At 44.8% G+C, this 136,706-nt stretch overlaps 9 protein-coding genes across 17 annotated transcripts; 2 read left to right on the plus strand and 7 right to left on the minus strand.

Moving 5' to 3' along the window:
- Window positions 1-7,517: 7,517 nt before the first annotated feature.
- Window positions 7,518-15,681, minus strand: LOC308483895 (phospholipase A2 inhibitor and Ly6/PLAUR domain-containing protein-like). Its single transcript, XM_081018199.1, has 5 exons — window positions 15,491-15,681; window positions 14,075-14,191; window positions 11,747-11,902; window positions 9,033-9,170; window positions 7,518-8,355 (listed from the first exon to the last, which is right to left on the minus strand). Exons 1-5 carry the CDS (start codon window positions 15,537-15,539, stop codon window positions 8,180-8,182), a joined length of 636 nt encoding a protein of 211 aa, XP_080874325.1. The 5' UTR covers window positions 15,540-15,681; the 3' UTR covers window positions 7,518-8,179.
- Window positions 15,682-20,629: 4,948 nt separating this feature from the next.
- LOC308483638 (uncharacterized protein) lies at window positions 20,630-30,614 on the minus strand. 2 transcript variants are annotated; one of them, XM_081017691.1, is made up of 6 exons: window positions 29,605-30,614; window positions 26,358-26,448; window positions 24,363-24,479; window positions 23,502-23,657; window positions 22,628-22,765; window positions 20,630-21,014 (listed from the first exon to the last, which is right to left on the minus strand). In XM_081017691.1, the coding sequence occupies exons 2-6, from the start codon at window positions 26,404-26,406 to the stop codon at window positions 20,839-20,841; spliced, it is 636 nt and encodes a 211-aa protein (XP_080873817.1). In that variant the 5' UTR covers window positions 26,407-26,448; window positions 29,605-30,614; the 3' UTR covers window positions 20,630-20,838. The 2 variants fall into 2 exon arrangements, with proteins under 2 accessions (XP_080873817.1, XP_080873818.1); XM_081017692.1 differs by lacking the exon at window positions 29,605-30,614 and adding an exon at window positions 26,474-26,602 and having other exon boundaries at window positions 26,358-26,426.
- Window positions 30,615-35,420: 4,806 nt separating this feature from the next.
- On the minus strand, window positions 35,421-49,928 carry LOC308484412 (phospholipase A2 inhibitor and Ly6/PLAUR domain-containing protein-like). The gene is made up of 6 exons (XM_081019351.1): window positions 49,794-49,928; window positions 44,260-44,372; window positions 42,525-42,638; window positions 41,626-41,784; window positions 36,748-36,876; window positions 35,421-35,807 (listed from the first exon to the last, which is right to left on the minus strand). The coding sequence occupies exons 2-6, from the start codon at window positions 44,303-44,305 to the stop codon at window positions 35,581-35,583; spliced, it is 675 nt and encodes a 224-aa protein (XP_080875477.1). The 5' UTR covers window positions 44,306-44,372; window positions 49,794-49,928; the 3' UTR covers window positions 35,421-35,580.
- A 3,449-nt stretch (window positions 49,929-53,377) lies between these two features.
- LOC308484280 (uncharacterized protein) lies at window positions 53,378-67,699 on the minus strand. Its single transcript, XM_081019080.1, has 6 exons — window positions 67,635-67,699; window positions 62,588-62,700; window positions 60,696-60,797; window positions 57,598-57,765; window positions 56,752-56,892; window positions 53,378-55,394 (listed from the first exon to the last, which is right to left on the minus strand). The coding sequence occupies exons 2-6, from the start codon at window positions 62,631-62,633 to the stop codon at window positions 54,700-54,702; spliced, it is 1,152 nt and encodes a 383-aa protein (XP_080875206.1). The 5' UTR covers window positions 62,634-62,700; window positions 67,635-67,699; the 3' UTR covers window positions 53,378-54,699.
- Window positions 67,700-70,049: 2,350 nt separating this feature from the next.
- LOC308484445 (protein RoBo-1-like) lies at window positions 70,050-77,483 on the minus strand. Its single transcript, XM_081019409.1, has 6 exons — window positions 77,333-77,483; window positions 74,858-74,978; window positions 73,339-73,449; window positions 72,587-72,739; window positions 71,396-71,539; window positions 70,050-70,316 (listed from the first exon to the last, which is right to left on the minus strand). Exons 2-6 carry the CDS (start codon window positions 74,901-74,903, stop codon window positions 70,165-70,167), a joined length of 606 nt encoding a protein of 201 aa, XP_080875535.1. The 5' UTR covers window positions 74,904-74,978; window positions 77,333-77,483; the 3' UTR covers window positions 70,050-70,164.
- Window positions 77,484-81,382: 3,899 nt separating this feature from the next.
- LOC308484419 (phospholipase A2 inhibitor and Ly6/PLAUR domain-containing protein-like) lies at window positions 81,383-90,643 on the minus strand. Of its 4 annotated transcripts, none has more exons than XM_081019364.1 (6): window positions 90,509-90,616; window positions 85,301-85,378; window positions 84,639-84,755; window positions 83,413-83,565; window positions 82,716-82,859; window positions 81,383-81,988 (listed from the first exon to the last, which is right to left on the minus strand). In XM_081019364.1, the coding sequence occupies exons 2-6, from the start codon at window positions 85,350-85,352 to the stop codon at window positions 81,837-81,839; spliced, it is 618 nt and encodes a 205-aa protein (XP_080875490.1). In that variant the 5' UTR covers window positions 85,353-85,378; window positions 90,509-90,616; the 3' UTR covers window positions 81,383-81,836. The 4 variants fall into 4 exon arrangements, with proteins under 4 accessions (XP_080875490.1, XP_080875488.1, XP_080875491.1 ...); XM_081019362.1 differs by lacking the exon at window positions 90,509-90,616 and adding an exon at window positions 88,633-89,350; XM_081019365.1 differs by lacking the exon at window positions 85,301-85,378 and having other exon boundaries at window positions 90,509-90,643.
- XRCC1 (X-ray repair cross complementing 1) lies at window positions 90,522-108,970 on the plus strand. Its single transcript, XM_081018857.1, has 17 exons — window positions 90,522-90,651; window positions 91,343-91,435; window positions 93,508-93,615; window positions 94,225-94,383; window positions 95,400-95,480; window positions 95,579-95,690; window positions 97,320-97,441; window positions 98,901-99,024; window positions 99,817-100,042; window positions 100,979-101,095; window positions 101,336-101,435; window positions 102,177-102,369; window positions 103,197-103,251; window positions 103,605-103,750; window positions 104,650-104,740; window positions 105,641-105,716; window positions 106,314-108,970. Exons 1-17 carry the CDS (start codon window positions 90,601-90,603, stop codon window positions 106,425-106,427), a joined length of 1,968 nt encoding a protein of 655 aa, XP_080874983.1. The 5' UTR covers window positions 90,522-90,600; the 3' UTR covers window positions 106,428-108,970.
- A 743-nt stretch (window positions 108,971-109,713) lies between these two features.
- ZNF575 (zinc finger protein 575) lies at window positions 109,714-118,585 on the minus strand. Of its 5 annotated transcripts, none has more exons than XM_081019199.1 (3): window positions 118,466-118,585; window positions 113,096-113,209; window positions 109,714-112,102 (listed from the first exon to the last, which is right to left on the minus strand). In XM_081019199.1, exons 1-3 carry the CDS (start codon window positions 118,542-118,544, stop codon window positions 111,405-111,407), a joined length of 891 nt encoding a protein of 296 aa, XP_080875325.1. In that variant the 5' UTR covers window positions 118,545-118,585; the 3' UTR covers window positions 109,714-111,404. The 5 variants fall into 5 exon arrangements, with proteins under 5 accessions (XP_080875325.1, XP_080875326.1, XP_080875327.1 ...); XM_081019200.1 differs by lacking the exon at window positions 118,466-118,585 and adding an exon at window positions 116,167-116,349; XM_081019201.1 differs by lacking the exon at window positions 118,466-118,585 and adding an exon at window positions 114,816-115,087.
- Window positions 118,586-121,098: 2,513 nt separating this feature from the next.
- ETHE1 (ETHE1 persulfide dioxygenase) lies at window positions 121,099-133,083 on the plus strand. Its single transcript, XM_081019253.1, has 7 exons — window positions 121,099-121,311; window positions 125,957-126,101; window positions 128,120-128,268; window positions 128,538-128,667; window positions 130,017-130,106; window positions 131,438-131,554; window positions 132,583-133,083. Exons 1-7 carry the CDS (start codon window positions 121,174-121,176, stop codon window positions 132,633-132,635), a joined length of 822 nt encoding a protein of 273 aa, XP_080875379.1. The 5' UTR covers window positions 121,099-121,173; the 3' UTR covers window positions 132,636-133,083.
- The last annotated feature ends 3,623 nt before the right edge of the window (window positions 133,084-136,706 follow it).

The following is a 136,706-nucleotide window of genomic DNA, read 5'->3' on the forward strand; positions in this document are numbered from 1 at the left end:
CTGGTCCCCAAAAGGCAACGTATGCAACTACGAGCTTACACAGAGGAATTTATAATTCAGGGATGGGAGCCTCAGGCACCTCTTCTAAACAACTGGTTTAGTGAGATGTGGAAACTAGCCCAAAAGAACTTTTCCCAGAAAACGCACAAGATGATATTGGAACACAAATCACTTTTGAAACTCAGTGCACAGGAACACCATGAAATTTGGCAAATGAGAATCCAAGTTAAGTCTGTGTTCTTAGCACTTGCTATGGGAAAGCGTTTGCACAATCATATTCCCAGGGTCCATGTGTACATCATGGGTCCTTCTTGTCCAGGCAAGTGGGTAACTCTTGGACTTTCCCCATTCAGTCAAGCTATGTTGGATGGTCAACTAGTTAGCCTTCCAGAATTCATTTATTTAAAAAATATTTTTCATTCTTAAGCTTGGCAAGGACATTGTTGCTATTCTTTAAATCATACAGTTTAGTATGAATCCGATTCTCTTCATCTTTAAGATTTACTTCAAACAGCCAGCCTTTAAAACAGAGAACCGAACAATGTAAATAGGGCCTGTGGTGGCCATTCTTAATTTGTGTCCCTGGCAGCAGCAGTTTCTGAAGAATATGGCGGGGGGGGGGATTCCACACAGAACTCACTGGAAGAATCCCACGGGGAAGATAACCATGTTTTATTGCTTACACAGCTATCTGTTTAAAAAAAGTGAGAATTCTCTTCCACTCCTACAGACTTTGGTGTTAATCCACTGTGAATGGTGGAGAGAGGATTTTAGGATTCTTTTTGTGGCAAACTATCACAAAACCTTTTGACAGAGAGGAGTTGGCTTACTTTCTTTAATCATTTAAAATAGTTGGGGATTTCTTTCCTTTCCATAGAAAAAATCCTGTTTCTGCTGTTTTGCAAAAAGTCTCATGGCTGGTTGTAATAGTTGGCAGGACCCCTATGGATTTTTGGCAGGGCAGCCTTTTCTGAACTTTGTCAGCTAGTCCAGGAAGGGGAAGAAAGATTCATTGGTGTAGGTGGGAATGAATGAAATATTGTCTACTGGCTTCTTTATGCTGCAGTGAGCATGTACAGAGTGTCAAGAAAATTGCTCCCCACTTACACCTCTGGCTAAAAGCTGGTATTGTGTTGCAATCATTCTGAGCCAGCTGTTTTGCATAGGTTTTCTGTCTTGAAGGCCAGGGATGAGGCCAGAAAATTGGGAAGTACTTTCAGCTCTAGGAAAGCATATAGGCAAAAGTACCAGAAATTCTAATTTTGAAACGTGATTGGTTGAGGAAACCCACCCCAGTTACTCTGCTTATTACTACATAGCAAGCCTACACTGGTAGTTTGGAGTCTGTCTTTCTCTCTGCACTGCTTTGCCACACCTGGGATGCTGTGACTTCCTTGCTATGGATTTTAACTGGTAGATTCAATGTTCTATGCTATGCATATCATAGAATTGTAGAGTTGACATGAGTCCCCAGGGTCATCTACTCCAACTGCCTACAATTCAGGAATCTCTACTAAAAGAGCCATGATAGATGGATAAGCTAACTTTGTCGATATGGTCCGGTTTGTATGTGTTCCACTGGCATTTCTAACTGAAGTTTTTCTGGACCAGGTGGTCCTACTTGATCCTGCAATCTGAATAAACCTTTAACTGTTGAAGGTGGTTGGGGTTTTCTTTCCTTTCTTTTTTTTAAAGAAAACCTGTTTCTGCCATTTTGCAAAAAGTCTCATGGCTGGGAGGGCATCTGTGAACTTTTGGCAGGGCTGGCTTTTCTGAACTGTGTCAGCTGTTTTATCTGGGTTTTCTGTCTTTAAGGCCAGGGATGAGGCCTGAAAACTGGGAAGTACTTTCAGCTATGGGAAAGTGTATATGCAAAAGTACCAGAAGATTCCAATTTTGACATGTGATCGGTTGAGGAGACTCACTCCAGTTACTGTGCTTATTACTACAAAGGAAGCCTCTACTTACTGTTTGGAGTCGGTCCTTGTCACTGTGGTACTTTGCCGCACCTGGGATGCTGTGACTTCCTTTCTCTGGATTTTAACTGATAGAATCAATGTTCAATAGAGAGTGCTTTGGTCCAACTGCCTGCAATGCAGGGATCTCAACTTAAGTATCCATGGCAGATTGATAAGTTGGCTTTGTTAGTTTACTCTGGTTTGTACATTTTCAAACGGTTTTTTTCATTGTAGTTTTATGGGCCATTTTGTCCCATTTTAGACTGCAATCGCTTCTTTCTGAATAAACCTACTTCACATCAAATTTGTGTCTATTGATTTGGGTACAGCCTTGACACTAAATCCAGTTCTTGCTTGCTATTGAGCAAGTTTGCAACTGTGAGGATCAGAGAGCAGAGATCCCTGTTTTCAGTTCTTGCTACTTCAAAACCTTACACTCTCCTGTCCCAATCTAATTGACAGAAGGAATGGGGAGATGGAGCTGGCAGGGTTGGGATGTTAGACCCAGCTGCAACACAAGGATCTGAGCCCTTGGGTTTGGGGGACCTGTCTTTCACACAGATCACTGCCTCTGTTTTTATTTGAACTTTGTGTGGGTTCTGCATAATCAGAAACAGGACAGGCGTTCTCTGCTTTCCCAGGGATATGGCTAAATAACAGCTGATGTTAGAAGAAACTTCCCAGCTGACAAAACTAGACACAGGGTTGTGACCAGGTGTCCAGAACATCATGAGGACGGTTTCCACCTTGTTTTATCAAGACTCCAAACTAATGGAAGCAATTTGATGGAAACACTGTACCTCCCAAAGTGCTCTGCTCTTACCCAATTTCAGCAAATTGCTGGGACAAAGGTAACTAGATGTTGGGCTACCTGACCTCTGTTTTTAATTCAGAAAAAAGTTGCAACTTAACAAAGATGAAGGGAAGGTTTATTTGAAATGTCAACATGGTGCATTTTATTCATCTGGTGTGGTTCCATGTAGTTGAGTGTTCAGTGGCTTTGGGTGAATCTTTAATCAAAAGCTGAAACCTTTGAAGCTGGGAATATATCAGATCAGGAGTTCCCAAACTGTAGACTGCGGCAGCTGGATGGCTGGGGCTACCCATGTAGAATGTCAGCTCAGCCCTGCACAGCTGTGGTGTTGCTTGACTTCCCACTGATTTGAAAGGGCCTTGTGCAAAAGAACTTCCTACTCGGTTGCTTCTTGTGTGTGTAGGACTATTGTGTGTGTGTCATCACAATGATATCCCATCTTTTCTACCCAGAGCTCAAGGTGGGGTGTGTGGTTCTTTCCCCTCCCACCTCCCCTTTCTATTAGCACAACAACCCTGTGAGGTAGGCTTGGCTGAGAGGCAATGACTGGCCCCCAAGGTCCCACCCACACTGTGAAATTCCTAGCTAAGTGGAAGTTTTGAAGCCCTGAAGTTGCCCCAGGCCCCCTGGTGGTTTTGATCACTATTTCTTTACTTCAGTTTTTAAGAGGACAAGAAATCCAGCAGGTAAAGATGCACAGAAATATCGGAATTTTATTCCAGAGCAACTTAGGTTGGTCAAACCATACTAGTGCTATAGAACAGGCAAAGTGTACCTCCTCAGCAGTAGCTTCTCTTTATTTTGAGAAAAGTAACCAATTTGTACTAGCTGCTATTCAAATTTTTCAAGCTAAAGTGTCATCCCAGCTACTTGGGATCCCAATATGGATACAAGGATATAACAGTGATTTAGATAAGATACACTCAAGTTTCTTGAGACGTATCCTGGGGCTCCCTAGTTCAACCAATCGTGAGACAATGTGTGCAGAACTAGGTGTAGGCTAGCACTTTAAAAACTTTAAAATATAGCTGTGTTGCCATATCCGTTGCCAATCTTGGAGTCTGCTTTCCGACTTGCTTAAGGACTCTTATAAATCCAGATTGCTCCAAGTTGTACATAGCAAAACCAGGTTGATTTGTACTGACTTGGAACGCTTGTATAATTCAAGTGAGCAATATATTTATCGTAATATTCAAATCAGATTAAGGGACATTGAAAAACAAAACATCAATTCAGCTGTATACATCAAGTTTGCTCCCTCAAATTTTAAGGTTTAAATGCAACAGATAACAGGGTCACTTATATTTCAAAAATTAATAATTCCAGTCCAAGACAAGACCTTTATGTTAGCCCAACTGAACGTTTTCCCCTCAGCTTTTGTCAAGGGCAGATATTTAAACACCCCCAGAAACGATAGACATTGCAGATGTTTTCTGAATGTTCCAGACACAGTAGAACATATTCTTTTTCTACTGTCCATTGTACAACCAGCTATGCAAAAACGTGCTATCCCCCTTTTTGAGTAGTCTAACATCACGGCACAATGAAAATATCAGATTCTATATGTCTGACATTAAGCCGGATGTAACTGCAAGGGTGGCTGAGTTTTTATCTTTTATCTTGCTTATATAATATTTATTAAATTTTCAATTTTAACAATCCAAATTAAACCACATTAAAACCATTCCAAATTATAATCCAATCAAACAGTCCAGATTTTACGCCAAATTATAAGTCTTTGGGTGGATTCCCATGCTCTTGGGGTCGAGGAGCAATGCTCTCACATAGTGCTGCATTCCTTATTTAGGCGGTAATTCCAGTAAAACAATCTGAAGTTAATCCCTCAGTTATTTTTAACAGCCTCTGAATTCGTCCAACAAGCAGCTCAGTCCTATAAAGTTCTATGTAAAAGATTTCTTGCTGGTTTTCCCCTTTGTTTCCCTTTTTATAATCCAAACAATCTATACTCAGCATTCACTTTCGTTTTCTCTCGGAGGCAATTCTTGATGTGACACAACTCAGAACTGAAAGGAATCTGGATCTCAGCCATTTGCACCAGATATATATCCATGCTTAAGGAAATCAGCCCTGAGTGGTCACTGGAAGGACAGATCGTGAAGCTGAGGCTCCAATACTTTGGCCACCTGATGAGAAGAGAAGACTCCCTGGAAAAGACCCTGATGTTGGGAAAGATGGAGGGCACAAGAAGAAGGGGACGACAGAGGACGAGATGGTTGGACAGTGTTCTCGAAGCTACAAACATGAGTCTGACCAAACTGCGGGAGGCAGTGGAAGACAGAAGTGCCTGACGTGCTCTGGTCCATGGGGTCACGAAGAGTTGGACACGACTAAACGACTAAACAACAACAACAAATATATCCAAAATTCTTTTTTTATCTCCTTCCAACTGAATAATGAACCGGTGCTTCAGTGGAAACCCATAAATCCTGTCATCAATACTTTTTATCATCCCATTTAAGGTGCTTACCAAATGTAATCAGGGAAGTTTTTAATATGTGACATTTTAGTGTATTTTTCATCTTTGTTGGAAGCCACCCAGAGTGGCTGGGGAAACCCAGCCAGATGGGCGGGGTACAGATAATAAATTATTATTATTATTATTATTATTATTATTATTATTATTATTATTATTTTGTCCAGTTTCACATAATCAGTTCTATAGTAAACCCATAATCATAATGATAACGAAGTGTTCACTCAATCCTGCTTGTGTACTTTGCAGTCAGGCAGTCAGTCTTTCCAGGGGAGATTTGCCAAATCAGCAAATGCAAAGTATATCAAAAAGAAATTATGGAGACTCACCCCCCCCCTTCGATTCTGACATACTAGTCCAATTGTGATGGTAATCCTTTTTGTTCTCCAGGTCAAATCCTTGGCACCCAGTGGCTGAATCAATTGGCAGAATACTTTATCTCCTCTAGTCCAGAGCACACCTGTTAATTAAGTCTGAACTTCATCTTAAAAAGCAGGTGTTTGCTACTTGTGGCGACGGCTATGGAGAGTTGCCAAAAAACCACACGGCGCTTTACACCCAGCGCCCCCTCCCCCATCATAACTTCCTGACTGGGAGCAGGTCTTGGGCGATCTGCGGATGAAGCTGGGGGGGGTGAGGATGATTACTCCCATCTCATCCTCAAAAATTCCATGCAAAACGGCTCTGATGTAATGGGTTGCCTCTTGCCATGGCAGCCAAACAGGAAGTTAGGTGGCTGAGTTTTTATCATTAGTATCTCCAAGAGTGGTGAATGGCACTATTTACTGGGAAGAAACTCCAGTGAAAATCCTCATTATTACATATTTTTACATGGCTGTTTATTTCTTTATATTTTATAATTTTATATATGGATGCTTTTTGATGGCCTATATTTGTAATGCCTAATAAAGTTTTTTGACCAAACTGCGGGAGGCAGTGGAAGACAGGAGTGCTTGGCGTGCTCTGGTCCATGGGGTCACGAAGAGTTGCACACAACTAAACAACTAAACAACAACAACAATAAAGGTTTGGTGAAGAAGAAATACTTCAGTTTTATCCAGCTCTTCCAAAGGGGGCAAACAGATCTCTCTCTTTGATTGCACAGCCACATATTTAGGCTGAGATGGTGGCATCTGTAAGACATTTAATTTACTCCAGAGCCTATACTTGGGTAATATTAGCAGCAACCCAAAAGTCACAAAGTTTGGTCCTCTCCAGAGTCATCTCAGGACAGAAAGAAATGTCTCCCCTCCCCAACTATATCACCATTGCATTATATCAGTATATCAGTTTTTCAAAGTACATTTGTTTGTGTCTTTATTTTCTGGTATAATTGGTATAATTTTCCCCAGAGTATCTTAATAATTTTTTCATTATTGAAGTTTGTTTCCATTCCCCCCCAGCTTACAAATACAATATTTTGCAAAGAAATGGATGACTCATCATTTTTTAAAAAAAGCTTTTTCAAAGCTCTACTGCTTAAATTTTAAGCCTTAAAACTGCTAATTGACAAAACAACACAAGTTTTCACCAGGTTCATGGGGATCACCACTTGTGTTCAATTGGCATGTGCGGTTAACACTTACACCTGCACCAAAAACTGCACTGAAAGGGGGTGGGGTGGAATGGGACAGGAGTGGAACAGGGCAATGCCCTGTAATGGAACCCCATTGTAAGTGGCTCCCACCGAAGGAATGCGGTTGGTCATAGGTGCTGTAGACTCAAAAAAGTTGAAAACCACTGGTGTAGGGTTTACTCCTAAGCCTTTTCTTCTCCTGAAGATATCCCACAAAGCAGTGGAGGTTTAGGGTCAGCTGGTTTATCCCTCACCTGGTTTAGCTAGCCATTCAAAGCCATTTCCTGGGGTGTGGATGCTGTCACTTGCTTCCAGCAGCCACAGGTGCAAGGGGGGGCAAAGGTGGACAAACTACCCCAGAATGAGCACAATGTGTCCTCCACCATAGGTAAAACCCCTCCCCTAACAACTCATGCACCCCACATTAAGTATACAGAAACATGATTGGGTTCAGGGCACCCTTAAGGGATCTGACTTTGCATTATGCCTTTACCCCTAAGAAACAAAGGACTTACTGTGTTTTGACCTTGGATTATGTCTGGACCTCGCCTTTCATGCTACACCTGTGTTTTGGCTTTAGAATGTGAATGGTCTTGGGACAATTTGTCTTGAGGGTTCCTGACATCAAGGAGGAAGTTTCAGTCTATAGACCTTTCCAAACCATACAGATTTTTGGTTCCTTGGAATTCCTGAGAACCGCCAGGTACAAGCTGCTAGTGAATTTTTAATTGAATATTCCTCAGAATCAAAGCTTCTGGAAACATTTCAATGGTGGGGGTGGGTGAGCCAAAGAAATCAGTCACTAGTTAAGTCAGGATGTAACTGGACAGACAATTGAGATCTTTTATCTGATCTCTAGTTTCTTTACATATTTGCAGATAATAGTGGTGTAATGGAAAAATGAGCCTTCTAGACTGACCACATAACAATGCCAGAAAGTGTAATGCTTTTCTCTTCATTCAGCTTTCCTAGTGGAACTAGTTCCCCCTACTAAAGAAAAACCAAAACTAAAACCTGTGCCATTAGGGAAAAACTATTAATATCCCAGATTACAATTTTCTTCTCGTTCTTGGCCTTCAGAAGTTAACATTCATTGTGCCATCACTGCATAGAAATTATTCACTTGAAAAGCCCCAATGCAAGAAACAGAATTTGTCTGCTTTATCAATTTATTCAGATCACAATTCAAATGGAAATCCCTGTGCCATATTTTCTCTAACTACATCTCCCAAATCTCAATTTCCTGCCCTCTTGCACCTGCCTCCAGCATCTCTAGAGATCTTCCACACCCTGCCGCTGATAGCACAGTTTCCTCCGAAGTCCCACGAAGGGCACATCTACAGGCCAGAAGTATAGGATGATGGCTGGGCATCAACACATGTCGCTTGGGTGACATTGAACCTCAGCAAGACATTCAGTCTTCGCCTTACTCCTGTTGGGAGTGTTGTTATGAAATTACAGAAATCTGGTGTTGCACATCCTTTGAAAGCAGCCCACACTTGACTTGTACCCGCTAGAAAGAGAAGAATGTTAATATGAGTCAGGGTGGACTTAAGGACCCAGCACACTTGGGGAACCTGCAGGACCCTTTTACCCCCACCCCGTTATGTTCCCTGAAAATTCACAAGATGTAATTTCATCCCCCCCAAAAAGACACTGAAATGAAAGATAAAGCAGAGTAATATGAGTCAGGTTTGGCATCAGGGCGTGGCATTCTTGGGCAAATTTCAGGACCATGGCACCTGAGAACGGCCCACTTCTGATGTCTTCCACAAGCCCTGCTTTCCCTTTCTTCCCTGTCTACTTGTACTCTGACCAGATCAAGGCTATTGGGTGAAGCCCACATTTGCAAATTTAGCCACCAATTTAATTTTCCCCAAAGCCCACAAGACAACATCCCTCCAAGGCATGTGGAAATTCAAAATGGGAATGACAGCTTTATACATGTTTGCTTCCATGCGATCAGGGATTTCCCAGCACTGTCTGGGGGTGGGTCAACACCATGCCATTGACTGAGGAATGGGGCAAGCAGTGTAAAGAAAACTTTAAATTCATCCCCTCAAAGAAAACGCAGGTCCCCACCCCATCCTTTGCTTTTATCACATTTGGTCAGAAAAGGGTCAGGTAGCTGATGGCTGAGAGCTGCTTTCCCTCACCCCCCACCCTCTGCTGATTGGCAGTTCTACTCACCTTGCTGCATGAAACCAGCAAATGTTATGCACTTAGTCTCTCCAATAGGGCAGTTATGGATGTCGATGACCACACAATCATTTGCATTCTTTGTGAAACAGAATGGGCACTGCAGTGGACCAAAACTCTCAGGTTGCACTGGCAAAATGAAATTTATGGTTAGCAGATGGATTCCATTTATTCTGACATGACTGGTCCATTCTGGCCCTTATTTTGCAGTTTGTACAAAGGGTTATCACTCCCCCCCCCCCGGCAAGGTGTTCTAAAAGTGCCATCCAGCTGGGAAAATCTAATATAAATATTGTTGAGTGTTGCTCATGAGTATGGCTTCTGTATGTAACATATGCAGGTCTTTCTCAGAACATGCATCTTGGTGTCTACCTGCTTCTGCATGAGAGTCATCTGAATTGTGTGAAATGAGATTGACAATTCTGCCAGCCAAGACAAAAGCAGATTGGCACTGATCCTTACCAGCCTATGAGATGAAACAAGGCTTGCCCATAGATTCTAGGGTCCAGGCTTACTGTTTTGAATGGAAGATGATACTTTTCTACTATCCATGATAGGCATTTATAGTGGTTTCAGGTTCAGTCTTGGAGTGATCATTGTGATTATCACCATTAACAAGATCATTTGTTGGGAATGATGCTACTGGGTACATACTGGTTTGCTGTGGGCAACAGCCGCCCTGCCCCTAACAATGAGATGAAAATGCTACAACATTCAGTCAAATCTTAAATAGGATCTAGTTTTGACATGTTAGAAGGGTTGTTGCTTCTTTCATTAAACTTCACGGAATGTGACAATAGTAACACATCCAGTTATAAATAAAGTCACACTAATAAATATGTCAATTCCCCTCACCCTCATATATAAATTGATAAATGTGTGCACATCTCTTGATTTTCCCAGACATGCAAAAACTATCACTTGCTTTTGAGCTGGGAAATTTGATGACCAAATAGAAAACCACAAGATCCCCACATCAGATTTTATGGGACTCGTGAAGAGGAGTCCAATTGCTTTCCAGAGACACTAGGAAGACAAACCTTTCACCCAGTTATATTTTGCCTCTGCAACAAAGTAAGCAAAAAACAACACAAAGGAATACAGAGAAATAAAGAAACACAGCTCACATAACCCTGTATGCAATTACATAGAGCTTCTCAAAGACAAAATGTAAAAACAAGACATTTATACTCCACCAAGTGTCTGTTTCTTTAAATATAACCTTTACATAATATATACCAGGCACGTCCAACTCCCAAGAGACTGTGATCTACTCCCAGTATATATAAAAAAATGGCAGTGATCTACCCATTGTCGTTGGAGGGAGGAGGATTCCCCAGAGTTGTTGAGTTTTTTTAAAGGGAAGAGTGACCAGAGTTGGTGAGCATTTTTGCGGGAGAACTGCAAAACCAAAATCATGTTCAAGTACAATATGGGATGTCTCAAAACCAAAGTTCCAGCCAAATGTATCTTCATTCAATCAAGAGAATAGAACCGCTAGAAATATACTTGTTGCTAAAAAGTGTTCTCCCTAACAGAGAGCACGTGTTGCGGTGGGGGCCAGCAGGCCACCCCACTGTTGCTGGCCAGACCCGTTTGGATGTCCACGGACAGTGATTGGGTAATTTGAGTCTCTGGGGAGACTTCGATGTTGCCAAATTGGAGGTGGGGTCAAAGGTTTTAAATACTGGGCGCGCAGCCTTCGGCATCCTCTTGGGCTGTGTGCACCGGATCACCCGCCCACCCTCCCTGAATTGGGGGGGGTTGTTTGCTTTGACCTTGCTATGCCTGTCATGGGGTTGCCTGCTGTTGGGGCAGGGGCCTGGTAGGAATTTTGTCCATTTGGCTGATTGGCTGGTGCCATTTGGTTTTTGCCTACTGCGTAGCAAATCGTCACAACTTGTAAGGTTTGCGGTTAGGCATTGGTTAAAATTGGTGGGTGGAGGGGTAAGTGCCTACCCCTCCAATGGTGCTGCTGCAAGGGAATTCCGTTAAAAGGGCTTGCCATCCTTTTCGTCCAAGTCCCTGGCATTGGGCTTGGGCCGTGCAAGCCCTGGGAGCATGCGGGTGAGAAGTGAGGGTCTGTTGCCCAGCTTCATTTCTCCCCAATATTGTTTTCCCTGACTGGCTTCAGCTGGAATCCAGAAGTCAGTTCTGTCCCTGGGGCAAGGACAGATAGACGTAACCAATGCCTAAGCAACCACTCACATGTGTGTATTTAAATAAAGTTGTGGCCAAAATCATGCCAAAAAACCTTAAACAAAATTGATGTGTGAAGTGTGTGTTTATTTGGGGTGGCTTGGGGACCTCGACACACAAAGGATAATCCACACACTGGATGAAAGCAACCCATTTTCCAGTGAGTGTTGTAGCCTTACTATCAATCACTCAAACCACTGTGATAGAGCCTCAACTGTGTGAAATCCCAAGTGGGACTCCGACGACGAGATCACCGGATGCAAATGTTTCGAATGTCTTCTTCCAGTCAGCCCACAATGGTTCAAGTAGGTAAGTCAGCTCCATACACATTCTGTAAGGGCTGAAGTATATTATGCATATATTATGGAAAGGCTATATTTAAAGGAATGGACACTTGGTGGAATATAAGTGTCTTATTGTTACATTTTGTCTTTGGGAAGTTCTATATTTTGCCTCTGGGCAAGAATTGTTGATACAGAAAGTGCCCAAAATACTAGGGCCCTTACATTGAATAGGGTTTTCGTTGCATACGTCAGTATTGCAGCATTCAGCTTGCATCCGAAAGAATCGGGGGGTTCCTCCAGAAAAAGAAAAGGTGCCTGGGATACAATCCTGAGTGTTAGCGCAGTCACTGTAAGTAAGGCTGAGGTTATCTTCAGCAACTGTGAAGAAGAATTAGAGAGGAATATCAAGTCAATCATTTTTGCCCCAGATTTTTTTATTTGGAGATTTAATAGATACATAAAATGGAAAGTGTTTAGTTTGATGCTGTGCACTGGTGTTATAAGAGTGGGGTCATGGGCTGACTGGATGCAGAGGCAAGGCAAGAAGCACCAGGTGGGGAACCCCCAAGGGAAGAAGGCTCAGGGCCAGGGGCTTTGTTGTGGGACTACAATGAGTGGTCAGAGGGATAAGAGGGAGATGGAGGTGTCAGAAACTGAAAAGATAACAGGGTTTAGTGAGCAGGAAGAATCTGAGGGAGAGAGCAGTCAAGAACCAGAGGCGGAAGAGAATGGGGTCCAAGAGGCAGCAATGACTCAGGCCAGCGAGGAAGCCAAGCTGTCTCTCCTTCCTGCGCCAGGCAGCTCCCCTTCCCCCCAGTCTCCCAGAATCTGGAGAGGTAAGAAGATGGTGGGGAAAAGATGGGCAAGATGAAAGTTAGCTGACTTGTGCCAATACATGCAGGTCCCTCAATGTGTTCCCTGGTCATTCCTTAGTCAAGCATTGGCTTTATGAGTTCATTATTTCCATTAATTCCTATGGGAACATTTTTAATCCAGGGTTTCTCTGATCTCCCCAACCCCTTTTCATTTATTTATTCCTGAAATGGCTGCAGCCAACCAGCAAAAGGGAAACAGAGGAGAAACTGATTTCTCTGATCTCTCCTGCTCCCTGAATTGGCCGATCTCTCCTGCTCTCTGATATGTTTGATCTCCCTCCCTCCCTGCATGACTTCTGCCCAAAAATAGCTGCTGCCAACCTGCAAAGCATAAACAAGGAAGGAAGGAAGGAAGGAAGGAAGGAAGGAAGGAAGGAAGGGGGCAAACTTTGGCTTTTCGAATATATAAATCTGCAGAGAATATAGCAAGGTTTGGGCAAAATGTATTACATTCAGATAAGTGAATTTTAACATTGTAAAAATGTAAAAATGATAGCAGGACCTAGGGGGAGCAAGGAAAATCATTTTAAATGTAATGTCACTTTTAAAATGGAGATTGGGGTGATGGGCAGTCATACCCTGGTGGTTCTCCCAAATTGGACAAAGAGGCTACGACTGAGGAGCATGGATAAAATTCAGAAGTAACCAAAGATATCTTTTTCCATCTGAAAAGAACAATAATGATTTATGTGTCCCCTTGGCTTTTAAATTTTACAGCAGGAAGCTATTTAAGGCTGAAATCTGAACCCCCACACATCTGGGAGTAAGGCTCACTGAATTCATTGGGATTTGCTTCTGAGTTCACATAGTTAGGATTTGAATTTTAGTGCATATAGCATGAATTTGGTCAGAAACAACAATTCAGAAAGAAGAAAAGCAAAGAGCGCCTCTATACATCAATGAGTAGGAAATTATATACATTTAAAAAGTATGTACCTATTAATGTATCGTGGGTACACGTTTAAAAAGTAGTTCATTATAGAATCTGTGCCATGTTTTGATTGAGTGGGTGGATGGAAGGACATTTGATTGATTATCCATTGTCAGTGGATTCCTACAACATCCCATGCAGGAAGATGATGGGGGCCAGAAAGACTATACACTAGAATCTTTTCTAGGCCTGGTTCATGCCAGGGATCGTGCCTGATCCCAACAGCCAACCTCAGCATTCTCAATTTCAGCAGAACATCGAAGAAAATCAGATATAGAATTGTTGGTTTACAATATCTGACTGTATCATATTTAGGAGGCTCCTGAAAAATGGACTCCCACATACTCAGCCTTGAAGTGTTAAAAAACCTAAATCAATCTTTTAGCTTTTTCACTGAAGACAGAACATTTGGAGGGGAAAAGTCCTGGTTAAGAGATGAATCACTAAATATGTCAGTTGCTCCCCTTGTAATATCATCATAGAACTCATAAATCTTTCTGGAGAATTCTTCATCCCCATTAATAAAGTTGTAGTCCACATAATTCCTTCTGTGAGGAGAAGATGTTGAACGCAGGCAGACTCTTCTGTATATTTTACAGAAGACTTTTGGGCTGAGTCACATGTGTATGGATTTTACTGTAATTCTTTGATCGCAGAGAGCATGGTAATTTCTGAGTGTGTGGAAGGCCTCCGTTGAGAAGGGTTCTTTGTACATGGGTGCGGGGGGAAAGAAACCTTACTCACATATATCGCTTTGTAGAGCAACTTCACGGCAAGTATCTTCTGAACATTTACGTGCCTGTCGCATGAGACAAGTGTTGTTGTACAGATATAGACATGTCATACATTGTAGTGGCGCCCCTGCAGAGAGAAAGGAAGATCACAAAAGCTCAGTGTCTTGTTCATATGCCCCAGGCATCTCCATTTTGCTGACTCAAGAAAAAAAAGGTATAAAAAGACAATTCTTGGATGCCAAGAGAAAACCCCAGTAGCAACTTAAAATCACAAAATAGACAGCAAAATAAACCCTTAATATATAACTTTCTAAGTTCTTTCGAAAGTTCTCCTCTTTTAATTGCATAGAGAAAGACCACACATAATATCATAGGATTTTAAACTTGGAAGGGACCCCACAGGACATCTGCTCCAACCCCCTATGATGCAGGAATCTCAACTAAGCATCCATGATGGATGGCCATCCAGCCTCTGCTTAAAATCCTCCAAGAAGGAGAGTCCATAACTTCCAGAGGGAGACCATTCCACAGGGTTTTTTTAAAAACAAAATCCGTACAAACTCCCCAAGATTCCCTGCAGTTGTGACTCTAAATAAGTAATTTGTTTACTCTAAATATTACGACTCCCTTGCATAAGTGTTTTGTGGACAGTCAAGCAATCTTCATAATGAGACGTTTCCTCTTGCATCTGTTGAAAGTATTTTTTAAAGTTCTGCCACATCTTGCTGAATCGACTTCAAGGCTTGAATCTGAGCCAGGATTTCCTTCAACAAGTTCGTATAAGAATCCTCCTCCGCCATTTTCCCTGGCTCGGCAGATAATGACGCAGCTGGAATTAAGCTAGCTGCTGTTTGCTTAGATCTCTACTCTTAACATGCCACTGCAGTTCTGGAGCAATAGCTCATTAAAAGCAAAATAATATGTGATGAGAAGTTTTATTCCCCCCCCACCCCCTTGCCTGCATGCCCAATTTGCTCCCTAATGGAGCAATCCAAGCCCTAACATAGCATGCTGGCAAGTGCAGCAGGTGGAGGTAGGGGGCCACAGCAGCCAAGAACAGGGTCCAATGGAGGCTGGGGCAGTTCAACCCCTCCATGACATCAAAACACTCCCTTTAGGGTCTTTTCCTTGACAGGAAGGAGATCTTTGCAGCAGGGGGAGCCTGCTTGACATCAACATTCCTAGATTGCACTCCTTTGGTGTAGAGATAACTATGATAGTGTTAGGGGACTTTGGTAACTTGTATGATTCACTTTCTCATCGCACCAAGATTCCCAGATTCTCCTGTTCTTCATCCCAATATCCATCTATTCAATACCCCATTCAGGAGCACATGAAGTTCTTGACCTCCTTTCTCTAGCTCTACTGACCCCCTCCCTATTCTAGAGGAAGTTAATGGAACACTGAATCTCTGGTTTCTACTCACCTACTGAAAACAAGCTCAAGAGGAGGCCTGTGCACAGAAGAATTCTCATGGTGTTGGGATAATCAAGAGCTGAGAAGGACTTCAAGAAGACCTGGTCCCACAAAGGCAATGGATACAGCTATGAGCTTACAGAGGAATTTATAGTCAGGGATGGGAGCCTCAAGCAGCACTTGCGAATGACTGGTTTAATGAGACGTGGAAACTGGCACAAATGGAGGCAGCACGTTTTCCCAGAGAGCCTCTGATGTGATCTTGGAACACAAAGCAATTTTGAAATTGCATGCAATCTTTTCCAGGAACACCACGAAATTTTGGCAAATGAGAATCCACGTTATCCCCAGTGTTCTTCACAGTGGATATGGGAAAGCATTTTCACAATCATATTCACAGGGGTCAGAGACCCCTCAAGTATCCTGATTGATTTGGGACATCACGGATTGGCAGAAGCTACCCCGGCTTCTGTTCCCAATCCCGAATGCCCCAATTTTGATCCCTCGCACTGGTCGCGCCAGGTGTTTTAGGGTTCCGCTGTGGTGCGAGTCCACAAACAGGACCAAAAACAGGACCAAAAAATGGAAGGAAAACTTACCTTGACCTCCTCTTGTGGTGGTTCATCTCCAAGACCAGAGGAGGAGGTGAAGATAGCTGCGCTGCAACAGGAAACAGTCTGTGCTGCATCAGGAGGTGCAGCGTAGGCTGGCAGGCCTTCGCCGCTCACATCTCCAGAGAAGTGGGCAGTTTGATGTGGCCTACCGGAAGTCCAGCCTGGAATCTGCTGCCTCCAGAAAAGAGGGTGGTTTGGTGCAGCCTGCTGGAAGGCTGTGCTGGCCTCCACTGCATGCTACACCAGACTCCACCACATCTCCCCACACTCCTGAGAAGGAGGAAGAGTGCTCAAAGGTAGGTGCAGTGCTTTTTTTCTGGGGGGACACAGGGGCACACATACTCCTAAAAATGTTGTGAATCTAAGTTTTGCCACATTGAGGAGCTGTATTTCAATATGAGTAAGAAATGAGAGTACCCCTAAACATTTTTAGGGGGGAGCACTGGGGGAAGGGGCATGAGCAAGGAACGGGGTGGTGGTGGTTGTGGGCCCCGAATTGCCCTCCCAAAATGTTGGAAGGTATGGGGTTAATTTGTACATCACACAAGCTTCTCATCCAGGCAGTTTGGTATCTCTTGGACTTTACCCTTTCAGCCAAGCTACTTTGGATGGTCAATTATTTAGTATTCCAGAATTCATTTATTTTAAAAAAATATTCTCCATTCTTAAGCAATAAGAGCTTTGCTATGGATGTTGGACTACCAGTCTTTTCAACATAGACCAGAACTCTGCAAATAGGAATTGTTGTGGCCACTCTAATTTTGTGTCCCAAGCAGGAGCAAATTTTGAAGAATATTGAAAAAACCATCCCACACAGTGCTCACTACAGGAGTCCCACAGGGAAGATCATAGTGGTTTTTTTAGTCTGTATCTATCTGTGTGTGTGTGTGTGTGTGTGTGTGTGTGTGTGTGTGTTTAAAAAAGGTTGGGGTGTTTCCCTACTACTGCAGACTTTGGTTTTAATGCAGGCCAAAATCTGCATAACCATTAATACACTGTGAATGGTGCTGATAGGGAGCAAGGTGAATAAATTGCTTTCTCTCCTTTGGCTTAAACTGCATTTCCTCCCTTTTTCTCTCCGTTTGTTAATAACAACTATGTTTCTCTTCTCTATAAGCTTAGTCTTCCCTCCCAGGGCCTCTCAAAGTGGCAAAAGCTTTGTTATCTCTTGGCCCACTCTTCAGGATTTTTTATTTTGTTTTGCTGGAAATTGCTGGGAAAAGCTGAGGTGAAAGTAGCGGCCAGTCTATCTTAATGCCACCATCCCTGTATTTTTAGGTGCTTCTGCCAAAACATCCTTGGCATTTACTCTATGCATCCTTCCTCTATGACAGTGATGGCAGGGGCGGAGGAAGGGGTGTGTGGTACGGGCGGGCCGCCCCAGGTGTCACCACTGAGGGGGGTCACAAAATGCTGTGTGACACTCACTGCGGGGCCTGCAGTACACTCAAGCCATGCGTCTCTCCTGGGAGAGACATGGCGGCTTGGGCACCCACAGACTCCGTGCTGCCCCAAACAGTCCATCTACCACCTCCCCCTCAGCTGTAGGGGAGCTGAGTGGGAGGAGGGAGGCAGACTCCTCAGAGGCCCCACAGAGCGTCCTGTCCCAGGTGGGTGATGGAGAAAGTTTTCATGTATTTCATGTACACAAGGCTTCCTTTACAAATTCTCGAGCATATATATTTGAGCCATGAGATGGCCTTATAGCTTTTTTACATCTCTATGAAATCCCAGTTTGGAGGCTTTTCAGAAGTTAATGAAAAGGCGTTGAACTTTGGCTTAGGTTAAGGGTGGGTTGTGCTGTTCCATATTTCATCTCGTTTCAGAACTCAAGGAGCCACCAAAATTAATGTTCTTTGGCTGCTGGCATCCGTGAGCTGCAGCAAACATGTACAGAGTATCAAGAAAATTGTTCGCCCACTTAGGGCCCTGGCTAAAAGCTGACAATTACTGGTATTCTGAGGCAGCTGTTTCATCTAGGTTTTCTGTCTTTGAGGCCAGGGATGAGGCCTGAAAACTTGGAAGCAGTTTCATCTCTGGGAAAGTGTATATGTGAAAGTGCCAGGACATTCTAATTTTGAAGCCTGATTGCTTGAGGAAACTCACCCCAGTTAATATGCTTATTATTACAAAGCAAGCCTATACTGGTGGTTTGGGGTTAGGGTTAGGATCTGTCAATAGCACCCACGTCCACCCCTAACTGGAATCACCAGCACATTCTGAATATATTCCAAAGTACCTTCCTTAGAACAGGTTGGAGCATTCCCATAGAGAAGCCAATAATGTGTTTTCAGGGGCAAAATCATTACTTTTCACATGGCATGTCTACTGTGAAAAATTTGTTCTATCAGATAGTTCCCTCACCCAGGATCAGTTTATGGCCTCACTCAAATCCCACTGTCTTTATTGGCACTTGGCATGGGGGTCCAGTCTTTCTATGGTTTCTTGAGGCCCTTAACCAAGAGTAAACTGATGTTGGGGGACAATTATCAGCTGGCATAACTAGATGGCGTGGAGACCAGTGTCTGCAATATAGTGATGATGGTCATCAGCCTCTTTTACTGGGATTGTAAGCTCACTGGTGTTGTTTGATGAAATGCTTGTTCCGGAACACTGTTCCAACCTGCCTGTTTTATTGCTACCCAATTTCATTGTTAATGTGGACCCTCCTAGGCTTTATATATATATCCATCACACACAGCAGTTAGAGTATGTTTCATGCACGCAATAGAGCATCCATGATGGATTAAAATGGATGAAATTATGCCATATCTGTGTCTCTTCTGTAGAAGCTGTGTGGACCTTTGATCACATTTTTGCTGTTTTAGATAAGACTAATGGAAACCTTAGCATCATGATAAGAGCAGTAGTAAAATATCTAGGCTCCCAATGCAAAAGGGAAAGCATAAGATGTTTTGGAAAAGCAGCAATGGAGTGTGCCAACATGCCCATGACACAGCAGGGATCACAGTTGTTTATTTCCCACCCCTTACTGCGTGCATCCATCCATCTTGCGAGACAATGGAGTGCACCTACAGGGGTGAAGTCAAACCATTGCATTAGCAGCAACAAAAGTGACACCTCTGGGGTGCAATCCTCAGCAGTGTGTATGGAGGTCCTGGGCTGCCCAGAGGATAAGGCACCTCTCTTGGCCTCACTGATGTAGTCCAAAAGAAAGCAGAGCAGCTGCCAATGTTGCTGGAAGGAGGTGTACAAGACATCATCTGACAATTTTAAGGACTCCAGTCCAGATTTGTGTAGGGTTTACTCCTTAGCCTTATCTTCTCCCAAAGATGTCCCGCAAGGCAGCAGAGCTTTAGGATCAGAGTTTTCCTTCTTCTAGATGGACTACCTACCCAGGTTGATGAGCCCCATCCACCCCTCACTTCCCTCTACAGCACATCTGTGGACATTGTCACATGCAACAGTTCCCAAACACTGGTGCTCCATGGCCTTCATTCATGTTGTCTGTGGGGATTTATGGAGAACTGGACTTGATGCCAACAGCCTTTCAAGGGGTTCTGTCAATAGGGATTATGCCTTTACCTCTGACAAACACTGCACTTACTGTTTCTTGACCTTGGATGGTTTCTGGACATTGCCTTTCAAGTTGCACCTGTGTTTCGGTGTTAGACAAGTTGGTTCTTTTTTTGTTTGCTCCTGTGAATGGTCTTGGGACAATTTCTGAGATCAAGGAGCAAGTTTCAACCTATGCACCTTTCCAGACAGTACAGAATTTCTGGACACTATCAGGTACAAGGCTGCTAGTTAATTTATAATCAACTTGAAGCTTGCACAGAATCTGAGTTTCTGGAAACATTTGAGTGGGGCAGGGGGAGGGGGAGCAAAAAAAAATAGCCACTACTCAGGTCCTCATATTTCAACCAATGTATCTGACTGTTACTTCTGCTAGTTCTGACCAAGCAGTAGCAGAACCAAGGCTAGGCGGGATAGTTCATTGCATATTACAGATTCTGTAGTTACATGAAATGATGGGGAATTGCCAATTATTTATTTTATTATTATACTTTTTTTTTTCACCAGTAGGACAGGACAATTTTGACATCAGGATGTAACTGGACAGGACAACTGAGATCTTTGCTCTGATCTCTGGTTCCTTTACATTTTTGCAATGGTGCAATGGAAAAACAAGCAATCTGAACTGAGTACAGAGTAATGCTTTTCTCTCCTTCCAGCTTTCCTGGTGGAAATAGTTCCCCTACTAAAAACACACACACGTGCCATCAGTGGCGTAGCGTGGGTTGTCAGCACCCGGGGCAAGGCAAGTAATTTGCGCCCCCTAACCCGTGGATTTGCGCCCCCTAACCCTAACCCCCAGATGTTGCGCCCGGTGCGGCCGGCCCCCCCTGCACCCCCACACTACGCCACTGCGTGCCATTAGGAAATACATATTGATATCCCAGATTACAATTTTCAGTTTCCTACTCCTTCTTCACCTTCAGAAATTAACATTCATCATGCCATATCTGCATAGAAATTATTTGCTGGAAAATCCTCAATACAAAGACACAGTATTTGTCTGCTTTATGAATTTATTCAGATCACAATTCAATGGAAATATAACTCCTGTGTCATATTTTCTATAACTAGAGCTCTGAAACCCCAATTTCCTGCTCTCTTGCACCTGCCTTCTAGAAAAACACTCACTCTTTAGCATCTTCAGAGATCTTCCACTCCCCCGCTGCTTGGTGCAGTTTCCTCCTAAATCCCACGAAGGGCCCATCTACAGGCCAGAAGTATAGGATGATGACTGGGCATCAAAACATGCTGCTCGGTTGACATTGAACGAAACCCAGTTATTTAAACTTTGCATTACTCCTTTGGGGACTGTTGTTATGTAATTACAAAAATCTGGGGTTGCACATCCTTTGAAAGCAGCTGCCACTTCACTTTTACCCACTGAAAAAAGAGGAATGATAATATGAGTCAGGGTTGATTTCAGGACCCAGCACACTCATGCAATTTGCAGGGCCATTGGAATCATGTGTCCCCCTTTACCCCCAACCCAGTTATGTTCTCTGAATATTCAGAAGATATCTTTTCACTCAGAAAAGGACACTGAAATGAAAGGTGCAGCAGGATAATATGAGTCAGGCTTGGCATCAGGGTCAGGCATCTTTGGACAAATGTCAGGGTCAGTGCACCTGAGAACAGTCTGCATCTGATGTCTTCCACAAGCCCTGCTTTACCTTTCTTCCTTGTCTATTGGTATTCTGACCAGATCAAGGCTACTGGGTGAAGCTCACACATATGAATTTAGCCAACAATTGAATCTTCCATAAGGCCCACAATATAGCATCCTTCCAGGGCCTGGGAAACTCAAAATGGGAACGACAGCTGTTTGCATGCCTGCTTGCATGTGATCAGGGCGATCTGTGAGTGAGGCCAATAGCATGCCAGTGACTGAGGCCAACATTGTGTACCTCCCCAGTAATCAGGAGATCCCACCTTCCTAGGGTCCTTCTTTTATCCTTTTATTTCTCTTTCTCACATACAGAAATCAGGGACAGATATATTTCCCCAAAACTCGTTTCTAGCAAGGAAATCTCATGTTGATGAAAACATTAAATATTTCCCTCAAATAAAACACATCTTGACAGATTAGAGAACTGGGCCAAAACAAACAAGATGAATTTTAACAGGGAGAAATGTAAAGTTTTGCACTTGGGCAAAAAAAATGAGAGGCACAAATACAAGATGGGTGACACCTGGCTTGAGAGCAGTACATGTGAAAAGGATCTAGGAGTCTTGGTTGACCACAAACTTGACATGAGCCAACAGTGTGACGCGGCAGCTAAAAAAGCCAATGCAATTCTGGGCTGCATCAATAGGAGTATAGCATCTAGATCAAGGGAAGTAATAGTGCCACTGTATTCTGCTCTGGTCAGACCTCACCTGGAGTACTGTGTCCAGTTCTGGGCACCACAATTCAAGAAGGACACTGATGAACTGGAACGTGTCCAGAGGAGGGCAACCAAAATGGTCAAAGGCCTGGAAACGATGCCTTATGAGGAACGGTTAAGGGAGCTGGGCATGTTTAGCCTGGAGAAGAGGAGGTTAAGGGGTGATATGATAGCCATGTTCAAATATATAAAAGGATGTCACATAGAGGAGGGAGAAAGGTTGTTTTCTGCTGCTCCAGAGAAGCGGACACGGAGCAATGGATCCAAATTACAAGAAAGAAGATTCCACCTAAACATTAGGAAGAACTTCCTGACAGTAAGAGCTGTTTGACAGTGGAATTTGCTGCCAAGGAGTGTGGTGGAGTCTCCTTCTTTGGAGGTCTTTAAGCAGAGGCTTGACAACCATATGTCAGGAGTGCTCTGATGGTGTTTCCTGCTTGGCAGGGGGTTGGACTCGATGGCCCTTGTGGTCTCTTCCAACTCTATGATTCTATGATTCTATTATCTCCCTCCTCCCTTTGCTTTCTTCATATTTGGCCAAAAGGGGATGGGTAGTTGATGGCTGACAGCTGCTTGTTTTCCCCTGTACTGACCGGAAGTTCTACTCACCTTGCTTCATAATACCACCAAAGGTTATACATTTAGTCGCTTTATAAGGACACCTGCGGGCTGTCATGCTCTCACAATCAGTGGTTCTGTTAGAGAAGCAGGCTGGGCACTCCAGAGGACCATATCTCCCAGGATGCACTGTCAAAATGAAATCTGGTTAGATTTCTGTTTTCTTTGGCATGCCAAGTCCATTCTGGCCCCTTAGTTTCCGGTTTGTATAAAGGATTATGACACCCACCAGGGTGTTCTACAACTGCAGTCAAATGTGCCAGCTGGGAAAATCTAATATAAAAGTTTCAAGGGGAACTTGTGATTACAATATGACAACAATTGGGGGGGGGGGGGACAGACCCTGCCAACCTTACATCTATTTGAAATTGTGGCCAGGAACACCATTTTTGAGTTCATTCTTGGGTAAATTATGACTGGCAATCAACTCTGATCATCTTCATTGCAATCAATACCATTAACAATTTCATTTGTTAGGAATGATGCTACTGGGTTGTTGTAGGCAATGAAATAAAAATGCTGCTATATTTGCCCATGCTGAAATTTGCCGTTATCTCTTCCCTGCCCCAAGGTTAATTGACAACGAATTTCCCAGGAATAAGTTAGAAGCCAGCGGAAGTTAGTAGAATGTGGAAGTATTGCTATATATGGACTTAGCTGCCCCTTTGCTTCCTTTGCTTATAAGCGTATAAATGATTGTGCTGTTTTCATGCTTGGTGCAACACCCCTCACTACTTGCTGGATGAGATTGTGCTGACATTCTCACCTAAATGCCCCCATTTTACTGGCAATTGGATTCTATTGGACATTTCAGGCAGCCCAGGATATCTGGCTTCAACCCCGATATTCCCCCAACAATACTTACTTCCGAATCCATCCTCAATGCATGCAGCAGAATGGCAGCAGGTGAACTTCACCCGAAAATATTTCCTCATTGCTGTAGCAAAGCCAAAATAGCCTGGGTGGCATTCCTGGGAGTCAACGCAGTCACTGTAATTAAATTGCTCTCTGTACTGAGAAACTGTGGAAGAGAATTAGGAAGGAGGTTCAAGTCAATCATCTTTGCCCTGGCATTAACTGTGGCACTCTCAAAGCTGTAGGGTTGCCAAAGGAGGGATTTTAAATACAGAAGTGACCACAGCTGTTGCTCCATCCAAAGGTGATAAAAGGCACTCCTAGCTAGGGATGTTGGAAAATAATGGAGGTGGAGACAAAACATGACAGTGTCACTTGCTGGGGGCACATTGTCCAAGCCACCACCCCAACCTGGAACTGGCACTATTATCTAGCTAGCTAGCTAGCTAGCTAGGATCGATCGATCTATCCATCTATCTATCATCTATCTATCATCTATCTATCTTTCTTTCTTTCTATTTAAAGTTATATGCCACTGTTCACCCAAAGATCACAGGGCAGTTTACAGCATTAAAATGCAAAATGAAAACACAAAATACATATAATAATAATAACAATGAAAACCAATAGCACCTCCCACAAACACATTAAAAAAGCTATAGACTGGCAAAATGGCAGTCCCCACAATTCCTTTTGTGATGAAAGGTTACAGGATGAAGAATGACAGCTCTGTGTATTTTAGGGCTGATTCACACATGGACCTCACGTTAGTTCTTTGATTTCCCAGCATGCAGTTACTACGTGTGGAAGGTGTCTTTTGAAAAGGGCTGTGTGCACATTCAGTAGAAAGAATGAAACCTTTCTTACTCACATATATTGTTATCCAGAACACCTTTGAGGCACGTATCAGCTGGGCAGCTATGTGCCTCTCGGTTTTCACAATAGTTTTTCAGCCCATACTGACAAGTTGTACATTGTAGCGGTGCCCCTACAAACAGGAAAGGGGATCAAGAAGGCTCAGTGTCATTAACATACACCACAACACATCTTCTTTTGAGCCTTGGAGCCAGAGGGTCTTGGGCTTAAGATGGGAGACAACGACAGATTCCCTCGACTTTGGAAACCACGTTAACCTATTTTGAATTAAGGCAATTCAGTTTAATAAAGAATTTGAAAATTGAAATTATGTTTAATAAATGAGCACCAAGTTCATTTCAATCATCCTATCTCCTGGTAGGCTTTCCTTCTTTCTCAGAAGCTGGGTACAATTCTGCCAGCAAAGTTACCTTATATTTCATTAAGTAAAGAGGATGGAAGGTTCCTTTATTCGCTCTTAAAACAAAAGTAGAACATCCAGGGGAGATGTACTGGGATATCCACAAATACACAACTCCAGGCCAACTCATTTAGGTCTGGAATCAGTTTTTAGGATGCTTGGGAACCTGCCCCAGCTCATGTGCCCCAGCAGAGCAATCTAGGGCTGACACCTACCCACCAGCTACAGACAAACAGTATAGCCAGTGCTGGCAGATGCTATTAGAATCATAGAATTGTAGAGTTGGAAGGGACCACAACAGTCCCTTAGTCCAAACCCCCTGCAATGCAGGAATCTCAACCAAAGCATCCATGACAGATGACCATCCAACCTCTGCTTAAAAACCTCCAATGAAAGAGAAGCCACAACCTTCTGAAGGATGGTCAGTTCCACTGCCAAACAACTCTTACTGTCAGAAAGGTCTTCCCAAATCTTTTGCTCAGTGTGGGACTTGAACCCACAACTCTGAGATTAAGAGTCTTGTGCTCTACCAACTGAGCTATCCCTGCTTGTTGTTGTCGTTTATGTTTATTAAATTTGTATACCAGTTTTCATCAGGAGATAACAGGGTGCTTCACAGCATAAACATACAAAACGAGAATGCAAATATTACTATCATTTATTAAATAGACCCACTTTGGAATAGGGTTGCCGCCCATCCTTTAAAATACAGGATCATCCCAGATTTCAATGTAAAATGCTATGTGTTGATTGAATACAGGACACTTTTTGCCCTGTATTTCCTGTATTTCTGCTCCATGCATTCTCTCTCTCTCTCTCTCTCTCTCTCTCTCTCTCTCTCTGTGTGTGTGTGTGTGTGTGTGTGTGTGTATGTTTGTCTGCCAAGTAAGAATCATCTCCAAATAGCCGCCCCCACTACTACAGGGAAGGCATTGCTGGCTTGGCTGGAGAAACCACCTCTCACTTCGTTCCTTTCATGTTTTCTCCTCTTTTCCTTTTCTCATCTCGCCCCCAAGGAGGTGTTCTCCCTTCCCTTTCCCTGCAGCTTCAGTGGGGTTAAGGAAACCATCCACAGAGCTGCAGCCTAGGAACAAGGGCCTCGTCCCTCAGAGAACAGCAGCTTCCAAGGCTCTAGAAACAAGCAGTTTTGTGACACTGTAACCCAGAAGCCACAATTCCAAACATAGTCATCTTAGGGTTACCATATTTCAAAAAGTGAAAATCTGGACACAAAAGTTATTAAGCTTTTTTATCTAGACTTTTGAGATGGGTTGCCATACGTCCGGATTTTCCTGGACATTTCAGAGATTTCTGTCCTGACACTGTTTTCTGCTGCCATTTTCCACCTATGTCCAGGAAATTCCAGACATATGGCAACCCTAGTTGTCTGCATAGTAATTTATTTTTTTCTCCCTACTCCAAGATGCTAGCCCTGCTTCCCAAATCCTCCTGCTCTTCACTGCTTTGCCCATCTGCTAGTTTTCATTTCTAAGAGCACCTTAGCTTTTCAGTCTCCTTGCTGTAGCTCCAGCAACCACTCCCTATTTTAGAGTAAATTACTGGAACCCAGGATGTCTGGTTTCTACTCACCTAGTGAAAACAAGGCCAAGAGGAGGCCTGTGCACAGGAGAGCCTTCATGGTGTTGCGATGATCAAAAGCTAGGGAGGACTTCAAGAAGATCTGTTCCAAAAAGGGCAATGGATACAGCTATGAGCTTACACACAGGGATTTTATAAGTCAGGGATTGGAGCCTCAGCCAACACTTAAGAACAACCGGTTTAGTGAGATGTGGAAACTGGCACAAATGGAATCTGTATGTTTTCCCAGAGAGCCTGTGATGTGATATTGGAACACACTGCAGTTTTGAAACGGGATGCGATCTTTTTCAGGAACACCACGGAATTTTGCCAAGCGACAAGTTATCCCCAGTCTTCTTCATGCTGTATATGGGAAACCATTTTCAATCATATTCACAGGGATTGATTAGTTGCTAGAAACCACAGGAGGGGAGAGTATCTGTGCTCGTGTTCTGCTTCTTGGTTTCCCATAGGCATCTGACTGGCCACTGTGAGAACAGGATGTTGGACTAGATGGGTCATTGGATGGGGAAAATGTATAATTTATCTTAAAACCATTGCAAACAGCTAAAATTGTTAGTAGGATTGGAATAACACTTGTAGTTTAATGCTGAATTTTGGACATGTAAAAGTGTAATGGAAATGGACATGGAAATGTAAAAGATTTAGATTATCATCAAAGATGCAGGAGGAAATGATTAACAATAGGACCCACAAAGGGAAGGAGGGAAGTCCAGGAGATTCTTTGGAATCTTGTTTTTATGTTGTATGTTGGATATGTGATTGTAAAATTTTATTCTGAAAAACCAAATAATTTTTTTTAAAAAAAAAAGATGGGCCATTGGATGTGATCCAGCAGGCTAGTCTTGTGTTCTTACATACAAAGCAAGAAAATGCACAAGAGCAGAGAGCTCATACTATTATTGATGGATATTTCCCTTGCTTCTGTGCTACGTTTTGTTTTGTACAAGCTTGCAATTGAAATAAATTAGGTGTGGTTCTTTTTAATTCTGCAATGTTTAATGAATAGAATACCATTTTTTTAAAAGAAAACTTTAATGTTTTCAAATAAAATATCAGCATTCCCCATTGTTTTTCTCTGATCTTGCCAGAAGGAGAGACATAGAAACCTAGCAAGCTGTTTCTCCTTTTTTTCTTGGTTGATTGGCAGTTCTACTCACATAGATCTGTAGAGCCAGCAAGGGCTATGCACTGATCCTCATTACTAAAGCAACTGGCAGTCTCTATGCAGACTTTTTCTTTCCCTTCACCGTTTCCCTTTAAAGACCCTCAAAGATTCTTGACCTTCTTGCTATAGCTGAGAGCTGGAGATCCCACAGCCCTTCAGATGTTATTGGACTACTGCTCCTGTCATCCGCGACCATTCGCCATATTGGCTGGGGCTGATGGGATTTAGAGTCCTACAGAATAGGGTAGGCCACAAGTGGGGTGGGCAGTTCTCTCAAGTTTTGTTTCTTTTAGTTTCACATTTTTCCCAATCTCAAGTTCAGTTCTCCACATTTCCAACAATTTGTTGATTTTTTTAATGTACTAATTTACAGTGGTGCCCCGCAAGATAAATGCCTCGCAAGACGGAAAACTCTCTAGACGAAAGGGTTATCCATTTTTTGAGCTGCTTGGCAAGACAAATTTCCCTATAGGCTTGCTTCGCAAGACGAAAACGTCTTGCAAGTTTGTTTCCTTTTTCTTAACACCGTTAATACAGTTGCGACTTGACTTCGAGGAGCAACTCATAGAACGCAGTGTACATAGTAGCCTTTTTTGAGGTTTTTAAAGACTTTGGTGATTTTTGAAGCTTTTCCAAAACTTCTTTTGCAGCCATTTGGTAAGTTAAGCTTTTAAAACTTTGGGGGGGGGGGTTGGATTTTGGGTGGGGTGTTTGGAATTCAAGGACTTGGTGTTGGGGAGGGGTTTGCAAGAATCTGGAAGCTTGTGTGGTTTTTTTCTGCATTTTTACGATTTTCTGTGACCATTGGGCCACTCTGCTGTTTTTTAAAAAAAATTCTGGATTTGAATTTCTGTGTGCTGGGTGGCTGGGGGAACAGTTGGGGAGGGGTTTGCAAGAATCTGGAAGCTTGTTTTTCCCCCCCCCCTGCATTTTTATGATTTTCTGTGACCATTGGGCAACTCTGCTGTTTTTTTAAAAAATTTCTGGGTTTGAATTTTGAAATGCTCTTTACAGTATGTGTGACTTTAAAGAGCACTTAATAAACTCTTGTTGTACCAAATTTGGCTTTGTTTGGACTTTTTTTGACCATAGGAACGCATGAATTGATTTTCAATGCATTCCTATGGGATTTCGTGCTTCGCAAGACGAAAAATTCGCTAGATGAAAAAATTCGCGGAACGAATTAATTTTGTCTTGAGAGGCACCACTGTATCCTGATTTACACATGTTTTTATGCAATTTTGCCTAATATACATGTTTTTGCAAAGCAATGTTTCTTAATGAAATGATTGTTTGTCTGCTATTTTTACCAAAACGGTATATAGGGCTGTGCAGAGCTTCTACGGCCATCCCCATCCCAATCAGATTAAAAGTCCGAAGCAGTACATAGGAGTGGCCACAGTCCCACCTAGGATGATTCAAAGCCTGAACTGAATCACAGCCCATGCTCACTCTGGGTGTGCATAATCCAATCTGGAGCAACTGAGGGCTACCTAAATCCATGCTGTCTGCATCCTGATTTGATTGGGGACCCAAGAATGAATGAATGAATGAATGAATGAATGAATGAAACTTTATTTGTGTCAGCCATCAGCCATAGCAGAAAAAGAACATTGTGATATACACAGAATATATTGATTGTATAAAACACGATTATATAAAACACAGTTTAGGGTCCTGAATCAGCAGTCAAATAGTGGATCTTATTCTGATTGCCCCAGCTAATAATTGGGGGACCCAAGATTTGGCCACAGGTAATTCACATTCTAACACGTGCATTTTCGTGCACACTTTACTGAAATACATGCATTCTTGTACACATTTCTTGGCTAAATAAATGCTTTAAGAAATTTGGAGAACAGTTGGTTAATTTTGAAGAGCGGCTGTGCCTTGGTCCGAGTATTGTTCCAGAAAGTGTGGGTTATGTCGATTTGCCTTCACATATGAGCAAAACTGAATTTTGCCCCAGTTCCTGGCACAAGCCTCCTGCTCCTGTTTCACGTCCACTACCCGTTCCCTTTCAAGAAATAATAAAAGAATAAAAACCCAGGACTTCTGGTTTCTACTCACCTAGAGGAAGCAGAACCAAAATGAGGCATGAGCTCAGGTTGTCAGATAGTTGAAGGGCCCAAACTGGAGCAGAGTGATACCAATGCAAGGACAACTCTTAGCTGGAGTATTTTGTAAGCCAAGGAGAGGAGGTATGTGGCAATAGCTGGAAAGAGCTGGGCATTGATTCATTTTCTGGAAAGGACTGTAAATTAGAGTGAGAATGTTCCCAGATAGTTGCCTAATAGATGTTATTAACAGATACTGGAATACCCAGAAAGAACTGGTTCAAGACTTCTCCCCTTTAAAGGCAGATAGGGAATCAAAAGATAATATGATTAATGATTATGCCAAACTCTTCTACAGTCTAATTATTAAATGCAGTTTTTTAATATATTTTAATGGGAATCATTCTAATGACAAACCAGGTGACATGACCATCTCCTCTAGCCAGCGGGGAAGTGGCATCACTGATGTAGCTATTTCTGTTGATCCAATTCTCCATCTTAGCTTGCTTTGAAGTGTACTGCTTTTTATTATTATTATTATTATTATTATTAGCACAAATTTACAAAAAAATGGCCTGATTCGGTTCAGGATTTGGCTAGATTAGCAGGACAGCCCCACTGAAAATGAAAGAATGCGAGACCATGTTGGTTCATGTTGATTATGATTACCATTAGGATTATTTGCAAACTAGTGCACTTCTAAATAATTTGGGGTGCTCAAATCATTGACAAAACAGCACCATGATTTGAGGCACAGTGGAATGTAGCTGGCAAACTGATAAGAAACTGGTTGTTTGACTATACTGCTCAACTAATGATGCTAGACAGGACCCAAGTCCGGATCACTCACAGGAGGAGACACAGAAGTAAAGGAGAGACACAGTGATGACGGTGTATACCAGTTATGCGGAATCTTTGGGCCCCCAGATGTTGCTGAACTGCAACTCCCATGACCCCTGGGCATTAGCCATGCTTGCCAGGCCCAAATGTTCCCCAAACTGGGTTTTGGTTTTTTTACTAAGACTTCTATTATTATTATTATTATTATTACTATTTATTATTATTATTATTATTATTATTATTATACCCCACCCATCTGACTGGGTTGCCCCAGCTCCTCTGGGTGACTCCCAACATATATAAAAACATAATAAAACATTAAACATTAAAAAAAATTCCCAATGCGGGGCTGCCTTCAGGTGTCTTCTAAAGGTTGTTTAGTTACTTATCACCTTGGCTCAGGGGTCACATAACTCCATACCCTCCAACATTTATCCAATGAAAACAGGGATGTCCTAAGGAAAGGCAGGACATTCTGGGATCAAATCAGAAACTGGGACAGCTTCAGTAAATCTGGGGTGGTCTCTGGGAAATAGGAACACTTGGAGGGTCTGCCTTCCTACCTGAAGCCCCACTCCCAGAAAGACACAGATTGCTCTGGGCCATCCACCCTGACCTGTAGCGGTCCACACCTCATTGAAGGCCCTCTGAATATGCTTGATTTGGCCCAGGCCTTGGCAAAATCTGATGCACAACCCTAGTAACATGCCTAAATTGAAGTTCAGAAGTACTGCTCAGCTGGTGATATTACCGACATGGGCCACATCAGTGCTTGCATTTTAGAACTGCAAGTGCCAGGGATACACAGTCTAGTAGGTGGGTGGAATTATTTACTAGGACTTTGTGCTCATTCTTGGCAGTTGAGGAAATATTGTTCTGGAATTCTGCCCCCTTCTGTTTCACTGCTACCCAATTTCACCACATTGCTGGGAAGAGCACGTGTTCAAACTGCCAGTGCTTGCCCCTGGCTATGCCTCCCTGAATTTTCACAAAGCCAATTTGGCTTTCTCCTCCACCTCCATGTGAGCCAGAGCCTTCAGAACCCATCTTATTTATATACTCTGTTTTCCCCATATTAGCAAGCAAAGTCTGTATTTTCTGGTGACTGTTCCTTTTTTTTTTTTTTTAATGATATTTATTGGGGAAAATTTTTTTTAAAAAAAATTACACAAAAAAAGACAAGACAGAAAAAAAATAAAAAATAAAACCATCATTCTCAAGTTCTCCACTTTCAATACCTTCTTTCTTTGACCTCCTCCTCCTCCCTTTTCTTGTATCCTGATTAATAATAATCACAGCAAATCCTTTCCATATTTCATAGTATTCTGTCATTACATTACCTTAATCTATTTTCATCTTATCTTATAGAAAACCTTAAAGTTTAAAACTTAAATCTTATTTTTACCAACTTCTCCTAGCCATAACATTCTTACCAAATTCTTTAAACATTTTTACAAGAGCCAAGTAATTTCATTTCAACATTTTTCTAGCATTCATCAATTTTATAGAACAATCCTAAGGATAAAAAAGAGAGAAATAAACAGTCCAATCTTCATCCAGCGTCCCTTCCTCCTGGTCCCGGGTTTTGTCAGTCCTTTTTATCTTATTAATCTAGCACATTAACCTGGTAATCTTATATCCGAAGCCCTCAAGTCTCTTCCATGTCCCTTCCGCAGCTCTTCTTCATATTTTCCGTTCATTCGTGGGAACTCCAGCTTGGTAATGTTTTTGACCCTTTTCAACAAATCAGCCCCCTTTCCATAGTCCAGACTAGACTCCATGTGGTATTTAAAAACATGTTTCAGATTCCCTCCAAAATTAAAAGCCCCCACAGCTCCAAACATCTGGCGGCCCATTGCCAGACTCGAAAAGTCCAAATCTCCCTGTATAGGGGGGTCTGTCCAACCCCCCATTTCCAAACCAAACCAAACTTTATCTTTCCAAGTCTGGTTTTTTCTAAGTTCATTTATCAAATCCAAAAATTTATGTTCCTGCTGGGCTGCAGCTCCCTCCGTCTCTGGTGCCCAAGATTCAGCAGCATCCTCTTCTCTCAACTGTTCTGTCATGGCACACTCCTGTTTTAGCTCCTGGGTGGGCTCCATATAATTTCCCACTACCTGTTCAAAGGTTCTGGCCGCATTAGTCATCAAATCTGTCTTCTGGCTTAACTGATCCAATAGGGCATTTATTTTGCAGAGAGCACCCAACAGTGCTTCTGAAGACATTGTCCTGCAAGGTCACAAATCCTTTCCCACGGTTGTAATCTATGGCAGCTGCAAGCTCCCAGGAATTAGTTACAATTTCACAGTCCCCCTCTAGGGGGAAATCTTCTGGTTGTTCTTTCTTTTAAAAACAATGCAACAAAGTTTCTTTTTTAAGATATTTTGTCCATATTTGTTCTTTTTAAAATGCGAAAGGAAACAATGGAATCACTATGTTTCTCTTCTTTTAACTATCTGTCAAAGACATTTGTTTCTGGTCAATGAGCTTCAAACGTCAATTCTGACACCCCGCTCCAGTATCAGGACGGTGGAAAATTACTTTGCTTTAAACTCACTTCTGCAGGTTTAAACAGCCCAAAAAAGATCCCCCTTCTTCTCCTGCTGCCGAAGGGGGGTTCAGCGATTTTAAATGATGAAAGCCAATCCTTTGAAAGTGATTGTTAAAGCTCTAGTTTACGTTGTCTTTGCTTTATTCTGGCTACAAGGAAACGGAAGGCTGACTTCCTGTTTAGACCTTCCCGTTTCAGTACCAAATTAAGGTAAATTTTTAAGTCCAAATTCCTTTCTATTTCGCCAGTTCTTATTTAAAGTCCAAACGTTCAATGTTCCAGTACTCACGGGTGGTTATTTTAGATGCCAAATTGTCCCAGGAAAAAGGCAGCGCTCTCCGGCAACGGCTATGCGGCTTCGGTCCGCAGAAAAAGCAATTGACTCACAGCACCACGCCACTTCCCCCTCTTCGCTTCAGAGCCCGTTAGTGGGTTCCTTTGTGGGTTGGGGGGGCGCTAAGGGTGCCCGCCGAGTCCCACGGTCACAGGCTTCATCCGCCTATGATTTCCAGAAGGGTCCCCGCTTCGCCGTAGCGGAAAAGACCCATTTCATGCGGAGCTGGTCCCTCCAGTTCAGAGGGAGTCCGCCATTGCCGATGGCGCCACCCCGGAAGTCTTTTCTGGTGACTGTTCCTATGCTGTCTCTGTTTCAACAGGACTTTCCTTAAAAAGTAAGCGTCCATAAGATTGCACAACCATGATTATTGTTTGCACGGCAGGGGTTGGGGTAAATGAATCCTTAGGGTCCCTCCTAACACTATGATTCTATGATTCTAAGTAGTTTTTAAAAAGGGAAACATTCAAGTGAGATTTGTTTAATTCTAAAAAGCACACATGCAAAACTGTCATATATGTCAAGTCAGATCATTAGTCCTTCTCTCCATGTGCTTTTTTGATTGACAGGTCCTCTCTGAGGTCTCAAAGCAGAGATTCATTCCTGGTCCTGGTAAAGGTAAGGTAAAGGACCCCTGGACGATTAAGTCCAGTCAAAGGTGACTATGGAGTTGTGGTGCTCATCTGGCTTTCAGGCCGAGGGAGCCCGTATTTGTCCACAGGCAGCTTTCTGGGTCATCTGGCCAGCATGACTAAACCGCTTCTGGCACAACAGAACACTGTGATGGAAGCCAGAGTGCACAGAAACGCCGTTTACCTTCCCACCACAGTGGTACCATGGATCTTGGTACACAGGGTCTGTTAGCTGCAGATTGAGCATAAAACCTTCCATCTGCAAAGCATGATTTCAGAAGAAATCACAATACATTTCATTTCATTGACCAATTCACTACATTAACTGATTAAAATACCTTTTAAATTGCCTTTTTTTTAAAAAGCCTGCCCAGTTAATCTAAGGATGCATTCATTCATTTATTTAAAAGAATTATTTTTGATAGAAGTAATTATAAAAACTGCAGCTGGCAGCCAGCGTCTTAGAAGAAGCATCTTCCCTTTGCTTCGTTTGGGAGGGATGCCTCTTCTAAGTTGGCACCTGCTGCAACTGGTATATGTTTGTGTGTGTGTGTGTGTGTGCATGCACATGCACATTAAACATCACCATCATTTGGGGGTCAATGGGCACATTTGCAAATTGGAGAAAGTACTGTGAGCACCTCACATACCCTGCAACATTTGCTACAACAGCAAAAAAAAAAAAAAAAAAAAAATCAAGCAAAATTTCAGAAGCGGGAGGGAGCTCTGTGGGAGCCAGGGAAGGCCTGTGAGCCCAAGTGCTTCAAGTTGGTGACTCCTGAAGCATGCCATCTAAAAAAACAACTAAAATATGATCCACCTTTTGAAAGTGTTGTTCTAGCTACAGTGGTACCTCAGGTTACATATGCTTCAGGCTACAGATGCTTCGGGTTACCGACTCCACTAACCCAGAAATAGTACCTCAGGTTCAGAACTTTGCTTCAGGATGAGAACAGAAATTGTGGGGCGGTGGCACAGTGGCAGCAGGAGGCCCCATTAGCTAAAGTGGTACCTCAGCTTAAGAACAGTTTCAGGTTAAGTACGGACCTCCAGAACAAATTAAGTTCTTAACCCAAGGTACCACTATACATGCAAATCTATGCAACTTTGAGTTGATCAGTTAAAATCAGTTAAAATGTATTTACTTAAACAGCTAACAGGGCAATCCTGTGCACACTTACCTGGGAGCAAATCCCAAGCAACCCAATGAGACTCCCTTTGGAGTAGAGAGGCATAATGTTTCTGTAATGCAGGGATGGGGTGTCTACAGCCCTCCAGATGTGGTTAGACACAGTTCACATCATTCATGATCATTGACTATACTGGCTGGGTCTGATGGACATCCAGCAGCATCTGGAGGGCCAATGACACATTCATCATCCCTCAGGCAAATAGATTCCCAACTTACACATTTTCATGCACACAGGGGTGCATGCACACCACACATACACAAACATACACACAAAGACGGGTGCATTAGGATCCCCCTTTATTTAACTAATTTGCTCTTTGAAATCACATGCAAGCCTGCAAACAGACATTAGCAGATGCTGGAGCCTGAACTTCTGGGAATGGTGCATTGGAGATGCTTTTCCCAGCTTTGCTGAGGAAGGCACCTTGAACCAAATGAAATCAGTAAAGGAATTTGTCCAGCAGGAGCCCAAGGAGATAGGGCAGGAGAACGGTGAAAGCAATGCTCCCATGTACCAGGCTGGCTCCATCAGTTGCTTTCTTTATGTGACTGGTGGCAATCGAGATTTTCACCTCTCCAAAGGTCATGTTGGTGCCCTTGACAAGGATTTTTGCTGATTGAGTAGCACAGCCTTGCCCATAGAAGTCCTGAGATGAAACTGTAGAATCTGCAAAAGGACAATGCAGGAAAGAAATAGTATCATCCCTGCTGTGAAGGAAATTGACAGTTGTGAAAAATAAAAATTGTGGGGTTAACTTGTTTAAATCCAGCCTGTACAAGGAAGGAATGGGTGGTCAATTTGTGCATGGGCAAAGTCTGCAGTTGGGACTCAGACCCAAGTAGTTTTGTGGATTTGGAACCAAGGGAGTTGAAGGATATGTTTGGGAACCAAATGAAACTTGAGGAGATCATGCTGGGTCTCAGGATACAAAAGAAAGACACACTGGGCTGAGGAAACAGCAAATTCTAACATAAGTCTTTAGCTTTAGGGACTGTCTCTAGATGGAAAGCTGCAAGTGTTTTAAACTGACATTTCTTTCTGTATTTTTGCTCCATTTAAGGGCTACGTCTGGGAAGCTAAAATGATGGGTGGCTGCATTTGAGCAATTGGGTCTCCTTTGCTTCTACCCGCTCTAGGAGCAAAGGGTTGTCTCCAGCCAAGTTCTGCTTGGAATGAGCTCACTGAAACTACTGGGTCTAAGTTTCTCACATCCATTTCAATGAGTATTATTTTTTCCAATCACAAACTGATGCAGAATGTGACTGAACTTAAGAAGGGTAAAACTGAAAACTGAGAGAAACTGCAATTCATGGGCCTGTCCATCCCTAAGCAGGAGGGCTTGCTTTGATGTAGAACAAGGGTTGGGGTTTAGCACAGAGTTCACCTGTGGATAAGCCTAAACTCCTCCATTGTAGAGTCAGTTTGGTGCAGTACTTATGAGGACCTACTTAAGGTCTGGATTGAAAGAACTGGACTTGGGTCAGTTATTCTCTTCCAGCCCCTCACCATAGAACTGCCAAGAGAATAGGGGAGAAGCTAAACTCCTTGGGATTAATATGGAAAGAAGATGAATAATCCTCAGTCAGCATACCGCATTCTCATTTACCTTGGTAAGTCCCAGAAATGGTCAGGCAGTAGTCTTGGGATCCAGTACAGTTTGTCTTGTCACCATGGCAGGGCTTAGAGCTGAAAACGAAGCATGTGGGGCACACCTTCCTGGTGATGTTGGTGTTTACTGCAACAGTGATGAAATGAGTCATGAAACATACTGCTGAACTGGAGGGGGAAACACTCTGCAAAAACAAAAACCACAACAACAACCCTCCCCTTTTGTAGTTGGGGAAAATGGAAAAGGCATGGAATTTCTCAATTTGGTGTGGAGTGAGCATCAAATATTTTTCTGAACGGTCCAGGCCTTCCATTTCCTTGGGTTGTGGTTGGTCCTTTTAATAAACAAGAACTATTTTAACCAATGCATATGGTTCCCCTACTGGTGGGCAGCCTTCCCATGAGACAGAGCAAGACAATTGCCTCAGGCAGGAGCTGCAGTGAGCGGCCAGGAGATGCTGAGCAACAGAACTGTGTGTACCATTTCGCCAGCCCTGTGCTCCCTCAGCTAGGGTGCTGCCCTCAGTTGCAGTGGAGGATGCAGCCTGGTCTGCAGGGCTGAAGTGAGATCATTCTATCTCCACTGGTGCTGCGAATCACAAGTGTGGCACTTCGGTCCTGCTTGTTGGCTTTTCACATGCATCTGGTTGGCTACTGTGAGAATAGGATGCTAGACTAGCTGGGTCATTGGCCTGATCCAACAGGCTCTTCTTGTGTCCCTATTTGGAATGAGGGGGGCAGGGGACAATATTGTCCCTCAGGGCAGGCAGTATAGAATCATAGAATGATAGAGTTGGAAGAGACCACAAGGGCCATCGAGTCCAACCCCCTGCCAAGCAGGAAACACCATCAGAGCACTCCTGACATATGGTTGTCAAGCCTCTGCTTAAAGACCTCCAAAGAAGGAGACTCCACCACACTCCTTGGCAGCAAATTCCACTGTCGAACAGCTCTTACTGTCAGGAAGTTCTTCCTAATGTTTAGGTGGAATCTTCTTTCTTGTAGTTTGGATCTATTGCTCCGTGTCCGCTTCTCTGGAGCAGCAGAAAACAACCTTTCTCCCTCCTCTATGTGACATCCTTTTATATATTTGAACATAGCTATCATATCACCCCTTAGTAAATTGCCTTGAGCCAGTCCTGCCCGATGCTACTAAGAGCCAGAGCTCAGTCGTAGAACATCTGTGCTGCATGGGGCAGGGAGACAGCCTTGTCTGAAATCCTGGGGAGCCATTGCCGGTCAGTATAGACAATACTGAGCAAGATCATGATGGACCAGTAATCTGAGTCAGTAAAACGCATCTTCCTATGTTCTATGTTCCTATATTATGGTGCCACAGGACACTCCATTGTTTTGTGGACAAACTGAATGGTAGAGCACCAGTTTTGAATGCAGAAGGTCCCGACCTCTCCAAGCAGAGCTGGAGGTGTCCCTACTCTGAAACCTTGGGGAGTTTCTGCCAGCCAAAGCCGCACCCAGAGGTGCCAACTTGCAGAGAAGATTGGCGGGGGGACGACGATGCACGCACAGTGTTGGGACACCGCATGACATCAGGATGTCAGGAGGAGACAGGGTGGCAGCAACAGCAGCAGGAGCCAAATGTGGCAGCGGTGCAGCAATTATTATTATTATTATTATTATTATTATTATTATTAATTTATTTATACCCTGCCCATTTGGCTGGATCTTCCCAGCCACTCTGGGCAGCTTCCAGTAAAAACAGAATACGACTTCAAACATTAAAAACTTCCCTAAAGAGCCTTCAGGTGTCTTCTAAAAGTTGTTTATTTCCTTGACATCTAGTGGGAGAGCGTTTCACAGGGCAGGTGCCACTACTGAGAAGGCCCACATCTCCTCCTCTATCGCACCCAGTCTCCTCCGTCTCTTGCTGATGCCACAGGTTGGGAGCTGCACATCTTTCCTTTATGTGGCAGTGGCAGGAGGGGGAGCAGCCACTGAAGCTGTGCCATGCTCGGCTCCACAATCAGCCTCGTCTTCCTCCTCCTGCCACCACCACCGGCCGGGGGCTGCTTTCCCGCTCCTTCCCCTGCACAGCAGCAGGAGGAGCCGACCACTGAATTTACACAGCTCCATACTTGGCCTTCCCCCCCCCCAATGGGTCTAAACATTGGGAGGTTGCCCTCCTCCCCCAAAAATAATAATTTGGAGGGCTCAAAAGAGCTGGGCGCTAGGAGTTGATGCCTACCGCCCCAGTAGACAACACTGAGCTAGATGAACCCTACAGCTTAAGCCAGCCTCCTAGGTCCATCACACTACAGAATCATTATCCGTGCACTCTAGAGGAGAAAAGTTGGTGGCCAGATGAACTTTCTCTCCCCAAATAGCAGTTTTGATTCAGTCCTACTCTGCCTTGCTTCCTTTTCTGTTCTTCTTCTTGTGGCAATTTATTAATTTACATACTGCTTAATGCCATAATAGTGCACGGAGAATGGAAGCCAGTCATGCAAAGCATTAAAATGTTAACATCCTCGATCAAAATATACAATTTGGCAATCCCATTAATGACATTAAAGAAATATACCTGCATCATTAATATATGCGATAAAAAATGCAATCCCTTTAAGATAACATAACACTCAAAGCAGAAGGCTAAAGTCAAGGGGATGCCTGTATAAATAAGTGTGTCTGCAGTATATCATTATCATTACTATTGTTTATTATTGTTAGAATTAATTTTGTTTTCTAAATTTGTCCCAAAAGCAGCAAAGATGCAACACTGTGACATATAGAACAGCAGAGATTGGGCATCCCATACAAATCATTCCCTACACAGTGTTGTGTAATAACTTCCCCCACCTTTCAGGAATCTCAAAGGAGGAGGGAATAAGATTTCAAAGTGACCAAAAAATAAGGCACAACCAAAATTTGACAATCTGTAATTCTAAATAACTCTTCCATTATTCTCACTCCTATAAACAATTTTTGTTTGTTTTGTTATTGTTCCTATAAACAATGACACTGCACCAATCAGCTGTACATGAAGCTTTCTTCCCTTTTTGCCACACAGATGTTCTGAGTGATCCCCCCCCCAAGAGAGGCTAATTTGCTCTATGCTGCCGATCCAGGTGAGGTCTCTTGTGTTTCAACATGCAATTGTATTGATGTCTTAGACACAATGTATTTGCAACATGCTCCCTCTGCTGGCTTTATAGAAACTTGCATCTTTATTTTGCCTGCTGCAACCATAGCCTAAAACTTCTTCAACAGCAAAATACTGTCTCCTCAGTATAATCCTTGCTGAGTTCAATTCAATTTATGTCCAGGCAAAGATGGATATAGGATTGGAGTCCAAATGACTCTTTAAATCTAATGCTTGTGATTTTCCAGGTTTATTTTCATTTAACCAAAACTAGATGTTAGGAAGAATAAATGAGATAATGATTTGGATGCAGGGGTCAAACTTCCATCCCATGGAATTTTCCTATTGAAAATCCCCTTCCCAAATGGGGGGGAGGGGGGTCTTTACAAGCTCTGGTTTGTTGTAAGTCATACTCAGAGTATCCTCATAGAAATCAATGGGATTAAGTTAGGCTTGGTCATTAATTTCAACAGGTCTACGGCGAGTAGGAATTAGCTGGATACAGGGGTGCTAGATAGGGGGGCAGGTAAGCCTTGCCATGCATAATTAACCATAAGGCCATTTGAATGGCAATGCTCATTAACTTGGGGGACCCCTGGCCCCCTCAAATATTTTATTGAGGAGTCCAAAGTTGCCTCCTATGGCTAGATATAACCTTCTGTTTCTTGGTGATGAGTAGGAGTGCTAGAGTAATGTTAGTGCCTTAGTAGGAGTGCTAGAGTAATGTAATGTTGAAAGCATGTACATTCCTAACACAGGCAGCACAGAAGCTCATCCTGCACCCAAGAAATACCAGCCAGCCAGAAACCTTTCCCCATCCCTTCCCCAACCCCCTCTTTCCCTCTCCCTTTCTCTCCCTTGCACTGATTTGGGGTACTGAATCATCAGGTGAAGGTTTTCATGGTACAGAGCCATCCCCTGGTCACCTGCTCACTCCTGCAGATAAAACTGCTTGAGAAATAACATCTACATTGGCCAACAAAGCAGTCGGCAAGCCTACTTGCATCAGATCTCCAAAGCACAAGCCGTAGCCCAGTCCAGCTTGGTGCATCCATGGCCGTCTTTACCTGGGGGTGCAATGGGTGCAGTGCACCTGGGCGCTGAATTCTGGGAGTTGCCAAATGTATACCTACTATATATTGGTCCCTCTCGATCAGCGGCAGTGAAAAGCAATGGAGCGGAAGTCCCCGCCCCCCCATCACTCTGAAGCAGTTTTTTCTGCTGCATCGTCGTTATAGGTGAGCAATTCCCCCCCCCCAAAAAAAAAGGTCAACAAGTTTGGCTTTCCCCCTCCCAAAAAAACTCAATAAAAGTTAATTTGGGGTGCCTAAACTAATTTTAGGGGCGCTGGGTGGATCTTTGCACCCTGGCGGCGCATATGCTAAAGACGGCCTTGGGTGCATCGCAAATATCCTCCAGATAAACTCCCCACTCTCTGGCCAACTTAAAACAGCAACAGACTTTTCCTCTGCCTCTCACACTGCCTGAATGATGTGACATTCCAAAATCTGGAGAGAGACATGCAGCCATTAAAGAACAGCATGTCCTTTCATCAGGTTGTGCAAAGCCAGGTTAATAGGTCTATTCACAATCAATACAAGAAAGCTCTTATATTTTTTCTTATGGGTGCTTCATCCTCAATTTCACTTACTTAGTATGCATTGTAAATAACTTCCCTATTGCCCTTCAGTTAGGATTCCTGGGATATGAAAAAAAATTGATATACTCATTTCTGAGACTCTTACTCAGCCTTAATCAGTTCTGGACCCCACATACCTTCAGGTAGACGACTATTGCATTTTGTCTTATTGCAGCATACAGAGTTCCAGGTAAAATTTTTCCCAGCTGTGAAGAATAAGTCCCCCTCTTTGCATGCATCGAAACTGGTCTTGTTGCTTTCACAGCCTTGGAAGCTAACAGGGATTGCTTTGGAATCTTGTGCTTCAAAAAAAGGGGAAGGAAATAGAAGGGAGTTAGGGAGATAAAAAATAACGTGTTAAAACCAATGACCAAAACAATATCACTCATCCATTAAAGCAGGGGAGGAAAAACCTTTTCAGCCTGAGGGTCGCAGTCTATCACTGACAAGTGCTAGGGGTGGGAGGAGCCAGGGGTAAAAGTGGGCAGAGCTGCAAATGTGACTCGTATCTTTGTGCCCTAGGCTAGATTCCAGCCATGCAAAAGTCAGGGGGTTCTACACACATTGTTCTACCTCCAGGCAAACAAGTTCAAGGGTGCTTCCAAACTGAAGAGGGCATGGAGGAGGACCGGTGAGGGGTGTTGCCTGGGCAGGATGAGTGGGGCCTGGGAAGAGAGTGGAAGGCCAGAAAAAGAGGGCTGCCCTTGGCCCCTAGACCTGAGATTTACCCACCCCTTCATTAAAATGTACCACAAATGCACATAATCAAGCACTGGTGTATTCACACTTGTGGTCAGCAGTGATCTTTCGTGTAAACGCAACCAAGTTCTGGATAGTGTAACTGATTCCATCTGTAATATGCTGGTGGGTTTGCACTATTCAGACAGTGCAATTGGCATTTGATGTGTTCTTCAGATTCATAATGATCATGGCTGCATTCCTCCTCTCCGCCCCCCGCACACACCTTTTAATTAGGTTTCTAGAAAGGCTTCTGTTAGCGTTTTCTGGAAATATCCCCAGGGACACATATACCTACTCTTTGTATAATTCCATGCTGCTGAAATGCAGGATCCTCCAGCATCATCAACTGAACAAACTTTGTCTGGACACTCTTTTGCATCACCAGTACAGTCACAGTCCAGGGAGTTTGCTGGGGGGAAAATAATAACATTGAAAACAGTAAACAATCGCAACTACCACGATGATGAGCAACACTGGTTCTTATTTCTTCTGTTTCTGCTTTATTTTCTAATTCCAACCTTCCTCTGAGGAATTCAGGATTATGTGCCAGAGACACTGCTGCAGTCGCCACACCCAATCACAACAGCACAACTTAGACCTCATTAACTCCATGCATTTATAGTGTTGTGATACGATTTCCCCTTGAAGAATTCTGCAGTTTGCAAAGGGTGCTGAAAGTTGTTAGGAGGCTCCTGTTGCCCTCACACAGCTATGCTGGATTGATTGTTAAATCACTCTGGAAGGGGAATGGGGGCCTCTTCTAACAACACTCTGCACCCTTACCAAACTACAGTTCCCAAGATTCTTGGGGCAAAGCCATGGCTGTTTAAAGTTTTATCATAACAGTTTAGATGTGTTACCATTGTCTATTGGCTGCAACAGGACTCTACTGTTGTGTTCTGGTCCAATGACAGACTCCACAGAGAATGCAGCGTCAGGACCACGGACAGATCCCAATGAGCTGCTTCTTCTGACAAAGGCTGGTTGCAGACTGAAGCCTTTTGAGCCTCTATCTCCAGGCTGTCTCTTCCCATGACTACTATTGTGGCAAGGCCACCTGAAGAAAATACACTGCAGTACCTCACCTTAGCTGTACCTCATTTTACATTGTAGTGCCTAATGCTAAAAGCGCCTAATTCTGAGAATCAAATGCTGTCTCTCTCTCTCTCTCTCTCTGCTTTATTGCTGGATTAGCAGAAACATATTTTTAGCTGTGCTTGCAGAATATAGGGGAAAGGGGAAAGCATCCATCATAGTCACAAGGTGAGGCACTATCACCACATGTTCTGGAACACAGGATGTCTGAGTTAGGTGCTTTCCATATAGGACACAGGATGTCTGATAAGGAAGGGGGTTTTGCTTTGCCTGCCAAAGAGGGGATTTTTAGCTTTACTTGCTGATAATAGTATATGAGTAATTGCCAATATAATGAGCAAATATATGGAAAGAAGAAGTAATCTTTATAAGGACATAGGAGGATTTAGGAAGGGTGATGTTCATGCTTATTGGTTTAATTTTGCTGCAGTGCATGAATATGTAATGTCTGAAAAAGGTACATAACCCCATGGAACTGTTGGTCAGCGTCCAGTCTTTGAGAGAGAACTCCACTGGACCTGTTGCTGTCAGCAAAAAAAATTACTTTCTATTTCTCCAACTGCTGCATCTGTGGTCTTTGAGCGCACCTTGAACAGGTATCCAGGTACTTTCGCAACACTATATCTCTCCTTTGTGAATGTTTGATAATCTGCTCTAGGAAGACATTGTCCATGTCTGGCTTGGCAGTCTATAGCAGACCCTTCACAGTAAGGTCACTATTTCTCTCTGCTACAGTTTTTACTCCTATACTCTCTATCAGCTTTCCATGCTCCAGGTCATGGATTTCTTCACAAGTGTACACATCCTTTACATATAATGCTACTCCTCCTTCCTTTCTGTTTGGTCTATGCATTTTGAACAAGTTATACTTCTCAGTTGCTACCTTCCAGTCATGAGTTTCATCCACCAGGTTTCAGTAATATGACTCAACTCACCTGCAGCTATCAAGGCAGCAAAAAGATAAAGAAGAAACAACTTCATGATTCTGGGAACTGAAGTGGTCCGGTGTCAATGGAAGAAAAATATCCCACAGAGGAGGTTTCTGCAACTGCAATACCAAAATGATGGGAGATTTTATTTTTTATTTTTTTTAAAAAGCAAGCAAGAATCAACATGAAGGCAAATGATGTGGTGGTTACAGCTGGGCAAATGGCACTCTAGTGTGTCATGTGGTTGTGAGTTCCAATGGTCTTGTTTTTCTATTTTTGAAGTCTCTCCCTAGCAGACCTGGGTCAAAGCATTTTGCCACCTGATGCACTAATGAGGATGACATTCTCCTTTTTTTTTCTTTTTCTTTTTTTCTTTCCAATCTTGACCTGCCTTCAAAATAATCCATGATAATATACATCAGGGATGGAGGACAGCTCTGGCCCTCCAGATATTTATTTGTTTAATTTTATTGTTGCATTTCTATTCCACGTTTCCTTCAAGGAAGCTCAAAGTGACACAGATTGTTCTCCCTCTTCATGTTTCATCCTCACAACAACACTTTGAGGTAGGATAGTTTGAAAGACAGTGGCTGGCTCAAAGTTATCCAGTCAGCTTCATGACCATAGGGGGATTTGAACCCTGGTCTCCCAGGCAGGACAACAACTCCCATCATCCCTGGCTTTGGGGCATGCCAGCTGGAGCTGGTGGTATTTGGAGTCTAACAGCATTTGAAGGCCCACAGGGTCCCCAATAAATTTGCAAAAATGTATTGTTTTGGTCTCTCCATATTAAAGCTTGGTCTCTCCATATTAAAGCTTTACTGCAGGTGTGACCTCCAGATGTTATTACTAATATTCTGTGTCCCCACCAAGACTGCTGTGAGAGTAGCAGGACTGAGAAAAGGCCTCCCCTGAAGACCTCAAAACCCAGGCATGTTCATATGACAGAATAGAGTCTTTGAGATACCTTGGACCTTAGCCTAGACACTGCTAGGGTACTATGGCAAAATGTGCATTAAAATGTATATATTAGTGAAAATAACAAACGAAAATGCATTAGCACAAATAGGTGTATCGGACAAAGTTGCATTGAAATATGTGCATATTAGAAGAAAGTCACCCTAAAATGCAGGTGAATTTCCGTCACAAATAGTTAACTGCTCCCTGCAGTTTGTGTGACAATATTTCAGATAGCAATCCCATTTGCTCCCACCCAAGGGAATATCTGGGCAAGGCCAGTAGACAAAGGGCTATCCTGCCCTCTTTGCTAAACAATTTGGGGCAGGACCCCAGGGCGTGTGCTGCGAGGAGTGTGTATGCAAGGAGAATGTGCCTTGTGTGGACACACAGCACCTGAGAGCAAGAGGAGGGTCACACCCTCATAGCAAACACATATCTCTGGGAGGGGGGGGAGAACATTTCGGCTGAAAACCATGTAACGGAGATGGCAAGAATGGATGGCAAGCAGGCCAAAGGAAAAGGAAGACATTCAAAGCTGCCATAGCTGGGTATGATGGTCATCTGAATTGAGGGGTAGCAATGAAGCTGGAGGTAGATACCATGGAGAGAGTGGATAGAGGAAACCTTTTATCCCTCTCTTATAACACTAGAATTCATAGACATCCAATGGAAAGTTGGAAGATTCGGGACAGGTGAAAGCACATTCTATGGAATTTACTTCCCTGGGAGGTAATGATAGCCACCAACTTGGGTGACCTTCAAAGAGGATTGGACAAGTTCATGGAGTATAAGGCTATGCTCTGCCTCCATGGTCTAAGACAGTAATGCTTCTGGATATCAGGTTCTGGAAGCCCCAGGAGGGGAGAGTGTTATTGTCCTGCTTGCAGACTTCTCATTGGCACCTGCGTAGCTCTGTGAGAATTAGATGGTGGGCTTGATGGGCCATTGGCCTGATGTAGCAGAAACTTCTTATGTTCTTATAAGAGAAGCAGAGACTGGAGAGAGGCAGTGAATGGTACTGTGATGTTGACATTTTATCCTTTATCAGGACTGGCGTGTCTGCCATACTCATAAGCTGATATGGAACTCTCTTTCAGGGAAACCAGGTCGCTGGATTTCAGGGTGGGTCGTGGATAAGAAACCTTTGATAAGAAAGAGGAGGGTGTCCAAACAAAGGGATTTGCACCCCTCTGAGGACAAATGTTGAATCATAGAACTGTAGAGTTGGAAGGATACATTAGATCATCTAGTCCAATTCCCTGCAATGAAGGAATCTCAACTAAAGCAGCCATGACAGATGGCCATCCAACCTCTGCTTAAAACTTCCAAGGAAGGAGAGTCCACAACCTTCCAAGGGAGTCCATTCCACTCTTGAACAGCTTTTACTGTCAGAAAGTTCTACCTTCAACCTCCTTCAACTGTTACTCATAAGGCTTGGGCTTGATGTCAAGCCCATAACGCTGTTTTGTGCAGCACCAATGAATCCTCCCAAGATTTCTCAAACAAACACCTACTGCCAACCTTGGGTTTCACAGTCCTTGTGTTTGTCAGATGCACTGTATTTTAAAAGCTAAGTGGAGTCTTCAACAAAAGGTTGTATTGCATCAGGTATGGGGGACTTTTCGCCTCCAGATGTTGCTGAATGCCAGTCAGCCCTGACCATTGGCCAACCTTCCTGAGGCTGATGGGAGTTGTAGTTCAGCAGCATCTGGAGCGCCGAAGATTCCCTTCACCTGCAATTGGAGCACTGCTGCTGCCTTGCAGCACTACACCCCAACAGATGATGGGGCCCCCAAAAATATATTTTGCCTTGTTCCCCCTGACATCTTCCCACTGGGATGGTTATTTCAGTGGAAACTGAGCCCACCTCAGTGCTCTAACACTCTCAGTGATGTCATTGCCAAAACCCATGACCGACCAGTGAGAGTTCTCCACTCACTGCTGTGAGCTACTAACATCATTTACTGTGCCGTAGGTTACCCTGATGTCATTTAAAACAAGGAAGGCGTTTGTTCTTTTTAGATACATTAGGCAAACATATGGCTATCAATAGTGTTATCAGCAGTGCATGGGCAACCGCAGAGCATGAGAAAGTGGAGTGCGCACTGCATGGTACCTTGGTATTCATCCACATGCATTTATACATAAGTGTGTTGGGTCTTTAACAGTGGTTCACATTCTAAGGAGGACTAACAAAATAAAGTGTGTCTAAAGGAGGGTGACCAGGGTGGTTGAGAGGTCTGGAAACCAAGGGTTGCATCCAACTAAGTTCTACTCAGAGTATACCCATTGAAAGTAATGGAACAAAGCCATGTCCATAGATTTCAATGGGCACACTTGGAGAAGAAGTAACACCAGCTACAACCCCAAGTCCTATGAGGAAGTGTTAGAAGAACTGAAAGAACAGGATAGTGTCTTGATGAAGGGTTGCCATTCAGAAAATGTATAGACCCCTGATAGACCAAAAGCCCATCTAGTCCAACATTTTGTCCTCACAGTGGCTGGCAAGGTACCTGTGGGAATCCCAGATAAACAGAACATGACTGCAACAGCACGGTCTTGCCCCAGTATACCTGAAAGAGCATCTCCACCCCCATTGTTCAGCCTGGACACTGAGGTCCAGTTCTGAGGGCCTTCTGGTGGTTCCCTCACTGCGAGAGGTGAGGTTACAAGGAACCAGACAGAGGGCCTTTTTGGTGGTGGCACCCGCTATGTGGAACATCCTCCCATCAGATGTCAAGGAAATAAATAACTATCTGACTTTTAGAAGACATCTGAAGTCAGCCCTGTTTAGGGAAGTTTTTAATGTTTGATGCTTTATTGTGTTTTTAATATTCTGTTGGGAGCCACCCAGAGTGGCTGGGGAAACCCAGCCAGATGGGCAGGGTATAAATAATAAGTTGTTGCTGTTGTTGTTTCTCCTGCTCAGAATCACCAAATGCTGGAATTGAGAGGCATGCTACCTCATATACTGGTGATAATGTAGTCATCATGACTAGTAGCCACTGATAGTCATCCACCATTGGTTTATCTACCCCTCACCTTTTAAAGCTATTCAGATTGGAGACCTTTCCTGGTTCCCACAGATTCACCTCCCCCTCCCCACTGAAATTAGACTTGAAAGAAACATTTTTTTAAGGGGAAGTTGTTTCCCTGTTCACTGTGCATTTGGACACCTCTTAAGATATTGTAAACATTTTTCTTTCATGATGGTGCCCAAGAACAGGAATCAAGTTTTCATTTGGATGCAATTGGAGACCATTTTGAATCGAGAGGGTGGACTGAAGCTTATCAAAATCGCATTGACTTTAACTCAATTTTACAAAATGGTACCTGAGATCAAGAGGCAAGTTTTGAACTATATTTGAATATGACTGGATGCCATTTTGAATCAAGATAGAAGACTGAACCTTTCAAAACTGCACTGATTTCAACAATGGATATCAAAATTCCACTGATTTTTCAGTTTTGGAGGTGGCTATTGAGTAGCCAATAGGCTGCTGCGTGTGTGTGCTGCACACAACAGTTTCCCTGATTTGCAAGTCCACCTACAGGCGCTAAAAGCTTGGTGACCTCCTCTAATAGCAAACTCAACTGGTGGGGGCTGAAAGCTATGTTGACCAAAACAAGTCCACTGGGAAACAGCAGGCAAATATCAGAATGCTCGTGGGAACTGTAAGGTTTGCAGAAGTACAACACACACCCCCACTTCTTTCTTTCTTTCTTTCTTTCTTTCTTTCTTTCTTCCTTTCTTCCTTTCTTCCTTTCTTCCTTTCTTCCTTCCTTCCTTCCTTCCTTCCTTCCTTCCTTCCTTCCTTCCTTCCATGGAAATCTAAGGTGGCAATGTCCATGGTAAATAAAATACCAATCAGGACGATCAGTTCATAGAATCATCGTCCAGTCTAACCCCCTACAATGCAGGAATCTCAATTAAAGCATGCATTACAGAGGGCCACCCAACCTCTGCTTAAAAAAACCTCCAAGGAAGGAAAGTCCACCACCTTCCAAGGGAGTCCATTCCATGGTAGAACAGCTCTTAAAAGTTCATTCTGATGTTTAGTCAGAATCTCCTTTCTTGTAACTTGAAGTGATTGGTTCAAGTCCTATCTTCCGGAGCAGGAGAAAACAAGCTAACAGGGACTGAAGAAAAGTGTGACTGTACACAGCGAACCAGTGGTATTGCGAGTGAATGGGGGCAGCCCCGTGGTTCCACGTTATGTCCATCATGGCCTGGAGGAGGGAGGATGTTGCAAAGACAGCTTGCCTTCCTCTCCTGATCACCTCTGGCCATGCAGAGCTACCAGGTGGGTCCCGGGCATGTCCTAGGATGTCTGTGTAAGAAGACTGTGTAGCTCAACGCTCCTAGCAGCAAACCACAGAAATGGGTTGCGCACCCTGGAAGAGTCCCCTGTAGGTGAATGCACCAAGTTGTGCTGGGATGTCATAGAACAGCTTCATGCAGACCCTCCTAAATATCTCCCCGTTTATGTTCAGGTCCTAGGCAAGCATCCTTTCCCAAGCACCAGCAAGTCCTGGCTGTAAAGTTGGCTAATATCCATAGCAAAGAATTCCTCTCTTACCTGGTTTCCCCCCTTCTTTGTTGATGTGATATCTTTATGCAGAGAGACCAGCTGAGAGGCATTAGGTTGGTTGTGTGTGTATATATACTCTCTAGGGAAAGGTGAGTAAGTGCCCGCTATCAGTGGGCAGAAAGTAGATATGAGAAGAAAGGGCAGCTTCAGTGAGAGACTTTTAAGGTGGAGGAGAGACGTTGTGATTCATTGCGAGGTGTGGTAAAGAAGGAAACAAGGTTAAAATAGCTGGGCAAACTTGACGGGAAATCTGAGAAACCAATTCTGCCATGGAAAATAAATCTTGGTTTGTTTAGGACTGTTTTCCTCCAAACACCAGAAGGAAGTGAGGGGCTGCCCTGACTTGAAGAGGTTTTAAGGTGGAGCACATGAGATAGGGACAGGAAAATCTGAAAATTTTGGTTTCTCCCAGTTTCTGATTTTTTTTCCCTGAAGTTCAGTTTTCACAATTCTACATCAGTGTGCAGATTTTTATTTTATTTTTTAAAAAAGTTCTCATAAACATTCATCAGCATTTTAATGCAACTGTTTCTAAATATACACATATTGGATGGAATTGTGCCTAAGACACACACCTTTCACACAGCAAAGGTGCATACTTTACTATATACATTTCTGTAAATGTTCCTTGACTGGAGAACCACGCTGCAAAATTTGGAGAACTGTGAATTTCAATGGTTTGCATATTGCGCCGGAAAATGCAGCTTAGGGAGGTTCGCCTCAAAATGCAAACTGAAATGAATTTCTCCCCCATCCTTATTATAAGAAAAGGTTTCCAGGACAGGGCAGTGCCTGCAAGAGGAATGTAAGGGTAAGGTAGCCCTTCTGACTAAAGAAGTCCCCTCATTTTGCAGCAAGCCATGCCTGCAAGCTCTTTTTTTAATAAAAAAAAAGGGGGGGGAGAATAAGCTGAAGGAATTAGCCTCATCCTTCCTGACCCTAGCTGACTTCCAACTGTGAGGGGTCTAAGGATCTTCTAAAAACTCTCATCACCTTTAACAAGCTACAGTTTCCAGGACTCTTGTGGTAGGAAGCCATGACTGTTTAAAATGACTGTTTAAACCATGCAGAGGGTCTTCTCGGTAGTGGCACCCGCCCTGTGGAACACCCTCCCATCAGATGTCAAGGAAATAAACAACTACAGTGGTGCCTCGCAAGACGAAATTAATCCGTTCCGCGAGTCTCTTCGTCTTGCGGTTTTTTCGTCTTGCGAAGCACGGCTATTAGCGGCTTAGCGGCTTAGCGGCTATTAGCAGCTTAGCGGCTATTAACGGCTTAGCGGCTTAGCGGCTATTAACGGCTTAGCGGCTTTAAGAAAAAGGAAACAAACTCGCAAGAACTCGCAAGACGTTTAGTCTTGCGAAGCAAGCCCATAGGGAAATTCGTCTTGTGGAACGACTCAAAAAACGCAAAACCCTTTCGTCTAGCGAGTTTTTCGTCTTGCGAGGCATTCGTCTTGCGGGGCACCACTGTATCTGACTTTTAGAAGACATCTGAAGACAGCCTTGTATCAGGAAGTTTTTAATGTCTAATGTTTTACATTTTGTATGTGTGCTGTAAGCCACCCAGAGTGGCTGGGGAAACCCAGCCAGATGGGTGGGGTATAAATATTATTATTATTATTATTATTATTATTATTATTATTATGCCTCTGAACATGGAGGTTCCATTTACCCATTGTTACTACACTGGTACCTCGGGTTACAGACGCTTCAGGTTACAGACTCCGCTAACCCAGAAATAGTACCTCAGGTTAAGAACTTTTTTTCAGGATGAAAACAGAAATCGCGTGGCAGCGGCGGTGCAGCGGCAGTGGGAGGCCCCATTAGCTAAAGTGGTACTTCAGGTTAAGAAAAGTTTCAGGTTAAGAACGGACTTCCAGAACGAATTAAGTTTTTAACCTGAGGTGCCACTGTAATAGCCATTACCAAGGAGAGTTGAGCTCCGAGGGCCTTCTGCCGATTCTCTCCCTTCGAGAAGTGAGGTTACAGGGAACTAGGCAGAGGGCCTTCTCAGTGGTGGTGCCCGCCCTGTGAAACGCCCTCCCATCAGATGTCAAGGAAATAAACAACTATCTGACTTGCAGTCCTGTTTAGGGAAGTTTTTAATGTTTAATGCTTTAACTTGTTTTTAATACTCTGTTGAGTAGGGTATAAATAACATTATTATTATTATTATTATTATTATTATTATTATTATTATAATATAAAATGGTACCATAGTAGCTTAACTGTATAGCACTGATTGGGCCTTAGTGTTTCAGATATATTTATATTGTACAGTGGAATTTTGGTTTTCGAACTTAATCTGTTCCGGAAGACCGTTCAACTTCCGAAACGTTCGAAAACCGAGGATCAATGGGCGGTCAGTAAACTCCATTGATAAAATGGAGAAACACACCTTGGAAGCCATTCGACTTCTGAGACACATTCAAAAACGTTCGGGTTCCAAATCGTTCAGCTTCCCAGACACTTGAAAACCGAGGTTCCACTGTGCTGTTTTAACATGTTGGTGTTTGTCTCCCTGGGCTCTTTGGGAAGGAAGAGTGAGGTAGAAACTTACCGGTAATAACTAATAAGGAGAGTCCTCCTGGATCACGCCACAAGCCTGTCTAGTCCTACTTCCTGTTTCCTACAGGAAGCAAGGGAAAGCCCACAATCAGAACATTAAGGAGCTAGTTTTTGTAAGCCACGCTTCTTAGATGAATGGCGGAGTATAAATGCTGTAAGTATTTCTTCCTTGCTATTCTTCCTCAGGTATTGAGAGGCATGTCCAACAAACAGAGAAATAGCCACTATGGCTGGTGGGTATTGATAGACATATTCTCTATGACTTTTTCTAATCCCCTGGTGAATGAATGAAACTGTTCAACCATTTTGTTTTCAGCTGGAGACAGTGGTCTAGGAGGCTAGAGGCAGTCCTTGCCAGGAAGTTCAACAGGAAACTGAAACTTAAGTTGTTACGGGAAATAGAAACTTAGCAAAACTCTATTGTCATTCTGGTTGACTGCAGTCCTAAAGGGCTGTTTTAGCAGAGGCAATCTTAAAAGCAAGGCTGTCAGTTATCTTGTTCAATTAATGAAGGTTAAGTTCAGTTGCTGAATTTTATACATATATGGGTGTTTGCTTGTTAATAAAGTATATCTTCTAAGTTGGAAACAGGAACCAGTAGAAGGAAAGCAAGGAAGATCTTTATTTTCCTGTTGCAACTGAGTCCCCCACCCCCACCCCCACACCTTTGCAAGGAAGTGAGGACCCAGGGCAAAGGTGTGTAAGAGCTTTTAAAGACTTTAGAAATTGCCCAGACCCTCAGCCAAAGACCACCCAAAAAGCAGTCTGCTTTCTCCTTTGCTCCCATGCCCCACCTTGACTTCATGTAATACCAGGATTGTGATGTGGCACTACAAAATCTCCAACACGAGCTGCATGAAGGCAGCCTTACATTTTATGCATATAGGAAGATACACACACACAGAGAGAGTCAAAAATCAGGGGTTTATTTCATTAACAAGAGTTTACTTTTAACATTGTGATTGATTGATTGATTGATTGATTGATTGCCATCCACATGTGCCTCAAAGCAATGTATAAAATAAAATCCAGGAAGCAAAAAGAGAGGGGGTTACAAAGCTTGGTTTCGTTAGGCATATTTTAATATACTTAGTATTCCATAGCATTCTTCATATGTAGAAATTTGTATCTTTAAGAGCAGGGATTTGGAGCCTGTGGTCCTCAAAATGCTGCTGGACTCCTTCTCCCATCAGAAATGATGGGAGCTGCAGTTCCTGTACTGCAGGGGTTGGACTAGATGAGCCCCATGGTCCCTTCCAACTCTTCAAATCTGTGATTCTGTGACATCTAGAGGGCCACAGGCTCTTCTGCCATGGTTTAGTGGTTTAGACGTATGGGAAGCCCTTGAAAGCCAAACTGAGATCCTGGACTACCAGTTCTCTGTGCCTGCGGATATTAGTGATTGTTGAGCAGGTCTCCTGGGGAGGATGCAAATCAGCTCTGTGTTCCCTTGGAAATGTAAACATTTTCCACTGCAGACCCGTCTCCTTTCTCCTCGGACTTTGGACTTTTGCAGAACTCGAGAAAGCTGGACCAGGCAAAGGATGTTGTTTACCGAAGGGATATTTGCTTATTGATGAAAAGAGCCACGTCAGCATGTTAGGGTGGTTAGATGCAAGGGGGGGGGGCAAGGCCCATGTATCTTTAATAGTCGTGTTAAAGAGAGAAATGCAACTATTAAAGGATGAGGAATACTTCCCTCTTTGTGTTTGCGAGTCCATCTTATAGAATTTATATTTGCATTTGACCAAAAACAGTCACACACTCTCCAGTTGTTGCTCCACATTCAGAGGTATTTTGTGGTTTTAAAAATATTTATTTTTATTTAATCAAGAATGTATAATTTAATGACGTTGACAAATAAAGACTTAAAGAAAAACAACAACACAATTGAATTAAGTAAACATACACACCCCAAAATAAAATGAACTACAAATTTTGGGTCGTTTCTTTCACAATCCCTGGGGAAAATAATAATAGTTCCGCATTCAGAGGTGATTGTAAGGAGACTAAGAGTGCAAGCCTATGCACATCAATTCTGAAGTAAGTCTCATTGGGTTTGGTGCAACTTCCACCAAGGGATGAAGGCAAAAAAAAAATTGCTTTGGTTCTCATTTTAATGAGAACCCATCAAACCCACCAATACGTGAATCAAAATGCACCTGTCCTTTGAAATTCACACTTTTCCTCACTTTGTGATGCAGTTCACCCACCAAAAAATGTTTACAAAAAGGTATATTGGGGGAAAATGTGCATTAAACTTCTGGGATTGGTGCCCTCTGTTCTTGTATCGTGTTGAAGATGCTCTTCTGGGCCAAATGAGATCAGTAAAGAAATTTGTCCAGCAGGAGCCCAAGGAGACTTGGCAGTAGGATGGTGAAAACAGAACTAGTAGAGGTGGCAGAGGTGGAGGTGGTTGCAGGTTTAGTAGACTTGCTCAGGGACTTGTCGGAGGATCGGTTGGTAGAGGTTTTAGAGGAGGATGAGGTGATGGAAGAGCTGGAGGAAGACAAGGTGGTGGGTGTTTTAGAGGAGGTTGGGGTGGTGGAAGATTTGGAGGAAGACAGGGTGGTGGGTGTTTTAGAGGCGCTTGGGATGGTGGAAGAGTTGGAGGAAGACAAGGTGGTGGGTGTTTTAGAGGAGGTTGGGGTGGTGGAAGAGTTGGAGGAAGACAAGTTGGTGGGTGTTTTAGAGGAGGTTGGGGTGGTGGAAGAGTTGGAGGAAGACAAGGTGGTGGAGGTTTTAGAGGAGGTTGGGGTGGTGGAAGAGTTGGAGGAAGACAAGGTGGTGGGTGTTTTAGAGGAGGTTGGGGTGGTGGAAGAGTTGGAGGAAGACAAGGTGATGGAGGGTTTAGAGGAGGATGTGGGGATGTCCTGGCTGGCCCCGTCTTTAGCTTTCTCTATGTGGCTGCTGGTAATCATGTAAGTGATCTCTCCAAAAGTCAGCTTCGTGCCGCTGACAAGGTTGCTTGCTGTAGGGGTAGCACACCCTTCTCCAAAAAAGGGCTCAGTTGTAGTACCTGCAAAAGGACAATAAGAGAAAGAAATTATATCATCCCTGCTGTAAAGGAAATGGACCATTCTGATGAAGAAAAGCCTTGCATCCGGGTTGATTTGGGGATTATGAGGTTAACCTGTTAAACCTCACCTGTCCAAGTATCAAATTAGAAGATGGTAAAATCTTTGAGGAAGGCGCGGGGTGGGATTTCGCATAGGCAATACCGGCAGTTGGGACTAAGGAGCTTATGCTTCCTTGCGTTTTGTCAACTGGGAACCAAGGGCATCACATAGCCAGAGGGCATGTTGGGGAACCAGGTGAAAGAAAGAGGTCAAGGCAGGTGTCATAATGCCAAGGGCTGGTGGGTGCAAGAAACCAACCATTCTTTCACTATAGGAACTGTGTCTAGAGGGAAAGCTGCAAACATCCTCCAATTCTTTCTGTACTTTTACTCCATTTTAGGGGTTTGCTTTACATGCTTGTAACCATTCGTATTTTTAAACCTTTTCCCTAAGAACAACCTTTTTAATCCTTTTGGTCAACTTTTAATCTAGCTTCACAAAACCTTTGTCGTCTACCTTAATGTGTCACCCTATATACCTGCATGCCAAGTTCTATGCTACCTTGAGGTCTTTTCAATGGGGATCTGGGGCATGCTGCAAACAGATATAAGCAGCACCTCGAAAAAATGTGACCATTTTGAGCCAGGCTAACAGTGAGTTCTTGCCAAGCCAGTTATTTGGGTCTCTTTTGTGAACCACAGCTGTTCTTTGAAATTTTCACTTCTCTGAATTTTGCAATGCAGTTCTCAAAATATATATTTAAACTCCTTATCTTAGGGGGAAGTGCATAACAAATGAAAATAACAATCAAAATAACAATCAAAATGCATTATTTTAGGGGAAATAAACCCAGACTCACCCACTGTAGAGCCAGTTCAGTGCAGTGGTTAGAGTATCCACTTAGATTCTGGGCTGAAATAACTGGATTTGGGCCAGTTATTATCCCTTAGCCTAACCTACCTCATAAGTTACAGATAGGTAGCCGTGTTGGTCTGCCATAGTCAAAATAAAAAAATTCCTTCCAGTAGCACCTTAAAGACCAACTAAGTTAGTTCTTGGTATGAGCTTTCGTGTGCATGCACACTTCTTCAGATACACAGATACCTCATAAGGTTTATGAGAGAGCAAGGGAGAGGCTGAACTCCTTGGAAGAAGAGCTGGATTAAAATGAAATGAATAGTAATAATCTGCAGTCATCATACTGGCCAACTCTCATGGATGCTTTAGCTGAGATTCCTGCATTGCAGGGGGTTGGACAAGATATCCCTTGCGGTCCCTTCTAACTCTATGATTCTATGATTCTACATTCTGATTTACCTGTTGTGATAACCCCAGTAATGGTAAGGCAATGGTCCTGGGATTTGGCGCATTTCATCGTGGTGGCATTGCAGGACTCAGAGCCGAAAACAAAGCATGTTGGGCACATCAGTTCACTGGGAGTGGTGTCTTCCTTTAGCACTGCAGGAGTGATGAAATGAGTAAGTCAAGAGAAAGAACATCTGCAGTGGCCGGCTCAGCAGTTGGCAAGCTGACTTGCTTCAGATCTCCAAAGTGCAAGTTGTAGCCTTCTCCAACTGTGCGCATCACAGACATTTCTACAGATAGACTCCCCAATTTTGGACCAGCTTCAAACATACAGGGGTACCTCGGGTTAAGAACTTAATTCATTCCGGAGGTCCGTTCTTAACCTTAATCTGTTCTTAACCTGAGGTACCACTTTAGCTAATGGGGCCTCCTGCTGCCGCTGCACGATTTCTGTTCTCATCCTGAAGCAAAGTTCTTAACCCAAGGTACTATTTCTGGGTTAGCGGAGTCTGTAACCTGAAGCGTCTGTAACCTGAAGGGTCTGTAACCTGAGGTACCACTGTATTCTGCCTCCCATGCTACCTGAACATTGCAAAGTTTGGAGAGAGGCTTCCAACCAGTAAAGAACCCTAAGCCCTTTTGGCAGCTTGTGCAAAGCCAGGGCAATAGCTCTATTCACAATCAACAAGACAAAAAAGCTATTGTGCTATACCCTTCATTTTCCTGACTTTTTATATACATTGTTAATAATTTTCATAATGCCCTTCAATAAAAATTCCCAGGGTATTTTGCATGAAAATACACCTATCCATTTCTGAGAGTCCTCCTTAGCCTTAATGAGTCCTGGACCCCACATACCTTCAGGGGTGACAGCATTGCAGTTGTCCTCGTGGCAGCATATGGTTCTAGTGTTCCAGGAAAATTGTTTCCCTGCTGTGAAGAACATCTCCTCCTCTTTGCATGCCAAAGGGGTCTGGCTGCTCCAACAGCTACTGAATATACCTGGTGTTGCACTGGAGTCTTCAGCTTCAAAAAAGTAGAAATCAGAAAGGAGTTAGAGACATCAGAATAACAACAACATGTGTTAAAACCAATGGCTAAGCAATATCACCTTTCCATTAAAGCAGAGAAGGAAAACATTTTTCAGCCTGAGAGCCGCATTGCATCATGGGCTGGCTTCCAGTGGCCAGTGGGGCAGGGGCAAAAGTGGGTGAAGCTACAGCATTCTTCCCTTTGTGCGCTCAACTGCATTCCAGTCTTGCAAAAGTCAGGGGCTTCTACACAGACCTCACTGCCTCCAGGCAAACAAAGAGGTATTATCGCTGGCCAAGGACATTTCCAAGTGGGCAAAAGCACTCAAAGACACTGGCGGAGGAAGAGGAGTGCAAGGGAAGCGCACCGCCCCCGGCAGTGCAATCCTGGCAGGGTGCCATCACGGCTGCCCCCACCTACGCTGGGCACCACACCCCCCACAGGTGGCACACCCCGCCCCCAGGACACACGCCACCCCTGCCCCCGCCTGCTCTCCACCCCCCGGTGCCGGAGCATGAAGCTCAGCCACTGCTCAAAATTGGAGCACAGCCAGTGAAGAGTGGGGCCTATGGAAAGAGGGGGACCTGGGAAAGGGCAGCTGAGCCTAGTGAGAGCCCCAAGGGGTGGGTAAAAAAGGCTGGAGGGCTGCACTGGAGCCCTGGACCTGAGGTTTCCCCACCTCTGCATTAAAGCATACTTTCAAGAAGCCCCATGGTCAGGCTTCCTGTTTCCGGCGGTGGGAAATGGTTGACTCCCATGAGACCGGACCCTGACCATGCCGATAATTCAGGGCTGATATGGGGGTAATTAGCCCTGGCAGCCTCCCCAGGGCAGGGGAGGACTGTCTCAAAGACCTGCGGTTTGTCCAAGATTGCTGGCATGCATTAAGATGCACCCGGCAGGACACTGGGTCAACGAGCATGACAACGGTTGGCACTCTCCGATGCCACTTCCATCCAGCCGGTCACATCTGTTTGGGATAGTTTATATATTTGGAAAACAAACAGACACGGTCTGATTCAGAAAAGCTGAAGGAAAAAACCTACAGAAAATACAGTCTCTGGCGTATGAACTCGGACTTCAAAGAGATCTTCATCACGCTGTGTGGAACCTGGAGGCTATTGGTATGCTTTCTTTTTCCTCTTTAAGATCAACAATTGTTTTTTCATGCCAACCGTCATTAGGAACTTAAATTGCTTTTTAAAAAAATATGAGTGCAGATGGACTTTTATTTATAATTGGATCTCACGCGCAGCTCTTTTTAAGACTTGAAAGGAGAACAAAGGATAAGATGGCGCTTACTTACTACGCAGTTTTAGAAAATTCGGAATTTGTCTCCAATTAAGATAAACAGGAATTAATTGCCGGCTGACAACAATGATTTGAGATAACATTTTGGACAACATACAATGCAGCTATTTCTGAATGATTTTTTTTTTTCATTTTGAGCAAGAGAAAAGGCTAAATGGATGTCTAGTGGGGCCCCCCTCTAGGGCCCGGAGGGGGGGGGTTGAGTGGTTTCCAGGAAGGCTGATCGATCGCCAAATGATTGATATATACATATACAACAAAATGAACAGACTGCTTAAGAACAATTCAACACTTGATAACAGCCGGACAGGAAAGATTAATGATTTGGGAGCTGCCAAGATATCAAATTCAAAGAACTGGACAAAAGCCTGGACTGGATGGGGTCAGCTGAAGCGGTGCGAGGGGGGGGGAGCAGTGGAGGGGAACATAATATAAACAAGTCTGCACTCGGAGGTGGAAAGTTTTTTCTTGTTTTTTGATGTGTTGAAGATCGCAGAGCCAGAGGCAAAGAAGTTTGTAGAGATAAAGTCGGATATGGAAATATGGAAAGATCGTGAGAGGCAGAACTAAGAATTCAGAGTTGCTTTGAAGTTCAGGCTATGGGAAGCCGTAAAACAAGAATCAAATTTGGAAGACAATTGGATTTTTTTAATTTTAGAGGTTTTTTTATAGGATTCTGAATTGAATGTTAATTGGATGTTCTTATTGGGAAATTAATTGTCAAGGAGCTGTCAAGGAGCCAGGTCAACCACAGAGCAGGCACACACACAGCAGGCACAGAAGGCAATTAGCCAATCTTTGACTCCTCTCTGTCTGAGTCTGTGACGCTCAGCCTCTATCCCTCCTTCTCCTGACCCCTCTTGGTCACTCAGACACCCTTCTCCCAGCACCTCCCATCTCGACCCTTCTGCAAACTGCTTTTCTGTTTCCCACCACCAGGATCCAGAATCTTAAGTTGGCCTCTTCTGTGCACTCGGTGGGAGGCTCTTGAGTGGGCGGCTCCCACCACTATTCCTCATCCAGCCAGGGCCTGATATCCTGTTACAATCTGTAATACGCTGTCAAGTTTGCACCATTCAAATGGAGAGCTTGGTATTGGACATGTGATTCAATATTATGAAACTCTTGGCTGTATTCTCCCCCCCCCACACACACACACACTGAAATATACTCAGAGTCGCAAAGTGATTTCATGCTCTTTATTCAGCTCATAGTGGTGAGGAGGAATGAATGAAAGTCCCCTCAAAGTATCTGCTTTATATACATTATTTACACAATGGGCCGCACATGATTGGCTAATTCTGGAATTCTACTGTAAGCCAATCAGGTTGTGGATTCACTTATATCTGGAGCATGATTGGGTGGTTCCTGCCAACCAATCATACTGCTGCATTGTTCTAGGACCAATCAGACTGCTGCATTCTGAATCCTATTGTTCTAGGACCAATCAGGCTGCTGCAATTTGGATCCTATTGTTCTAGGACCAATCAGACTGCTGCAGTTTGGATCCTATTCAACTCAGTACATAACACACACATTTTTTAAAACCTATGTTTCCAGAAAGCTTTCTGTGAGTGTTATCTGGAAATGCCCTCAGAGGTGCATTCACCTACCAGTTTTAATGTTCCCTGTCACAGCGATGCATGCTCCTTCTTTGTCAGCTGTGCAAGTTGTTCCACTTGTGCAGTTTGTACATTCGCAACTCAGGGATTTTGCTGAGAGGAAAATAATAATATCAATAACAGTAAATGACAACAACCACTGCAATTATGGTGGCAGCAACAACCTGACCTGTTATTTCTTTTGTTTATGTTTTACTTTCTGAACTCGACCTTTCCTCCAAGGAATTCAGGGTGATGTGCTGGAGAAACTGCTGTTTCACACCAGCACAACCTAGGCCACAATTGCTCCACACATTTAAAACACTGTGATGCCACTTTAAGCAGTCATGGCTTCCCCCAAAGAATTCTGGGAGTTGTGGTTTGTTAAGGGTGCTGAAAGATTGAGGGCACAAGGAGAAGGGGACGACAGAGGATGAGATGGTTGGACAGTGTTCTTGAAGCTACCAGCATGAGTTTGACCAAACTGCAGGAGGCAGTGGAAGACAGGAGTGCCTGGCATGCTCTGGTCCATGGGGTCAGAATGAGTCAGATACGACTAAACGACTAAACAACAACAACAAGGGTGCTGAGAGTTGTTAGCAGGCCCTTGTTCCCCGGGATTGATTGTTAAACTACTGTATGAATACCAGCCATCTAGCTCTGGGAATTGGAGCTCTATGAGGGAAATAGGGGCCTTCTAAAACCTCTCAGTAACCTTCTTGAACTACAGCTCCCACAATCCTTTGGGAGAAGCCATGACCTGAAGCTCCACAGCACTACAGGATTATCACCCTTGGTGTACGTGGGTTGCCCCTCTCCAGTTACTTTTATTCTCACAACAGCTCTGTGAGGTATGTCAGTCTATTAGTGGGGTTGTTGTTGTTTAGTCATTTAGTCGTGTCCGACTCTTTGTGGACCAGAGCACGCCAGCACACCTGTCTTCCACTGCCTCCTGCAGTTTGGTCAAAATCATGCTGGTAGCTTCAAGAACACTGTCCAACCATCTCGTCCTCTGTCGTCCCCTTCTCCTTGTGCCCTCAATCTTTCCCAACATCAGGGTCTTTTTCCAGGGAGTCTTCTCTTCTCATGAGGTAGCCAAAGTATTGGAGCCTCAGCTTCACGATCTGTCCTTCCAGTGAGCACTCAGGGCTGATTTCCTTAAGAATGGATAGGTTTGATCTTCTTGCAGTCCACGGGACTCTCAAGAGTCTCCTCCAGCATTCAAAAGCATCAATTCTTCAGCGATCAGCCTTCTTTATGGTCCAGCTCTCACTTCCATACATCACTACTGGGAAAACCATAGCTTTAACTATATGGACCTTTGTTGGCAAGGTAATGATTAGTGGGGTAGGAGAGCTGTAAATAAAGCCAATATTCTTCACAACCAATGCACCCCTTTGGTATCAGATAATACATGGGTAGAGGAGTCTAAAAAGACTAGGGCACAAATTTTCACAGCCCCCTAGCAACTATGGTGGCTCATTTACTAGATGTGATATATTTAGTGTTAACTCTGGAAGTGTTTACTCGATTCTGACCAAACGAAGCCTCCTAATATATATTTTGCTCTAGGAGGCTTAGTTTCATTAGAATCGAGCATATATTTCCAGAGTTAATACTAAATATATTACTCCTGGTAAATGAGCCACTATAGCCATGAAAATTTGTGTCCCAGGCCTTTTGGACTCATCTCTCCATGTGCTATCTGAAACCAAAGAGGCTCATTGGTTGCCAGGTGTCCGCCGCCCCAGCTCTCCTACCCCACCGATTGATTAGAGTAGAATCCTGCTTTCATTCCTAATTTCATTCCTAATTTCATCTGGGGGAGAGCTGGGGTGAGAGGACTCTGAGCTGCCTGCTCTGACAGAGGCTAGTTATACCCCTAGTTATACAGCTCAACTCACCTGAAGCTATCAGGGCAGCAAAAAGGTAGAGAAGAAATAGCTTCATGGTTCTGGGATCTGAGGAGGTCTGGTTTGAATGGAGGGGAAACGTTCCAGTGAGGCGATTTCTGTGGCTGCAAGAGCAAAATGATGAGTGATTAAAACAGCAAGCTGGAAACAACATGAGGACAACCTAACAAAACAGAGTTTGGAGGTACAGCCAGGCAAATGGAGCTGTAGTGTGTCATGTAGCAGGGAGTGCCAATGGTTGGAGCTGCTGGAAGTTGGAGCCCAGCAATATCTGGAGAGCTGCAGATTAACCCTCTCTATTTGGGGCAGAATTTGTTTTCCACCCCCTTGATCTCTCCACTTTAAAGGTCAACTACACAGGTGGGGGACCTCTGGTCCTGCAAATGTTGCTGAACTGCAACTCCCACCAGCCCCAGCAAGCATGGCCAGTGTTCAGCGTTGATGAGATTTGCAGTTCAGCAACATCTGCTGGGCCAAACCTTCCCCGCACCTGCTGGGGATGTGCAGATTAGAGCATTCCCAATTCTGCTGCTCTAGGCTTCCATTGCAAAGTCCCATCAATGTGACGAAGAAACGGACCAACGTTATTCCCATAACAGAGGATGCCTGTGAAACCTTAACACCTGAACAAATAAGCCTTCTTTTCATGTATGCTGGTTGAGCTGGACATCTCTTAGAGGAACACCCTCTCTCATCTGTCTTCTGTTCCCCCACCCACTGTGTGAAAGCAGCTACCCATGGATTGCAAGAGCCCTAGTAACATTAATACTTGCATTATGCCAAGCCCACCAATCTCTATATTGTTTACAGACAAGCAATGAGGCTTCAAGGATTCAGGCAATTTTAAAGGGAATTTTGAGGCTCCTTCAGCCTTCCACAGCCACACCTTATCCGATAAACTTCAAGAGGAAAGTGTTAAGCAAAGCAACAACGTCATTGTGCTCCTTAAACAAACATTCTCAAATGAAGTGGGACAAGAAGAAAACCAGAAGTGGATCTGCGTGGATCTGTGTGTGTGTGGAGAGAGGGAGAGGTTTGTGGGCTCAGCAATAATGGTGAAAATCTTGCCTAAACATGGCTCTGAGGCAACCAGCTGGTGAATACTAAGTGTGTAAGGAGACAGGATACTGTTCAGCAATGAGCTAGATGGGTCAGTGGTCTGACATGAGGAAAAGTAGCTTCCTAAGTCCTGGAGTAAGAGTAGTCAAGCCTACCTTGGGTTACCTCTAGGGATTGGGGAGAAATTTGCTTTAGTCTGCATTTCCAGGCAAGCTTGCCTGATTTGCACTTTGAAAAGCAACCAGCCACCCAAAACACAACCATCCTTTGAAATTCACACTTGTCTGAATTTTGCGATGCAATTCTCCAGCCAAATATTTTGTACATAAATGCATATACTAGGGTAAAGAGTGTGTGAAAATGCACCTATTCGTGAAAATAACATACAAAAATGAATTTTAGACAAATCCCCATTTACACAAGTTCAATAAGTGTGCACATTGCACAGAACCCAGAAGTGTCACAAAAAGGGATGGAATGAGGTGGGGGGGAGCAGGCTTTTTTCAGTGGTGTTTCAAATATACATGATTTCACTTAAACAAACAGTGACTTAGAATGCAACCCATATGTACATTGGGAGTTGCCTGTATTATGGGAAAATGCTTTGCAGAATTGTGTACGTCACACAAAATTGCATAGAAACGTGTGTATCAGGCAAAAGTCACACCCAAATGCTGATAACTCTTCAGGAGAGAAAAGTTGGAAATGAAAACTGAAACTGAAATTGACAGATTTGCCTGTCCCAAATTACCTGCTCTCTGCGGTTTGCATGACAATAGCTCAGGTAGCAATCCCATTTCCTCCCACCCAAAAGAATATCTGGGCAAGGTCAGTAGACAAAGGGCTGTCCTGCCCTCTTAGTTAAACAATTAGGGGCAGGACCCCATGGCGTGTGCTGTGAGGAGTGTGTATGCAAGGAGAATGTGCCTTGTGTGAACACACAGCACCTGAGAGCAAGAGGAGGGTCACACCCTCATAGCAAACACATCTCTCTGGGAGAGGGTGGTTTGGGAAACATTTTGGCTGAAAACCATGTAACGGAGATGACAGGAATGGATGGGGCAGCGGGCCAAGGAGGAAGGAAGACATTCAAGGCTGCTATAGCTGGTCATCTGAATTGAGGGAGAGAAGTGAGGTTGGAGGGGAGAAAGTGAGTGGAGTGAGGTGGCAAATGGTACTGCAATGTTGGCATTTGAGCCTTTATTGGGATTTACATCTCTACCATGCTGATAAATTGACACAGAGCTCACTTTCATGGAAACCAGTTTGCTGCATTTCAGAAACTTCAACAAGAAAGAGGAGGTTGTCCAAACAAAAGAATTTTCAGACCCACAGGGTGGCTGCAGGGACAGCTGTGCACCCCAGATATTTAGCTCATGCCCATGATGATGCTTTGCACTCCACCCCTGAAATCCCCCAAGTTTTGCAAAACACCTTCTGCCATGTTGGGGCATCACAGCACCTAATGTTTATCAGATGTTTTGCATTTTAAAAGATCAGTGGAGCCTTCGCCAAAATGTTTCCGTGTTGTGGGTGTGGGGAATCTCTGGCCTTCCAGATGTTGCTAACTCCCCATCATCTGTGGCCATTGGTCATGCTTGCTGGGGCTGGTAGGAGTTGTACTTCAGCAAATCTGGAGGGCCAAAGGTTCGCCGCACCTGCAGCTTTCATTCTGGAGTGGTTAAGTCCTGGGTTACTATGGGCAGGTTTTTTCACACCACGTCAGATCATCTATCTAGCTCAGGATCAACTACATGGACTGGCAGCTGCTCTTGAAGGTTTTAGAAAGAAGGCCTTCTCAGCTGGATCTGGGACCTTATGCATGCAAAGAAAAAATAACTAATATTTTATGGGGGAAAGTAATTTTACATCACAGTTGCATTTACTTTCACTTTTTGAAGGATCTGATAAGTCTGTATAGACAAGAGATCTCCTGATATTTGTGCTTGCTGCAACAACGCTATTCGTTGCCCAGATGTGTCAGAGAGTAGACCTATGATGTAAAAATGTGTGCAGTTTGGCTATACCTGTAATGTAGCATGCAATGTAATGGTGCTGAAAGGAAAGCAAAAGAAAGCAAATGCCTTTTATGCCACCTGCTGACAGTTTATTTCCTATGCTAGGGGAAAGGATCTGTGAAATAGGTTTTCAGCTGCATCGCTACATATCTGGATGTTGTGACCAGTGGATGGACGCTTCCATACAACCCTGATAAAAGATATTATAAACACCGGTGATGTTGGGGGCAGAGGGAAGGGGGTGGCAGGGTTATGCTTAGTTTGCTAGTTGTATTTTGATGTGCAGCTATTAAAACCAACGCAAATACTTACAAAATAATAAAATAATAATAATTTCACTGGGGAGGGGGCCCTGTAGCACCAGGGGAGGCATCCAACTTTAGTTGTTTTAAAGGACGATTAGATAAATGAATGGAGGGTGACTTTCAATGGCTGCTCATTGTGATGGCTACGTTATCCCCATGATCTGAGACAACACATCTCAGTACCAGCCACTGGGGATCCTGAGTGTGAGAGTACTTTTTTATAGGTTGTTCACTGTTGTGAGGACAGAATCAGGGCCAGATTAAGACCTTTAGAGGCCTGAAGCACCAAAAAGATTTTGGTGTTCCCCAGTGTTGTTTTTTCTAGAAAAAGAGGTGCTGGAACTCACCATGAACACATCCCTTGTTCTCTTATAATGGCAATGGCACCCACCTGAGAGGTGATGAAACTAAGTTCTGGTTGGTGCTCCTAGTCCTGGAGCTCCCCCATAAAAACAATACTAAGTTGATTGATTGATTGATTGATTGATTGATTGATTGATTTGCAGGTGAGAAGATTAGGGCAGAGGTGTTATGATTATGCTTAGCTGTCTAGTTATATTTTGTTATATGTCTATGAAAACCAATAAAAGTATTATTATTATTATTATTATTATTATTATTATTATTATTATTGCTTCATTGTGGTGGAGGGGGCCCTGTGAGTGCCGGGGAGACCACCAACTTGAAAAGCTTTAAAAGGGATAGATAAACCAATGACTGGTGACCATCAATGGCTACTACTCATGAAGGCTACATTGACTCCAGTATCTGAAGCCACAGGTTCCTGGGATAGCTCAGTTGGCAGAGCATGAGACTCTTAATTTCAGGGTCATTGATTCGAGCCCCAAACTGGGCAAAATATTCCTGCATTGTAGGGGGTTGTACTGGATGACCCTTGTGGTCCCTTCCAACTCTACAAATTCTCTGATTCTGTGCAGGTCTTCTCAAGACCAGTCCCTGGGGATCATGAGTAGGCGAGTGAGCTAGATGGAATATTGGATGGAGCTAGATGGAGAAGTCTAAGGCAACTTCCTATGTCCCTTTCGAACAGAGCAAACTGCTGGTATGTGGCATGGCATGCTAAATGTAAAATGGGGTCCTTAAGGTATACACAAACACGAGTCTCTCCCTGTGGTTTCACCACCTTGCACAATTTTTCAGGATCTGAAAGAAGAGGATGGGGCTGTTCCCTATGATGTCTTACCCCTCCCCCTTTCAAAAAGTTGACAAAACAACTGATTGCGTATGAAGAAAGCACATTTGGAATCAGTGGACAAGCAGCATTTAGAGTGAGTGGGCCAGTGCTGTTGTTTTTCCACTGTGCCCATAAAGACAGCTTGCCTACCACTCCTGATCATCCCCGGCCATGCAGGGCTCTGGGTATGTGCTGTGTACGTTCTAGGATGTGGCAGGATCAGTGGCCTGGCAATGAACCACAGAAATGGCATGTGCACCCTAGAATGTTCCCTGGAATCTGCTGTTCCTTGTAAGCAGAAGTGCCAAGCTATTCAGGGATGCCACAGAACAGCTTCATGCTGACCTTCCCAAATATCTCCTCTTTGCCACTGAAGCCTTATGCAATCACCCCTTCCCAAGAACCAGCATGTCCTGGATGTAAGGCAGACTAATATCCCTAGCAAAGCATTCCTCCCTTACCTGGTTTTCTTTCCCTTGCTTTGTTGGCAGGATATCTTTATGCAGAGGCACCAGCTGAGAGGCGTTAGGTTGGTGGTGTGAGATATATATACTCTCCAGCAAAAGGTGAGTAAGTAGCCCTATCACTGGGCAGGGAGAAGATATGAAAAGAAAAGGCAGTTTCGAGGAGGGTGTTTTAAGGTGGAGAGAAATATGTGATAAAGAAGGAAACAGGGAGGTGTGACAAAGAAGGAAAGAGGGCAGACATGTGTGTCTTGTGGGGGAATCTGTGGATCCAATTGTGCCATGGAATTTTTTGTTTGTTTGTTTATTCAGGACTGTTTTCCTCCAGTCACCAGAAGGAAGCAAATGGCTGCCCTGACACGAAGCATTTCCAAGGGGGGGCATGAAGTAAGTACAGGTGAATCAGTCTGTTTTGGTTTCTCTCTGTTTCTCATTTCCCCCCAATCAAATTCTCCACATTTGCACAAGGGATTGGCAAAGCGGGTAGGAACAGGCAGGACTGATGAACCACGCAAGCAGTGGTGACAACCCCTAGTACTCAGTATTTCTGTAGCACAAGCCATACATAGAAACTTTCTGCCTCTGAATGGCAATGGCCAACTTTTGCACATCATGCATTCAAACCAGGGTTTTAATCAGATGAGCAAATAAGCAGGTTCCTGGACCGAGGATCAAGACTGCTGTACTTCTTTCCTGTTCCTACTGCTGTCCTTCCCTGGGGAAAGCCATGATTTGGCTGAACAGTACAGGCCGGACCTGGCCTTGTGGTTTGTCTCACTCCAGAGAACCCATGAGTTGCAATCAAGAGTTATTCTTGTTTGGCAAAGCTATTGACTCATGTGCCTCAGCTGTCAGGCCTAATGCACAAGCTGAGTGAATGTGCAACCGAGGACAAGCCTGTAAATTTTACCTCTGCCCAACAGTATTTCTGTCTTGCCACACAGACATGAGTCGGAGTTCAAGGACCCATGCCAGCCAGGCAAAAGTAACCTAAGAGGCTTCAGAAGGCCACATTTGGACCTCAGGCCTGAGGTTCCGCACCCGTGGTCGGACTTTCAAGCTCTATCCATCAGAGCTTCGCAAACCAGATTTGGGCACAGTGGCCACTCAGGACTGCAGCTTGCTCTCAAAAGGCACAGGTGAAATGGTGCACATCTCTGATGCTTATTGTCATTATCATTTGGCGTATTTAAGCAGCTCGCTTCAAAAATGCTTCTAAGCGACTTCCAAGAAAATTCAGGGCCAAAAACAATGACCCTTAAAACAGACCCAGCAGAAGAGCCAAGCTTCAGCCACAAGAAACATGGAGCAGCAAACGGCCACGTTTTGTGGGTTTCGTCTTAATCTTTGAAATCAATGCTCATAATTACAAACAAAAGAATACAAGGGTAGAGAAAGCTGAGCTTGATCAGATGACAAGCGAGGCTTAACCCACAAGTGAATTGTACGTTCTACAACAATTTAAGTAAAGATGTAACAGGATCAAGCATTTAGGCTTACCTAAGCTTAATCATGAAAAGTGAAACTTATTTTCAGAAAGAAAGAAAGAAAGAAAGAAAGAAAGAAAGAAAGAAAGGGGGGGAGAAGGACTATGACTATATAATTATCAGGGCTGTCTTAAGCATATGTGGCGCTGGGGTGCAAAAATCCGCCTGGCACACACACCCTGTCACCGCCGCCTTCTGGACAGAGCTGCTGCAGCCGGAGCTCGATCGGATGCCAGGTGTTGGCAACAGGGAGGGGGTTGCAAATCAAATAAAATGGCCAGGGACTCTGCTGAACCGATTTCTTTGTCGCCTGTGTTGCCCTCCCTGCTCATACGTTGCCCTCCATCTCCAACAAGGCGCCTAAAATTTGGGAGGCAAAGAAAGGGATGGAGGAAAGTTAAGACTGGCAGCCACCGGGCACCCAAGTGGCAAGCCTCTGCGGGCGGCTCGTGAAAGCCCGTCCAGGGACCTGAAACGCCCACTCGCTTTGGTCCCCTGGTGGCGCGGCACCTTAAGATTTTGACGACGACTCTGCCAGCAGACACTGGGCAAGAGGGCGGGGGGTTGGGTGGAGAGCCGCCCACAGCAGAAGAGACCACCACGGCACTCCCCGGACTCAACTCTCAGCCCCAGACTCTTGGCCTGGTGTCCCTGAGAACCTGGCACCTGGGTGCCCCGCACCCCTAGTGCATATGGGTAAGACGGCCCTGATAATTATGGGAAAGTCTTAAGTAGCAGATCAGATGTAGCTTCCTAACTGTAAAGCAGGTGTGAGGAAGCTCTGGCCATTCAGATTGTTGCTGAACTACATCTCTGATCATCCCTGGACACTGGCCATTCTTACTGGATGGAGCTGATGGGAATTGTAGTTCGGAGCCAAAGGTTCTCCATGTCTGCTTTAAAGCAATGTAAACTGGGGTAGCGATTTGAGGGGGGCATTCTTTTTCATGCTAGTTTATTCAAAGAATTCACAGCAGGGAATGACAAAGAATCACAGTGACCCTGCAAAAAGTGGAGAAAGTTTCTCCCGCTTGCTCCTTTCAGCCACTGTTGGTGGCTGGGGATGGGCTGCACTTGATTTTCTTCAGGAGGAAGTCCATGGCTCCAGTAACGAGGTACGTCTGCACAGGCAAATTGCAGGCAGTTGCTGAGGCACAGCCTGATGCTATAAAGGGAAGAGTGGCAGCATCTCCTGAAGTAGAGAATAGAGATGGAGACAAAAGTTGATTCAGTTCCCATTAAAAGGTCAGCCCTTACACATACCTTCCAAAACAAAAGGGTGTGTTGTTGTTGTTGTTGTTGTTGTTGTTGTTGTTGTTGTTGTTGTTGTTGTTATATGCCACCCCAGCCACTCTGGGCGGCTTCCAACACAATTTTAGGCAAATAGTTGTTTATCTGTTTGACATCTGATGGGAGGGCATTCCACAGGGCAGCCACCACTACCAAGAAGGCCCTTTGCCTGGGTCCCTGTAGAAGAATGTGTTCTGGGAAGGAGAAGGAAGAAGAATTACTGGGGTCCATCTTGGGCAGGCTGCTGCAATGGGTGTGGGGGACAAGCCTCTATTGAAATAACCATGCTGTAAGATATGGACTTCCTGCTTAGGGAAGTTTTTAATGTTTTGTGTTTTATTGTATTTTTAATACTTTGTTGGAAGCCGCCCAGAGTGGCTGGGGAGACCCAGTCAGATAAATGGGGTATAAATAAATTATTATTATTATTATTATTATTATTATTATTATTATTATTATTACTCCATGCAGACTGAAGGTGTAAATAGGTGAATAAGGCATGTTTTTTGAAGCTATGACAGTCTCTGCAGGGTCTCAGTTCTCCAAAGGAGCATGGACTATGGGTGAGTGCCTGGTATCTCTTGGAATCTTGCTGCAGCTTGGCAGAGAGTACAATATCAATTCTATTAGTGTTTAATTACATTTTAATAATTGACTTTTTATGTTTTTAGCTTGTTCTAATTTTTCTGTGAAAGTCTTGAGTCCTGGACTAGGAAAAGGGAATATTATTAGTATTAGTATTAATCATTTTATTCCAAACAGACCAAAATGAGAGGGGGTGGACTTTCCTGCAGCAGCCGTTAGAAAGGGATGGTCCTTTGATTCTCTTGGCTGACAGAATAGGTGAAAGGTAGGGAGCAGCTCAGTTATGAGACTTAGTGCTTGAATTCTCCAGGGAAGTAGATGCAAGACATCCGTCTTTTGCAATACTAGAGAACACTGGTGCTCTGGGACCCAACAGGAGCTTAAAGTGAGTCTTACCTGCAGTTAGCTCCCCGGCCGCAGAGATGCAATTATTTTCATCTCCTGTGCAACTCAGAGTCCCGGGTTCTTCTAAGCGGTTAGAGCCAAGCACAAAACTGGTGGGACAATTCACTCCATTCTTGGTGAGGTTCTTGGGTGGTACTGGAGGGACGCAGGAAAGAGAGAAAGCAGACCGCGTTAATAAAACAGCAATTGTCAAAGCGGGTACAATTGGGAATAAATAAATAAAAGAATCCCAAGTTCCTGGAAGCCCAAAGCACTCAGACAGAAGCAGCTGTGCATGTCAAGGGATGGAGAAATCCTCTGGCCTGCCAGCCAATTGTGGCACACTTCAGATCCCATATTCAGTAGTAACCTCATCCATATGCCCAACATTTCTCGATCTACTGGACCCCCCATGTGTGTGTGTGTGTCTACATTATCACTAGAAAGCATTCCAGACCCCCCCTTCTCCCAGAACCTGGTGAGCCTTCAAATTAGGAGAGCAAAGGGCTCAGAAGCAAAGGGCCCTCAATGCCACCCGTGGAAGGAATGACGAATGAGGAAGTGGAAGAGAAGGGAAGGGGAGATTTACTGGCAGAAATGCCATTATTCCTAGAGGCAGCATTTCTAAGCATCTCTCTGTGACTATTGAATAAAACGCAGTTGGTAAGAACTTTCCCTTGTCTTGTCCATTCCTGGCAACCTGCTGTGGGGGTTGGTTCCTCTGCTGCCTGACACCCAGGCCATTAGCTTAAGTTTGTGACATTGTAAGGGTCAGAGAGCGACATCAAGCCTTTGGTTGTCTTGAACCACCGTACAGGCACTTGGCATACAAAGGCAGGGGAGAAGCTGTTGAAATAAATCATTAGCCATCAGGGATCATTAACCCCCTTTGCCATTGAGAGCCACTCAATGGAAAACTAGCAACAGGTCCTTTTGTTGTGGGCTGTGGCAAAGGGTGATGCTGTGAGAGCAAACAGAGAAGCATGTCAGACCATGGGGCCATCTAGGCCAGTATTGTCTACACTACTGGCAGCAGCTCTCCAAGGTCTCAGACAGAGGCCTTTCCCAGTCTTGCCTGGGCATGCTGGGGATGAACCTCAGACCTTGTTCACACAAAAGCAGGTGCCACAGTCCTAATGTCCTTGGCTAACTGTCCCCGCTCCCAAAGCAAACTTATCAAGGTCTGGACCTCCCTTCACATACATTCAAGGGGAGTATTATTGCAGTTTTCTGTCATGCAGCATTTGGAAACGGTCCTCGTAAAAAACCCTCCAGCCACAGTAACAGAGACGGCTTCATTGCAAAGCTGAGAATCCTGCTGGCAGCCCCTGGATATTCCTGTGGCAGCGATTCCTCCTGTTTAAAAAACCAAAACGAAACAGAGGGGAATCATAATGGAGTTGGGGAACGTGCCTACAAGGTGGTACCTGCCTGAGGAAAAGGACAAGATGTCACCGCTGCCACCCATTGCTAAAGACAATTTGGATGGAGCAGAATTGCACACATAAAAATGGAGGAAAATCACAAAGGGGTGAGGGGACCCGTCTGCAAGGCAGACATTTTCCTGCCTATATTTTGATAGGGAAATACATTTTCCAACTATTTTGGGTTAGGGTTTCTTTAAAATAATAATAATAATAATAATAATAATAATAATAATAATAATTTGCAGAGTGACACAGAAATGAGACAGAACAGACTTCTGTAAACGCATTAGTGAAAACAGGCTGATTAACCCACCCCTGTTCTTTGTGAGTACCTGCCTGACTTCAGGAGGTAAGAGAGCGTGAAACAGAGCCTCCTTTAAAAGCCTCATGTGCCCAACAGCAGGACCGGGCCCTGGTAGTTCAGTTTTCAATGGATCAGACTGGTCCTGGAAGCTTCTCCTGCAAATGTAGCCCAGAAGTGAGCGGGCTACAGGTGCAAGCACAAGGGAAATATACGCATATACCTACCCATGTTATTCTCCTGGGCCACTGTTATGCAGATGGCTTCTGACTCTGGAATTGAACAGGTACCAGTACTGCATGCTGGGCTTTCAGTACAGACACAATTTAGGGAGTTTGCTAGCAGAAAAAGAAAATAGGGATGGAGAGGAGGAGAGAAAGCAACATTGTTTCATTATTTCATTTCATAAATTTTAAAGTATGCTTTTAAAATTGAATAATAATAATAATAATAATAATAATAATAATAATTTATTATTTATACCCCGCCCATCTAGCTGGTTTCCTCAGCCACTCTGGGCGGCTTCCAACAGATTAAAAATACTCTAAAACATCAAATATTAAAAATTTCCCTAAACAGGGCTGCCTTCTGATATCTTCTAAAAGTCAGATAGTTGTTTATTTCCTTGACATCCGAAGGGAGGGTGTTCCACAGGACGGGTGCCACTACCAAGAAGGCCTTCTGCCTGGTTCCCAGTAACCTCACTTCTCGAGTGAGGGAACTGCCAAAAGGCCCTCAGAGCTGGACCTCAAAGTACGGGCTGAATGATAGAGGTGGAGACACTCCTTCAGGTATACTGGACCGAGGCCGTTTAGGGCTTGAAAGAACAGCACCAACACTTTGAATTGTGCTCGGAAACGTACCGGGAGCCAATGTAGATCTTTCAGGACTGGTGTTATATGGTCTCGGCGGCCGCTCCCAGGCACCAGTCTAGCTGCTGCATTCAAATAATTCAAATAATTCCAGGTGGGATGCATGGATTCGTTCCTGCTCACATCCTCCTCACAGAACTTCTCAGTTGCTGTGGGAAACTGGCAAGTGCTCCCCACCACCCCTCCCTGCGGCTTCCAGCAGCCAGCATTCAGAAGCATTACTGCCTCTGACCACAAGAGCAGGGCAAAGCCATTGTGGGCAGTGGCCATTGATAGCCTTGTCCTCTGTGATTTTGTCTAATCCTCTTTTAAAGCCATCTAAGTGGCCGTCCATGGAGTTTTTGCCAACAAAGGTCCGTATAGTTAAAGCTATGGTTTTCCCAGTAGTGATGTATGGAAGTGAGAGCTGGACCATAAAGAAGGCTGATCGCCGAAGAATTGATGCTTTTGAATTATGGTGCTGGAGGAGACTTTTGAGAGTCCCATGGACTGCAAGAAGATCAAACCTATCAATTATTAAGGAAATCAGCCCTGAGTGCTCACTGGAAGGACAGATTGTGAAGCTGAGGCTCCAATACTTTGGCCACCTCATGAGAAGAGAAGACTCCCTGGAAAAGACCCTGATGTTGGGAAAGATTGAGGGCACAAGGAGAAGGGGACGACAGAGGATGAGATGGCTGGATATTGTTCTCGAAGCTACCAGCATGACCAAACTGCAGGAGGCAGTGGAAGACAGAAGTGCCTGGCGTGCTCTGGTCCATGGGGTCACAAAGAGTCAGACATGACTAAACGACTAAACAACAACAAGTGGCCGTCACTGCCTCCTGTGGGAGCAAGTACCATAGTTTAACGACGAGCTTCGTGTTGGCCTCACCTGTAGCTACAAGGGCAGCAGAAAGGTGGAGGAGAAACAGCTTCATCTCTCTGGGAACCGGAAAGGTCCGGCTTCAACAATGGCGAAACACCAAGGTCTGGTGGTTTCTGCAGCCGCAGGACTGAAAAGGTAAGGGACAGGTTAAGCCAGCAAGAGAGAATCAGCCCAGCATAGAAGGACAACGGTGTCCAAAGGGATGTCAGGCGAGACTGGGGAAAACCTCATTCTAATACCTTGGAGGTTTCCACCACCTTGTGGCTCAAATCCTGTGGAATGATATGAGCCCACTCAGCATATTCATTAACACAGCTGATTAACGTTTAATCTGGAATGTGGCTTGCCTGTTCAGTGTGCATAGGAAACATCAACAATTGATCTGAGAAAACTTGGTATACTTGTTTGCATAACATTATTCTTGTTTATAAAACCCAATTGAAAAAAGAAAAAAGAAAAACAATTGATATGGCTTTTTGGCATTCCCTGTTTAGGGAAGTTTTTAATATTTGAAGTTTTATTCTGTTTTTAGTGTTCTGTTGGGAACTGCCCAGAGTGGCTGGGGAAACTCAGACAGATGGGTGGGGTATAAATAATGAAAGTATTATTATTATTATTATTATTATTATTATTATTATTATTATTACCATTTTCCTAATATGGATGCAAATGGAAGTTTATTCTGTGTCTCACATGCCTACTGTTCCCTTCGCCTGTGACATGTGCTCTCAGAAGCCTGTCCCTTCTTGGCTATGTACACACCTTGCGGTTTGTTAAGGGTGCTGGGATCTGTAGCTGTGAGAATTCTTCTGAGGAATGAATGTGCTTTAAATGGTTGGTGTCCATGCAGCTTCCCCTTGAACCCTCTGCCTGCTTCCTGTCTGTCTCTTGTGTGTTTTTCTTTCACTCTCACTGTGAGTTTGTCTGTTTTCTGCTATGCTGGTCGCACTGACTGGCTTAAGCAATCATCTCTCTTTCTCTCCACTTTGGTGATTCCAAGCTGTAAATTGAGACCAAGAGCATTGACTGAGTTCCTCATTTTTGCAATTCAGATCAGAGTGCTCTGCCAGGAATCGACTGGTCAGCTTGGGCAGCTGCCCACACTTCAGAATGCCAGCTCTTGTATTACTTGGCAAAGGCACAAAACAGAATGCTTAGTTGTCACTGTTCATGCCACAGGCATCTCTGAAGAGAGCCAGCTGCAACCAACTCCTACTCAGAGTAGAAATGTTGGGTTTAATGATCATGACTGGACTTGGTTCTATGGGCCTACTCTGAGCCATGGTTAGTTATAACCCAACTGATTTTCGAATCTGGGGTTTTAATTTATTACACTAAGATTTATGCAATGGCTGTTCAATAAAAATGGAACTGGTATACCCACCCAGGTTCAGAATCACTTTGCTATGGCTTTCGTTGGTTTATTCTGTATTTTGTGTTCTCATTTTGTATTGTCATGTTGTGATCCGCCCTGTGATCTTCGGATGAAGGGCAGTATACAAATTTAATAAGTAATCAAATGCACCAGCTGGTTTGCATACACGGAGTATATGCCCTACAACCTAGAGCAGGCATGCAACCATCTAGACATTGTTGGACTACAACTCCCATCATTTTTAACCATTGGCCATGTTGGTGGTGGAGTCTAGCAACTTCCGGAATATCAAAGGTTCCCCATTCTTCTAGAATAAGTTCCAGAAACTTTGTATCCCTCTGAACACAGGTTAGTATGGAAAGAGTTAGCTGTAAGAGAAATCTGGGAAACACAAACTGAGCTAGGAAATGTTTATGTGTAAGCATGAATATTTAAGTGCGTGTCTCTCTCTGTGTGTGTATTCCAGATATGCAAGATAAAAAAGAACAACATAAATTGCAAGCAATAAATACAAAAAAAGAATGCAATTATTGTTCAAAGGAAAAACAAAATAACTTTTCTGTAGAAAATCAGAAGATTTATCCCAAAACAAATAACTACAATGAGAATAGGATCAGCATCATGTATTATTGTTCAGTGCACACCAGGTAAGTTCAAGCAGCAAATCAAACAGCAAGTGTTCCAGCAATAATTTTTTTAAAAAATCTACAAAACATTTATTAATCAATAGCTGTTCTGTTTATTCACAGGTGGAAGGGATGAAGGGATAAACGAAAGCTAACTTGGCCAGATCCAACTGTATGCTGGCTGAGGGGACTGCTCATGCACTTCAACAACTTTATGTGTTGTAGAATCAAACAACACGGATAAGATTAAGGATGACTGTTTGTAAGGTAGGGTGGAATGACTAAATCCTTCAACTATCAATCAAAATTTCTTTCTTTCTTTCTTTCTTTCTTTCTTTCTTTCCTTCCTTCCTTCCTTCTTTCCTTCTTTCCTTCTTTCGTTAAGGTCACATTTGCCTTACCCCAAACCCTGTTCAAACACCAACCAGCCTTAACTGGGAAGCTCACAAGTATTTTATCTGCTAAGGATTCATCTTTTACCTGTTTTTCTCCCCTTCCTAGATCTTCAAGTTCCTTGTTGAACTGATGCCTGTTGCTGAAGGGCTCAACTGCAAAGTGTGAGGCTGATGCTGCCTGTATTTATAGATGCATGCACTGTTCAGGAAAGGGTAAGTACCAGCTCTCTGTGGGGAGGGAGGAGATACAGGAAGCAGAGGGGAGCCTAGGTGGCGGGGGATGGGGTGGCAGTAACAATGAGAAAGGGGAACGGGACATTCCGATTCAGTGGAACAAGGAAATAAGAAACTAGAGGCTGCGGTTTGTGAGAGATGTTGTTATCAATTGATCTCATGCCAGTTTTGGGAGAGACCTCTTAGGCAACATCGGCCATTTGGTCAACCTGTTCCCACCCCTGACTCCCACTCACGTTCCTTCCAAATATAAACACTGGAGACCTTGATTTTGTTTGCTAATAGATGTTATGTTGAACCGCGTGGGCGGTTTTTTGTTTTTGGTACATCTAATAGAAATAAGCATTGAAGAAAGGCTTCCCCTTTCTTCAGCGAGGCTGTGAGGGGGGGTTCTGTGAGGGGAGATCCAGTGTGGTGTAGTGGTTAAGAGCGGTAGTCTCGTAATCTGGGGAACCAGGTTCGCGTCTCCGCTCCTCCACATGCAGCTGCTGGGTGACCTTGGGCTAGTCACACTTCTCTGAAGTCTCTCAGCGCCACTCACCTCACAGAGTATTTGTTGTGGGGGAGGAAGGGAAAGGAGAATGTTAGCCGCTTTGAGACTCCTTAAAGGGAGTGAAAGGTGGGATATCAAATCCAAACTCCTCTTCTTCTTCTTCTTCTTCTTCTTCTTCTTCTTCTTCTTCTTGTCTGGGCAGCCCAGGACTTCCCTACATGTTGCCCAGGCTTGCGCCCCAGGGAGGTTAATTTGGTGCTGCTAAAGCAGTGGTCTGTCTTCACCCCCTGGAGGCACATGCCCAGGGCTGTCTTAAGCATATGTGGTGATGAATTGAAAAAAATGTTTAAAAAGTACTTTTCCAAATAAAACCTGGAGTCCTTTTTTGTTGGGGATAATTGAGATGGAAATTCACAGGTGTCAAAAAAGGTTATTTATGTATGCCACTACTGCGGCCTCTGTTTTGTTGCCCCTAAATGGAAAATGAGCAACGTCCCAACTAAAGAAGAATGGTAACTTAAGCTGATGGAATATGTGCAGCCTGAAGACTTTAACATATAGAATAAGAGAACAAAAAGAACATACGTTTACAGAAGACTGGAAAATGTTTATAGAATAAATGGGGGGGGTTGTGTACACTTGAAAACGTTTGCAGCATTAAGATAAATTCAACAGTGTAAATAAATTTTGATGGATGTAATAATGGAATACTGAATGGTTTAAGTTTATGTAAAATATGCAGGGATTTATGATATGCAAAATGAACCATAGAAAGAGAAGAAGGGAAGTCATTGATATTTTAAGGATGTTTAAATGAGTATTCTAAATTATAAAACAGTTTAAGAATTTATATATATATATATATATATATATATATATATGAAGGGCTGAAATGATTTGCAGCTGAAGAAAATATCCAATAAAGTCATGGACCAGGAGTCAGCTTCACTTGCTGAGCAGCAGCCCGAATGGGGAGAAGGCAAAGGCGACTCCACCTGTACCTGACCAGGCTTCAAGGTTACAGAGCAGAAGGCACCGATGAGAACCAGCTGTCTCTGGGCTTCTTAAATGCTGGAAACAGCACCTGTAGTTCCTGGCCAGACCTGGCTGTTGCCTGCTCTCCATCTGGAGTCCCTGACCTCTAGACTGGACGTTTGGCTCTGTGATCATATGGACTGCTTCCACCTGGCAGTTTATTGTGGTGGTGCTCATGCATGAAAGCTTTTTCTAGTGTCCCCTTGGCGTCCCCATCATATTTCCCCATCTAATTCAGATTTCCTGTTTTGCAACAAATCCAGTACGTTTTTTTAAAAAAAGGAAAAAGCATATACTAGTGAAAAGTGTGCATATTAATGCATATATTGGTGAAAATGCCATACAAAAAGGCAAAATTGCATTTAAAAAATGTGTACAGTGGTACCTCGGGTTAAGTACTTAATTCGTTCTGGAGGTCCGTTCTTAACCTGAAGCTGTTCTTCACCTGAAGCACCACTTTAGCTAATGGGGCCTCCCGCTGCCGCCTTGCCGCTGGAGCACGATTTCTGTTCTAATCCTGAAGCAAAGTTCTTAACCTAAGGTACTATTTCTGGGTTAGCGGAGTCTGTAACCTGAAGTGTCTGTAACCGGAAGCGTATGTAACCTGAGGTATCACTGTATATTAGAACTTTGTACTAAAATGCTGGTGTATTTTCATTCAGGCATGTGTGGTTTTTTTTAAAAAAACCACACAGACTGAAGTGTAAACGTGAAGAACTGAGTGTTGGGGAAAAATGATAAACTGAGAGAAACTGAAATTGACAGATCTGTCCATCAGGATTAAGACAATTTTTTACATGTTTAATCAGACAAAAGTCATTGTTAACATTTGTTATAGACTGGAAACCTCCTATAGACCTTTTGCAGGAAAAGGAAATAATGATATCTGGATTTGAGGATTGGAAATAATATTTACTGATAGAAACTGGTTTTGTTGAGTGTTATACACAGGACTGGACGAAATTAATATTTTTTTTTAATATAGTGGACATATGAAGAATGGGAAGTTCTTTATTTTCTTAATCTTATTTTTTTCTATCTTTCTCTTTTAACTAATTTTTTACCCTTTAGTATTTATTTCTTTTCCTTTTTCTATTTCTATCTCCTCCCCCTTCTGTGTTTTGTTTTTAAAAAAGGGAAAAGATATTAAGTTTTGTATTTTTTTTTCTCTATAAACATTAAGAACCTCTATAAATAGGGTGGCACCCTCCCTTTGGAATGCCCTTTCATCAGCTGTCTAGGAGATAAAGAGCTACACAACTTTTAGAAGACATTGGGAAGTTTTTAATATTTGATGTTTTTATATGTGCTGAAAGCCACCCAGAGTGGCTGGGGAAACCCAGTCAGATGGGCAGGGTATAAATAGTAAAATTGGTATTATTATTATTATTATTATTAAAATAAATAAATGATTAAGACATTTTTTAAAATAACAAAGAAAGCAAAGGGTGGCTCTGTTTTCTTTCACCCTTGCTTTGATAGCAGAACTGACCTAAAACCTAAGAAGTTTTCTTCCTCTTTCCCTGCCTCCAGCTCTCACTTTTTATTACTGGTATGTGACTGCTTTTCTCCAGGCAACACAAGAACATTTACAGAGATATCTTTAGATTTCAGCTTCCTGGATCAGGTCGAAACCCAGTCTCTCCTGGCCCCAACCAGGCCTTGAGAGGCGGAGGTAAAAATGATGTGTGTTATTTTAGCTACTTTCCATGGCAGTTTATTGAAGGACAATGCAGAAGGATGTGAGGGAGGAAAATCACACCCCAAACACAGTGGGAGGAAGAGAAGTGTAAGAGCGTAAGAAGAGCCTGTTGGATCAGGCCAATAGCCCATCTAGTCCAGCACCCATTTCTCACAGTGACCAACCAGATGCCTGTGGGAAACCAGCAAGCAGAACTCGAACACAAGACCCCTCTCCTGTGGCATCCAGTTACTGGTATTCAGAAGCATTGGTTCCATCCAACTGTGGTGGAAAGCCAATAGGGCAATGGAATCCTCGGATCATATCCATGCCATACCTTTCAAACACTTTCATACCACTTTAAGAGTCGTGGCTCTCATGTTTAAAATGACATTTGTAAAAAAAAACCAGAAGCATTTTTGTTAGGGATTTTAGGACGAGATCTGACAAGAAAAAGAAAGAACCTGTTTATGTATGCTACAACAGTGGCAAGAGTCCTGTTAGCACAAAGATGGAAGAATGAGGAAATCCCAACGAAAGAACAATGGCAAGAAAAACTGATGAGCTATGCGGAATTGACAAAGTTGACATATAAACTACGTGAGAAGGACAACAGTGACTTCAAGGAAGAATGGGGTTTTTTTACAAACTATTTAAAAAGACAACAAAACGATTTGAACTCCTTGGCAGGCTTTGAATAAACATCCAAAAATTTATTAGTAGAACATATGATGGATAAGGTAATGATATGTACAATTCTATAATATGCAGAGAAAAATATGTATAAACAAATCAGAGAGGGGAGCTGAGGAAAGTCTCTGGGGGTGGGAGATGGAGAGAGGGGAGGGGATAAAAAGGGGGAAATGTAATTGGTTATGTTGATTGATAATTTATGTTGCTAATATTTTTCAATAAAAATATTTTTTTTTAAAAAAAATATCCAAGTCATGGCTTGCCTCAAAGAATCCTGGGAGCTGTTAAGGGTGCTGGGAGTTGTTAGGAGATCCTCAACAAATGACAGTTCCCAGGATTCCTTGGGGGAAGCCGTGACTCTTAAAGTGGCCTAAGAGGGCTTGAGATGAATGGCTTGGATGCCACCTTGGGCATTTCACAGAGCTCGTTGTTCCTGAACCACCTTCTTCCCCCTTAGTGGCTTTCTGTGGCTTTCTGGGGCGGGCTGCATGACACCTTGTCAAGGTTGAAGATCACTCCTGCTGAGTAAAGGGCCGTCCCCAGGGGCAATGAGCAGGCTGTCTCTGTGCTGCATCCTCTTGCCGTGAACGTAGAAGGAAGACCACCTGCGGGAAGAGGATGATGTTGGTTAGCAGCACAAAGCTTGACAGGGAAGGGTTTTGCTCAGTGGCAAATGCACATCTTCTTCACATGCAGAAGGCCCCAGACTCAATCTCTAGGTAGCACTAGGACTACCTGCAGAGCTGGGGGTGTGGGGTCTTCTATTTTTATTTATTTTTACCATCTAACATTAGACTGAATCTGCTGGTAGCTCTGTCGTACGTGTGTGTAGGAGGTGCAGTTTTGGCAACCTATGCAGCAGCGTTCTCCCCTGAATACTGGGATTCACATCTATCCAGTGATGAGGAACCTGGAGTCCTCTAGACGTTGCTGGACTCCACCTCCAATCAGCCCCAACCAGCACGGCCAATGAGCAGGGGTGATGGGAGCTGTGGTTCAGCCGAATCTGCAGGACGCCATATTGGCTATCCCTGGTTTAAATACTAATTCTCTTTTCCTGGGGAACATGATGGGGGGGGATGGCAGAAGTTTTCATTCAGCAAATGTTTCCCTTTTGGCTGAGACTTTTCTGCACATCCAAGCCTTTTGGGATATGTTGCCTGATTCTCCTCTGTGCTGATTCGTGGTTGCTTTTGCTGTGAAAGGCAAATAGGGCTGGCCACTCTGCTGGAAATCATAGTTTTAGTGTCTGTTGCTTCTTATTGTGGATTATGTGACTGAAATCAATTGACAGAGGACAGAGTACTACAGTATATGCTTTTTTACTCATACCGGCATTTAGCGTCCCAGATACCATGATGCAGCGATTGTCTGTTCCGGTGCAATTCAGCATCTCAGTCCCCTTGCAGTGGCTGGAACCAAAGACCGAACAAGCTGGACACTGCAGTCCATTGGAGGTGAGGTTCGTAGGCGGCACTGCAAAGAAAAACCCATGTAAAGCCCAGTCGCTCTCAAACTGTGAGGCACAACATATTGTTTCATGCCACCCCAATCTCTCAGCAGTGCAAGATACCAGAGGTCCTTGGACTATGCAGGGTTTGGAAATGAGGTACTGTGAAGGCTGCTTACCCCCGGTAATATATAATAACAACAACAACAACAACAACCACAACAACAACAACAACAACAACAGCAGCAGCAGCAGCAACAACAACAACTATTTATACCCCCGTCCATCTGGCTGGGTTTCCTCAGCCTTTAGATGCCTTCTAAAAGTTGTGTAGTTCTTTATTTCCTTGACATCTGATGGGAGGACATTCCACAAGGAAGTCATAAAATGACTCTTTAGTGCTGAACTGGAGCAAACAGCAGTATGGGTATTCTCCAGATTGTTGTTTGCTCCAATTTAAAGTGAAAGAGCAGATTTTCCCTGAGAAAGGAGTGGGAAGAGAAAGTTGCTGGGACTCATGCCTAGAAAGCACGGGTCAAGGAAAAACCGCTTAGAGGAGAGAAGCAGAGAGTTCCATACAGGTCAGTTCCCAACGGTTGCAGAGGTCATCCTGGCAGCAGCTAGAGATGCTCTGAAGGTGGAGCCCGGCATTGGTGGTGACACTGATGGAACCAGAATAGCAATCTTCAGCAGCAATGCAGGTCTTGAGGGTCTCTGTGGTATCATCACCACCTGGAAAATGAAAAACAGCCATTAAGAGAGCTGGTTCATTGTAGATTTTTCTCTTTTTTGCACAAAGGCTGAGGATTTGAGAACATTTGAAAAAAATATCAGCAAGAAAAGCTTGCTCCCATCCCATCACAACGTGTGCATGTACCAGTTGCTCAGCTTTGCCCTCTTGCCTCAGAGGACCTTGGTGGGAGCAATACAGAGGATCATGCCACTGAATATTAGACCCCATCTGCACTAAGGGTGCTGAGAATTGTTAGGAGAGACCCCTATTCCCTTCACAAAGCTACGATTCAGCTTTAACCATCAATAGCTCAGTTTGTACAGCACGAGACTCTTAATCTCAGGGTTGTAGGTTTGAGCACCACCTTGAGCAAAAGATTCCTGCCTTGCAGGGGGTTGGACTAGATGATCCTTGTGGTCCCTTCCAACTCTACAATTCTGTGATTGTATGGTTTTCCCATCCCAAGGAACACTGGTAGCTCTGTGAAGGGAATAGGGGTTCTCCTAAGAGATCTCAGAACCCTTAATAAACTACAGCTCCCAGGATTCTTTGGGGGAAGCCATGCCTGTTAAAAGCGTTATGATACTGCTTTAAATGAATATTTTATTTCTTTCATAAAATTTATATATCGCTTGATTGTAGGGGGAGGGAAACTTGAAAGCAGTTTACAAAAAAAGATAAAACAATGAAACGACTAAAAAAAACACAGCATACAAGAAATTTAAACCACAACAGAATAGACTAAAACCAATTAAAACTCATATAAAGTTTTTAAACATCTGGGTAGGCTTGTCTAAAACTTCAAGTGCTGAAAAGAATGCAGTGAAGGTGCAGGTGTTGCCTTAAGTCTGTGGGGAACAACAGCAGATCACTGTTATCCTCACATCCTCCTTGCAGACTTCCGAAACAGATATGCCTGCAAGCTTGAAAGCTTAAAGGAAGATTTATGGATAGCACACAGGAAAAGGAAACTGATGTTCTTTGAAGCCTAAAATCTGCAGGAATCAGAGACCCCCTTTCTCCTTCTACTGGGCCAAGGCGGGACTTGCGTGTCCCACTTTGCATCACTCACCCAAAGAGTTCATTCCCACAATGGTTAGGCAGGTGTCTTCATTCATTCTGCAGGGATGAGCCAGGCCAATGCAGCCTTCACCAGGGCTAATGCAGGTCTCACAGATTAGGCAGGAGCCTGCAGAAAGGAGCGGAGGAAGCGGAAGGAGACAAGCTTGTATAAACAAAGCCAGCTAATTAGAAATGAGGACACTCAACAGAATATTTGCATCCGCAGTGGATGCACTGGGTGAGGTCCTCCAGACTGAGATAGCTGGGCTCAGGGGCCATTGAAATCAAAAGTGTGGCATTTGGAAGTCAAACGGAATCCATTCCAAAAGTCCGTTCAACTTCCAAAACATTTGACTTCCAAGGCACAGCTTCCAGTTGGCTGCAGGAGCATCCTGCAGCCAATCGGAAGCCGTGGAAGCCACGCCAGACGTTCGGCTTCTGAAAATCATTCGAAAACCAGAACAATCACTTCCGGTTTTCGATCATTCAGGAGCTGAAACATTTGAGTTTACAGGCGTTTGGCTTCCGAGGTTCCACTGTACTTAATTCTAGCCTCCCAGAGTGGCTGGGGCAACCCAGTTAGATGGGCAGGGTACAAATTAATTATTATTATTATTATTACACCAAATAGGCAGGTCAGGGAACAGCATTTCCCCCATGACATGGACTCACCTTTACCCAGGAGAGAAGCCAGGAGGAGGCCAAGGTTGACCAGAGTCTTCATCGTGATGGGATGCCGAGCTGTTGCCTCTCTCAATGAAGAGTCCAAGTGGAAGTATATAAGCCGCAGCAGTTACATAAGGGGGTGAACAGGTAAATATAAGCTTGGCGTCCGGCTTGTTGCTTTTGATGAGAGGCACTTAAAATCCTTGGGCAGCCCCCAAGCTCCCTTGACAGCTGATCCTCTTTGTCTATTGACTGCCTCAAGGAGTCCTTTTGTGAGCCAGCTGGGTCTCGCTCGCTCTCCCATAGCCAAGGGAGCACACAGCCACCTTCATTCCACCCCGACCTTTCCCACTCTTGGCAACGAAGTTGGGAGCTTTGAGTTTCAACTTGTGGGATACAAAGAGAGTTGATGGAAAGAGGAATGCTTCCATATCTAAAAGCACATTGCACTCCTTTTTCTTTTAAATAGAAAGGGTCTTCTAACACTGCTGGGATTGAGTCCCAGTGAGCTGAGCTTTCACTCCAGTTTTTGGAGCAGTGACACAGCCCTTTGATTAGGAAAGATGCCCAGGTCCATCTGGCTCAGTACTGTCTACACAAACTGGCAGCTGTTTTCCAGGGTTTCAGGAATGGTGTCTCCTTCAGCTCCATGTGGAGACGCTGGGGATTAAAATTGGAACTTCTGCATGTGAAGAAGATGCTTTCCTGCTGAGCTACAGCCCTTCCTCACAAGGAATATTCTCTGCCTACAGAAAGAGCTGTAAAGGGAAAAGGACCTCTCCCAAGATTCTCCACCCTTTCCCTGGGCCATGAGAGAGAGATTGTTCATAGAATCATGGATTTGTAGAACTGGGACCACAAGGGTCATCTAGTGCAACCTCCTGGAATGCGGGAATCTTTTTCCAAACATGGCGCTTGATCCCATAACCCTGAGAGTAAGAGTTTCATGCTCTACCACCCGAGATTTGAGAAAAAGGGTGAAGAAAAGAGAAAATTCTGATTTCCCTCAGTAACATCACTTCTGAGAAATTTTGGCTCAGCTCTGCTTTTCACCCCAGCAGGGCAGCACACATACCATCAGCTCCCAGTTGGCATAAGAGGGCTCTGTCAATCTTTGTTTTATATAAAGTACTTAGTGTTTTAAACTTGTGAACTATCTTGGGTGCCTTGGTAACAATGGTGATAGATGATAGATAGATAGATAGATAGATAGATAGATAGATAGACAGATGATAGATGATAGATAGATAGATAGATAGATAGATAGATAGATAGATAGATAGAGATAGATAGATGATAGATAGATAGATGATAGATAGATAGATGATAGATAGATAGATAGATGATAGATAGACACATACATACACAATAAAAAATGTAAATAAATAACTTTGTTGTTGTTGTTGTTGGGTTGTTTCTCCTACCCCCACCCCACCCCAGGATGTTGAGTCATGGTTTCAGTGCTGAGTTCCATTCACAAGAAAGCTTCATCACAAGCAAAAGTCAACTCTGTAATTGGCTTATTTTAATTTCTGTCTCACAGAATCCTTATCCCATGGATTCAGGTCAGGTTACAGTATGCAAGAGCCCTACTGGATCAAACCAAAACAGCCTATCTGTTATAGCATCCTGTACTCACAGAGGCCAGCCAAGTGCCTAGTGGAGCTTACAAACATACTGTATTTTTCGTTCCATAAGACACACTTTTTTCCTCCTAAAAAGTAAGGGGAAATGTCTGTGCGTCTTATGGAGTGAATATGTGGTCCCGGGTAGCGGCGGAGCTGGGGACTTTGGTTCCCAGAGTGGCAGGGCGTGGCCTGTGCGAGTGTCCTAATGGCAGCGCCCATGCAAACGTCCCCCGCCCACACGAGGGGGTGGGGAAAGGCGAGGCGGGGGAAGAGGGCCTTAGAACACTTTTTAGAGTTCCCTTCGTCCGAGGTGCTCTGTGACTTGCATGAGAGCAGCCAGGAGCCAGCACGGAGGGGGATCTTTCTACCTCACGTGCTCTGTCAGATTGGGACAGAGAGCTTTTTTCTTGCTTTCCTCCTCTAAAAACAAGGTGCATCTTATGGTCAGGTGCATCTTATGGAGCGAAAAATACAGTAGGTTCCTTGCCTTTGATGTAAAACAAGGATGGACCCTTGGCATGTTGCTGGGCTCCCACTCCCATCAGCCCCAGCCAGTGGTTTAGCCAATGGTCAAGAATGGTGGAAGTTGCAGTCCAGCAGGCATCACAGAGTCCCCATCCCTGATGATAAAACCTTGAAATGTTGATTGACCTCGAGACTGCTCAGGAACAAAAAATATGCACACTCAAGTAAAAGAACACAGAACCAAATGTTAGGCACTGAGATTGGAGGGATTCCAGTTACTTGCTTGCAATTTCAGTGGTTCAATGGTCCAGGGTCACTTTTTTAAAAAGAAGAATAATGAAGGTGATCCATTAGTGTTGGCTGTCCCCAAGAGAAGGAGGAGTTTTTTCAAACAAGATTGGGTGTTTTTCTTTTTCAAAGACGGATGTCAGTCAAGTATTAACATGACCTTGATGTAAAAATCCTTGAAGGAGACCCCAAATACTTGAGGTTAGGAAGCGCCTTACTGAAAATGGGGCCATGATGGAATCAGCACACAACACCCTTCAACTGGGCCCACTGCCGACTCTAGTCAGCTACGTCTGTGAGCAGGTCCGACATTTAAATCGCCCACAATGCCCTGGGGCAACACTACAGCAGAGGCATTTAGTGGATACAGTGGTACCTCAGGTTACAGACGCTTCAGGTTACAGACTCTGTTAACCCAGAAATAATACCTCGGGTTAAGAACTTTGCGTCAGGATGAGAACAGAAATTGTGCGGCGGTGGCAGGGCGGCAGCGGGAGGCCCCATTAGCCAAAATGGTACCTCAGGTTAAGAACAGTTTCAAGTTAAGAACGGACCTCCAGAACGAATTAAGTTCTTAACCCGAGGTACCACTGTAATTGCCATGGTGGTTTGCTTGCAGCTGCCTATCTCAAACTGTGGAGCCATAAACCTGCTGCGGCAGACATGAATGTAGATGGGGGCCCACCAGAGAGCATTTTGCTGGGTAAGGGACCCTCAAACCCAATCCAGACTGGCAGTGGGATCAGAAACAAAAGGCCCCTACTTCAAATCCATCCTCCTTAAGAGATTCCAATTGGCAAATAAGGCTACAATTGGCAAATAAGGCTGTATACACATTAGCAGCTGAGGATGCAGAAAGATTGTTGCCCTCAGTTGTGTTTTTATTTAATTTGGCAATTGTATCCATTTAGTCGTGCTTTTATCTATTTGCGCGCTGCACAATAAATGCTCATTTACCTTCCCATCTCTTGGGGCTCATGCACACTTTCCCTTGAGTCCAGGCTTAGTTGTTCCGTTTTTAATTTTGTCTGGCGTTCTAAGTTTCAACCTTTTTACCTCAGATTTTATTTGGGTTTTATTTGCGTTCATTTTTCTAGTCTGCTTTCCTGGTTGTTTTCACCTCTTCCTATGGCAGCTAGGTTGAGCAAGTGCATTCAAAAAAATAAATAAATCATTGAGGGTCGTATTTCCACTAGACTCAATTTTTCGGACCTGCTCACAAATGAAGCATGAGCAACCATGTTGGGGGAATTTGTCTACAAGTCTCCCGACCTCCTTTACATCTGAGCACCTGCTCTGGAAGCGACTGTTTCTTTTATGAAATTATTTGAACGAGAGTGCTTATTACAGCCTCCCCCAGTTTTTGAGCCTGCATTTCTGGGGCTGAAGGGATCTGTAGTCCAAAATTTATGGAGGGCATCGGGTTGCAGAAGGATGGCTCAGCATTTATGTTCGTAAATGAATCTTGGAGGGATGTAATGGCTCCAAAGAGGCACACAATGGGATGCTATTTCCAGGAGGAAAGCCTGTTGCCAGATTCTGAAAGGGGCCGAGTGCTTGGGCAGAGACTCTGAGGGAGGAATTGAGCTGAAGCTTGTTCCAAAAGGAATCGGGTAACAGTAGAAGTGGATGAGTCAAGAGAAACAAGCTCAAATTGAGGGCTGATAGAGTTGTTTCTGTTGGCACGCGCGTTTGGGGCAGAAGACAAACAGTGGGGTTTCTTAGGTCTGATCCATCTGGTACCTGGACAAAATACCTGCCACCCCCACCCCACCCCCAAAAAAGCTTTCATGCTACTGGATCATCTACTCGGACATCCAGCTGCCCATTTAGGCCAAGAGATTGGGGCCCTAAGCTATAGCTTGTTTAGCTTATACATAAATCCAGCACTGCCCGCTCGCCTCATTGTACACTACTAGGAAGCAGGTCTCAAGTGTATTCAGTTGGGGCAGGGGTCTCCAACATGGTGCCCCCCACATCTTCCCCCCTGAGTCCACCTGCCTCAATGCCCCCTGAGTCATGAGTTGGCAAGGCTGGTTGCCCTTCTATCCATGGAAAAGCACATGGGGTTGAAGAAGGAAGCTGGAAAAAGTTGCTCTCTTTCCTACTTCCTCTCCCAGCTCTACTCGCTTCTAAAGGCTCAGATTAATCACAAAACGTCGAAGAGGAAGCAATAGAAAGCAATGGCTTTGCTTTCACACCTCATGAAGCCAGTTCCTGTCACCTGCTTTTTCTTTTTTAAGACGATGGTTTTAATAATGGTGTAATGAATCAAATGAACACATTTCAAATAGGAAGCTTTTTAATTTTTTCTCATCTCATAAAAATTGCACGCTGCTTGACTGTAGCGACAGCACGGTTTGCAAAAAAAAAGCTAAAAAGCAGGGGGGAAATGAGAAAAATCTACAACACTTTAAAGTTAAAGCAGATTGCTATCTCCTTAACTTTCTAAGCATGTGGCAGTAACAACTGAATTAATACATCTAAATAAGTACTGAATACATTAGTAACTGCATGTTATATCATTTATTTCGCAGGGTTGCTCTTGGTATTTATTTATTGCTTGCTTGCTTGCAATTAATAAGAAGTTTCCCGCCAGTTTAATGCACGCTCTGAGAGCGAGCGAGAGCGCATGCGCTTAAAGGAGCAGGTGGGACTCGCCCGTCGGGAAGCAAAACCTGACTTGAACAGAAAAAAAAGAAAAGAAACGACGGCAGGGGGCGCTCGTGCCTCCGAGCCAACGCGGCCTTGCCCTTAGGCGCCTGCGCAAAAGCTCCTGGCGGACTCATCCAGGTGGGAGGAGTCTATGAGCGGCGGGCGGGCGAGAACATACCATAGAGCTGAGCGTCGTCGGGATCCGGCGCTTCCGGCCGGCCAGGGGAGTTTTGCTACCGGGTCACGGTGGTGACAGAAAGTGGCGGGGAGATGCCGGAGATCGCAATCCGACATGTGGTGTCTGCCAGCAGCTCCGACCCGGTGAGGGCGAGGCCGCCTTTCTAAAAAGGACGCTCCGTGGCCGAGGGAGGGGAGGGAGGTTCCGTTATTTCTCCTCGGCGGTTGGGCGCAACCATTCATATCTAGGATGGGGGTGGTCGGGAGGAGTTGGGTTTTGATTGGTGGAGCCTGGAAGAGCCCATTCTGGAGGGGGGGGAGAGAGGTGGGTGATAAATTAAGGGATAGGAGACCAGAGGAGATTTTTGAGTGAGGCCATATGTAGGGTGAAGTGATAGGGTGGGGAGTGGTGGAGAGGACAACACACCATACATTTAAAGCGCAGACCCAAGAGTCCTGGGAACTGTTGCTTGTGCAGGGTGCTGGGAATTGTAGCTCTGTGTGTGGCAAACTACAGTTCCAGTGGAGGGGGTGGGGAGTGATGGGGAGAACAGCTGTGTACACACCATACATTTTAAAGCACACATACGGACATCCAAGGGTCCTGGGAACTGTAGTTGGTCCTGCAAATTGTAGCTTTGTATGGGGCAGACTACACAGTTTGTAGGATTCTTGGGAGTGAGAGGAGCGGATTGTGTTTTAAATGTATGGTGTGTGTGCAGCTGAAGAAATCACAGTGCGGATGATGTGGGCAAGACATTCCTGCTCTAGATGAGAGATTCTTTCCTGCCCCTTCTTTTTTACCCTTCTCATCTCATCTCTCTTCTTGCCCCAGACGCACTGTGCTGAGAACCTGCTTAAGGCCGACACCTATCGCAAGTGGAAGGCCGCACAGGCTGGGGAGAAGCACATCTCTGCCATACTACAGGTGAGTTTTTGTTAACCTGAGCATTTGAAATCTGCCTCAACTCCCCCACATGCACTTTGTAGGACTGTTAGGAGTGTAAACAGGGCAAGAAGCGTGTGATGCAATTTCTTTGGGGCTAAAATACCTGGGATTGGCTTGCACAATTAGTTTCTTGTGTACTTAAACAGCTGAACTTCTTTCTTAGCTACGCAAATACCTTACTTGGAAGGAAGCTAAACTGAATCAGGTTGTAGGCTTAGATAACAGCTGTCTTGATTTTGTAGAGAGTGACAGCTGGACAGGATGTCGGCATGGTGATGGAGCTTGCTGGTGGAAATATGTTCATACACCCTGATTTATGCTATTGTGTCTCCAAGTGATTGCAGGCAAAGTATCTACCTGGTGCCTAGAGAATAACTTGCACCTAAATATTAGCAAGACAAAGGAGATGGTGTTGGACTTTCGGAGGAAGAGAGGGGAACTAGCCCCGTTGTATATCAGGGGGCATTGTGTGGAGAGAGTCTCTTCCTTTAAATTCCTGGGAGTTTACCTTAGTGAAGACCTCACTTGGAAAAACAATATAACTCAGGTGGTTAGGAAGGCCCACTTCCTCAGGGTCTTGTGAAAGAACAACGTTAAACAACAATTGATGACCTCCTTCTACCGGTCCACAATAGAAAGTGTCCTCTCATATTATATCACAGTGTGGTACGTTGGCTTGACAGCCACGGACAAAAAGTATTTACAGAGGGTGGTAAACACAGCACATGATATCATGGGCCTGTCCCCTGAGCCCACTAGATGACATTGCAAGGGATCGTTGCCTTAGGAGAGCAAGAAAAATTCTCAGGGAAGATTCACACCCTGGTCAGCACCTCTTTAATCTTCTACCCTCAGGCAGGAGATATAGAAGTATAATCAGTCGTACCAGCAAGCTAAAAAACAGTTTCTATCCATGGGCTGTTGAACGGAAAATAATATAGTGCAACTGACTTTCAGGGTTGGTGTGTTGTGCGACAAGCACAGAGAGTGCAATGAGATTGAGTGTTTGTGGGTGGGGGAGGCTCGGTTAATTTCATTGTACACAGGTTGTACATTGACAATAAAGGTATTATTATTATTATTAGTGGCTGTGGAGGGGGAAACGTACTGTGGGAACTGGCAATATTTGTAGCATTGGCAAATAACAAACCTCATGCGTGTGTTTAGTTGCAACTTGACTTAGGTTTGCTATTGGCATTTGGCTTACTGTGGTTGCATTGCTTCAAAAATGGTACTATGTTGGCTTGGGTGTGCTCAGTGGGTTGCCAGGTCCTCATGTCCACACTTCCCATTGAGCTGCTTTTGCCACCCATCTGTCCCTTTGGTGGGGGGGGGTAGAAGCCCTGTTTTGGGAAGTCATGCAAGCATGACCTCTTGAGAGGTCAACTCCAAAACCAGGCAACAGATTAGCATCTCATCTTTATGTCATAGCTTGGTGGATCACTTGCAGTTGGAAGTCTGAATGCAGCCCAGCAGCTGTGCATTGTGACCACCAGTGGTTGACACCCCCACTGCCATATTTCCCACAACAAAAATAGGAAGTGTGACAGGCCTTCAGTGAGAAAGCCATAGCCCTTTGGTAGGGTATATTGTTTGCATGCTGAAGGTTCCAAGTTCAATCCCTATTCACTGTGCCTAGAAGGATCTTGGGCACCAGCACTGGGAAGGGAAGGATTCTGTGTGAGAGCTTGGAGAGTCACTGCCAGTTAGAGTAGACAGTTCTCTGGTGTAAGACAGCCTCCCCCCAACCCTGTTTCTTCCAGATGCTTTGGTCTACAACTCCCATCAGCCCTAGCTAGCACAGCTCTGTTGGCTGAAATTAATGGGAGTTGCAATCCCAAAACATCCAAAGGGCACCGGGTTGGGGAAGGCTGATATAAGATTTGATTTGGTATGAGGTGAGTGTATGTGCATGCATACATACATATCGGCAATCATGCATGAATGGGACACTGTGTTCAATTTGTCAGAAACTTTAGAAGCTTGGGCTGAAAGTCAACATTTCTGTGTGTTCCCTAACCCTTGGCTGAGGCTGTCGTGTCTCCCCACAGTTTGAGAAAGAGGAGCAGATTCACAGCATTGACATTGGCAATGAAGGCTCCGCATTTGTTGAAGTATTGGCTGGCAGCTCTGCCTCCTCCAGTGAGCAGAACTATGAGGTGAGCGAGTGCCTGTGTGTGAGAGACTGTGGAAGGGCCTCATTCCTCACCCAACCTGAAAGCAAGCTGTTTTTTAACACAAGGCTGGTGGTTTGGGGCTTTGCAGGATCAGAGTTGTGTCCTCCTTGCAATTTGTTTGGGCTGTCGCATTTGGTTTAGAACACCCCCCCTACTGTTTTCCTAGTCTGTGGGGTTGAAGCAGTCTACTAATGGGGGTCCATTTCACAAAAGCTGGAAGTGGTACTTAAACCTAGTTAAAGAAAGCCCAAACCTAGAGATAGTGGCAGTGGGGACCAGAGTCACATATGAGTGGCAGTCCAGCAGCGTAGACTAGCTGCCACTTGAATGCAGCCACATGCAAAACAAACAATGTTAGACAAGTCAAAGAAAGTGCCATAGAGACATGGAGCAGCATGTGGGTAGAGAGGAGCATTTGGCAGTTTTCATCAGAAGCCATAAATATGACTCAATGTTCCTCTCTAGTTCCCCACCACCACCTCCTACCTCTGTGAACCCATTAGGCTGGCATCTGTTAGAGGCTAAAATGCAATCCCTTTAAGCCTGCAGTGCACCCTGACCTCCACCCCAGTCCTTTCCCTCTCACCTCAGGTGCTGCTGGTCACATCCTCCTTCATGTCCCCCTCGGAGAGCAAGAGCGGCACCAACCTCAACAGGGTTCGTATGTTTGGACCAGATAAGCTTGTGAAGGCCACAGCTGAGAGAAAGTGGGACCGGGTGAAAATCATCTGTACCCAGCCCTATACCAAGGTTTGTGTGGAAGTACAAATGATACAGGATATAAGGGATGCTGGCCAGTGTCAGGCCTGAGTTCCTGCATTCATTTCTCGGGTTTGGTAAGAGTCTTACTAGGCTTGCCTTCATTAGCCTGATACTCTCTAGCTACTTAGGATTACAACATGCCCTCATCAGTTCTAACCAGCACGGCCATGTTGACTGGAGCTGACAGGAGTTGTTGTATGAAATGCCTGGAGAATACCAGGTTGGTGAAGGCTGTGCTAGCCAGTCACGGGTTAGTTACTATCTCTCTCCACTGCCCATCTGTGAAATGGGTTTCATTCTGGCCGGTATTACAGGAGTGGTTTGAAACTGAGAAAGGGTAAAGTACTTTGCATTCTGCAATAGAAATGATTATTGTAATTGCTCAAAGAACATTTATGTTATGGAGTTCTGTACAAATGCCAAAAATCATAACAGCAACAGCAGCATGAAAAGGCTGATGGCTAGCATCTCTACTAATCTGGTGAACAGAGGATGCAAATTTTTAACTGCTTTAGGTAGTTAATCTATGGGTTCCCCATCTAAAGATGAGGTGAAATCAGAGAACATTAACGTGGGATGGAAATAACTAAATTCTTGTATAGGGATATTATTTTGAGCAAATTCCTGTTTATGTTTACTCTGAAATTCCAATGAGTTGTGGAACTTCCAAGTAAGTGTGTAACAGCATTACTTGGGCTAACTTCCAGCAAAAGAACATGTAAACTCCAGAGTTGTGCATATTCTTGGCATGAAAAATATAGTATCAACTGTTTATCAGGGTGATTGTTTACAAGGGGAGCAATTCCTGGTAGGTGGTGTCAGTCTGATGTATGCCTAACATACCAGTAAGCAGGTTCTGTTAACTGAGATGCCTTTGGACTCTGAGGAGTGTGTGATGATGATAAGAGAGAGGTGCCGCCTGGGAGGAGGGGCCGACAAGTGCTTAGGACTGCCGGATTGATAAACCTGACTCCTTTACTTGAGTTTCTTGCTTTCCTTCTTAGTCCTTGACTTATGGCCTCTCCTTTGTGAGATTCCACTCTCCTCCAGAAAATGACGAGGTTCATTCCAAAACCGCTTCGCCAGTAAGTGCTCCAATTACCTGAATGTTGTCCGCTCTTTTGCTGCCATTCCTTGGCTGATTTGAAACCCTCGCTCTCTCCTTCCTGCTCTGTGTATTCAGAAGCTCACCAAGCTGGGGCAGTTCAAGGTCAAGGAAGACGAGAACGACTCCCTGAAGCCCGGCGCACTTTTCTTCAGCCGTGCCAGCAAACCCCTCGTCTCTCCACCTAAAGGTAGCCACAGTACCTATGGCATAGGTGGGGAACGATTTCCAACTCAAGGGATGCGTTTCCCTTCTGGGCAGATGTTCGAGGCCCATATGCCATTATGGGGGCAGAGGTGCAAAAGAGGACGGGGCCCTGAATATAAGTCTTATCTTTGTACAGTAGGCTAGTTTCTGCACACACTCCTCTCTAGCCTCCATCTAGATAAGGAATACACATTATCAGAGGTCAATTGCTCAAAACTACTCAGGGTCACTGAGGGGTGCGGTCTGGGGAAATGACTTGGTGGCCAGGGGAGGGTTCTGAGGCCAGAGAAGGCCACAGACCTGAGAGGCCCTACGCTTGGTATATTGCTTCCAGCTGGCTAATAATGAGGGTTACTAGGTCAAGCCATGGGTCCATTGCATCCAGTTTTCTGTTTACCTCAGTGGCCAACCAGCTGCCTTTGAGATGCTCGCAAGAAGGGCATGAAAGCTACAGCACTCTCTCACCATTGCTCCTTGGGATCTCGTATTGAATGGTATCTGGAAGCCCTAAACGGCCTCGGCCCAGTCTACCTCAGGGAGCGTCTCCACCCCCATTGTTCAGCCTGGACACTGAGGTCCAGCGCTGAGGGCCTTCTGGTGGTTCCCTCAGTGTGAGAAGTGAGGTAACAGGGAACCAGGCAGAGGGTCTTCTCAGTAGTGGCACCCACCCTGTGGAACACCCTCCCATCAGATGTTAAGGAAATAAACTACTATCTGACTTTTAGAAGACATCTGAAGGCAGCCCTGTATTAGGAAGTTTTTAATGTCTAATGTTTTACAATTTTTTATGTGCTGTAAGCCGCCCAGAGTGGCTGGCGAAACCCAGCCAGATGGGTGGGGTATCAATACTATCATTATTAATTGTTGTTGTTGTTGTTGTTGTTGTTGTTATTTTATTATACTGCAACCGAACATGGAGGTTCCATTTACCCATGGTTATTAATAGCTATTACTAAGGAGAGTCTTAAGCAAGTTTGTGTCGGTGGGGCCGAGAGGTGGCCTTTCTTTTTCTTTTCTTTTATTCAGCAATGTATTCATTTATTTCTAATAGTAATTAATATTTTTAATAAGCTTTATTTGCACAATAAAAGCTACACATACTGAAACACATTAAAGAAAGAAAAGAAAAATAGCAATAATTAAAAAAGAAAGAAAAAATAAGAACATTCAACGAAAAATCTTATCAGAAACATACATTAATTTAAGGGATACCATCCGTCGTTGACATTGTTATAAACACATATTTCCAGTGAGATGGGTGGGGTATTAATATTATTATTATTATTATACTGCCACCGAACATGGAGGTTCCATTTACCCATTTTTACTAATAGCCATTAGCAAGGAGAGTCGTAAGGGAGTTTGTGTCAGTGGGGCAGAGAGGTCGCTTTTCTGTTGGCTCTGGGTTGAACCATAGCCATTCACATGCAAAGCTCTGTGTGCTCCCACTGTAATGCTGTGACGACAAAAGGTTTCTCGTGCCATCCCTGAAAAAGCATTCCTTAACAAACAAACAGAAAACCCAAATGCGCTCTTCTGCGTGCACACTTCATAGCATCAGCACCGCATTTCGTAACACATTGAGAATGATTATTCATTACTGTTGTTGCAGCCTCTCAGAACAACCAGCCCTCACCCAGTTACGCCGCTGCCTCGTTGCAAACCAGCGTGTCCAGTTCCCCCGATCCTTCGCCATCAGCCGCCGAAAAACCCACCACCAAAGCCTCTCCCAAGGTTAAAAGCTGATTTCTGGGTGAATAGGTTGGGTGCCAAACTTTATCCTTGCGTGTTAGCCTAAAGTAGGGCTGCCGGTTGTTCCTTTATTGTTTTAATTAACTATGCTCTGATTAATAGTTTTATAGTACTTTTGTGTGTTCAAACTGCTTCATGTTCATTATCTAATTGTAATCTTTACAGCAATCCTTTAAAGCAGATGTGGGGAATATGTGACCCTCCAAATGTTTGTCAGACTACAGCTTCCCTCAGCTTCAGCCAACATGGTTGGATGATGGGAGTTGGAGTTCAGGAACATGAGGTGGGCAACTGGCTCCCCATTCCTGCTTTAAGGAAAACTGATATTATTATTATTATCCCCTACACAGCAGTTGAGACACTAAGACTTAAGGCTAAGGGCTGTGTACAGACCCTCCAAGAGGGTTTTTTAATTCTCCTTCACGATTCCAATTTTCCCCATTTTTAAAAATGAAAATGTTTTAAAAACTTATTACTGTCTGCTCCCATAGATTGCTTATTGTGATGCCAAAAAGGCTTTTTGTTTTATTTTTGGGTACCCTCAAATTTATCCATCAAAAACCAATATTCTTTTTACTGGCATCTCCTGCATGTCCCCAGCTGTGATGCCAGAAGTTTTTTTTATGACCCCATTTTAAGACCGCCAATATGTGTGCTTGGATGGAGGATTAGCCAAGCTCACTTTTACACGTTGCCCTGTTGCCAGACAGTTTGCCATGGGTGGGTCAGTGCAACCATCTGTCTGAAAATGCTTAGCTACTCCTGGCTGTACTTTTAAATAAATAAGGTATTCTTCATTGTATCAAATAGTAGATTTCAACGGAAGTCTCACAAAGTTCAACGAAAAAAGCAGAAGACCCAGTGGAACTGTAACAACCCTTCATGTGGATTATTGGACTCTATGAACAGACAGGTGGAATAGACACTTATAGACGTGTGGACCTTATGCATGAACAGACTAGAGAATGAACTGATCCACTGGGTCTTCTGCTTTTTTCGTTGAACTTTATGAGACTTCCGTTGAAATCTACTATTTGATACAATGAAGTATACCTTATTTATCTAAAAGTACAGCCGATTACGTCTTGTGTGTTTATTGGGTATGTTTCACATAACCATAGGTTTGTTGTTTTGCTAATGTAGTTTAAAAACAAACAAACCAGGAGCAAGTCAACCCCTGAAGTATACAAATCTTTACTATAGGTTTGTCCCATCCCGTGATCCACTGCATTTCCTCTCTATATGGTTGTTAGACTACTCCTCTCATCATCCCTGGCCACTGGTCATGCTGCCTGAGGTTAATGGGAGTTGCGAGCCCAACAACATGTGGAAAGCCACAAGTTGCCTTCTTACACCATGAGTAAGTCCCTGTGGCCTCTGGGCGTCTTACCTTTTAGTAGGCCTGCATAGTTTTGCACTGCATGTTTCCTTCTGCTCACAGGAGCCCACGCCGGTCAAGAGGAAGTTTGAATTCAGCAAGGAAAATTCTGGTCTCTCATCTGCAGCCAATAAACCCCACCCTGATACTCCCCGCCCTGCACAACCAGCCTCCAAGAAACTCAAAGGTGTGTATGTGGGGGCTGCATTTTGAAAATGGGCCTTGGGAGTCCTCTCGTACACTGGGAGAAATTGGGGGCTAAACGTGGGTTTACTGTAAGTTACTTGCATTGATAAGTAACTTTGCAGTGCAGATCTTAACAAATTTACTCAGCAGTTAAATCCTTCCATATTGCTTCTTATTAAGTGTCCATGGGGTTGCATCCTGAGTCTTTAATATGCCCATGCTCGTTCTTAGTGGTAGCATTCCAGCTATGGAATTCCCTCCCTACAGAAATCAGATAGTCTGCCTTTTTAACTGCATTCTTGAGAAATGTTAAGGATTTTTCTATTTGTCCAGGCTTTTGGAAGATTGTTCTATCAAGATTTTACATGGCTGGTCCCTGACAACCACACACCTTGAGGGCACATTGACCTCTGCAGATGATTTTGATAGTACGGAAGAGACTGAAGTTCTTAACTGCTGGAAGTCCCTTTTCGTTCCCCACCCTCTCCCAAATGCTTTTTTGACATCCAGCAATACGAGCTGTTGCCTGTATGCTTTCACAGCCATAAGGATTAGAAACTTAGTTCTTTAAAAAAAAGAATGTTGAGATAGCAGGATGTCATATGCTGCTCCTAGTTCAATATTCCATGCAGAATCACCCACTTCCAGCAACTATTTGCACAGGGATTAGGACACAGCTTGTTCAGCATCACATTTTGATTGATTCGTACAGAAGAATAGCTACAGATCTGTGCATCCCCTCCTCCTCCTCCTCCTAAATGACTTTGATTTGCTCTTTTTCCCCCTTTACCAGCTTCTCCTTCAGCACTACCTTCCCCAAAGACGCCACCTTCCAAAAAGCCTCCGCAAACTCAGTCTTCAGAGGGGACAGCAAACGTGTCTTTCCAGCGTCTCCTGCAGGGAACTGTGTTCGTGTTGAGCGGCTTCCAGAATCCATTCCGCTCTGAGCTGCGGGACAAAGCCCTAGAGATGGGTGCAAAGTACCGACCAGACTGGACCCCTGACAGCACTCACCTCATGTAGGTGTCCTGCAAACCACTGGATCTCCCTGTGACTTCTAAAACTTTGTTTCTCTCTACCCCAACCCCTAGATTTTTAAGACTGTACAGTCCTGAAGGCTTCAACCAGTCATTAGTTTATATCTTGTCGACTTGCTGCTTTACCAGAAACATAACAAGCCTTTGGTACGAGAAGTACATAAAAACATGCAACTGCTTCTTTCCCTGCACCTCATCTCCCCCAAAAAGATCAGATTTTGCCAGGTCTTGGAAATGGGGTAGCATTAGAGAGTTCCCCTGCTGTTGCTGCTGCTTATAATTCTCACAGGCTGTCGCCTTTTTTAATATAGCCTACAAAAGGAAGCTTAGGGATCTTACCATAAAAATGCAATAGCAACAAGCTAAACAATTTGCAAATCAGCATTGCACATGTGATTTTTAACACAGACCCATTAAAATAAGTAGCACAATAATATTAATCCCAGATTTTTTTTTATAAAAGTATTACTCTACCTTCTGTGCACGTGGTAAAGATGCTAGACAGCAGCCTTCATCAACCTGGTAACCTATATGTTTTTTACTACAACTCCCATCAGCCTCCAGGCCTCACAGCCATGGCTGGGAGTGATGGGAGTTGCTGTCCAACACATCTCCAGGCATCAGGTTAATGCTGGCTGCTATAGGCAGTTGCAGGGTAGCTCCAGTAAACTAGGGCTGCTAACCAACAGGGAACTATGTAAATGTACAGCCTGATCCTGTGCAGGTCTGCTCAAGGGTTAAAGTTGCAGCTGAGTGCATTAGAACTAATTCCAATTTCCACCACAACGATCTGCCTTTTGAAGTGACCAATTTATAATGGTTGTGCTTTCTGCCAGCTCTTCTGCTCTTAGTGCTGGTTAGTAGAGAGAAACATGTTGCTATGCCCTGAGTGCCCTGCTGTGCTCTCTCCCCTTCCAGCTGTGCCTTTGCCAACACACCCAAGTACAGCCAAGTGAAAGGGCTCGGGGGCACGATTGTGCGCAAGGAGTGGATCCTGGACTGTTACCGCACAAAGCGGTGCCTTCCCTGCAAGCGGTGAGTTGGCGGGTGGGGGCTGAGCCTAAAGGGCCACTCTGTCAAGGATCCTTGCAGCATTGCAGAGATGGGGAACCTGTGGTGGTAAAACTCGAGTCTCCTGTCATCCACTGGTAGCTGTGGCTGATGGGATTTGGAGTCCAACAAAATCGAGAGAGTCTCCCTCTCCCCACTGCATTGGGATGGGAGGTTTGGTTTCAGCTACATCTGGGTTTGCAACGGGTGTGTTCCTTTTGCCAGCTACCTGATGGTAAGCCCAGAATCTTCCAGCAGTGAGAAGGAGGATGAGAGCGACGAAGACACCCCCACCCCACACCACAAACCCCTTGCACATCCGCAGGTAATAGAGCACCTCAGTTCATATGGAGTAGGCACAGCTCTGGCAGACTTCTTTTGTCCTGAGAGGAGTTGCTAGCACCCCACTGGCACTAATAGATCAGGGCTGTATGTCTGCACACACATTCTGATTGAAAAGTAGGGTTCTTCCTATAAGGTTCTTCCAATGAAAGGGGGTAAAATCAAGCCCTGTGTTTACTTCTCATTGCGTAATTTACACAGAAAAAAACCTACTACATTGCCATCTGCCTAGGATATTACCTGCATGGTAGTAAACAGTATCCTGATATTTGAGCCACTTTACATTTACAATTTTCTATCTGCATCAGACAAAAAATATATCCCCAGAAGTCTCCCGTTTTTTTGCCTTTAGCAGGGTTTTTTGTGTGTGTGTCCCTGCCAGTGTTAACATACTGGGGAGAGGGGGGATGACACCTTATGTGGTTTTTGAAACAAAACTGAACTGTGGCACTGCTTTAGAGAATAAAACTTGCCCCCCCCCCAAAGTGTGGTGTTGGTTACTTTGAGTTGAAGCAGGTCAGTTGTTTCTGTTGTTCAAAAAGGTTTTTAAATTAACTGAGAAGACAATGTTCCCTGGTTAACTGGGCAATGCATTTAAAATTCTCTGTGCTGTATACCTTTTTAATAAAGGATAAGATTGCAGGTGCCATTTTAGAGGCATCCTCTCCTTCATGAGATTGAAGGGGAGAACTGCTCTGACGTGAGCACTGCTTTTATTTGACAGAGAGCTGACGTGCCCAGCTCCAACCACAAGCCCAAGACCCTTGCCAGCCCCAAAGCTGTACCCAGGGCACCGAAGAGGGCATCCTCTGAAGAAGAGGAGGAGCCCACTACCTCTCGGAGCAGTGGCATCCATAACAACTCGCAGGCCCAGGCAGCTGACTCTGGAGCATCCAGCAGCGACGAGGATCCTAGAGGTAGGTCTGAGAAGCCCTGGTTCTACCTGCATGTTGGAGCAAGAGAGCTCACTTTCAGACTCCCCCTCCTGCTTCATCTTCCTGTAAGAACCACCTTGCAGGGTCAGACAAAAGGTCCTTCCCGTTGAGCATCCTATTTCCACCAGCAGCCAGAGAGGTGCCTCTTGGAAAGCTCACAAATGGGGCACAACTGTGATGGCCACCCTCCCCCCCCCCTGCATTTTTTGCACCCCTGGGTAATGAAATCCATGAAATGATTATGATTAAAGGAGCAATCTTGAACCTTCTGCTTATCAGTTCCACTACATGAAGCTCAAGTTACTAGGCAGTTTTATAAACCATTTTTATCTGTGTATACCAGGCCCGATTCAAGGTGCTGACTTGAGCATATAAATCCCTCATTACTTTGGGCCCAGACAGCTGAAGGGCTGTCTCTTCCCACATCTGCCAAACTGAGCCCAACACACTGCAAGGCAAGGCAGGGACATTTAGTTGTTCCATCCAGGGATCAAACCGCAACCTAGGCATTAGCAGCACCAACTGAGCTGTCTAAGCTGTGGGTCTTCTCTCTGGACCCCAGCAGCCCTTTTGAGTGTTCCCTTCCTGAGCCACCAAGCCTCTTGATTCTTTGCTTCCCATTGCCACTTGCTCACCTGTCTTTCAGGTTTTTGTGCAATGCTGTTAAGAAACTCCATATCTCTGGCAGCTACGAAGGAGCTTGAAGGAGCAGGCAGTGGGCATTAATCTGCCCATTCAAATGTAATGGCATAGTAATGGCCCTTTGTATTAATTTTCTCTCTCCTTTTCTACCCCCCTCCCCACCTCAGGTGCTCGAGACAATGGAGATGAGGGCTCTGGTGACACCGACGATGAGCTGAGGAGGTTGGTCAAGTGAATGGTTCTTTTGTAAGCCGTGCACTCAGGGATGGAAGAAGGATTTTGTGTTTTCAAGGGGCTGGAATAGTGGCTGGGTACCTATGATACCAGCGGGTAAGCAAATATAGGAGAAGATGGTTAGAGATTGGTGGAACAGGACTTGAAGCTGTGGTGTAAAGGGGAGAGGCCCTACCCCATCAGTGGAAGTCCTTTGCGCAGATGTTCCCTGGTTTCTAAGCCTTCAGTTGTAATAGCCAATGTGCACTTTTGTCCTTGAGGACTAGAAGTGTGACGCTGATTGTAGGGCGGGGATATCAGGTCCTTTGTGCCAACATATTCCCATTTCCTCATGGCTTTAGAGTGGAAGAGGAGCACCGCAAAAAGCAACAAGGGGGGCGGAGGGTGGTCCCGGAGCCAGATGATGATCCATACGGCGGCTCCACAGATGAGAATACAGATGTTGAAGAAAAAGAGGAGCCAGATCAGCCCATCCCAGAGCTACCAGGTATGTCAGGACTGTGAGCTTAGATCCGATCAGTCAGCTAAAGCTTTTCTTGTTTTAACCTACAGGGATGAATTACTCAGTGGGGCTGAGAGTGAAAGACTCGATCATCTTGTGCAGCTATTTTGTTTCCTATTTATGCAGTGCATAGTTAAAACTTTGGAACTCACTGCCACAGGAGGCCACCAGCTTGGATGGCTTTAAAAAGAATTGGACCAATTTGTGGAGAAGACTATCAGTGGCCACTAACCCCAGTCAAAGGCAGAAATGCTTCTGAATACTAGTTGCTAGAAACTACAAGAGGGGAGTGTTTTCCCACGCTTTGGTCCTGTGCTTTGTGGGTTTCCCACAGGCATCTGGGCAGCACACTTTGAGAACAGGATGCTTGACTTACCCTGATCCAGCAGGGCTCTTCTTGCACTTTTGAGTATTCCTATAAAAGGAAGTTAAGAAGAAAATATTAAAGATTACCTTTTCTTTTCACCAGAGTGGTAGCTTTTTAAAGCTGTGGATTATCCCCGCCAGTATCTCTGAGATATATTGAGACTTATTTAGTGCAAATTATTTAATGATAAGTTTTTTAGTAGCAGCCCCAGCTTTCTCCCTTCTCCGCTAAGGAGGCCTCATGACTTCTAAAGGCAAGGAGAGACTGGAAAAATGAAGTCAGGAGATGAGATGTAACCATGCTGTTTCTTCCCTTGCTGGTATAGATGAGACTAGGACCTGAGAGTTCCTGGTTTGCATCCAATGTTAGAGTAGACCCATTGAAATCAATTAATTAGATGCAACCCTCTAGTCTTGAACTGCATCAATAGACATCATGCTTGGAAATTATGTGGTTCATTTATGGGGCGAGTTTGGGGTTTCAAGTCTTCATTCATCTTCTTCTCTGTCTTTGCCAGATTTATTTGTGGGCAAACACTTCTTCCTTTATGGCGAATTCCCTTCTCAAGAGCGACGCCTCTTGAACCGGTACATTGTGGCTTTTAACGGGTGAGTTTTGCTGCGGTGGCATTGCAGTAGGTGCCTGCTGTGGCCCAAGTGGCGTGCTGAATGCATGCTGTCATCAGAGGTAGCCCCCAAAAGAGTGTAAGCTGAGTTTAGCAGCCAAATTTCGAAACACAATTCCATATTTTTCTGTAAGGATGCTTCTCTAGGAAGAGAGAAACCAGAAACTACGTAGAGTCTTGACTGTCCACTCCTTCATGCCTAACATGCTTTGAATATATCATACTCATTTTGTCAGGGCTGGCTAAATTGTAAAAAGCACAATTCAGACAATATACTGTAACATTTAGCACAGTATACTTGCATACAAACTTATCGACCCATTTAAAAATACTGCTCAGAGTAGACCCATTGAAATTAAGTTAGTCATATCCATTAATTTCTGTGGGTCTGGATACAATCTACCTCTTTCCTTTTCCTTTTTTGGTGAGAGGATGCCCATGAGATGTCGGATTTAGAACAAACCTTGGCTACAGCTTGCGGCTAATTGAGGGAGAGTTTAGCCACAAGTCCTGGTTCAGAGGCCATGCTAAGCCAAACCTTGCCTAGTTTGGTGTGGCAGCAAAGGTGACCTGGGAGAAGGAGCCAAGTGGGTGCAAGGTCCTCCCTAGGAACCCATATGTTCAAGTTTGGCTTAGTACAACCTTTGCCAACCTGGCACCCCCCCTCCCAGAGGTTTTGGACCACAACTCCCATCAGCCCCAGCCAACTCACCAAAACATCTGGAGGGTGAGCCAGCTTGGCTTAGTATGTCATGCAAACCAGCCATTTGTGCCAATTCTGCAATCTCAAGTGTATTTCAAGATCACTTCTTTCTGCTCTTAGGGGAGGAGGAAAAGGTGGCTGTAAATTATTGTGAGGGGAATGCTTCTCTTCTGCTTGCAGGCAAGTGGAGGACTATATGAATGAGCGAGTGAATTATGTGATCACAGCTCAAGAGTGGGACGACACGTTTGAGGAGGTGAGCTCATCCTGCCAGCTGTGTAGGACTGCACTGGTCTAGCCCCATCCTCTGTAAGCCATGACACACTTTTCAGATGGCCCCGTAGATAACGGATGGAGATAAACACAGGAGGCCAGTTCCAAAGGCAACTGTGGCAGAAACAGATGATTGTAGTAGCACTTTTTAGCATTTTATGCTTTCGAAATGCTTCAAGAGCTTTTCAGCATCCTTGCAATGACCCAGTAACATGTTTAATGTTACATTGCTGTAGAAGTGGGGGCTGAGGTTGAAGAATAATACTTTATGTTGATGTTTGTTGTTGTTGTTTTAATCTTTCTTATACCCTGCCCATCTGTGACTAGCCCTAAGTAACCAGCAAGCTCTGTGCTTCAGTAGGGAATTAGTGTCAGACAAGAGTGGGGAAACCTGGTTCTAACCACAGCACCCCGCTGTCTCTCGCTTTGTGACCAAGATAAAATGTGAACCGGGGCAACCTCATTGAAATGCTTGTGCTAGTCCACAACAGGTAGGCATTGCATCAGGATGGACTGGCTCCGCCTTTTGGGGTGGGGCCAGGGACTTCCAAGTGCCAGCGTTTTCTCCTTTCTGTTGCAGGCTCTGAACGAGAATGCCAACCTCTCCTTCGTGCGCCCCCGCTGGATCTACAACTGCAACCAGCGGCAGAAGCTGATCCCCCACCAGCCCTATGTTGTGGTACCACGAGTGTAGGCCAGCCTCCTCCCTGCAGGCATGTCCCTGTGGGTCCTGTATACTCCCTCTGGAGCAAACAGCTCTCCTTCTCCTTGGGGCCACTTGACACCATGCTCTCTCTCACTCGTTTTCCGCTGGGACGTTCCTTCCTCTCAAGGGCCTTGTCCAGCAGCCTCTACACTCACACAGACGCAGCTGGGATTTTGAGGGCCTTTTTTTCTACTATTGCTTGCTCCAGCAGTAGCTACCCCAGCTCACATGGGACACGATTTCATTTTCAGAAATAACTTGAGCTGCTCTGGAGAAATCAGTGTAGAAAGCCTCCATGGTGCACAGTGGCAGTGGTGAGCTGCTCTGGATTGGGGCTAGTGTCAACTCTCTCAAGGGCTTAATAAGTGGAGTGGGAACTTAGTTTGGACTAATAAGGGGCGAGGGTGCAACTGGGAAAGCAAGATGCATCCTCCAAACAATCCTTTTATTTTTGGGACCCTCTCCTGACCCTGGTTCTCATTTCATTCTTTTTCTTTCTCTCTTTTTCCCTCCCCCCCCCATCACTTCCTAGGAGGCTCTGTGTGTTCTTGCCAGTCAGTTAACTTTACTCTATCTCTCTTATCTTTATATGTATATAGCTGAGGACACTGGCCATTTCAAGGTGGATATTCTGACACAAACGTTGTCCTTAGAACGGAGGCACCTGTCCCTCTATACAAGCTCTGCCTTGCTCCCAGTTTTACAGGAGTTGATGTTTGCCTCCTGCTCCTTGACCCCTTTTCATTTTGTGACTAAGGCCACCCCATCACAAGCTTCCATTTTTTGCAGAAGAAATTTGTTCCTCCATCTGCAGATTCAGCAAACCTGAGCGTATGAACAATCAGTGGTATGCTGGCCTGACCATGGGGCAAATCCAAGCCCGTTTTTAGAATTCAGGAATTAACCACTCACAAGTGTGCATTACCATGTTGGTTGACATTCTGCTCACCTGCATTTCTACGACCACCTCTGGAAAATCATGTTCTAATGAGGCCCGCAGTGTAATATCCAGTCCCTGAGTTCACATTCCTTTTTAAGCTCAGTGTACTTGCGCTGTCTTACACAGCTCCGTTATAAGCATGTGGTATTTGGAGTAGACGCCCTACGGTGACCGAGCATAGAATCCTAAGTGGCATGCTTGGCCCAGGTACAGAGATGTTTTAATGCTAAGCGTTCTCACACACAACCGCTTTAAACAGTGTTCAGGGTTGCTATTGGGAGAAACTATGACTGTTAAAATCATACTAAGTTTTATATTGCAGCTCTTATGGCCCAAGCCTCAGATTTCTCCTATAGGAAGCAAAAAAAGCAGCTGGAGTTAATTGTCTTATGATTTGATTCATTTCAGCAGGGTGTTGTCAGTTCCACTCTTTACTTTTTACCCTGGGCAAAGAACTCTTTTCAGATTTCGCTGGAAGGGAAACAGCAGAAAAACCCACCCTTTAGTTCAGCTTCCCAGTGAGCTTTTTTTCGGGGGGGTGGGGTGGTGTTCAGCCCCAGACTCCCCAAAATTGCATGTTCCTTCCTGCTTTTCCCTGGCTGTGAACTGGACTGAGAGGCCTTGAATAATCTACCTCGTTTTTACAGCCCATCTCTTCCCCCACATCATTGGTGCTGCCCTCAGCGCTGGGGATCAAGCCAGCAACTCTTCTCTGTCCTTACGTTCATGGATAAACTACAGTAAATAAGCCGATTGCTCACAGGAGCTTCCCAGCTTCAGGAAAGGGCTGCAAATGGCCCATTTCTATGGACTCTACTCTTTGGCCCCAGTATATATAACATCTCCAATACAGAGGTTCTCCACTTGAACCCTTAGCTTTGATGCTTAAATGGGAAGTCAGCTACCACCTTCCATTTTCCTCTAGCTCCTACTATGTGGAAGCCCAGAGATCACAGGCGTGGGTAAGAAGCAGAAGCCTACCAATGAGGTGCTTCAATCAGCACGACCAACGGATAGCATTGATAGGAGCTATAACAAAAAAGATGGCAGTACCATGTTGGCCTCCTGTTTACTCCAATGCCTCTTTGGCAGGGAGGATTAGCTTGTCCCCAGGTAGGGGGCATTACAGTGTTAGCCAGAAATTGTTGAAAAGCATGGGATGCTCTGGAGTGTTTGTTCAGCTATGATTCCCAAGAAGCTGGTGATGGCTTTCAGGTGACAGTAAAGGGCAATGGTGTTTTTTAAATAAGCTATCTTGACTACTCACCAGAGGGGAACTAGCTTTGGGAGTGCAATGAGAATTCACACACACCCCTTCTAAAATCTGCCACGTTCAGGGTTGCTATGGGGGTGGGGGAGGCGTAGCATTTAAACTGTATCAAGTTTGCATCACAGCTCACATGTCCCAAGATTAAGGGCTTCTTGGTTTTTAAAAATGAATTATACCTATGGTTCATTACAGTTTGCATGAGGTTCCAAAAGTTGTGACGAATCTCCTCCAGGGATGTATTCATGTCTTCTTTCCCCCTCCAATCTGGTTTGTTGTGGGGTTGTTGTTTTTTAATAAAAAATAAATGAAATGAAAATAAAACCTCAGTCTCGAGCTGCTCTTCTGCGCCACAGAACAGAGAGATTGTAACAACCTCCTAAGATCTAACTGAGAAGAAACAGGTGTCAGAATATTCACATGATGATTTCTAACAGGGTCTCAACAGTTCTGGACAGGAAGTCATGCATTTAAGCTTTTAAAAAGGCTCCTGATGCTCATAGCGGCACTTTTGGCTCATAATGTGGCAATTGAGGGTGGTGTGGAATTGCTTGAACACACAGTAAAACAACTGGCTCCTTCCCCCTGAGGTCTCCATTCCCTGCCTTTCTTCCGTCCTGCTCATACAGCCCCAAATGCTTCTCTTCTTTCTGACATAATTGCATTACTTAGAAACCCACAAACTATTTGTATAAACCATTTAAAAGTTCAAGCCAAGGCAATTACCCCTAGGATTGACATCACTATTTGTCTCCCTCCACCTTCCTCTGTCTAACTTAATGTGTGGAAGAGATATCTGACTTGGGTCTGTGCTTTTTTAAAACACTTACAAAATCTGGAATATTTAGGCACAAGTGCTTTGATCTGTACCAGCAACAGCAGTTAAGTAACTGCCTTTTTGGCTCTAATGGACATCCAATTTAATCTAGCTACCTGTTTCTCGTATCAAAATGCTTTGAAAGTGGGCACATCCCTCTTTTGGCCAATGATGCTACACCTGTTTACTGCGTTGCTCCCCAAAATTCTGCATTTGTCATATGCTCCAAGCTCAACTTAACCCGGTTAACTAAACTTTTATAGGTTTTATTATTTTTTTCCAAGAAAAATACGACAAAAAAAACTCCAGGCTCCCAGGGGAGTCCCATTTTTTTTTAGTATCAACTACAAACATACCATGGATCAATCAACACCCCCTCCCCGCCTCCCTTGCAACAATCTGAACAAATGCCTTTGGGGTGGGGTGAGAAGGCAAAAGATGCTTTGGCAAACGGTACAAGGACAAGGAGTGTGTGTGTAGAATTCATCCATCCAAGAAAGGGGGGTGGAAAGGTGGACATGTGTCTAAAAAGTGGGAGATTGGAACACACTGCGTCTTAGAAATCCAACATTTGAACCAAGAGGCAAGACAGTAACCCCAAAAAGTGGGGAATTTGTGGAGGGGGGAGGCGTAACAAAGGAAGGCAGGTTTGTGGGACTGCCTCTCTAGGCATGTGGTGAAACGGTCACACGGAAGAAGCGAAAGGAACCGGGCAGTAAAAGTTGTGTAAACCAAGTGATGGAGGGTGGGGGTGGGAAATCCAGCCATCCAAATCCAGCACTAGAAATCTGTGTGCTTAAGCAGTTTTCAGTACATGTTGTAAATGGCTAGGGACATATTTTGATGCGATCAGGGACAGAAGCCCAGAGCCACCAGTTTTTACAGCAGCTGGCTCAGAGGTAAGATTCCATGCCAACTGAAGCAAAAATTTAAAAATGGCAGATGAACACAACACATAACATTTGCAAAATTATTCTACTGCTACTTGTTGGGAGGCCCCACCACTGTACAGAATGTAGTGTGCGAGCACACCCCAAAAAAATTCATGGATTCTTGGCATTTCGGCTTAAGCTACCCCTGGCAATTTTGCAGATGCCACAACCACATTTTCAGACTTGTCTGTGCCTTCATAAAGACTAGCAACTTCTATTGCACACACTGTGTGACACCAGTGTGTGCGTGGCATGCCAAGTTGTTAAAACTGTCCCCCTTTTCTTTAGCCACAGGCTGGAGGCACAAACAGGGTTTGATAAGCCACAGGAGGCAGATGTTGTACAACCCAGAAAATGCCAAGTTTGACAGGCCTAACTTAGCAGAGCCTAGGACTGTGAAGATGCTGATCTCTGCATTCCAATGTAAGCATGCGCCAACTGAACACAGACAAGAGACAGCCTGGGCAATGGTCGGAGGTCGTACAAAGCAATGGCAGAATTCTGCTCTCCGGAAGATTTGTGCATATCCATCCATTTTCTATGAATTTATGCAAGCTTCTTGTGAAATCGGGATTCAAAGGTGGCTGGGCTTGTTTTGCAGAATCAGTGGGGTGCTGAGGTTGCAGGCCGTGGCGCTCTGCCCCTCCTAGGCGCACATCTCAGCAATGCACAAGTTAGGTTGCAGAATATGCCATTTCTGAGGGCTGAACCGGGGTTCTCTGACCACACACACTTTGGCTTTTTTTTCAGCATGGTATACACAGCTTGGGCTATGGGGAGGCGGAGAGTACACACACATCGACTTGGCACTGTAGGGGGGGAAACAGCGGCAAGACCCGCAACAAAAGAGCTGAGCTGCTATGGGTCCTCAAAGCGCATCTCTGTGTAAACCCCAAACCCCCTCTCCCTTGCCGTTATTTACAATGATCCCCCTGCACCCACCAAGCATCCAAGTTAGCCAATTTCCTCCCCGCACCCCCACGTTGTCCAGTCGCTTCAGATCTCCACTCTACGGCCTCTCTCCATTGCTGTGGCCTTTGCTTTGGGACAAGTCATCCCCCACTTCCCCGTCCTCGTGCACCCGCTGGTGGAGCGTGAGGTTGCGCAGCTGCCGGAAGCTCTTGCTGCAGCGCATGCACGGGTAGGGCCGCCCCGCCGCAGCGGCCGCGTGGATCTGCTGGTGGGCGGCCAGCTTGGACGGGTAGCAGAAGCTCTTCCCGCAGCGGTTGCAGGGGTAGGGCCGCTGCCCCGTGTGCGTGCGGCGGTGGGCGGCCAGCTTGGAAGGGTAGCAGAAGCTCTTGGGGCAGTCGGCGCATTTGTACGGGCGCTCGGGCGTGTGGATCCACTGGTGGGCGGCCAGCTTGGAGCGGTGTCCGAAGCGCTTGGGGCAGAGCGTGCAGGGGTAGGGCCGCTCGCCGGTGTGCGTGCGGCGGTGGGCCGCCAGCTTGGACGGGTAGCTGAAACTCTTGGGGCAGTCGGGGCATTTGTACGGGCGCTCGGCGCAATGGGTCCACTGGTGCGTGGCCAGCTTGGAGCGGTACACGAAGCGCTTGCCGCAGTCTTTGCACTGGTAGGGGCGCTCGGAGGGCAGCACGGCCGGGGGGCGGGGGCGGCGGGGCCGGGCAGGCTTGGGTGACTCCGTGGCGGGTGGCGAAGACAGAGCCACGGGCGAAGGCGACTTGGCGTTCTCTTTCAGGGCCTGCGAGTCTGGAAGGGGAGGGGAAAGGAGGGTGTCAGAAGCCAGGCATCCTCATCAACCGGAGGCCATTCCCGCATCTCCTAGCCATTTCTCTGCCCCACCTCTCTAGCTTCTCATCAGTCCAATCACTAAATGCATGGACTGGGGAGACTGATGCACCCTGCTGCCACTCACCTGTACAATATCTGTAGTTCCCTGTGGAAGAGAACTGATAGCTAATTCCCTTTAGGAATTGTAGCTCTTGGAGGGGAACGAGACCTCCCAAGAACTCTCAGCACCCTGAACAAGCTATAACTCCCAGGATTCTTTGCGGGGGGGGGACTCTAGTTGTTGTTAATACTTTTATTAAAGTTTTTTCATAACACGCCTTTGTTTTCGAACCATTTTGGGAGTCGAACGAACTCCCAGAATGTATTAAGTTCAAGGACCAAGGTACCACTGTAATAGCATACAAAGTCTTCTCTTAAAAGTCGTTCTTAACCCTTACTGCAGATCGTCATAGGCCCCCCCAGCTCTCACCTGGGATCTTTATCCTCCCTTTATCCTCCCTGTCACCCAATATTTCCTCGCCTCCCACCCAGGGCCCCTCCATCAACCATCTACAACCCTCAGGAGTGTACAATCCCTGGACCCTAATAAAATTTCCAAACAGAGAACACCAAAGAAGAAAAGAAAAAGAAAGAAGCAGGGGAAAGAGAGAAAACAGAAGAAAAAAGAAGTAATAAAGAAAAAGAAAAAAATTCCCTTTTCCCATCTTCTAGTTACATTTAAAAATTTATTTAAGGCATCACTCCATGGTTAACACCCATCTTCTCCACTTTCTGTTAAACAATATTTATTTTAAATCCAAGTGTCTCAACTTCATTCATTTCCCTTTGGAGGGAAAGCCATAGCTGTTTAAAGTGATATCACAGGGCTTTAGATTTATGGTGCGCACATGACCTAAGTCCTAGGAGATCAGGTCAGGATGCTCCAGGCTAGCTTTCCAGACGCCCCCTTACCCGCAACACTGCTGCTCAGAGGGTTGGTGCCCACGCTGATCTTGCTGTTGCTCATGCAAGGCTGTTCCCCCCTTTCCAGCATCAGGACAAGGCTTGGTCGTGCGAGAATGTAACCTGCACAAACAGAGAGAAATGGTTTTATCGCCATGGCACAGTCATCCATCGTGAAGATAGAATATATAAACAGAAACTCGGGAATCAATGTTCTGAGAAGACAGAACCACAGGAAACTGCCTTACATCCAGTCAGATGTTCCTTTTACATTGTTCGTTCCGTTTCTGTTCGTTGTGGGGGGCAGAGGGAGACTGAAACCTTGTCCTTGGCTGCTAGAAACCCTACAAAGCCACTCACTCTCTGGCCTGGGAGATTGCTCGTGCACTTTCAAGCCTGCTTATCTAGGCCTAAGGACTAGGAACTTGGTGGGGCTTTTTGAAACAAAACAAACACAAAAAAGTATTTATATATTTATGTCTTCGCTAAGAACCTCAGTAACACATTCCTGGTGCTGCCGCTGGACACTTGGCCCTAGGCACAAGGCATCTGTATACAAAACAGGAGTCGTTAGATTCCCTAAATAAATAAAAAAATTCAAAAACCAACTTAAGTGGCTCCGATTTTGATTGGCGGAGCAAAGCTGCTCCAAAGTGGGCTGAAAGTAGCTCAAAAGTGTTTTTTCCCCCCTAATAGCTTTTTAAAGAAGATATTTGGAGGGGGGGAGAGAGAGAATGGTAACTGCCCTGAGATCTACGGGTATAGGGAGGTATACAAATTTAATAAATAACAGTGATAAATAAAATTTGAACTGACATATTTGATTGTCGGGGGTGGGGCGAACACAACAAAGCACGCTCAGCATAGGAGAATGTTACAATCAAACCAATTTAGAGTTTCTTCCAGATTATTTCTTGTCGAAATACCTACACATAGCTCAATTGCACACACTTCTCTTTTCAAATGAAAATCTGTTAATACACTCATTTCAGTGTGAAGCTGCCAACTGGACTCGATATAGCACTTGGCATCCCATTCATTATGTTGCTAATTAATCTTAATGAAGCAATGCATCATAGATAGAGACTTAACGGGGAAATATATAGCAACGGGAAAATGTATCGCCACCCCGCTCCCATCACTCACAACGACGTTTAATTTTAAAAATAAAATGCAGAAATCCAGTGCCCTCACATCTTGTACAGGCTTGTAAACAGCCCCATGCCTGGTCGCCTATGGCGAGCGAGAAGCAGCTTGAGGTGACTAGGGAGGCCAGATCTGTGCAAATAGGCCTTTCCCCCCGTTTCCAAGCCTCACATAACCTTTACGAGGATGCGCGGGCAAACGGGCTGGTTATTCCTGCGCCCTCATTTACAGGCTTGGCCTTGGTTTTGCCACGGGTCAGGCGGGCAGCGTATGGATCAGAAATGTGTTAACTAATGGTACTTCAATCGCAGGGTTCCCTCGTGGCTTCATGTCTCCCGAAAGGCCCCGGGATCCAATTACTGCTCGATTCTGCTCTTGGCCTAAGTGTGGAGTTGCTATGGAAACTCGCTTGGAATACAGGCCAGAGAGGAGGAGTTGGTGGATAAGGCAGAGAGGAGAAAGAAAACTAACAGCATTTGCAAACCAAGTATTACAGGGGAAAGCTTTCAGATCAGATGGTGCCCCAATATCCTCCCTTCCTGATGGCAGGAAACTGCAGAAACAATATCTGCTGGAAACAGACTACTGACCGTGCTGGCTGGCACTGGAGACAGTTGGGAGGCCAGCAATGAATTGGGACCACGTCCACACATTTAAAGCACCGAGATGCCCCTTCACACAGTCATGGCTTTCCCCCAAGGAATTCTGGGAACTGTAGTTTGTTCAGGCTGCTGAGAGCTGTTGGCAACGCATTCCCCTCACAGCGCTACAGTTCCCAGAGCTCCTTGCGAAAAGGGACTGATGTTTCGTTTGTGCTGTTGAGTATTATTTGTGTTTTTATATTGTAAACCACCACACGATCCCCGGATGAAGGGCGGGATAGAAATTCAATTACTACTACTAATAATAATAACAACAACAGTAATTCGCAGAAATCACATCACTGCATGTTTACTCAGTTGAGTAAGTCGCTTCAGAAGGGCTTTGACTTGGGCAGGTACCTCTTTCAAGCACAGTCCTTTTTATTTTTAGAGGGGGGAGCGATGCCTCAGGACTTAGCAAGGCAAATGTTTGTATATGCAACAATTACAAGCAAAACAGCTTATATAAACTATTATATATAAATACAGTATGTTTAAAGAGCAAGCTGTTGGCTTTTCAGGGAAGTTCAGTTTCACAGTCTGAAATCCCAGACACACTTATCTGCATGCAAGCACCACTGGAAACCATGGGTGTTACTTTTGAATAAGCACACATAGGATTGTGGTGGAACAGAGTTGATTGGTGCTGGGTCCAAATCATTTAAGCATGAGCCCCCTGAACTAGTTCCTTAAGAAGAGGGAGTGCAGGATGTAGAGTTTGCACCAGCCACGAACCACAATGTTTTCATCAAAGCATTAAAAAAAAAAAAAATGCAACCAAGGCAGCCATCCTCTGCACACTTCCCTGGGAGTAAGCCCCATGAAGCAGAGTGGCACTTACTTCCCAGTAACACAGACAACAGCTCTTGCTGCTATGGGGCAGCCCCCTTCCCTTACAGCTGGCCCTCCTTCCCCAAAACCAGTCAGACAGTGGACAGGAGACCAGGAGCTTGAAATGTGATTCGTATTACCACCGAGGGAAATCTGGCTTTGGTGCAATGCACCCGGCTTCACACCATATTGGGGTGTGTGCTTTCAAACCGGTTTAGTCTTTGGGGGGGGGAGGGGCGGAGAGGAAAAATAAAAACTGCCCCCTTCTTCACCCTGACGCACCAAGGCCTGGAGCAAATGCAAAACCGCCTTCAAATACGAATGCAGCGGGGACTCCCCGTTTTCTGGCACCCCACCGCTGGGCATCCCTCGCCTTTTCACCGCATCTATGTATGCAGCTGAGCAGCTGGGCCTTCCTCCTGCTGCCCGCCCGCCCCCTCGCTCCCCCCAGACGCCACTCACCGGCCCGGGAGCCTCCCCCGGCCTCAGGCTGCCTCTGGGGTCTCCCCTTCATGAGCCGATCGCGCCGGGTCATGCTGTCCCCGCGGGGGGCCAGGTCGTGCGCCCCACCGCATCCCTTCCCAGGCCGGTCCCCAGCGACGGGCGGGCGCAGCAGCAGCAGCACCAATCCGGCTGGCTGGCTGGCGAGGAGGGGTCTTTCCTTACTCGCAGCTTCCTCGGCCAATCCGCGCCTTCCCCGGTATTTATTTATTTATTTTGCAAAGTAGGGGTATGTGTGTGTTGGGGAAGGGGGGGGGATTTAATAAACGTGATGAGGTCGCGATGACGGAAACGGCCGTCCCTGGGAGCTCTTCAATTTGCAGACCTAGACCCCCACCATCGTGCATGCAACTAAATTCTGTTTAGAACAGAAATCATTCATTCCAATGGGTCTGCTCTGAGCTGGGCAAAGGGGAGTGGGAAGCTGGATAAGTATTATTATTATTATTATTATTATTATTTTAAAAAAATACTCTTGTTAGCAATGTTTACTTGAAAGCAAACTCTTGCAAAATCTTACGCATGCATGGTTACTGGTTAGTTAAGACCTACTAAATAAATATACAAAACAAAACCCCTCTGGACGTCAGAGGATGCTGCTACCAGCCTATGCAGTAGGGCTACTTGGAAGTAAGCCCCGCTGAGTTCAGGGCCACTTATAGCTTAAGCAATTATATACATGTGGCCAGATGCTTCCATGCAGACTTATTTCGGAAAGAAGACCCGCTAGATCTTACTGCCCAATAAATGTCCTTAGGACTCCAGCGCTATATAATGATGCACCACCACCTCTCCGTTCAAGGCCATGTCCTAACCAGTTACAGATAGGTAGCATAGCTGTCAACTTTTTCCTTTTCTTGTGAGGAATCCTATTCGGAATAAGGGAATTTCCCTTAAAAAAAGGAAAACATTGACAGTTATGGTAGGTAGCCCTGTTGGTCTGCCATAGTCAAAACAAAATAAAAAAAATCCTTCCAGTAGTACCTTGGAGACCAACTAAGTTTGTTATTGGTATGAGCTTTCGTGTGCATGCATGCACACGAAAGCTCATACCAATAACAAACTTAGTTGGTCTCTAAGGTGCTACTGAAAGGATTTTTTAAATATCCTAACCAGGCTTACCTAGCAGTAGGGAGACTCTGGGCTTAACCTCTTACATGCACCTCCTTCAGGATGGAAATGTGCGTGGCTTCAGTTCCTCCACGATGTGGCACTGCCGGCCAGGTTGCGCTTAAGGGCCCATTGATTTCAACGTGGCTTCCTTCCTTCCAAGAAAGTAGGAAGCTCATTGAATGCAGCAAGGTACTTGCCTTGAGAACTAACCTGGATATGAGAAGGCTGCGTGGGTGTTTAATTTTACAGCCTCTGTTCCTAAAGAGAGGAAGCTGGTCCTTAAGTCTGCCCTGGGGCTGCAGAATTTTACTCCTTTAATGCCTGCTCCTTAACTCGAGAAAGACAGGGACGGTGGTGCTAATTTTCAGGGAAGAGAGGAGCCCACCTTTTCTCTGCATTATTATTGCTTACTATTAAGGCTGCAGCCCTGCAGACCGATACAGACTTTAAGGCAAGGCGGTGTTGGAAGGAAGGAAATGTTATTACACCTCTACCCCGCCTTTCTTCCATGGAAGTCCAGGGGAGGCGTTTCCCAAACATTCCTCATGATCTGGACACTGACCAGACCAGAACCTGCGTAACTTGAGCCGAGACTGTTGGAACAAGATGCCTTTAGGCCATGATGTCCCAGGACCCTTAAAAACAGACAGGATTTCAAGTATCAACAAGCCAAAGTTTCAGAGAGACCCACTTTGGAAGCTCATATTGCATCAAGGGGGTGGGTGCAATTTTAAGAGTGTTTCTTGCATTGGCTTTAAAAAAAAAACTTCTAAAGAACTGTATTATTCTACCGCTTTTCTTTACGCATAGATTTTTATGCTTTGGGCATGCAAATAATAAATTATTATTATTATTATTATTATTATTATTATTAAGCTGCTTCGTAGAATGCACAGTAGGCGAATGAAGCTGAGGAAGCACAGGCAACGGGAGTAGCAAGGAGCTCTTCAATTTGGTTTAGTTTTGGAAAGTACCGTACATTGAAATGCAAAACTCCGCGCTGCCTAGAAGTGCGCGCGCGCGCAAACAGACGGGAAAATGCGAAAATAAAAATATATTTTTTAAAAAGACTAAATCACAAGCAGTCGAAGGAAGCGCGATTATACAAAAACCAGAAGCAATCTATACGGAACAGAAGAGGAACTACCTGCAGCAGAATCAACTGAGCAAGCCTTGCTGGCAAAATGAGCACGCCCGGGCAGAACCACATCCAGGGATGATTTCATATTCACCCCTCCGCCGAATGGTTTCGCCCACAGAGGAGCGCGGATAAACGACGTTTAACGGTGGCTGGAGACGGACAAACCTAATCGCCTTTTTTTTTTTTTTTTTGGCCAATGAGCTGCTGTTCTGAGTTCTATGCTGTCCAGGGTAGAAAAGCCTTCTGGACGTGTAGTAAATGCAGCATTTCCCTGGCAGGCAAACATCTAAGCTGCTTTTCACTGGTCCATCTAGCTCAGTATTGTCCACACTGCCTTGGCAGCAAGCCATCTAGGATTTCAGACTAGGGTTTTTCCCCCAACCCAGCCTAGAGATTGAACCCCAGGACCTTTTGCATGCAAAGCAGTTGCTCAGCCACTGAGCAGCAGCTCTTTCCCCTCGTTGATGTCTGTGTTTCAAGCTAGGGTTAGTCATACTCCAGGAGCGGGTCAACGTTTTAAAAGGGTGGGAGCTATTTACTGATGTTGTATTAGGATGGATGGATGTGTGAGCATTATTATATACAATCGCCTTTGGAAAATCTCTTTGTGTTCCAGAATATTCTCACATTAGATCAAGGCCGTTTTTACTAGGGATGAAAGCTAGGCATTTAGACTTGGTGCTGAAATTTGCCAGAACCTGTTCTGCCTCCTATACAGACATCCCTGCCCCGCCCCCTAGATAAAACAGGGAATGTCAGTTTGCAGCCTTTTTAATAAGTAAGTAAAGAATAGGGGCATTTCTACCTGCAAAAAAAGAAGGCTGTGTGTAAGTCAGTGGTGATGTAGTGCTTAGTTGGTCCAAAAAGGACCTCGGAGAAGAGGGTTCAAATTCTCGGCCACAAAGCTCACTGGGTGACCTCGGGCCAGTCACTTCCTCTCACCCTAACCTACCTCAAAGGGTAGTTGTGAGGATTAAGTGAGGAGGGAGGCGGAGAGCCATGTATGCCCCTTGAACTCCTTGGATACAAAAGTGGGATATGAATGGAATAAATAAGGAAGGAAGCCCAATAAGAGACCACTTTTTCTACCATGATCTGCTGTGTTGCAGGTAAAACCTCTTTCCCCATTCTCTCTCTTTATCAAAAGTACCCACCCACACAATGCAAAAAATAAAATAAATTAAATTAAAATGTATTTCCCCATCTCATGCAAGAATACTGTACATCTCTTGCCCTTTGGGCTATAGAAAACGGCAATGTTAAACATTGAAATTGAAGCGTAATTGCACTAGTTAAAGATTTCCAACTCCCCACCCTAACGATAATGTATATATATCCATGTCCCTCCATATTGTATTGCACCAACAAATCCCACTGCCTCACCTTTTACACACAGACATGCCCTACCCTCTAGTGCTCGCACAGCGTCCCCCAAGTCACACAGCAAACTGCAATAATATTCATGTAGCTTAAGTACACACATTTTAGCGTTGTAAAACAGAAAAACGAGGCTGCCCTTTGCACAAAGAATGATAGCATGTAATCGTTGCAGGCTTCTTGTTTACAAGAACCTCCCTGCACGTAGACTTTACACCTGCCGGTTCAGCTCTACTTTGAGCTAGCCAGGTGCCTTTGCCTACCTTTGATTTTAAAAGTGTTATAGTGATGGTAGTTCATTGATATGAATGATATACCCACTTTTTGAATGTGGATTAAACTACCCTACTTTGTGAGTGGAAGCATATATAGTCTTAGCTATAGTTATGCTGCTGGAACAGGTGCATTGCATTTCAGGGGTGGGAGGCCCAAGTCCCAGATTTTTTGCACTGGGCCCCGGATCTCCTGGCTCTCTCTCTCCCCCCCCCCCCCCCATTTTAAAAACCTTATTTTTTAATTTATTTTAATTTGCTTAGAGGATGGTAATGCATGCTGCAAAGTGCAGTGCTAGTGATGTCCCAGCCAGCCAGAGACTTAAACATACACCTTTGCAAATAATCACACACATGCAAATAGCATTCAACAGTGCGTCTTAGCCTGGTGCTCTGGTTCAATTAAATACTTCACAGTGGCCAGTCCCTAAGACAGTACTGATCAGTGACTGCAGAAGGTGGGAAAGGTAGGAACCTCAGGCAGGAAGAGGATTGAATAAATCCTAGCCAAAGGAAGATATAATATACTGCAAGGCAAAACGCTGAAGGTTCTTCATTCTTACCCATGTGTGCATGAATAGACTGTGTGCATGAATGTGTGTTGAAGGGGGTGAACTCCGCCAAATGGGTTTCTCTGGAATGTATTATCTGAGCAATCAATCATCTGGTGGAGTCAATCTGGTGGAGTCCATAAGAACTCTCATTCCTAGAATGTGTTTACCTGGACAAGTTGGCTCTCTAGCTCTTATCGCGACTTGTGGCAAGGGTTCTGTGCTTTGCCCTTGGGACCAAAGCCCAGGTTAAGAGTTTGTTGCCAGTAAATCTTGTGATTACAGTAGCATTACACAGGACTTTTTGGCACGCCAGCTCTTGCTCCTGCATTCATAAAAAAGGTTCGTCAGTTGGCAGGAAAAGCCAAAACAAGGAGAGGGCTCCTGCTGCTGCGTGGCGCTTTAAGGAGGCTCGCAGCCCGCCCACTTTTCCGCCGCCGCTCCTGACCCAGCCTCTGAACTTTTAAAGGGCGTCGCTCCTCTCCTTTCATTTCCACCAAGTGTGGCGCGCCCGATGTCTCTGTCCCGCAGATGCCCTGCTGCAGCCGCGGCTGCTCTGCGGGTCCTGGGCGCCGCTCCGGCCCGGGCCAGCCTTCCCCGGCGATGCTACTGCGTCCGCACCGCGCAGCGCCAGGGGCTGCTCTTCCGACAGGTGAGCTGATCCGAGGCGCCCCGTCCTCCACCCCGAAGGGTGGCAGGCAGGATCGGGACCCTTCTACCCCGCTCTTGAAACAATAGCAGCATCAGCAACCTTCCATTGAATTTATTTGGCAGTACTGTTGGTTTGGATGCGTGTGTGTTTGTGCTTCTGTAGGTTGCCAACGTTTCCCATCCCATAGGGCTCCTCTGCCTCTGTGCACGGCTGCAAGGCAAGCAGAACTTTTATAGTTGCGAAGCTGCCCTCTCCTTACGTTTAAAGCACATAAACACACACGTACGGATTCTGGGAAGTGTAGTTGTGTTAAGGGTCCTGGGAAGTGCCGCTCTGTGAGGGCCAAACTACAGTTCCCAGGGTTCTTTCTTTCTTTTAAGGAAAGGGAGGGGGCAGTGCACTTTGAATGCACAGCTTGTATGCAGCTGGAAAGCTCTGCTGAAAAGCTCCACTTGCTGGATTTTTGTTTGCTGTTCCAGATTACTGAAAGCCTAGAGTACTTCCAAGGGGGTGCTGTTTGTTGTTGTGGGATCAGCATGCATGCATGTTTCTCTTGGCTGATACATTGTGGAGGCAGAGGAGCTGGGATTTTGTGTTCCATTTCCTGGATGCCTTATCTTCCTTTTCGCCACTTGTTCCTGGGCACCTAGGCTTCAAAGTCAGTTGAGTTCCACAGAGCTTCCTTCTGAGTAACATCTACCCTGCTTTTCAAAGCTAACAACAAGAAGTACAGTGGTGCCTCGGGTTAAGTACTTAATTCGTTCCGGAGGTCTGTTCTTAACCTGAAACTGTTCTTAACCTGAAGCACCACTTTAGCTAATGGGGCCTCCCGCTGCCGCCGCACCGCCGGAGCACGATTTCTGTTCTCATCCTGAAGCAAAGTTCTTAACCCGAGGTACTATTTCTGGGTTAGCGGGGTCTGTAAGCTGAAGTGTATGTAACCTGAGGTACCACTGTACATTTGCAGGCAATCTTTTCTTCCAAGTGGTGTGCATCATTCTCCTCTTCCCCATATAACCCTCACAGCAACCCTGTTAGGCCGAGACGAGCGCATACAAGCCATCTCCTAGGGACCGAGGTCCCCTTGACCCTCCCAATAAAATATTTGAGGACTCCACCCCCCCAAAAAAAGTTGATAAGCATTGCCATTCAAATAATATGCATGCCTTATGATAGATTATGTGGGGTGGGCCTTACTTGCCGCCCATATTTTATTCAAGTTGGCAGCTACTCTATTCTGAACTTAAAAATGGAAAGTGTAATGCCAGTGGTCAACAAGAGGTTTAAAGACTCTCTCAAGGCAAATCTTAAAAAATGTAGTATAAACACTGACAACTGGGAAACACTGGCCTGCGAGCACTCCACTTGGAGAACAGCCTTTACCAAAGATGTCATGGGCTTTGAAGATGCTCAAACTCATGACGCAAGGGAGAAACGTGCTTAGGGAAGGCACACTTGGCAAATCCACACTGTGATCAACACCCACCCGGAAACCTATGCCCCACTGTAGAAGGACGTGTGGATCCAGAATTGGCCTCAACAGTCACTTACGGACTCACTGTTAAAACCATGTTTATGGAAGACAATCTTACTCAGCTACGAGTGATTGCCAAAGATTCAAGTTGGCACTCGTGGCTGAGAGGCAGTGAGCGGCCCAAGGTCATAAGAGGCTTCCCATAATAAATAAGTAACAGCATATAGGAATGCATCCTAGTTTTCTCTTTCTTCCCTCTGCACCCGAAATATATGTGCTTAATTTTAGGGCCAGCTTCGGCCGCAGTCAAGGTTTCAGATGCTGAGGGATATTGGGAGACAGGGCTGTGTGTACCACATTGAAGTAAGACTCAGTTAAATCACCATGATACCACAGTCACAGTTTCCTTCAACAGAATAATGGGAGCTGTAGTTTGTTAAGGGTCATGAGAATCGCTGGGAGACCTCCCTATTTCCCTAACAGAGTTGCAACTCTCAGAGCTCTCAAAGGAAGAGGGACTGATTGTTAAACCAAGTTCGAAACCAGAGCTCTGGGAGAGGAACGGGAGTCTCCCAAATACTCTCAGCACCCTTAACAAGCTATAGCTCCCAGGACTGGGAAGCCAGTACTGTCTATAGTGCTATTCTGCTTTAAATGCAGAGTCCAGACTGGACTAGCATTGGATAGAATCCTGCATAATCAGGTATAATACAAATGTTTATTTACTTATCATTTATTTTGCTAAGTTGTAATACATTGTCTTTCAATTTACTGTGCTTTCTTAAACGCAATTGTTATATATTTCACTTGAAATAATTACCATAAATTAAATTTTTTGATGTGTATGGTCCCTTTTTTAGGTTATCATATTATTGTCTCACTTGTATTGTTGACCATCTTGACATTTTTAAAACAACAGCAAAGCTGGACTCCAAATCCCTGATTCTCTCCCCCCCCCTTTTTATTTTTTTACCTGCCCTTCCTCATAAGGTCCCAGGTTGGTTTACAACAACATAATACACAATTATTTTATTGTTCTAGCTGAAGGCCTTGTAACACTAATACCAATAAAATAATACAGAACATGTATCCATGCTGTAAAAGATACCAGAGATACCAACATCTTATCTTAACTTCAGATTGAACTTTATCTATAGTTATGCAGACTTTTAAAACTTTCAGGATGATAAAACAAGCAAACCATGTTCGAAATGGAACACAGTACTGGCGTGTCTGCTAGATTCTTGGGGCTGTAATCGGTTTGATGATTAACTGCACCTTCTTGACCCCTGGGTCCAGCCTGCTTGGAATATAAGCAATGTTAGGAAGCAAGTTCTTCTGTGAGTAGGTCTGGAACTTACGACCTGCATCAAGAATACCGATAGAGAAGTCAGTGGTAGGAATATAAAGTGCTGTGCCATTGGAAGAAAGCCTTGCTAAGATCTGGAGAGTAGCCAAATTGGGCAAAAGTGGAAAACTGTTACACCTGAGCGATGTGGGAGCAGGGAGCAGTTAGGCACATTTAAAAGAACATGGCCATTTCTTCATTTTATATGAAGAGCCTCAAACCCAGTGCATCTCTGGGATTGTAAGAACTCAAAGAAAGCAGCACACCTTTGAGACTTTCGGTCCAACATCTTGATTCAAAATGGCATATTCAAGCATAGTCAAAAACCAGCTCCCTCATCTCAGGTGCCGTCGTGCAGAATTTGGCTGCAATACATCATGAGGTGTCCCAGTGCATAGAGAATGGGCAGGCAAGCAACTTTCCTAAATAATACAATACCAAATGTAATGTGGGTATTTTTATTTAGTCGGTTAACACAATTTATAGACTATTTAATCTAAGAAAGAAGGAAGAATCTTTAAGCAGCTTACATAAAATGGTGCAAATATTTAATAAGAAAGTCAGATGCAGTCAAAAAATTTAAATGGGTGTATGTATGTAACTTCTTAAAACTACAGAAAGACCAGAAGAGATTGTTTTGTGTTTTGTTTTAAAGCAAGTTTATGGAATAAAAATCACATGTCTGGATAGGCTGGCCAAAACAAAAGATTTGTTTGTTTGTTTTTAGTGCCTAAAGCAGGTGGCGCTGTGGGTTAAACCACAGAGCCCAGGACTTGCCGATCAGAAGGTTGGCAGTTCGAATCCCCGCGACGGGGTGAGCTCCCGTTGCTCAGTCTCTGCTCCTACCAACCTAGCAGTTCGAAAGCACATCAAAGTGCAAGTAGATAAATAGGTACCGCTCCAGCGGGAAGGTAAACGGCGCTTTTGTGTGCTGCTCTGGTTCGCCAGAAGCAGCTTAGTCATCCTGGCCACATGACCCGGAAGCTGTATGCCGGCTCCCTCAGCCAATAAAGCGAGATGAGCGCCGCAACCCCAGAGTCGGTCACGACTGGACCTAATGGTCAGGGGTCCCTTTACCTTTACCTTTTTAAAGCAGTACAACGAAGGCACCTCCCTAATACTACCCTGACACCAGGCAGGTGCCTTCACTGTATTCTTTACAGCTCCTGCTAAAAACATGCTTGCTTAGGCAAAGCTATCCAGAACGCTTGGTGGGTGTTTTAATCTGGATTTTAGTTTATCATTGATTGTAAAATTTTTTTTTCAAATCTTTTAAATAGTTGTTTTAAACTGGTTTATTTCATTGTTGTTTTTTTCCTGTTGTAAACCGCTTTGCGGTTTAGTTTAGTTTTACAATCAAGTTGTATATATAAATGTTGCGAAATAAAGAAAATAAAATAGACCCAGAGCATAAAAGAACCAACGCTAAAAAATCCAACTCCTTACATACAAAGGCACGTAAAATATTTTTCTGTAGTGGGAGTATATTTGTGGACGTTAATTTGGAAAGAATATAAATCAAGAGATTCCCCAGGGCAAGGGATTAGAAGCCCGCTTCCTGCTTTAACCACTAGGCTTGGAGTGGAGGCACTCTGCCCTATGCACTGATGCACTTCATGTTGCCTTTGGCTCACGGCCTCCAGCTTCCTCTCCATGTGACGGCGCACCCATACCCCGGTTGTTGCTGTTATTAGGGGCAGGGGTCCTTTTCTTCCTAAGCACAAGGGCCACTGGAGGAGGGGGCTGCTTTGGGAAGAGGGGTCCCACCTATCACCTTTCATGGACTAACCAGATATATCTCTGGCATTCCCCCCCCCCCCCAGCTCTTTGAATCAGAAAGTTCCACATATACCTACTTACTGGCAGATTGGAAGACCAAGGAGGCGGTTCTGATAGACCCAGTTCTGGAGACAGCCAAGAGGGATTCGACCCTGGTGAAGCAGCTTGGTCTGAATTTGGTATATGCAGGTGAGAGGAGGTTTTTCTTCGGTCCTGGATGGATCAAGGCAGATGGGGTAGTGTAACATGCTCCCAAGGAAGCCCACTCAGACAGGTTCAGATTCCTTGCATTTGTTTACAAAGCCCTGAGCAACTTAGTTCCTGGCTAATCTAGGTACCACCTGAAGCAGTGGCGTAGCGTGGGGGGTGCAGGGGGGGCCGGCCGCACCGGGCGCAACATCTGGGGGGGGGCGCTCGCCGCCTCCGGAGTCGCTGAAGAGCCTCGGGCGCAGGCTGTAGCAGAGCCCCATGTCTCGCGGAACCAACGAGCTGGCAGCGGCTCTCAGCGCTCGCCACGGTCCCCGCGCGTCAGGGCCACGGAGGGCGCGCCAGGCAGCCCCTCCTCACAGCCCCGCCGCCGCCGCTGCTGCTGCAGCTGCTGGGCCATGTTGCATTTTCCTCGCCTCTCTGCCCTCCTCCTCCTGCGGGCAAGCGGCGTCGTTTGGGCGGCAGCGCCAGTGGCAACTCGCCTCAGATCACCTGACATGGACCCGCCGCCGCCGCCGTGGCTACCTTACCGTAAATACCCCAGCCCAGGCAGCAGCAAGAAGAAGCTGGCAGCGGCGGCAGGTTAGGGGTTAGGGGGCGCAAATTACTTGCCTTGCCCTGGGTTAGGGGGTGCAAATTACTTGCCTTGCCCCGGGTTAGGGGGCGCAAATTACTTGCCTTGTCCCGGGTGCTGACAACCCACGCTACGCCGCTGCCCTGAACCCTTACGGCTCAGCCTCATCACTCAGATCACCTGTAGGAGCATTGCTGGTCACCCTCCATGATGGTCACACTCATTTGACATCAGTGTGAAAACATGCCTTGGCCCAGTGCCATGGGATGCTCTTCCGAGAGAGATTCAGCATGGCATCCTCTTTTTCCACCTTTAAATGTTTGATGAAAACTCAGCTATGCTGCCAGGCTTATGCAGACAATTAAGAAAGCATCCCCTGTAATGGTTAGCGAATGATCTGTGGTTTTAATTTTTTACTTGGTTTTTATTGCATGTGTGTGTGCATTGCTGTAAATCACTTTGATTTTTTTCCCTTTTTTTGAAGTAGAACAAAACCTTATTATTCCCTCCTCACTCCGTCCCTCCCTCTCTCCCTTCCTTCTTTCCCCCCTCAACCGTACAACATCTATGACAATAGGGTCTTGTATGGAATGTAAATGAAGTGTGGAAAAGTGTGAAAAGTGTGAAAATGAATATAGAGATGCTATATGTACTTATACTTGTTTATTTGTTTTTTAAGACAATAACATCTTTAATAAAAACTAATTTTTAATACAGTCAAACCTCGGCTCCCAATCGCCTTGGGAGTCGAACGTTCCAGCTTGTTGTTAAACAAACGAAAACCGGAAGTGAGTGTTCCGGTTTTTGAACGTTCTTTTGGAAGCCGAACGTCCTGTGGGGCTTCCTCGGCTTCCGATTGGCTGCAGGAGCTTCCTACAGCCAATCAGAAGCCGCGTTTCGGTTTCCAAACTTTCGGAAGTCAAACAGACTTCCGCAACGGATTCCGTTCGACTTCTGAGGTACGACTGTACATATAATGAAATTGCAAAAATAAAAGTGGATTTTTTTTCCAGCTCCCAAGAGCAGGTTAGTAAAACCTGGCCTTCATGGGTATTGCTAGGTTAAAATGGAACAGAAAAGAAATGGCATATTCCACTTTCTACCACTAGGTAGCGGAAGAGTAGAATAATAGAATCGTACCTTTGAATCAGGAAGGAGATGGTAACCCACACTGGCCCAAGGCATTTTGGCACCTGAGGTGGCAAAACGGCCTGGCCTGACTGTGGCGTTAGATCTGTGGTTCTCCAGAAACATTTAGAGGACCAATCCCATCATCCCTCAATGTTGGCAATGTTGGCTGAGACCAACGGGGAGTTGGAGTCCCAAAGACATCTGAGGCGGGGCACAGGCTCCCCACTTCTTTGTTAAATGCTTTGATTTTTGTGTCTTGCAATATTAACCCCAAGCTTCTCTTCCTCTTTCTCAGTCAACACTCACTGCCATGCAGACCACATCACAGGCACCGGATTGCTGAAGAAGCTTCTCCCAGGCTGCCGGAGTGTCATCTCCAAACATAGTGGCGCCTCTGCTGACCTCTTAATCCAGGAAGGGCACACCCTCAAATTTGGGGATTTTGTGAGTTTGTTTGTTTGATTGATTTTACACCCTACCTTTTCCTCCAGGGAGCTCAAGGTGGTGTACACACGGCTCTCCCCTCCTCATTTACCCCCACAACAACCCTGCCGATGTTGGTTAGGCTGAGAGACTGCAGCTGGCTCAAAGCCGCTCAGCGAGTTTCACAGCTGAGTGGGGATTTGAACCCTGGTCTCCGACTCTAAGCGCTATATCACACTGGCAATTCCAAGGCTTGAGTCTCATGGCATGTCACCCTGCTGTTGTTGCAGGCCCTGGAAGCTCGTTCCACCCCTGGGCACACAGACGGATGCCTGACGTATGTGCTGAATGACAAAGGCATGGCTTTCACTGGCGATGCCTTGCTGATCCGGGGCTGTGGACGGACAGACTTCCAGCAAGGTACAGAGGCCTTGTGGATCCAGTTATAACCAGGGAGGGTGGTCATACCAGAGTGGACTCTGATCTGTTGCAAGGGGGAGGGAGCTATGAGATCTGGGTCAGTCTTAATGGCTACCATCAGTATTAGAGGGTAGCTTCAAGATTTATGGGGAGACATGGGCTGTCGTGTTCCATTTGACAAATGATACCCATTTATTTATTTTTGGCCTTAATCTGAATGTGTCTACCTACAATAGCACTGTATTTCTCCCTGGCCACATTCAGACCATACATTTGAAGTACCATGGTACCACTTTAAACAGTCATGGTTTTTCCCATAGAATTCTGGGAGCAGTAGTTCGTTAAAGGTGCTGAGAGTTTTTGGGAGCCCTTTGCTTCTCTCACACGGAGCTACAATTCCCAGAGTCCCTGAGGAAGAGGGATTGATTGTTAGACCACTCTGTTTATTGTAGCTCTCCGGAGCAAGTCTCTTTGAAGGGGGAAAATATGGGATGGTGTTTCAATGAAGACAACACCATGTGGGTGTTGTGGATAAGATTGACAACAAGCTGTTGTGTAGAAATGTGCAGCCACCTCTGCAAAAAAACAACCCTGTAAGGGGTATATGTGTTTTCTTCCTCCCCACTTCGAATGAACACTTAATGCCCGGAGTGGACCTCACTGGTCACCCCCTAATGTCCACACACATCCCATTAATGTGAAATGGGCTTTTATGCAACTTCCATGCATCCAGAAATGCAGATTGCCTAGGGTTCCGGATGCATGAAAGAGCCTTACACATTTCTTCCTATATACTACACATTTCTTCCTATATACATAAAAATCTAATGCTGTCGTCACGCTGTGCAGTTCAGGTAGCCACACCAACTGCATGACAAACAGCAGGCAGGAGAGTGAGGAAGCAGCACTGATGGCAGACATTTAACAGAGGGGGAGGTACTTCACAGAGTGTTTTAGTCAGCTCCTCTAAAGGCCCCCCTCCCACTGTTAAAAATGGGTGACAAGGGGGTGGGTGTAAAGGTGGTTGGTCAGAAATGGGGAAAGGTCAGTGGGCAAATAGGTAAACAGGGTGGGCAGCCGGTGCCCCAGTATATGCTCCATAGATGCTTTCTTTGCACTAATGCTTAACGCATAGGTGTCAGGGGCATGGCCAGAGGGCATACTGTTGGAGGCAGGGCCCATATGCATAGTTCTTCTCCGTCCCCCTGCCTAACTATGTGTTCACTGAACAAATGGGAGGAATGTGTTGAAGACCCTTGTCTAAAGCAGCTGTCCTAGAGAATCAGGTTGGCAAAAATAGCTGATGTTGAAGGAAACTTAGCTCAGTAAGACTCTCTGTCTCATCCAAGGCAACCCAGAGACCCTGTATCAGTCGGTCCACGAAAAAATCTTCACACTCCCTGGCCACTGCCTAATCTACCCTGCCCATGACTATACCGGTAAGTCGGGGTCTCAGATTTGCTGCTGGGGGGTGGGCAGCACTGTGGTACAACGGACACTGGATGACAATGCAGTTCCTCGCTCAGTTCCTCATTTTCCTTAAAGATCCTTAAATATCTCTGTTGCGATCAACACAGTGCCTTGTGGTTCTCTTAGAGACTGATAGATTTACTGTGCTAGAAACTGGAGACCCCCTTCAACAGATGCACAAAGTGTTGTTGTTTTATTGAATGAAATTTTATCAACCACTTCATATCCCCAAAAAAGTGATGTACGAGGATTTAAAACATTAGTATGCAACTGAGCAGTATATAGATAGAAAGGAAGGCAGATTGTTCTACAGTTCACAGTGTGCATGGCTGGAATCAACTCATAGGAAGGCTTCTTTAAATAAACGTCTCCAGACTAAGGACTGCTTCACTAGTGTGTTTTGTACATGAGAGTGAAGCAGCACTCAGCAAAACTGAACCCTCCTCTCTTCAGTGCAGTCGGAAGTGAGGGTGGGCCATATGCTTATTTAGGGTTAACTGTATGCTTAATTAGGGTTTTAAAAGAACCCTATTTAAACATTAACCCCACACCCTGACTTGATTTGGGCTCAGGTTGATCTGGGTGTTTCTCAGATCGGGGCGGGGTGTGCACACCTGACACACACACAGAGAGAGAGAGAGAGAGAGAGAGAATGAATATACACATTAGGGCTTCAACTTTTTTACAACCTCATGTTCCTGTTGTGTAGTTAGATGAACCTTTGGTTAAAAACAAAAAGAATGAACTTTCATTTCCAAATCTTTTGAAAACGGGTCTTCCCGAAATAAATGTCAATTTTTTGCATATGTAACTATAATGTGTCATGTAATATGCATAGCATTTATTATAATACAGGAAAAATAGAGCTTGCAAATTACTTGTACAATGTTTTGTACATTGTACAATGCACATCACTTCTTATTGGCTGTCATAAATCGAGATTGTGGTTTGTCTTTCCTTTTGCTGCGGGCACCATAAAGTTTATCCCTTTATGATGCAGGAAATCATTGGGGGGGTTGAGGGGGAAAGTCAAAAAGTTACAGTATACTTACAGGGACACATAAACATAGGTGTAGAAGGAAACATTTGTAAAAGTGGAGTCGAGGGGTCATGAAATGTGAGAGGCAGTAGCTCTGTTCAGGCATTTGAACAAATGTCCGCCTGCCAACTGAGGAAGATAATTCCCACATTGGTAGGCCCAAATAACTTTGCCTTGATAAATCTATGTGAGCCTTTTGGGTGCCGCAAGACTCTTTTTCCTGTCCTGGCCCCCCTTGATGCATCTCCTCCTCCCTTGCAGGCCAGACAGTGTCCACAGTAGAGGAAGAAAAGACCCTGAATCCTCGCCTCACCTTGCCCCGAGAGGCCTTCGTTGAACTGATGAACAACCTGAATCTGCCCAAGCCAAAACAAATAGGTGAGGCTGGTTTCTGGTACAGCACAGCAGCATTTATCTGGAGGCTGCCTTCTCTCAGCTGCAAGCCAGTATCTGCTCTGCTATTGTGTCTTCCTCAGAAGGATCCTGGGGACTGTGGTTTGGAAACGGTGCAGAAAATTATCTCGTTTTCCTAGCCTCCTCCGCTTGCTGGGCCAAGAAATGTAGGTAGCTTGCCCTATCTTGAGCCAGATGGTTGTTCCACCTAGCTGAGCATTATCTACACTGGCCAACTGCAGCTTTTCGGGATTTAAGGCAGGAGTAACACTCTCAGCCTTGCCTAGAGATGCCAAAGATGGAATCTGAGCCACAGCACTTCCCTTAAGGAATATCCAAGGGATTGGCTTTTCTTGTGTTAGACATCTTAAAGCACAATCCCCCCAAACACTTCCTAGGGTGTAAGTCTCATAGAACACAGTGGGACTTACGTATGAGGAAACAGAGTATATATAGGATTGAGTATGGTGTCCCTCCAGATGTGCATTTGTTTGCATTTATATCCCACCTTTTTCCTCAAAGGGGTATACGTGGTTCTCCCCCTCCTCAATTAATCCACACAACAACCCTGTGACATAGGCTAGGCTGAGAGGCTGCGACTGGCCCCCAAGGTCACCTGGCGATCTTCCTGGAAAAGTGGGGAGTTGAACCCTGGTCTCCCATGTCTTTGTCTGGCATTCTAACCACTGTACCACACTGGCTGGGTTGCAACTCACATCATCCCTGACTGTTGGGTGTGATGGGTGTTGGAGACCCTCAGAATCTGAAGGCCCATAAGTTCTGTCTGGCTCAATTCCTTTGGCACTTTTAACTTGAGAGCAAGTTATGTTGCTCTCTGTAGGACTTGCTTCAGAGTAAGCCAGAATTAGGCTGGGCTCCCGGCGTGCTTGGTGGCTGGTCTGAGGCGGGGGACAGCCATGACTTCTTGGGTTCTGTGCCCAGGCACAGAGGGAGGGTGATTCCTATAGGAACTCAGGGGAAATAATCTTTCTGTTACCCCTCATCTCCTGCAGATTTCGCGGTTCCTGCTAACCTCAAGTGTGGGGTCCAAGATGTAGCTGCCTAGATGCACCTTCTGACTTCCCAAAGATGACCTAAGGCATCCCTTGCAGCAATGGGATGGTTTCATGGCTTACAAACAATCTCCTTATTACACTCTGAAGGAAGATGATGGTGATTTATTTGGAAAGATGTGTGTGTCTTCAGATACACCCTAACTTGGTTTGGTTCCTGATCATCCTGCCTATTGTGATCATCAACCTCTTAATTCCAGCTCCATGACCTCAGTGGCCCACTTTTCTTTGTTGATTTGCACTGGCTGGACATTCCCAGCTCAACCAGGACCCACGTGATGTTTTTGTTTTCCAAGTATGCACTGTGTCAAGATTTCTGCTGGGCCTCAAAATTCCTTGCCAGAAGACAGAGTCCCTTGCACTGTGAATGTTCTGAAAACTCAGGTTTTGTGCCTGAGAAACTCTTGTTGCTGAGAAAAAAATAAAATGCATTTGTTGTTAGTCGGCTTCACTTCTGAATAGGATGGGGCTGATTTTTCTGGAGCAGCAATGGGAAATCTTGTGCTTGCGGATGGTGTTAGCCAGTGGTCACATCCACACCATGCATTTAAAACACACGGGAAACCTGGGAGTTGTAGTTTGCAAATGGTGCTGGGAATTGTAGTTCTGGGACAGTTAAGCTACACTTCCCAGAAGCGTTTGGTGGAATCAGTGTGCTTTAATTTATTATTATCATCACATTTCTATCTCACCTTTCCTCCAAAAACCTCATGGTGGCATAAGCACTTCCTGCCCCGCTTTTCGTTTTATATTCACAACAGCTCTGTTCGCCTGATAGACAGTGACTGGCCCAAGATCACCCCATTGGCAATCATGTACTGAAGTAGGGATTTGAGCCCTGATCTCAAGAGTCCTTAATCCTGCACACTAAGCACTACACTACACAATTTAACTACTACTTCTTCTTTGGCGATCACTCGTAGCCAAGTAAGATTGTCTTCCATGAACACGGTTTTAACAGTGAGTCCGTAAGTGCCTGCGGAGGCCAATTCAGAATCCACACATCCTTCCACAATGGGGACATTGGTTTCCGGGCGGGAGTTGACCACGGTGAGGGTTTGCCAAGCGAGCCTACCTCTTAGTGCATTTCTCCCTTTCGTCCTGAGTTTGAGCATCTTTGAACCTCTTTTGTTAACCACCAGCAATGCGCTTTCCATTTTAAAGTTCAAAATAGAGTAGTTTCTTTGGAAGACGATAATCAGGCATCCAAACAACATGACCAGTCCAACAAAGTTGATGTTGAAGAATCATTGCTTCGACACTGGTGATCTTTGCTTCTTCCAGTGGATGTGGCCTACAACTCCCATCATTCCTGACCATTGGCCATGTTGGCAGAGAGGGATGGGAATCATTGTCCAATAATTTAAATCAGGCCGGCAGCTCACCTAGTCCAGCATCTTCTCACACTGGCCAACCAGATGCCTCTGGGAAACCTGCAAACACAAGAGCCCTCTCCCCTCCTGTGGTTCCCAGCAAGTGGTGTTCAAAAGCATTATTGCCTCCAACTGGCACAGCAATAGCTATCCTCGCTAGTGGGCATTCATAGTCCTCCATGAATTTATTCAACCCTCTTAAAGCTGTCCCAGGTTGGTGGCCATCTCTGTTGTAACTGTAAGCTCCTTGGAAGAAGAGACCTCTCTCTTTTTTTGATGCACCCTTCTTCATACTGAAGGGGCTGAAATAATAATCTTTGGCCATTACAAGCTCAGAGACTTGTGCTGGCTTGTAGTTGCAAGTTCTAACCACTAGATAGTACTGTTTGCTCACTGGGGTGACTTGCCAGCAACTGTTAACAATAACAGTTAGCTTGTCTGAAAGGCCCAAACCACACTTTGCAGGGCATTTCTTGGATCTTCTGTTGATTGATTTTATTTATTTATTTATTTAGCATTTTAAAGATGAAATTGCTATGGGGGCAGGTGATTGTCTACAAATACAAGTGGAGACATGGTTCTGGGAATGTGCACTCTTTGCTTCCTCATCCGGGACTGAGTTTTGCATGAATATTGTTCCTTTCCTTTCTCAAATATTGACTTGGGAGCATCCAGAAACAGAAAATCTACAAAAAACAAACAAGCATCAATGTCTGGATCAAACACCTTGCTGTGGTCCCAGTATGCAGGGGAAGTGGGTGGGTGGGTTAAGGCAGGCTTCTTCAACCTCGGCCCTCCAGGTGTTTTTGGCCTACAACTCCCATGATCCCTGGCTCGCAGGACCAGTGGTCAGGGTTGATGGGAATTGTAGTCTCAAAACATCTGGAGGGCCGAGGTTGAGGAAGCCTGGGTTAAGGGAACCAGAGGGAGGAACAAGCAGAGGAGGGGATGTAGCAGTTGTAGCATCTCTGTGTTTGGGGCTCTTGAAAGGAACTGTTGGGGTGGAAAGCTGCCAGATCACAACTTGACCCTGGCTTGACTGTTTCATTTTAAAATGCTTTTGTGTTGTTTGGGGTTTTCCAGCTTGGGTTTCCTTGCAGCCTTGGGGTTTTCCAGAAGTTGTGGATAGAATGTGGAACGTATTGCTTGCTGCTAGATATTGTGTTTGAAGTGTTTAAGGGGTGGGGCACAGAGGGAGCCCTTCTGACTTTTTCACTGCGTCGTGTTCAGAGTTCTCTCTCTCTCAGGGAACCTAAACAGTTTGGGCAGGTCATTGGGGCAGAGATCCTGGGCCCCTCTCAGCAGGATGAGCTCCCCAAAAGCAGCACAACTAGCTTTCCACGGCTTTGATCTAAAGTGATTCCAAGGACCAAGGTGTTGGAGGGAAGCACAAGATGGCAATAGAACAAAAACTGGATAAAATAAACCAATTCTGGGCACTAGTAAAACAAACAAAAAACCAACAACAAAACAACAAAGTAGTATCCAGTTACCCAGCTGGTTAGAATGTGGTGCTGATAATGGCAAGGTTGTGGGTTCAATCTTTATACAGGCTAGCTGCATATTCCTGTATTTCAGGGGGTTGGACTAGATCCACAGGTTTCTTCCAACTCTACAATTCTATTATTCCTATCCCTCAAGTCCTCCCAGCCCTGTTGCAGACTGTCCTGTACAACCAGGCCTGACCTAACGAACCCTAAAGTTGCGGTGTTTTGACTGGATCTGATTCTGCTCTGTTCTCCCCGCACCCTCCTGTGTCCCATAGTGCCCCACTGCCCTTAGTTCCTGTTATCAGCAGCTGGATACTTTGCCCCTTGATCTTCCAGCTGTACAGAGTGATGTGGTTGCTGGACTGCTCAGGGGATCACCAGAGAGAGTAAAAGTCCCATCTGTGCTGCTGCTGTAGCTTCAAGCAACAGAACTGCATGGACTCCAACTCACATCGGCTCCAGCCAGCAGAGCCAATAACCAGGAATGATGGGAGTTGGAGTCCAGTCACATCTGGAGGGCCACTGACACTCCACCACTGCTAAACCATTCTCTCTCTACAGATATCTTGTTGGTTAAGAGGGGAGCATTAGGTCAACAGCTGCGGTTAAGAATTTAAATGGTGACGTAATGAAGCCCAGCCCAAGCCTGCCTGCGAGTTCCAATCTCTTCCGTGAATCCCTTAATCCCCTGATATTTAACCATTCAGGAGCTCTTGGTTACTCAGTAGTGGGGGGGAGGTGTCACACTCTGTGTATGCTCAGAAACACAATGTTCTTTACTTCACATGTTTAAGGGTGGCTCCTGCCATGGAAAAGAGGTTCTGGGGCCGAGTCCAAGAACATGCCAGAATGCAAGAATACAAAGCAAAACAGGCTTGGTTTCCTGCATGACAGATGTGGGCAGGGCTGGGGGAAATAATCCATATTCCTAGGTGCCACATCATTGATATAATAGCCGGAATTGCACTTAGAGGCCAGCCCAGCTAAGAGCTAAAGAAACTTCTCCAGTTTCCAGACACCTCCAGTTTCTAGAGGTGGAACAAGTCAGTTCCACCACTGACCTGTTTACTCAGCACCCATCCTGATTTGTTTGCACAAAGCTTACACAGTGAGTAGACTATGTCAGAACAAATGCTCAGCAGATTACAGGGCAGTTTTGTGACAATGTTCATTCGTTTGGGTTTGCTTGTGGCGTGTTTAC

This window comes from Podarcis pityusensis (genome assembly GCF_964106645.2).
Source record: "Podarcis pityusensis genome assembly, chromosome: 8".
Lineage (NCBI taxonomy): Eukaryota > Metazoa > Chordata > Lepidosauria > Squamata > Lacertidae > Podarcis > Podarcis pityusensis.

Coding starts and splice junctions, on each gene's coding strand:
- LOC308483638 (XM_081017691.1), bottom strand. CDS start 26,406: ATGAAGGCTCTCCTGTGCACAGGCCTCCTCTTGGCCTTGTTTTCACTA. Junction 24,480..26,357: donor CTTGGCCTTGTTTTCACTAG/GTGAGTAGAAAC, acceptor TCCTGTTTGTAG/GGGCACCGCTACAATGTACA. Junction 22,766..23,501: donor CATTGAGGATGGATTCGGAA/GTAAGTATTGTT, acceptor TCATTTTGACAG/TGCATCCTGGGAGATATGGT.
- LOC308484419 (XM_081019362.1), bottom strand. CDS start 88,654: ATGAGCCCCAAGAGATGGGAAG. Junction 85,379..88,632: donor GAGCCCCAAGAGATGGGAAG/GTAAATGAGCAT, acceptor CTTCATTGAGAG/AGGCAACAGCTCGGCATCCC. Junction 84,756..85,300: donor GGCTTCTCTCCTGGGTAAAG/GTGAGTCCATGT, acceptor TCCTTTCTGCAG/GCTCCTGCCTAATCTGTGAG.
- LOC308484445 (XM_081019409.1), bottom strand. CDS start 74,903: ATGAAGCTGTTTCTCCTCCACCTTTCTGCTGCCCTTGTAGCTACAG. Junction 73,450..74,857: donor TGCTGCCCTTGTAGCTACAG/GTGAGGCCAACA, acceptor TTTTTCTGCTAG/CAAACTCCCTAAATTGTGTC. Junction 70,317..71,395: donor GGCCGGGGAGCTAACTGCAG/GTAAGACTCACT, acceptor TCTCTACTTCAG/GAGATGCTGCCACTCTTCCC.
- ETHE1 (XM_081019253.1), top strand. CDS start 121,174: ATGTCTCTGTCCCGCAGATGCCCTGCTGCAGCCGCGGCTGCTCTGCGG. Junction 121,312..125,956: donor AGGGGCTGCTCTTCCGACAG/GTGAGCTGATCC, acceptor CCCCCCCCCCAG/CTCTTTGAATCAGAAAGTTC. Junction 126,102..128,119: donor TCTGAATTTGGTATATGCAG/GTGAGAGGAGGT, acceptor CCTCTTTCTCAG/TCAACACTCACTGCCATGCA.
- LOC308484412 (XM_081019351.1), bottom strand. CDS start 44,305: ATGAAGTTGTTTCTTCTTTATCTTTTTGCTGCCTTGATAGCTGCAG. Junction 41,785..42,524: donor AGCATGGAATTATACAAAGA/GTAGGTATATGT, acceptor TTGAAGCACAAG/ATTCCAAAGCAATCCCTGTT. Junction 35,808..36,747: donor CATTTCTGGGACTTACCAAG/GTAAATGAGAAT, acceptor GTCCTTTTGCAG/ATTCTACAGTTTCATCTCAG.
- LOC308484280 (XM_081019080.1), bottom strand. CDS start 62,633: ATGAAGCTATTTCTTCTCTACCTTTTTGCTGCCCTGATAGCTTCAG. Junction 60,798..62,587: donor TGCTGCCCTGATAGCTTCAG/GTGAGTTGAGCT, acceptor TTTTCCTCTCAG/CAAAATCCCTGAGTTGCGAA. Junction 55,395..56,751: donor TACTGGGGTTATCACAACAG/GTAAATCAGAAT, acceptor GTCCTTTTGCAG/GTACTACAACTGAGCCCTTT.
- LOC308483895 (XM_081018199.1), bottom strand. CDS start 15,539: ATGAGAATTCTTCTGTGCACAGGCCTCCTCTTGAGCTTGTTTTCAGTA. Junction 14,192..15,490: donor CTTGAGCTTGTTTTCAGTAG/GTGAGTAGAAAC, acceptor TTCTCTCTGCAG/GGGCGCCACTACAATGTATG. Junction 9,171..11,746: donor CAACGAAAACCCTATTCAAT/GTAAGGGCCCTA, acceptor TCATTTTGCCAG/TGCAACCTGAGAGTTTTGGT.
- ZNF575 (XM_081019199.1), bottom strand. CDS start 118,544: ATGAAATCATCCCTGGATGTGGTTCTGCCCGGGCGTGCTCATTTTGCC. Junction 113,210..118,465: donor CTCAGTTGATTCTGCTGCAG/GTAGTTCCTCTT, acceptor CTGTTTGTGCAG/GTTACATTCTCGCACGACCA. Junction 112,103..113,095: donor TCTGAGCAGCAGTGTTGCGG/GTAAGGGGGCGT, acceptor CTCCCCTTCCAG/ACTCGCAGGCCCTGAAAGAG.
- XRCC1 (XM_081018857.1), top strand. CDS start 90,601: ATGCCGGAGATCGCAATCCGACATGTGGTGTCTGCCAGCAGCTCCGAC. Junction 90,652..91,342: donor CTGCCAGCAGCTCCGACCCG/GTGAGGGCGAGG, acceptor TTCTTGCCCCAG/ACGCACTGTGCTGAGAACCT. Junction 94,384..95,399: donor GTACCCAGCCCTATACCAAG/GTTTGTGTGGAA, acceptor TTTCCTTCTTAG/TCCTTGACTTATGGCCTCTC.